We start from the raw sequence: 144,179 nt of genomic DNA on the forward strand, positions 1-144,179 counted from the left end.
AAAAATCCCAGAGAAAAAGATGATGCTACTTATACTCCCCATACTAACATGACTATGCACTCTGAGAGGGCCACCAGCCCAAGGAGCCCAAGCCACTTCATGGTTCTTTCAAGGGTCCAAAGTGCTCAGAAACAATTGGGTTCTTAGCATGCAGAGGTTGCCGGGAGCTCCTGGCTATATATGCTCTGACCTGCCCAAACTGTCCCCTCTAGGCCACTAATAGGGGCTTCCCTGGTGGCTCAGAGGTTAAAGCATCTGCTTCCAATGCAGGAGACTCAGGTTCAATCCCTGGTTCAGAAAGATCCCCTGGAGAAGGAAATGGTAACCCACTCCAGTATTCTTGCCTGGAGAATCCCATGGACGGAGAAGCCTAGTAGGCTACAGTCCACAGGGTCACAAAGAATCGGACATGACTGAGCGACTTCACTATTCTATTCACTAGGTCACTAATGGATCTGATAAGATATACCCATCTCTTCATAAAAGCTCTACCTCCATCAGTGTCCAAGGGGAGTTGCTTTGGAAAATTATCAGAATACAGAGTTTCTACTGTAATCTCTTCCTTGTGGCTTGGCTGAAAAACCAAACTGAACTAAGAATGGGGAGACTTTTGCCAATTTGGAGACAAAACACTATTGCTGAGTGCTGTGCTAAGTCGCTTCAGTTGAGTCTGACTCTTTGTGACCCTATGCTAATAAGGTGATAAAAATAAATGCCAGGGGCCAAGCTAGAGATTCCTGAGCTCATGTGGTCTTCCTAGACATGTCATGAGATGTGCATTGCAGTCTTCAGTTGGAGAGGAGTTTGCTAGGAGGATAAGAGGTCAAATGGCAAAGTGAAGACTCCACGGGCAGGCCAGCAACATGTGAGTGACTTCAGTTAGTGGGACAGATAGCACAGATCAGAGGCACCTTTGATGCCAATCTGTATCAAAGAGCTAGACCAGAGCAGTATTACAATTGCATGGTTTCATATTGGAAAGTATGTGATATGTGCACCCACAAGATAATTTATGTTATCCAACAAACATATAAGGAGAACCCTGTGTGCTGGGGTCTGGGTTACATGTTAGAAATTCAAAGTCGAATAACACTCTTGCATGCACGCTTAGTCACTTCAGTTGTGTTCGACCCTTTGTGACCTTATCGATTGAAGCCCACCAGGTTCCTCTGTCCATGGGATTCTCAAGGCAAGAATGCTGGAGTGGGTTGCCATGCACTCCTCTAGGGATATTCCTGACCCAGGCATCAAACCTGAGTCTCAGGCGTTGGTGGGTGGAATCTTAACGGCTGAGACACCAAGGAAGACCAAATAAACCATATGCCCAAGCTTTTCACTGCAACTTTGTTTTTAAAAGCAAAAGATTTGAAAGTTATCAGAAAAGACCATCCACAGGGGTGTGTGGAATAAGACACAGAGCATCCCAATAACTGGGTATAAGATGGATGGAGGGAAGAGTGGAATGGATGAGATGTTGAACTCATTTCTAGATCTAGCTTCCAGTTTTCAGGGAAATACATAGATAAAGGAATAGAGAAGCAATCCTCTAAACCAGCAGTCTCCAACATTTTTGGCACCAAGGACTGGTTTCCTGGAGGACAATTTTCCCAAAAACCAGGGTGTGGGGGATGGTTTCAGGATGATTCAAGGGTACTGCATCTATTGTGGATTTTGTCTATTATTATTACATAGTTATATATAATGAAATAATTATACAAGTCACTGTAATGCAAAAAGAGTGGGAGCCCTGAGCTTATTTTCCTGAAATGAGACTGTCCCATCTCTGGGTGATGGGAAGCGCTGGGGAGCAGCTGTAAATACTGATGAAGCCTCACTCACTGGCCTGCTGCTCACCTCCTGCTGTGCTGCCTGGTTCCTAACAGACCAAGGACTGGTACTGGTCTTGGTACAAGTGTTGTGGAGCCCTGCTTTAAACCCAATACTTGGGACATTCTATAAGACAAACTACCCCGCCTTCTCCTACTTTTTAAATAAATGTCACAAAAAGCTAGTGAGTGGGAGATTGATATCTAGTTAAAGTCTGAGAACAGCCAAGTACAACATATGTTTGCATTGTCTAGTCCATGATTTTAATCAGTAAACTGTTAAAATACATTTGTTTTTAGAGGATTAGGGAAATTTGAACATGGACTGGATATTAGATGTTAATTTTGTTTGGAACAAAAGAGTACTGTGGGTATATATATTTTGTTAAATGGCAATCTCTTCCTTAAAATACTTAAAATGAATATTTATTCATTCAAGAATGAATAAATAGCAAAGAATAATTATAAATAGGATCTGTCTTGATTTAAGAAACAGATCTGTGTAGTTGCTATGGATTGAATAGTTTATACCCTCAGAGTCAGTTGTGGAATCCCTACCTCACAACGTGATGGTATTAGGAGGCAGAGTCTTTGGGAGATAATTTTGCTGAAAAGCCTCATTCACAGCAGGCCAGTGAGTGAGGCTTCATCTGTATTTACAGCTGCTCCCCATTGCTCTCCCATCACCCAGAGATGGGACAGTCACATTCTAGGAAAATAAGCTCAGGGCTTCCACTCTTTTTGCATTACAGTGACTTGTATAGTTATTTCATTATATATCACAATGCAAAAGTAATAGACATGAAATCCACAATAGATGTAATACCCTTGAATCATCTTGAAACTATCCCTCCCACTCTGGTTTTTGGACAAATTGTCTTCCAGGAAACCAGTCCCTGGTGCCAAAAATGTTGGAGACTGCTGCTTTAGAGGATTGCTCAACAATTTTCTTGATGGTGGGGCCCTCATGATTTCATTAGTGTCTTTAGAAGAAGAGTCACCTAAGAGATTCCTTGATCTCTTCCTCTCTCTCAATCTTTCTCTCTTTTATTCTCCCTCTCTCTGCCCCCTTCTTGCCTCCCGACCCCTCCACCACCACGTGTGAGGACATAGCAAGATGAGAACTGTCTTCAGTCCAAGAAGAAAGTCCCCACTAGGAACCTAATTGGCCAGCACCTTGATCTTGGACGTGTAGTCTCCAGTCTATGACAGACTAACAGAATAGTGTTGTAGTTCTAGATGCTGACTGATGAAATAACAAGGTTCATGCTACTATTCTTTACATTTTTGCAATGTTTGAAATCTTTTTGTAATAAGAAGTTTACAAATTGTCCGTTTTGAAGTTTCTGCCATTAGTTATACCTTGAATAGCACAAGAAAAGCAGGCTTGGGAAGGCCACCACTGGGTGAGTGGTTACAGACATAGAGCTCATTAGGCCAGCTGTTCTCCTGTCATATGATCACTGTTTCCCCACTCACTCCCATCCCACCCTGCCCCTCCCCCAGCTAAGGTGGATGTCATCCAACTGGAGACTCTGATGAGTCAGGTCAGGGCCTGGAGGTAGAAGAAACATGGACATTATTAGAAAGAATGAACTGGGCATCTTCCTCCTTGGTTTTCCCTTTTTTAGTGCCATCTTCAGGTGAGGGGTAGGGCCTCGGTAGGAGGGGAGCCACAAGTGGGACTGCAGGGATATTTGGAAGGGAAGGTAGGAGGAATTCATAACCCAATAACCAAGAGGTAGACATCTTGCTCAGGACCCAGGAGGGAAGGAAGAAGCACTGGGAAAAAAAATGGTGCCTACCAGAGGACCAGACCTACCTAGGTCTTCCGGTTAACCATGCTGGAGGTCACATCCTTCCTGCTGGAATTCCTGCTCTGGACATGGAGGGGATAGAACTGGCTTCACTTCTAATAAGTCACGGGGAGAAAGACAGCTTCCCCATGGGTCATTTGATTTGACTCTAACTGTGGGCATCATCCCAGGCTAGACAGTACCATGGCAGGTCATCCAAAGCATTTTAAGTACTTCCTATTTATCCAAGTATCCTGGCATGTAATTGCACCCAGAGTTCCTTTTTGAGAGGTGATTCATCAGCCCAATGTGGGTTTCTGCTGAGGAATCTCCAACCTTCCCAGTTGGTAACTTCTGTCTTATAACTATCTGATCTCATCCCACAGAACCCAGGTGGCGGAAAGATCCAAGGTCCTCTGTCTCATAGCAGCTGTGTTCCAACTGGTCTGTCACTCCCTGTTCTGAGCTCATTATCACCAGACACTGCGAGGGGATCATGGCATCATGATGAATAGATGTGGCCTCTGTGTCCTCAGCAACATGCATCTCTGAGCCACTTGTCCACAGATTGACACTGAGCTTCAGTCTGGAACAAGTGTTCTGGAGCAAGTCCAGTCTCCCTCATCCAAGAGATGGGAAACAGAACCCTGGCATGTATAACTTACCCAAAAGCTGCAGGTATGTTAGTGAAGCACAGGGACCCAGGGCTTCTGGTTCTCAGAGTGGGCGAGGTCTGAGAAGGGAAAGATCAGATAAAGCTCCACTGTATCCACTGCTGGACAGCTCTCAGTGGTCTGCATGAGCCAGAGCGGAAGTTCTTTCCCTGTGCCTCTCAAGTTCAGCTCAGCTTTTATCAGCAGACTTACCATCTTGTAGCAGCAGAAAAACAATATTGGGAGCTAGGTCTGCTGGGTTCCAGGCACAGTGAGGGCAGCCCCAGCTGGAGTGGCCCCTCGAGGCAGTTGTGCAAGTGTTTCTAGACTCACTGCCAGTTCATTAGCTCCAGTGCTCCCGCTCCTAGTTCATACAACACCGACCCCTTGGAGACTGGGTAACATGGACCTTCTTTCACAGTGAGGAGCTTTATCTGCTTAGCTCTCTGGAAACTTTGATGCAGTGTCTTACTGTTTCCTTGGGAACCCTGGGCTGAGCAAGAATTGTGATGCTCAGACAAGCCTGGACCAAGGGATGTGTTCCCTCTTTGGTGCTCAAAAAATACCTTAGAGCTTTGAAGGTCTTGAGGGAGGATGCAACAAGTCATGTTCTTTGGGGACTTTGTTTTATGGATCTGCTTGGAGACAAAGGACAGACATACTGGTCAAGTCTAGGCATCCCTGGGTCCCAGCTGATTGTGAGTTGAGTTCCAGCCACCAGGCTTCAGGGTCAGGTGCTGATGCTGGCCTCAGACCACCTTTCGAGAAGGAATGAAGGAAAGAGATTTTTCCCAGATAGCAGTGTCTTCAGGGGTCGCTGTGACCATACAAGGGAAGATGAGACAAGAGCCTTTTCTTGTCTCTTGGCTCTATCAGGGCCCTTGGGGGTTCCACCCCCGAGGAAAAGGACACGAATAGGATAAGAGTCACTGGTGGTATCCCTGGCACCTGATGCCTCTGATGATAAACCAGCTGATCTACATGGCCCTGGGCCCAGAGCCAACTCAGCCCTGTGACAGCCCCTGCGTCTCCCTTCTGGGGAGGATGAGATGGCTTGTTGCTGGTATTTCACAAGTGAAGAATGTGATGAGGTCATGGTGAGTGACTTGTGGCTGAGTTCCAAGTGTGGAAGGAAGATTGGAGGTGGAAAAGTAGCCATTTGTTAAGTTTGGTCACCTTGGACATGTGCAATGGATGTTTCCACATCTGGAATGTCCTTCTACCAGCTCTTTGCATGACTGGCTCCTTTCTCAAAATTCAGCATCATCTCAAATATCTCCACCAGAGGGAGGCTTTCACTAGCCACTCCAGTGTCCCAAGCACAGAGCTTGATCCATTTGAGGAGACCATAGACACTGAACGCATTTCCCTATGTCCTTTAATGGGCACCTTGAGAGTTTGAGATTGTCCCCAACTTACAGATGGGAAACTGAGTTGAGAGAGGTTTAGCATCTCCCTGTGAGTGGTAGAGCCAAGATTTGAATCTAGGTCTGTTCAGCTGCTAATTCCAACTGCTCCTTGAGTGACCAGCCAGTAATGCAGAGAAGACAAGAGGGTGGGGGATGGAGGGTGAAACTGAGAAAGGATTTCATCTATTAGGAAATATTCACTCTTTCCGTGAACACTTCTCCAAGGTGCGCTAAGCCTAGCATGTAAAATGTTCCCTGCATAGATGGAGCCTGAGTGCATGAACACCATGCAGACTACACCAGAAAACAGACAATGGGCCCAGGGGAAGATGTCCTGAAACCTACTTCATAATGTTTTTCTAAGATCCTGTCCCCTCCAGGATTGTATACTTGGAGTCCAGGCTTTTTCTGCTTGGGCTAGTGGGGGTCTTGGGTTTCCCTGGGGACTCAGACCATAAAGAGTCTGCCTGCAATGCAGGAGACTCGAGTTTGATCCCTGGGTCAGGAAGATCCCCTGGAGAAGGGAATGGCTACCCACTCCAGTATTCTTGACTGGAGAATCCCATGGACAGAACAGACTGTTGGGTTACAGTCCATAGGGTCACAAAGAGTTGGACACGACTGAGCAACTAACACTTAGGACTTATGACAGTTCATAATCCAAATGTCAGAAAGAAATGTGAGCAGCCTCTAATGGAGACCTGCTCCCAGTGTCCTGGGAAGCTGGTGCCTGATGTTGCCTTGGGTGGAACTTTAGGAAGGCTTCGTGGTGAAGGTGGCAACTGAGCTGTTTCTCCATGGCTCCATTGATAAAGGACATTGCTGAGTGAGTGTGGGGAGGAGGGAATGCCTATCAAAAACAGTAGCATTGACATTGTACTAAACTCCAGGGATCGTCAGTCACCTAGGAAACTTAACCCAAAGGTGTAAATTAAATCAGTCAGTGTGGAAAGTGTAGGCAATAAAAGCAATGTACAATTTAAAAATAAGAATCTGGGGCTTTTCTGGCCATCCAGTGATTAAGACTCTGCACTTTCACAGCAGGGGAATGGGTTCAGTTCTGGTTTGGGAGCCAAGATTCTTCATACTACGTTGTGGGCCCCCAAAGAGAAATCTGTCTGTCCATCACTAGTTGTCTGGGACTCTGATTGGAGACTTCTCCTGGGGATGCAGACTGGTGGAGGCTTCATCATCTGCAGTGTCACTAGTTGCCATGGCTGGGGGAACAGCATGTGCTAATTCATGTACTGACTATCGCAAATGAAAACTGTGGCCTGCCATATCATTAAACAAAGGATTAACAGCCATCCAGGCATCACATTATAGCTGCTTCTCAATGGTCAGCCCAGAAGAAATTCAGGAGGGCAAAACATGCCTTCCATCAAGCCCTCAGCTACTGAAGCCAACCCCCCAACCATCAGTTGTGTATGTAGAGGGGACTCAGGATGAGAAGAAAGTGGATACTTCTCTAGATAGCTAAGCTGCATATGAAAGGAATGATTTCAGTAGGCCTGGCTCATGCATCTTCACATACACTGAAAAAGCTTAACTTCCTTAACTTGCAAATCTGACTTCCTTTAATGAATGGTAACCTATATCTGTTTTTGTTGCAAAAACTCCTATATATCCTGCCTCCTCCTTTACCTCTTCAGATAAATCCCTTAGAGCTATCTGAAAGGCTGCCCCAGGCTTGAAATCCTCAGAAAGTTTTCCAAATAAAACAGAATTGTCAACTCTTAGTTTGTGCTTTTTTTGTTTTCCAGTGGACACTATCAAATCATTTGCCAGAAGTGACCTGTGTCACTGCTACCTGCTTTTCGTTGGCATAAACAAGCCACAGGGCCACAGTGAATTTTGAGGGAATATGGAAGTGTAAGCCAGCATGTGTTCAGGACAAAGACTTGATAATTTGGACAACAGCACCAATGATACACAGGACAGTGTAGAAGAGGGTAACCAAAACCACCTCCCGGGGTGGTGTGGGGAGGGCTTGACAGTCAAGTCTAATTTCAAGAGTGTGGGATTTATGTTTTCTGCAGTGGGGAACTTTGAATAGGTTAGTGAGTTGTTAGAGAATGGAGGAGAAGAATGAAAGGTGAAGGTGCAATAGTAGTGAATAGAAGAAATGAAAGATGTTAAGAACATTAAGATAAGCTGTAGAATCAGGGTGGGGAAGCCATTGGACACTTAGTGAAGGTCATGGCCACAAGCTTCCAATCCTCCATTTGGTTGGGAAGTGGGAAGGTTGACAGATATTTTGGAGGGTTGTTTACACTGTAGAACAACTTCCCTGATAGCTCAGTTGATAAAGAATCCACCTGCAATGCAGGAGACCCTGGTTTGATTCCTGGGTGGGGAAGATCCACTGGAGAAGGGATAGGCTACCACTTCAATATTCTTGGGCTTCCCTTATGGTTCAACTGGTAAAGAATCTGCCTGCAGTGTGGGAGATCTGGGTTCAATCTCTGGGTTGGGAAGATCCTCTAGAGAAGGGAAAGGCTACCCATTCCAGTATTCTGGTCTGGAGAATTTCATGGACGGTATAGTCCATGGGGTTGTAAAGAGTCGGACACAACTGAGTGACTTTCACTTTACACTGAAGAATCAAGACTTTGGTGGGGGCATAAGGACTAACCTTCAAATCTCTAAAAGTATTTCACAGAAAACGGATTACATTTACTCTATGATGAATTTTCAGAGTAGAATGACAACTTGTTGTTCAGTCACTAAGTCATGTTGGTCTCTTTGTGACCCAATGGGCTGTAGCATGCAAGGCTTCCCTGTCCTTCACTATCTCTCGGAGTTTGCTCAAACTATGTCCATTGTGTTGATGATGCCATCCAGCCATCTCATTCTCTGTCATCCTTCTCCTCCTGCTTTCAATCTTTCCCAGCATCAGTTAGAATAGGAAACAGGAGTCCAAAATGGCGGTGGCTAAAAGACAAGGAAGGGAAAAGCCCACAAAATAGAACAAAGGAAAGTCAAAGGAAGGTCTGATGACCAGAGTGAAGACTTCAGGTAGAACAAACAGCACTCCTGGCTAGCCCAATTTGCATAGGGCAGGTCCAGGGGGAGGAAAAAACATAAAAAAGGAGGAGCCAAAGCACTCTCTCTCTCTTTCCTGAGTGCATGCACTTTCTCTCTCTCTCTCTCTCTCTCCAGCGTGCTGGCATGCTCCTCCACTCTCTTCTCTTCATTTCTTTGGGTTGGCATGGCCTCACGCTTTGAGGATGGATTCTCCTGCTATCTTTTAAATAAAATAGAGCTGTAACACTGATTTGTCTAAGAGCTTTAACATGGTTTGTCTAAGACCCGAGAGCTGTGACGCGCTGAGGGCTTTAATGTCCCTCACTCCGAACCTTTGTTGTGATGAGACAGAACTGAGGAGCATACACTCGCCTAACATCTATGGTGCCGTGACTCGTGGAACAGGCCAAGCACAGCAGGAGCCCAACTCAGCGAAACCTCCCATGGTTGAAGCAGAAAGCGAAGAAAACCCAGCACAAGGGAAGTGCCAAGAGGTCCATCATGCTGGAGACCAGGACAGCGAAAAACGAACTCAGCAGAAAGCTCATGCAGCTCAGCCTCAGATTCCAGAAGACCTCCAGTTAAGGTAGGAGGTCCTCACTTCTATGGCTGGAGGGACATGCCTAACAAAATCTTAATTCCTCTACAATCTTTCCTTTCTTGTTTCCTTGAACCCCCTGCGAAGAGGCGGGCGGCAGTGGGTGCAATTGAGGGACTCTGGAGAGGCTACTCTTTGGTATGTCCCAAAGGCACTATCTGCTGGGCCCCAGTAGCTGTTACCCAAGCTTGTGGGGGTTCTTCTGTCCTTACTCTTCTCTGTGCCAAGAATCAGGCCAATGAAAACTGTGAGCACAGGTCAGGAATTTAGTAGATTTTCTGGCAGGCTATGAAGGGGATTCCTTGACACGTTTTCCCCACTGCTTTTTCCTCCTGTCCTTCAGCTCTCTCCTGGGACTCAAGCCTAGACAAAACCCAGGATGCCTGGCTTCAGGACCTAATGAAGCTCAGGCTCTGATATCTCATTGCAGAAATTCATTGAAAGACAAAGCAATAAGTAAGAGGTGGGTTTGTTAGGATTCAGAGAGAAGCTACACTCTTCATGGTGTGGGCCATTGCTGAGGGCAAGGGCTCTGGCCATGGAATGCAGCCTGGCTAGGTTTTGCTGGCGGGGTGAATTCATATGCTAATGAGTGGGAGCATCATCCCAGCCATTGGGGAACCACCCACTCCTCCATCTTTTGACAGTGCCTTGGATCTATCCTGCTACCTCTGGGTGTGTCTGTTGGCTTATAGATTGGGGATTAAGGTTTACTTGAATTTGACTTGTCATCTTGGACCCAATTAATTTTAATTGGTTTACATTATACCCTTGTGCTATGTCATTCTTTCAAAGGTTGTGCTCTGCCTCCTTCCCTCCTATTTCATGCTCCTTTCCTCAGCCCCATCCAGGCCCACAATGTTGCCTCTACAATCTTCTGGAGGGACAATCAGAAAAGAGCTTGCCTTGGGAGGGAAATACTGTATAATATACAACCCCTTAATCCTACCTAGCACTGGTTACACTGGAGATCTTGGGGATGCCCAACTCCAGTCCAGGGGTCCCAGGAGGTCAACCTTCCTTGACCTGCCTAGGGATCTGGTCCTCAAAATGTTGTCACTCCTCAAACTGCTCAGGGATCTGCCAGTCCCAGGGGTCCCAGGTGGTCGTCATGCCTCGACCTGCCCAAGAACCCAATTCTAGGGAGGCCATCACGCCTCGACCTGCCTGGGGATCTGCACCCTTACCCTGGGACGCCTGGCTCTCAGGTTGCAACAGTACTGGGTAGGAAAAGGTTCAGAAAGACTCACCCCTAAGGAAGTCCAGCCATGGAAATTGAAGGAGGCCTATTAGTTTTCTTCTTTTTCTTTTCCTCCCTGTCATGACTATCTTTCATATGGGGAATTACCAATCCACTTCCTGCAGACGCCCTTGAGATGCATCCTTGATAAGTGGAAGCTGTTCGATCCTTTAACTTTGAGGAGGAATTGCTTAAAATTCTTTTGTGCCACTGCTTGGCCACAATACCCACTGGGGGACGAGGAACACTGGCCTGAGGATGGGAGTTTAAATTACAATACCATCCTGCAGCTACAATTATTCTGCAAAAGACAAGGAAAATGGACAGAGATTCCCTATGTCCAAATTTTCTTTCAACTAAGAGATATTAAAGAAGGAATTCATAGGGCCTGGACTCCATCTTAGGCCTATTCATGCTGATCATGCTCAGCCACCTTTCCAATGGACTCTGAACTCTGTGTTTAGTGCCTATGAAAACAACAACAGAAGGATAAGACCCCCTCCAGACAGGGGAACCTTGAAGATCCTATCTAGGTTACTCATCGCCTAAGAGAAAACATACACTAATCACCCCTTCCTCCAGACAGGCCATAAATTTTTCCATATCTATCAGAGTGTAACCTCGGGTTTATTGATTATTGGCTAATTGTTTGACTGTTTGAGCATATGAGCACATAGCAGGTGAATGATGGGGTTATTGGGATTGTATTTTCCTTGGTTTATGTAAGTCTCAAGGAATTTGGAGTGGTGGGTTCAGACACATACACATGGGGTGTAAAAGATTTTCACAAATGCTGGTCGGGGTCCTTGGCTAAGAGGAGACAATGCCTTGGGCCCGTCGGTGTGATAAACTGCACTCCACTATCTGCATTGTCCTTCTGAGTGAGTTTGTTTCCCGGAACTCGTGGCTACAACAATATGGAGGAACTATGTCGTAAGTATGGGATTGTTGTACGCCCTAAAAGTGAGCCTACTAGGCAGATGGTGTTAGGCACAGGTAACCAAGAGAAGGAATTCCCCGTAAATGCTCACCTCCCATGCCCCCCAAAAGACTGGAGCCTCCCACAGCTCCTGAGTTGTCTGGTGCTTCTTCCTTGTATCCAAACTTGCCCCCATATCTGGGAACACCCCCTCCACAAAAGCCAGCTCGAGTATGTCCCTTAGTTGAAACTGGAGGAGAATTTGGACCAACCCAGGTCCATAAGCCCTTCTCCCTTTTAGAACTAAGACAGATCAAACAAGACCTGGGAAGCTATACAGATGACCCAGGCAAATATGTAGATACCTTCCAACATATTACCTTGGCCTTTGACTTGACGTGGAAAGACATCATGGTCATATTTAGTCAAACTTTATCTGACCCTGAACATACTAAGGTTTTAAAGGAAGCCTGAAGGTATGCAATGGGGCTTCACATGTCAAGTGATAGATACCCAGTAGGGGAAACTGCAGTCCTCCCCCTCCTATCCTAGTTGGAATTATAGTGACCCTGAGCACATCTGGGAAAGGGATCATTTTCTAATCTGTGTGAAGGCAGGACTGAAAGCAGCCCAACAAAAAATAATTAGCTATGCCTGGGTCTCAGCAATAACTCAGGAGCCCAATGAGAACCCCATTGCCTTTCTGGAAAGGCTAAAAAGAGGCCCTCCAAAAGTTTACCAATCTGGACTTGACTCTTACGAGGGACAGGTGATTTTAAAGGACAAATTCCTGTCCCAATGTGCATTTGATATCAGAATTAAGTTACAACAGCTACAGCAGCAGGACCCTGCTTCCTCTTTAGATGAGATGGTCCAGACAGCCACCAATATCTTTTATAACAGAGAACAGGAGAAGGAGGCCAAGGCCCAGAAGAGGGAGAGAAGGAAGGAGACAAAGCATGCCTAGATGCTGGCCACCTTCCAGGGAAGCCCTATGGCAAACCCCGAGTCCTTGAAGGACAAGGCACGAGGCAAATGCCTAATCTGTAGATAGGAGGGGCATTGGGCCAAAGAGTGTCCAAACTGGGACAAGTCTCCTAAAATGGCTTGCTACAGATGCCATCAACTGGGACATTGGGCGGCACTCTGTCTTTGGGACCTAAGAGCCTCAAGGTCAAGTGCCAAGTCTTCCCTCATGATGGTTCAACAGGACTGAAGCGGCCCGCTCCAGCCAGCCCGCCTGTCACAGATAACCATCATGGGGCTGGAGCCAAGGGTGCAACTTGATGTGGTAGGTAGGCCCAAGAATTTCTTGGTTGACACGAGGACTACCTACTCTGTCTTGATCTCCTACTCTGGAGCCGTCTCCTCCCAATCGGTACCATTTTGGGTGCTACAGGAAAAACAACTACTAGAAGATTCACCCAAGCTCTTCTTTGTTGCTAGGATGGACAAATATTTTCCCACCAGTTTTTGGTGGTCCCTGAGTGTCCTACTCCCTTAATGGGAAGAGACATACTCATTAAACTGGGGACCATCCTTGTGATGGGAGGCTTTTCAGCCCCTAGAGCTCTACAGCTCCTGGTTACTACTGAAGAACCCATTACACATTCTCCAATAGGGAGGGTCAAAAAACTATGGGAAGACAAAGTTAACCCCCAGGTGTGGGACTAGGGGATTCCTGGATGAGCCCACCAAGCTGAACCAGTCATCATTGTCCTCTGAGATCCCACTCAGTTTCCTAACTGGAAACAACATCTCCTCAAAAGAGAAGCTCAGGAGGGACTACAGCTTTTAATAAATAAATTCCTTGCTGTGGGCTATTGGTCCCCACCAGTTCGCCATATAACCCCCCAATCCTCTGAGTAAAGAAAAAGAACAGAACCTGGCGAATGGTTCAAGATCTCCAGATCATAAATGAAGCTGTAGTCCCCCTCCATCCCACAGTACCCAATCCCTATATAATCTTGGGAGAAATCCCACCCAGTGCCAAGTGGTTTACAGTCTTGGATCTCAAAGATGCTTTTTTTTTTTTTTGCATACCACTGGCTAAAGAATCCCAATATCTTTTTGCCTTTGAGAGGGAGGCCCCAGGAGAAAAACACCAACAGATGACTTGGACAGTATTACCTCTGGGATTCAGAGATAGCCCCCACCTGTTTGGACAGGCCCTTAGCTGGGATCTCCTAGATCTGGGCCTGGGACATAATGGGAAAATATTACAATATATAGATGACCTACTAATCTGCTCTCCAGATGAGAAAAAATGCCCAACAACATGCAATTCAGGTTCTAAACTTTTTGGCAGAAAGGGGATATAAAGTCTCCCGTGCTAAGGCACAAATGGTCGAGACAAAAATCACTTACCTGGGAGTTCAGATTACACATGGGTCTAGGAAGCTGTCCTCTGATCTAGTACAAGGAATCCTCCAGTTGCCCTCCCCTCCCCGACTTGAAAACAATTGCGAGCTTTCCTGGAGCTAATTGGGTATTGTAGAATCTGGATACCCAACTATGGTCTAATTGCCCAGCCCTTATATGAAAGCTTGCTTCCCTGATGGCTCAGCCGGTAAAGCGTCTGCCCACAATGCAGGAGACCTGGGTTCAATTCCTGGGTCAGGAAGATCTCCTGGAGAAGGAAATGGCAATCCACTCCAGCACTCTTGCCTGGAAAATCCCATGGATGGAGGAGCCTGATAGGTTACAGTCCATGGGGTCGCAAAGAGTTGGACATGACTGAGCGACTTCACTTATATGAAAGCTTAAAGGGACAGGATGAATCAATCCCACTGATGTGGGGAACTCCTCAAAAGAAGGCAGAGGCTATACTAAAACAGACCTTAACTCAGGCACCAGCCTTGAGGTTGCCAGATCCAGAAAAAGCATTCCAACTTTATGTCCATGAAAGAGAGGGAATAACCTTGGGAGTGTTAACTCAAAGGCTGGAATCTGAGCCCCAGCCTGTAGCTTACTTATCCAAGAGGCTTGATCCAACTGCCTGAGGCTGGCCCCCCTGCCTTCGAAATCTTGAAGCTATTGCAATCATGATAGAAGATGCTTTAAAACTCTCCTTTGGGGGCAAACTATTTTTACCAGCCACCAAGTAAAACAACTCCTAAATGGGAGAGGCCATTTATAGATGTCTGATTCATGGGGTCGCAAAGAGTCGGACACGACTGAGCGACTGAACTGAACTGAACTGATCAAAGAATCCTCAGATATCAAGTAATGCTGATGGAAAATCCAGGCCTCACTATATCCCCTTGTGAGGTTCTTAACCCAGCCACCCTCCTGCCTACCCCCGAGGGCTCTCTCCCCTTTCACTCTTGTCTAGAAACCTTGGACCACTGGACAAAACCCCAAGAGGGATTGTCGGAAGATCCTCTGACCAATCCTGAGGAAATCTGGTACACTGATGGAAGCAGCTTTGTCTTAGATGGAAAAAGAAGAGCCGGATATGCAGTAGTCTCCAATTTTGAGATCATAGAGGCTAAGCCTTTGCCACCAGCAGTCAAGGTACCAGGACATGACTCCTGGATTCATTACTCATGAGTCAAGCCATGGAAGAAAACAGAAGAGGACACTCAATACACCTGTGAGCCCCTGGGAGGTCTCAGATACCTATTCAAAACTACAAATGAGTGCCATTCTAATGAACAACCCCAAAATCTGGTTTCTGAGGATAAGATTTCTCAGGATAGCTCTAAAGAGCCAACACAGCTTGGTAGGGACTGTACTCCAAAACAGGCAGGAGATAAATCTTCTGATCCCTGAATAAGGAGGGACTTGAGCCATCTTGGCGAAGTAAATTTGGAATTGGCTAATGCCCCTACTAGTCCTTGTTAAGCCATATTGATGCTGCTTATGATTGTTGCATGTATTGTCAATTGTCTAACCTGTTTTGTCTCTGCCCAGGTCAACAAGCTACAACATGCAGTGCCAGTTCAACAAAGATACAAAACTACAGCCGACCATGGAAAATATCACTCACTCTTAGATGGACACCACTATGAAGACTCTGAGGCCTGAGACTAGCAAGAGGGGGAGGCCCAATACCCCTTGCTGTTCCAATTCAGCAGGAAGTAGCAAGAAAGACCTCGACGCCCCTATTCTCAAAGAACTGGACTTCTCATCTCTTAAGGAGGGAATGTTAGGTAGTTAGAATAGGAAATAGGAGTCCAAAATGGCGGTGGCTAAAAGATGAGGAAGGGAAAAGCCTGCAAAAGTAGAACAAAGGAAGGTCAAAGGAAGGTCCGAGGACCAGAGTGAAGACCTCAGGTAGAACAAACAAAACTCCTGGCTATCCCAATTTGCATAGGGCAGGCCCAGGGGGGAGGAAAAAACATACAAAAGGAGAAGCCAAAGCGCGCGCTCTCTCTCTCTCCCCCCACCCCCGCCGAGTGCGTGCACTCTTTATCTCTCTCTCTCCGGCGCTGGCGCGCTCCTCCACTCTCTTCTCTTCATGTCTTTGGGTTGGCATGCCCTCACGCTTTGAGGAGGGATTCTCCTGCTATCTTCTAAGTAAAATAGAGCTGTACCACTGATTTGTCTAAGAGCTATAACATGGTTTGTCTAAGACCCAAGAGCTGCGACGCGCTGAGGGCTTTAATGTCTGTCACTCCAAATCTTTGTTGTGACGAGACAGAACTGAGGAGCATACACTCGCCTGGCAGACTACATTTACTTTATGGTGAATTTTCAGAGTAGAATGACAACTTGTTGTTCAGTCACTAAGTCATGTTGGACTGTTTGTGACCCAATGGGCTTTAGAGTGCGAGGCTTCCCTGTCCTTCATTATTTCTCAGAATTTGCTCAAACTATGTCCATTGTGTTGATGATGCCATCCAACCATCTCATCCTCCTCCTCCTGCTTTCAATCTTTCCCAGCATCAGGGTCTTTTCCAATCAGTCAGTTCTTTGCATTAGTTGGCCAGAATATTGGAGCTTTAGCTTCAGCATCAGTCCTTCCAATAAATATTCAGGACTGAGTTCCTTCAGGATTGACTGGTTTGATCTCCTTTCAGTCTAAGGGACTCTCAAGAGTCTTCTCCAAGACCACAGTTTGAAACAATCAATTCTTTCATGCTCAGCCTTCTTTATAGTCCATTTCTCATATCCATAAGTGACTACTGGAAAAACCATAGCTTTGACTATACAGATCTTTGTTGAGAAAGCGATCTCTACTTTTTAATATGCAGCCTAAATTTGTCATAGTTTTCCTTCCAAAGAGCAGGTGTCTTTTAATTTTGTGGCTGCAATCACCATCCACAGTGATTTTCGGGCCCATGAAAATAAAATATGCCACCGTTTTCATTTTTTTCCCCCATCTATTTGCCATGAAGTGATGGGACCAGAGGCCATGATCTTAGTTTTTTGAATGTTGAGTCTTAAGCCAGCTTTTTCACTTTCCTCTTTCACCTTCATCATGAGGTTAAAAGGGGGTGGGGTGGGGGTGTGTGTTTGTGTCAGATTTAACTTGATAACAACTTCTGTTGTTAACTTACCATTGTTATTCAAACTGTTTGCTAAGCACCTTGCCTGACTGAGGTATGGGTGATATTTGAAAATGGTGACTTCCTTCTTGTTCTCAGTTCCTAGGGAAGAAGGAATGAAAAAGTAATACTCTTGGCTAGGAGGGGGTGGTAAACCAAAGGTTTGTGGTATTCTACAACTACATTGAAGAAAGCTCCCAGCTCCCACCCTTCCTTGTGTTTTGTAGGCAGTTAAATGAAGTTAAAAGAAGAGGTAAGCAAAGGAGTAAGTGCCTGGTTGGAAAGGAGGCAGAAGCTCTCTCTGGGGAAAGACAGGTGGTCCACACTGAGGCTGGTTCCCCTCCTGTGAGGTCTGTAGGAAGGGGCAGAACTTCTGACTGGACATCGGTGTGTACCGTAACCTGATGGCTGAGCATGTGGCCTTCATAGGAAATGGTGTGATCCCCTAGGTTTGGCCCTTGCTCCACCTGGGCCTTGGGAGGGGCCCCTCTGTGATCTGCCCAGACACAGAGAGCACTGACTGTCCCCATGCAGCTGAGGGAACTGGTATATGATGGGGACAGCATAACGTCTGCACAAACACCCCAACACTTCATTTTCCTTTTGACACCACATAGTCTGGAAATATCAAAGGAGTCTGTGGAGGAAGGAAGAAAGGGATATAAGTTCTCTCTGGTCTGGAGGGGAGAGAATATTGAACTTGAGCTAAAGATGAAGGAATATGATATGAATTACAAAATGAGAGTGAGCAGAGTATAGCACTTAGGAACTCATGATGAGCCAGATGACTTGGGTTCAAATCACAGTTTGACCATCTATTAGCTGTGTGATTCTTGGACAAGTTACTCTGCTGGTGCCTCATGTTCCCCATGTTTTAATAGGGGATAATAACAAAGCCAAATGAGTTAAAGTGTGTAGGGTGCTTCTATTCATAGTAAGGGCTATATCAGTTTTTTTTTTGTTTGTTTGTTTGTTTTAAAGTTGTAGATTATTAATAAAAAACACAATGTGAGAACTGTGAGTGAAGTTTTGTTTTGGGCAAAATGAGGACTATAGACTTGGAGACAGCCTCTCACATAGGTCTGAGGAACTTTGCCAAAGAAATGTGTGTGTGTGTGTGCCCAGTGCATATCTTTTTTTTGGTGAAGGGGGTACATGCAGTCAAGTACACATTTGGCAGAGGCTTGCTGCTTGTCGCGAGGAACAGATATCGCCATTTTGTAGCTATAAGAACGTACAAGATACCAGGCTCATAAAATCTTTTTTTGAAAGTGTTTCTTTCAGTTTTCCCAGAGCACTAAGAGCCTCATTCCTGATCTCTGCCCTGAAGATCTTGTAGGCAGTGTTGAAAATCACTGATGCCAGTGACTGGTGACTCCATCTGTACTGTGCCCAATGGTGAGGGACAAATTCTTACCTGTTCCACCTGCTGGATGTGAGGAGCTTGTCTGGGCCTTGGGGGCTGCCTCAAGGTCATGTCTTGGTTTGAGAGACAATCGGTCCATCTCTGGCTTTGCAGGCCCAAGTCTCTGTAGGTCAAAGGAGAGTGAGAAACACACTTCAGACAGCCTGAGGGCCATCTCAGAAGGAGAGAGTGGCCCCCAGGGTATGAGGTTGTCGGCCTTTATGCTCATGCTTGTGCTAAGTCACTTCAGTCGAGTCCAGCTCTTTGTGACACCACCGACTGTAGCCCTCCAGGCTCCTCTTTCCATGGGACTTCCCAAGCAAGAATACTGGAGTTGGTTGTGATTTTCTCCTCCAGAGGATCTTCCTGACCCAGGGATCACATCCATGTCTTTTATGTCTCTTGTATTGGCAGGCGAGTTCTTAACAAGTAGCGCCACCTGGAAAGCCCTTAGTGATATTTCAGGTGGTGGAAGTGAGGCATGCTGGAGTGGAGTGTCGGCTGCTTGCCAGCTGTGTGATTGCTGTGCAGGGCCATCCAGCTGGGGATAAAGGTGCAGCTTTGTGGGCCTTCAGGCCTGAGCAGGGCAAGTGGAGGAGATCTGACCTCCAGCTGCTCTGGGGGCTGCCTCAGGACCGCTGCTTGGAGTCAAGCCTGTTTTTTCCCTTCTGACATCTAGCTGGCCTGAAGGTTGTAGAGTTTTGTTGACTTCCTAGAGCCTTATGACAGCTGATGCCGTGGTCAATAGGGATGAAAGTGTGAGGGGCTGTGGTGTGACACCACAGGGACCCAACTAAATATTGAGCCTGGCTTGTCTTGGCTGAGCACTTTATCAACAATCCCACCAGTCTCTGCATCTTGCTCTTAAAAGCACAGTTTGTGTGTGTGTGTGTGTGTGTGTGTGTGTGTGTAAGGGGGATTAAATGCTAGGGTGAAATGGTCTCCATTGGGGTGAAATGTACCCCTGCCTCCAGCTGGTGGCTCATCCCGGTTCGTCAGAAATGGTTTCCTAAAAACAGAAACAGATTCAAAGTCTTCAGACAATCTTACGGTTACCAATGCAGAAATGTGGGAGGGAGATAAATTGAGAGTTTGGGATTAACATATACATGCGACTATACAAGGAACTACTGTATAGCACAGTGAACTCTACTCAATATTCTGTAGTAGCCTGTATGGGGAAAGAATCTATAAAAGAATGGATACATGAATTGCACAAGGGAATCACTTTTCCTTACAGCTAAAACTAATACAGTATTGTAAATCAACTATTCTCCAATACACAATAAAAATTAAATAAAAAGGAAAGTTTACCTCTAGAGACCCATAGGGCTCTTTAGACTTGCAGGATTCCAGATATGATGCTGGAGAGGGCAGAGCGGGTGTAGAAATCTCGACATTATCTGAGGTTGTGTTTTCCTGGCTTTGGTGTGCTTTGGCTTCTAGTGGGTACCTTTGACTCAACTTTGGAGGATTCTAATACAAGGGCCCATAGACATCGGGTTAGTTGAAGGCTCAGAGAACAAAACTTTCTCGATTAATCAGACCTAACTGCTGGCCATTGTGTGGGAGCCAGGAGGAAGGACCAGGACTGAGAAATAGCTAGATGGATCTGACTTGTGTCCTGAAAACAAAAAACAAAAAAACAAAAAACAAAAACCCACCATAAAACAAAAAATGAAGTCTTCACTGGAGATCTCCTGAGGACTGACCTGGAGATGACACATACCACATGGCCCAGCTTGTTGTGAAAACTGCTTTTCCAACTCAGATCCCAAATCTCTCTCATTTCCTAGCCTCTTAAATATCTTGTCTTTGTTACCTCACATTTTGACCCACCTTGCTCACCATCCTTACTTCTGTAATGGCCAATAGGCACATGAAGATACTCAACATCATTTGACATTAGGGAAATGTGAATCAAAATGACAATAAGATAGCACTTCATACTCATTAGAATAACTATTGGTAAAAGACACCTGAAATATTGACAAAGATGTGGAGAAATTGGAACCCCTCTTTATATTGCTGGTGGGAATGTAAAGTGTGCAGCTGCTGTGGAAAACAGTATGGCAATTCCTCAAAAAATTAAATATAGAATTATCATATGATCTAGGAATCCCAATTTTGGGTATACATCCTAAAGAAGTATAAGCAGAGACTCAAACAGATATCTGTACTCCAATGTTATTTGCAGAATTCTTTACAAAAACCAGAAGGCAGAAGCAACCCAGGTGTCCACCAGTAGATGAATCTGTAAACTAAATGTGATACATGCACACCATAGAATATTATTCTGCTTTACAAATAAAGGAAAATTTTGACAACATGGATGAAATCTGAAGGAATAATGCTAAGTGAAACAACTCCATCACAAGTTTCTTCTTATTATGTAAGGTTCCTGGAGTAGTTACATTCATGGAGACAGAAAGAAGAATGATGACTGCCAAGGGCTGGGGGAAGGGAGGAACTGCAGTTAATGTTTGATGGGTACAAAGTTTCAGTCTGGGACAATAAAAGAGTTCTGGGGGTAGATGGCTGTGATGGTTGTACAATAGTATGAGTGTATTTAATTGCACAGAATTGTACACATGAAATGGTAAATTTTAAGTTATGTATGTTTTGTCATAATCAGTAAATAGATAAGGATTAAAAGAATAGTGTGGTGTATCTCTTACATACTTTTACTTCTAAAATATTTGTGTCTGTATATTTAAAGTGGATTTCTTGTAGACAGCATGGAGATGAGTTTTGCATTTTGTAAAATCCAATTTTACAATTTCTGCCCTTTAATTGTGATGTTTAAACTGTTTACATTTACTGTGATTATTAGCATAACATCAGACATGACTGAGCGACTGAACAACTACAACAAACTATTTTCAATGAAATTCTAGCCAAAGACTTACAGGGACTACATTCAAACCAAGCAGTCTTCCTTATATATGTGGATGATTTATTAATAGTAAACTTGGATTTAGAGCACTGCTTGTCTAACACTATCACAGTGTTTGATCACCTGGCCTGCTGCAGCTATTAAGTCTTCTTGCAAAAAAAGCTCAAATCTGCCAACGACAAGTGACTTACTTAGGATTCCAGTTACAAAAAGAGATCCAGAGCTTGTTAGCCAACTGAAAGCAGACTATGTGTAACTTGGACATTCCAAAAGGCCTCTGACAACTCTGAAGTTTCCTCGGGAAGCCTGGATTTTGTTGCTATGGATACCAAACTTCGCGATAATTGCAAAGCCATTATACCATGCTTTGAAAGGTGCAGATTCTGAACATTTGGTTTGGGCAGGAAACGAGACTTTAAAACTTAAGACCACAACTACACCAGCCCTGGGTCTGTCTGACCTCCAGAAAGAATTCAAACTCTGTGTGCATGAGAGGCAGGGGCTGGCCCTGGGGTACTCAACCAACCAGTGGGAACATTCCCTGACCAGCGGCTTATCTTTCGAAGTAGCTAGACACCACAGCCACCAGCTGGCGCCATTTGCTTACACACAGTAACCTCCACCTAAAATTTTTTTAAGAAGAACAAGAATGGTTGGTAGTTCCCCTCACACTCTGCTGTTTCTTTCCTTCTGATGCCTGCTTTCTTTTTTCTTTGCAGAGAAAGCCTGTTCTACCCCTTCTCCACAACCTGCTCTTTTTGTAAGTTGAATTTTTTATTGGAGCATAGCTGATTAACAATATTGTGATAATTTCAGGTGGAAAGCAAAGGGACTCAGCCATACATACACATGTATCTATTCTGTCCCAAAGTCCTCCTCCTATCCAGGATGCCACATAACATTGAACAGAGTGCCCAGTGCTACACAATAAGGTCATTGTTTATTACTCATTTTAAATAGCACTGCCCACAACCCATTCTTTCTACCACGCTCAGGCCCTCTAGGAAAACTTTTTTTTTTGAAAACTTCCTGTACCTGTGATAACCCTCCTGGCCACTCCTGGCTGCGTTCGGCAATTTACTCTGGTTCTCCAGTATGTACCCCTCATCACCCCTAATCTGACCCTGGAACCCCTTTTCACAGCCCGCAGGGGTGCCATTTGCATGAAATACAATATAGATTTGCCTTGATCCAAGCAGGCCTCCATGAGTCTGGGGGTTTAGACTTACTGAAGTTTTCTGTTTTCTTCAAAGCCTTCTTTGAGCCCATCATCCTGCTCTGAACTCCCACAGGGAGCTGACATGAAGCCTTCACCCTGTGCCAGGGCTGTGCAGTCACTGTGCACCCTTTATTCACCTTAGCATCCAACTTCCCCACAGACGGGTCGGTACCCCAACTCACAGAGGGGGCGCTGGGGCTTAGCAAGGGGAAGTTGCAGCCGAGGCCTACGGTAACAATGTAATTCATCATTCAAACCTGGACACTTTTGAAATGGGAATCAGTTCAGTTCAGTTCAGTTCAGTTGCTCAGTCGTGTCCCACTCTGTGCAACCTCATGAATTGTAGCACTCCAGGCCTCCCTGTCCATCACCAACTCCCAGAGTTCACCCAAACTCATGTCCATCGAGTTGGTGTTGCCATCCAGCCATCTCATCCTCTGTCATCCCCTTCTCCTCCTGCCCCCAATCCCTCCCAGGATCAGAATATTTTCCAATGAGTTAACTCTTTGCATGAGGTGGCCAAAGTGTTGGAGTTTCAGCGTTAGCATCAGTTCTTCCAAAGAACACCCAGGACTAATCTCCTTTAGAATGGACTGGTTGGATCCCCCTGCAGTCCAAGGGACTCTTAAGAGTCTTCTCCAACACCACAGTTCAAAAGCATCAATTCTTCGGTGCTCAGTTTTCTTTACAGTCCAATTCTCACATCTTTACATGATGGAGACTGCTAATCTCTAGGGTGGGACAGCACACTGAGACTCTCACCAGCCACACCACTTGTCATTTGGCCCTTTTCAGGGACTGCTAGAAATGGCTTTTCATTTTCATCCATCTGAGGGTTCTGGTTGAACTGAAGCTCTGTGAGGGCTGAGGCCCTTAGTGTTCCCCTCTCCTGTCACTCCCACCATGCCAGCATGGGGTGGTGTTTCCACATTTATTTCAGGAGAATGGATGTCCCAGACTGCCCATTACTCTCAAGTGGTTGGTTTTGTGGGAGGCACTGGCCCAGTCACAGGGGCTCAGCAGCATCTGCAGTGGTGTGACTTGGCCTGCAGAGGGCGCCCTCCTCCCAGCAGCAGCCCAAGAGTTCCTGCAAGTCCCAGATCTGAGAACCAGGTAGGTGGCACATTGGTAAAGAATCCACCTGCTAATACTGGAGACTCAGGAGACATAGGTTTGATCCCTGGGTCCGGGAGATTCCCTGGAGGAGGAAATGGCCATCTACTCCAGTATTCTTGCCTGGAAAATCCCATGGACAGAGGAGTCTGATGAGCTAAGGGCCATGGGGTCACATAAAGTCAGACATGACTGAGTGCGTGTGCACACACACACACACACACATACACCAGAGTTGGCCTCTCACCTCCTGGAAGCAGGCTTGAGTGGGCACAGGGTAGTTGATGCCATGGATGTTAAAGATGACAGGAGGCAAGGTCCTGGTGGTGTTACATGAAACTGAGATATGTTAGAGAAAGAGGGAGAGAGGTTGGCCCAGCTGATTCTCAGTGTGTGGAGAGCCCCAGAGTGACCCTGTGGCATGACCCTTCACCTTGACCGCCTGGGAGGACCAGGCATTAATGAACCTCTGGATGTTGGTGACCAGGTTACTTGGGCCAAGCAGCAACGAGGTCCCAATATTCGCAATGACCTGACATCCACTGAAACAAACAATAACCATCCCATTCATGGAGATGCTGAGAGACAGTGAACAAAACAGGCACCAGGTGCGTATAAGATGGTGGAGGAATAGCATGGGGAGATCACTTTCTCCCCCACAAATTCATCAAAAGGACATTTGAACGCTGAGTAAATTCTACAAAACAACTTCTGAATGCTGGCAGAGGGCATCAGGCACCCAGAAAAGCAGCCCATTGTCTTCGAAAGGAGGTAGGAAAAAATATAAAAGATAAAAAGAGAGACAAAAGAGGTAGGGATGGAGATCTGATCTGGGGAGGGAGTCTTAAAAAAGAGAGAAGTTTCAAACACCAGGAAACACTCTAACTGGTGAGTCTGTGGTGAGCCTTGGAACCTCAGAGGGCAACATAAGTGGGAGGAAAAATAAATAAATAATTAAAACCCAAAGATTTCCTGCCCAACGGTAACTCCCAGTGGAGAAGCAGCCCAGATGACTGCATCCACCACTAGCAAGCGGGGGCTGGGCAGGGAGGCATGGGCTGCATTGCTTAGAGTAAGGACTGGGCCTTAATGCCCCTAGGGCAATCGAGGGAACTAACCTGAGGTAGCAATCCAGATCGTGGGATAGCTATCCCGTGAAAGGCCCTAACCTAAGACACCTCCAGGCCTGCTCACAGAACAAAGAACTGAGCAGAGCTAGTCAGCTGCAGGCCAGCTTATCCCCTGCAGGAGACAGGCAGGCGAGGGCAGCCAGAGCTGGAAGGGGGCAATCGCGGCCCCATAGAGGCATCATCTACCAAACTGCAAGCAAGCTTCGTTGCTAACCAAGACTTCTTGAGATTCTGGACGGTCGACATCCGCTAAGGGGGTCGCAGCCAGAGATCAGCTCCCCAGAAGAGACAAACGGTACACCTGAGAAGGTGCGCCGGTTGTACACCCAGAAAACTGAGCGGCAGGGATGGGGAGGTGATAAGTCTCAGCGACCGTGCTCACCAAGCACCTGGTCACCTGAACTGCTTGGACCTTGGAAGGGCACAAAACGCAGGCCCAACCGAGTCTGCACCTTTGAGGAGTACCCAAGTAGCTGAACTTGAGCGGCTTAGACCTGGGAAGTGCATACAACCCAGGGCCTGCCTCAGACAGTTCCTGGCAGAGCAACCTAGAGCCTAAGCAGTGTAGACAGGGAAAGCAGACACGCCGTGAGTGGGGGCAAACCCAGTGTGGCTGAGTCACTGTGAGCACATGCCAGTGTTATTTTTTTGCAGTGTTCCTCCCTCCCACAGCACGACTGAACAAGGGAGCCTAAAAAAGTGTCCACCACCACCCCCTTGGGTCAGGGTGGAAATTAGACACTGAAGAGACCAGCAAACAGAAGAAGCTAAAACAAACAAGAGGGAACCGCCTTGGAAGTGACAGGTACAATAGATTAAAACCCTGTAGTTAGCCCTGACTACATAGGAAAGGGCCTTGAGAAGTAAAAGCCGGATCAAGGAACTATCTGAAAATGAACTGACCCCACACAATCCACAACACCAGAGAAAGTCCTAGATATATTTTTACTATTATCATTTTTTAAATTAAAAAAAATTTAAGTCCTCTATTACTCCTTTAATTTTCATTTTTATAAATTACTATTACTTTGCAAAAAAAAGACCCTATTTTTTAAAGCAAACTTCATATATAACAGATCAGATCAGATCAGATCAGTCGCGCAGTCCTGTCCGACTCTTTGCAACCCCATGAATCGCAGCATGCCAGGCCTCCCTGTCCATCATCAACTCCCAGGGTTCACTCAGACTCACATCCATCGAGTCAGTGACGCCATTCAGCCATCTCATCCTCTGTCGTCCCCTTCTCCTCCTGCCCGCAATCCCTCCCAGCATCAGAGTCTTTTCCAATGAGGCAACTCTTCGCATGAGGTGGCCAAACTACTGGAGTTTCAGCTTTAGCATCATTCCTTCCAAAGAAATCCCAGGGCTGATCTCCTTTAGAATGCACTGGTTGGATCTCTTTGCAGTCCAAGGGACTCTCAAGAGTCTTCTCCAACACCACAGTTCAAAAGCATCAATTCTTCGGTGCTCAGCTTTCTTCACAGTCCAACTCTCACATCCATACATGACCACAGGAAAAACCATAGCCTTGACTAGACGAACCTTTGTCGGCAAAGTAATGTCTCTGCTTTTGAATATGCTATCTAGGTTGGTCATAACTTTCTTTCCAAGGAGTAAGCGTCTTTTAATTTCATGGCTGCAGTCACCATCTGCAGTGATTTTAGAGCCCCCCAAAATAAAGTCTGACACTGTTTCCACTGTTTCCCCATCTATTTCCCATGAAGTGATGGAACTGGATGCCATGATCTTCGTTTTCTGAATGTTGAGCTTTAAGCCAACTTTTTCACTCTCCACTTTCACTTTCATCAAGAGGCTTTTGAGTTCCTCTTCACTTTCTGCCATAAGGGTGGTGTCATCTGCATATCTGAGGTTATTGATATTTCTCCTGGCAATCTTTATTCCAGCTTATGTTTCTTCCAGTCCAGCGTCTCTCATGATGTACTCTGCATATAAGTTAAATAAACAGGGTGACAATATACAGCCTTGATGAACTCCTTTTCCTATTTGGAACCAGTCTGTTGTTCCATGTCCAGTTCTAACTGTTGCTTCCTGACCTGCATACAAATTTCCCAAGAGGCAGATCAAGTGGTCTGATATTCCCACCTCTTTCAGAATTTTCCACAGTTTATTGTGATCCACACAGTCAAAGGCTTTGGCATAGTCAATAAAGCAGAAATAGATGCTTTTCTGGAACTCTCTTGCTTTTTCCATGATCCAGCGGATTTTGGCAATTTGATCTCTGGTTCCTCTGCCTTTTCTAAAACCAGCTTGAATATCAGGAAGTTCATGGTTCACATATTGCTGAAGCCTGGCTTGGAGAATTTTGAGCATTACTTTACTAGTGTGTGAGATGAGTGCAATTGTGTAGTAGTTTGAGCATTCTTTGGCATTGCCTTTCTTTGGGATTGGAATGAAAACTGACCTTTTCCAGTCCTGTGGCCACTACTGAGTTTTCCAAATTTGCTGGCATATTGAGTGCAGCACTTTCATAGCATCATCTTTCAGGATTTGGAATAGCTCAACTGGAATTCCATCACCTCCACTAGCTTTGTTCGTAGTGATGCTTTCTAAGGCCCACTTGACTTCACATTCCAGGATGTCTGGCTCTAGATGAGTGATCACACCATCGTGATTATCTGGGTCGTGAAGATCTTTTTTGTACAGTTCTTCTGTGTATTCTTGCCATCTCTTCTTAATATCTTCTGCTTCTGTCAGGTCCATACCATTTCTGTCCTTTATTGAGCCCATCTTTGCATGAAATGTTCCTTTGGTATCTCTGATTTTCTTGAAGAGATCCCTAGTCTTTCCCATTCTGTTGTTTTCCTCTATTTCTTTGCATTGATCGCTGAAGAAGGCTTTCTTATCTCTTCTTGCTATTCTTTGGAACTCTGCATTCAGATGTTTATATCTTTCCTTTTCTCCTTTGCTTTTTGCTTGTCTTCTTTTCACAGCTATTTGTAAGGCCTCCCCAGACAGCCATTTTGCTTTTTTGCATTTCTTTTCCATGGGAATGGTCTTGATCCCTGTATCCTGTACAATGTCACAAACCTCATTCCATAGTTCATCAGGCACCCTATCTATCAGATCTAGGCCCTTAAATCTATTTCTGACTTCCACTGTATAATCATAAGGGATTTGATTTAGGTCATACCTGAATGGTCTAGTGGTTTTCCCTACTTTCTTCAATTTAAGTCTGAATTTGGCAATAAGGAGTTCATGGTCTGAGCCACAGTCAGCTCCTGGTCTTGTTTTTGTTGACTGTATAGAGCTTCTCCATCTTTGGCTGCAAAGAATATAATCAATCTGATTTCGATGTTGACCATCTGGTGATGTCCATGTATAGAGTCTTCTTTTGTGTTGTTGGAAGAGGGTGTTTGTTATGACCAGTGCATTTTCTTGGCAAAACTCTATTAGTCTTTGCCCTGCTTCATTCCATATTTCAAGGCCAAATTTGCCTGTTACTCCAGGTGTTTCTTGACTTCCTACTTTGCATTCCAGTCCCTTATAATGAAAAGGACATCTTTTTTGGGTGTTAGTTCTAAAAGGTCTTGTAGGTCTTCATAGAACCATTCAACTTCAGCTTCTTCAGCGTTACTGGTTGGGGCAGAGACTTGGATTACTGTAATATTGAATGGTTTGCCTTGAAGATAGAATGGTAGAAATAAATGAAACAGAGGGGAAAAAAGAAAAACGAATTAAAAGAAATGAGGACAATCTCAGAGACATCTGGGACAATGTTAAATGCCCCAACATTTGAATCACAAGAGTCCCAGAAGAAGAAGACAAAAAGAAAGATCATGAGAAAATACTTGAGGAGATAATAGTTGAAAACTTCCCTAAAATGGGGAAGGAAATAATCACACAAGTCCAAGAAACCCAGAGAGTCCCAAACAGGAAAAACCCAAGGTGAAACCTCCCAAGACACAAGATCAAACACACAGAACATATATTAAAAGCAGCAAGGGAAAAACAACAAATAACACACAAGGGGATTCCCATAAGGATAAGAGCTGATCTTTCAATAGAAACTCTTCAGGCCAGGAGGGAATGGCAGGACATACTTAAAGTGCTGAAAGAAAATAACCTACAGCCCAGATTACTGTACCTAGCAAGGATCTCATTCAAATATGAAGGAGAAATCAAAAGCTTTACAGACTAGCAAAAGCTGAGAGAATTCAGCACCACAAAACCAGGTCTCCAACAAATGCTAAAGGATCTTCTCTAGGCATTAAACACAGAAAGGGTGTATAAACTCGAGCCCAAAGCAATAAAGTAAATGGCAATGGGATCATACTTATTAATAATTACCTTAAATGTAAATGGGTTGAATGCCCAACCAAAAGACAAAGACCTGCTGAATGGATACAAAAACAAGACTTGTATATGTTGTCTACAAGAGACTGGGAGCTGACTGTGACTCAGATCATGAACTCCTTACTGCCAAATTCAGACTTAATTGAGGAAAGTGGGGGAAAACCATTAGACCATTCAGGTATGACCTGAATCAAATCCCTTATGATTATACAGTGGAAATGAGAAATAGATTCAAGGGATTAGATCTGATAGACAGAGATCCTGATGAACTATGGACAGAGGTTCATGACACTGTACAGGAGACAGGGATCAAGACCATCCCCATGGAAAAGAAATCCAAAAAAGCAAAATGGCTTTCTGAGGAGGCCTTACAAATAGCTGTGAAAAGAAGAGAGGCAAAAGGCAAAGGAGAAAAGGAAAGATATAAGCATCTGAATACAGAGTTCCAAAGAATAGCAAGGAGAGATAAGAAAGCTTCCCTCAGCGATCAATGCAAAGAAACAGAGGAAAACAACAGAATGGGAAACAAATTTTTCTCTTCAAGAAAATTAGAGATATCAAGGGACTATCTCATGTAAAGATGGGCTCGATAAAGGACAGAAATGGTATGGACCCCAAAAAGCAGAAGATATTAAGAAGCGGTGGCAAGAATACACAGAACTGCACAAAAAAGAGCTTCACAACCAAAATAATCACGATACTGTGATCACTCACCTAGAGCCAGACATCCTGAAATGTGAAGTCAAGTGGGCCTCAGAAGCATCACTATGAACAAAGCTAGTGGAGGTGATGGAATTCCAGTTGAGCTATTCCAAATCCTGAAAGATGATGCTGTGAAAGTGCTGCACACAATATGCCAACAAATTTGGAAAACTCAGCAGTGGCCACAAGACTGGAAAAGGTCAGTTTTCATTCCAATCCCAAAGAAAGGCAGCACCAAAGAATGCTCACTACTGCACAATTGCACTCATCTCACACGCTAGAAAAGTAATGCTCAAAATTCTCCAAGCCAGGCTTCAGCAGTACATGAACTGTGAAATTCCACATGTTCAAGCTGGTTTTAGAAAAGGCAGAGGAACCAGAGATCAAATTGCCAACATTCGCTGGGTCATCAAAAAAGCAAGAGTTCCAAAAACCATCTATTTCTGCTTTATTGACTATACCAAAGCCTTTGACTGTGTGGATCAAAATAAACTGGAAAATTCTAAAAGAGATGGGAATACAAGACCACCTGACCTGCCTCTTGAGAAACCTGTATGCAGATCAGGAAGCAATAGTTAGAACTGGACATGGAAAAACAGACTGGTTCCAAATAAGGAATGGAGTACATCAAGGCTGTATATTGTCACCCTGCTTATTTAACTTATATGCAGAGTACATCATGAGAAAAGCTGGGCTGGAAGAAGTACAAGCTGAAATCAAGATTGCTGGGAGAAATATCAATAACCTCAGATATGCAGATGACACCACCCTTATGGCAGAAAGTGAAGAGGAACTCAAAAGCCTCTTGATGAAAGTGAAAGTGGAGAGTGAAAAAGTTGGCTTAAAGCTCAACATTCAGAACACCAGGATCATGGCATCTGGTCGCATCACTTTATGGGAAATAGATGGGGAAACAGTGTCGGACTCTATTTTTGGGGGCTCCAAAATCACTGCAGATGGTGACTGCAGCCATGAAATGAAAGGATGCTTACTCCTTGGAAGGAAAGTTATGACCAACCTAGATAGCATATTCAAAAGCAGAGATATTACTTTGCCAACAAACGTCTGTCTAGTCAAGGCTATGGTTATTCCAGTGGTCATATATGGATGTGAGAGTTGGACTGTGAAGAAGGCTGAGCGCCGAAGAATTGATGCTTTTGAACTGTGGTGTTGGAGAAGACTCTTGAGAGTCCCTTGGACTGCAAGAAGATCCAGCCAGTCCATTCTAAAGGAAACCAGTCCTGGGTGTTCATTGGAAGGACTGATGCTGAAGCTGAAACTCCAGTACTTTGGCCATCTGATGCGAAGAGTTGACTCATTGGAAAAGACTCTGATGCTGGGAGGGATTGGGGGCAGGAGGAGAAGGGGATGACAGAGGATGAGATGGCTGGATGGCATCACTGACTCGATGGATGTGAGTTTGGCTGAACTCCAGGTGTTGGTGATGTAAGGGAGGCCTGGAGTGCTGTGATTCATGGGGTCACAAAGAGTCGGACATGACTGAGCGACTGAACTGAACTGAACTGACAAGAGACCCACCTTGAAAGTGAAAGTGAAGGGCTGGAAAAAGATATTCCATGCAAATAGAGACTGAAAGAAGCAGGAGTAGCAATACTCATATCAGATAAAATAGACTTTAAAATAAAGGCCATGAAAGGAGACAAAGAAGGACACTGCATAATGATCAAAGGATCAATCCAAGAAGAACACATAAAAGTTTAAAATATATATGCACCCAGCATAGGAGCACCGTAATATGTAAGACAAATGCTAACAAGTATGAAAGGGGAAATTAACAATAACACAATAATAGTGGGAGACTTTAATACCCTACTCACACTTATGGATAGATCAAATAACAGAAAATTAACAAGGAAACACAAACTTTTAATGATACAATAATTGATATCTATAGGACATTTCATCCCAAAAGAATGTATTTCACCTTTTTCTCAAGTGCACATGGAACCTTCTCTAGGATAGATCACATCTTGGGCCATAAATCTAGCCTTGGTAAAGTAAGAAAAAATTGAAATCATTCTGACCATCTTTTCTGACCACAATGTGGTAAGATTAGTTGTCAATTACAGGAAAAAAACTATTATAAAGTCCAACATATGGAGGCTGAACAACATGCTGCTGAATAACCAACAAATCACATAAGAAATGAAAAAAGAAATCAAAATATGCATAGAAATGAATGAAAATGAAAACACAACAACCCCAAACCTACGGGACACTGTAAAAACAGTGCTAAGGGGAAGGTTCATAGCAATACAGGCTTACCTCAAGAAACAAGAAAAAAGTCAAATAAATAACCTAACTCTACACCTAAAGCAACTAGAAAAGGAAGAAATTAAGAACCTCAGGGTTAGTAGAAGGAAAGAAATCTTAAAAATTTGGGCACAAATAAATGCAGAAGAAACAAAAGAGACCATAGGAAAAATCAACAAAGCCAAAAGCTGGTTCTTTGAGAATATAAATAAAATTGACAAACCATTAGCTAGACTCATCAAGAAACAAAGGGAGAAGAATAAAGTCAACAAAATTAGAAATGAAAATGGAAAAATCACAACAGACAACACAGAAATACAAAGGATCATAAGAGACTACTATCAGCAACTATATGCTAATAAAATGGACAACTTGGAAGAAATGGACAAATTCTTAGAAAACTACAACTTTCCAAAACTGGACCAGGAAGAAATAGAAAATCTTAACAGACCCATCACAAGCATGGAAATTGAAACTGTAATCAGAAATCTTCCAGTAAACAAAAGCCCAGGTCTAGATGGCTTCACACCTAAATTCTACCAAAAATTTAGAGAAAAGCTAACACCTATCCTACTCAAACTCTTCCAGAAAATTGCAGAGGAAGGTAAACTTCCAAACTCATTCTATGAGGCCACCATCACCCTAATACCAAAACCTGACAAAGATGCCACAAAAAAAGAAAACTACAAGCTGATATCACTGATGAACATAGATGAGAAAATACTTAACAAAATTCTAGCAAACAGAATACAGCAACATATTAAAAAGATCATACATCATGACAAAGTGGGCTTTATCCCAGGGATGCAAGGATTCTTCAATATCCACAAGTCAATCAATGTAATCCACCATATTAACAAATTGAAAAATAAAAACCATATGATTATCTCAATAGATGCAGAGAAAGCCTTTGACAAAATTCAACATCCATTTATGATAAAAACACTCCAGAAATCAGGAATGGAAGGAACATACCTCAACATAATCAAAGTTACATATGACAAACCCACAGCAAACATTATCCCCAATGGTGAAAAATTGAAAGCATTTCCCCTAAAGTCAGGAACAAAACAAGGGTGCCCACTCTCACTTATACTATTCAACATAGTTTTGGAAGTTTTGGCCACAGCAATCAGAGCAGAAAAGGAAATAAAAGGAATCCAAATTGGGAAAAAAGAAGTAAAACTCTGACTGTTTGCAGATGATATGATCCTCTACATAGAAAACCCTAAAGACTCCAGCAGAAAATTACTAGAGCTAATCAATGAATATAGTAAAGTTGCAGGATATAAAATCAACACACAGAAATCTCTTGCATTCCTATACACTAATAATGAGAAAATAGAAAGAGAAATTAAGGAAACAATTCCATTCACCATTGCAACGAAAAGAATAGAATACTTAGGACTATATATACCTAAAGAGACAAAAGACCTATATATAGAAAACTATAAGACACTGGTGAAAGAAATCAAAGAGGACATAAATAGATGAAGAAATACACCATGCTCATGGATCAGAAGAATCAATATAGTGAAAATGAGTATACTACCCAAAGCAATCTATAGATTCAATGCAATCCCTATCAAGCTACCAATGGTATTTTTCACAGAGCTAGAACAAATAACTTCACAATTTGTATGGAAATACAAAAAACCTCGAATAGCCAAAGCAATCTTGAGAAAGAAGAATGGAACTGGAGGAATCAACCTGCCTGACTTCAGGCTCTACTACAAAGCTACAGTCATCAAGACAGTACGGTACTGGCACAAAGACAGAAATATAGATCAATAAAACAAAATAGAAAGCCCAGAGATAAATCCATGCACCTATGGACACCTTATCTTTGACAAAGGAGGCAAGAATATACAATGGATTAAAGACAATCTCTTTAACAAGTTGTGCTGGGAAAACTGGTCAACCACTTGTAAAAGAATGAAACTGGAACACTTTCTAACACCATACACAGAAATAAACTCAAAATGGAATAAAGATCTAAATGTAAGACCAGAAACTATAAAACTCCTAGAGGAGAACATAGGCAAAACACTCTCCGTCATAAATTATAGCAGGATCCTCTATGACCCACCTCCCAGAATATTGGAAATAAAAGCAAAAATAAATAGGACCTAAGTAAAATTGAAAGCTTCTGCACAAAAAGGAAACTATAAGCAAGGTGAAAAGACAGCCTTCAGAATGGGAGAAAATAATAGCAAATGAAGCAACTGACAAACAACTAATCTCAAAAATATACAAACAACTCCTGCAGCTCAATTCTAGAAAAATAAATGACCCAATCAAAAAATGGGCCAAAGAATTAAACAGACATTTCTCCAAAGAAGACATACAGATGGCTAACAAACACATGAAAAGATGCTCAGCATCACTGATTATCAGTTCAGTTCAGTTCAGTTCAGTCACTCAGTTGTGTCCAACTCTTTGCAACCCCACGAATTGTAGCACACCAGGCCTCCCTGTCCATTACTAACTCCTGGAGTTCACTCAAACTCAAGTCCATCGAGTCTGTGGTGCCATCCAGCCTTTCATTCTCTGTCATCCCCTTTCCTGTTGACCTCAATCACTCCCAGCACTAGAGTCTTTTCCAATGGGTCAACTCTTCTCATGAGGTCAGCTCATTATCAGAGAAATGCAAATCAAAACCACAATGAGGTACCATTTCATGCCAGTCAGAATGGCTGCTATCAAAATTCTACAAGCAGTAAATGCTGGAGAGGGTGTGGAGAAAAGGGAACCCTCTTACACTGTTGGTAGGAATGCAATCTAGTACAGCCACTATGGAGAACAGTGTGGAGATTTCTTAAAAAACTGGAAATAGAACTGCCATACAACGCAGCAATCCCACTGCTGGGCATACACATCGAGGAAACCAGAATTGAAAGAGACACGTGTACCACAATGTTCATCGAAGCACTGTTTATAATAGCCAGTACATGGAAGCAACCTAGATGTCCATCAGCAGACAAATGAACAAGAAAGTTGTGGTACATATACACAATGGAGTATTACCCAGCCATAAAAAAGAATACATTTGAATTAGTTCTAATGAGGTGGATGACTGCAACCTATTATACAGAGAAAGTAAGCCAGAAAGAAAAATACCAATACAGTATACTAACGCATATATATGGAATTTAGAACGATGGTAATGGTAACTCTGTATGTGAGACAGCAAAAGAGACACAGACGTATATAACAGTCTTTTGGACTCTGTGGGAGAGGGAAAGGGTGGGATGATTTGGGAGAATGGCATTGAAACATGTATAATATCATATATGAAACGAATCTCCAGTCCAGGTTTGATGCATGATACTGGATGCTCGGGGCTGGTGCACTGGGATGACCCAGAGGGTTGGGATGGGGAGGGAGGTAGGAGGGGGGTTCAGGATGGGGAACATGTGTACACCCGTGGCGGATTCATGTCAATGTATGGCAAAACCACTACAATATTTAAAGCAATTAGCCTCCAATTAGAATAAATAAATTTATATTAAAAGCAAAAGAAAATGCACCAGGGTTACCCTGAAGTCTCCCCCACGACCACCCCCTCCCTGACTATCTCCAGAACAGCCCTTCAGCTCTTGCTCTGTTTTCCTTTGCTCTAGTTACATCTCCTTCCTTGAGTTCCTCGTAATTCTTGAATGTACAAGGCTTCTTTGTGCCTCAGGGCCTTGACAAAGGATAGTTGTCCTTCCTAAAAGACCCCGCCTTTTGTCTAGCGACTTTGTCTTCATCTTCAAGGTTCCAGCTTAATTGTTACTTTGTCAGGGAAGTCTTCATCCAAGACTAGCTCAGGCTCCTGTCTTGCTCACTCTCTGTAGGTACTTCCTTACGCCTAGCGCGTACCAAAGTGAGAATTCACCGTGTGTGTGAGTCGTTTAATGTTCGTCTGCCTCACTAGACGTGAGGGGAGTTTGCATCCTCAGTGCCTCCCTCAAGCGCCCAGCACACAGGGGATGCGAGTGTATGTTTGTTGAATGGATGAATGAGAAACACCCAGAGACCTGTGTCTGTCATGTGACCCATAATAGGTCAACCCACACAGTGAGGAGGGAGGTTCCCTGGGGCAGCAGATGCTCAGAATGGTGGTGGGGGAGACACAGGCTGCCCTGGGAGAGGGCATCTCCCAGCATGGTCCCCTCACCTGGCTCAGACACTGAGGCCCCAGGAGGGGGAGCGTGAGCTAGTTCCTGGGACTCTAAAGGACAGGTAAGTTTTTTTCTGAGGCTATCACACAGAATCCCTTCAATTATTGTTCCTTCTTCTCAGGCCACTCCTGGATCCTAGCTTCCTGATTCTCTCAGTCCTAGTCCCTGCCTCACTGTGTGTTCAGGATTGGGGGTGGGCAACGACGGTTAGGGGAATGTTTCTTTTTAGGAGTTGCTTTGAGGTCTCAAGACTGCAGTCAGCCTGTCTCCACTGCTGGGTAGCTTCTTCCTCAGGAGATCAGTTTTCCAGGTTTGTTTTGGACTTTCCTTGTTTATAAACTGGCTGTTCTGTGTACTGAGAACACCCTCGACTCTGGGTAGCCCTGGACAGTTGGTCCTTTTAACACAACCATGGGTGTGATTTCATGCAAGTCTTGGAGAGGGAAGCTTCAGCCTGTTCCCATAGGCAACTCTGAAACCTACGCTGTGCCTCAAAAGTGCCCCAACCCAAGGTGGGGGAGCTGGGCTTCTACACTCCCACCAGCACCTACCTGTCAGCCTTCAACCAATGGCCACCTGGTATCTATGGGCCCTTGTGTTAGATCCTCCAAAGACAAATCAACGGTGATACTAGAGCCTAAGCACACCAAAGCCTTGGAAAATGCAACCTCAGATCATATCAAGGTGCTCTACACCCACTTTGCCTTCTCCAGGATCATATCCGAATCCCACAAACAAAGAGCTCCTTCTGGTTTCTAGAGCATTCTTTTTTAATTTTAATTTTACAGTGGAGTATAGTTGAGTTACGATTATTTTTTTCAGTTTCAGGTATAAAGTGATTCAGTTGTATATAGACTTGTATCTATAAAGATTCTTTTCCTTTATAGGTTATTTCAGAAAATTGAGCATAGTTCCTTGTGCTATGCAGTAGGTCTTTGTTGATTATTTATTGTATGTGTGTGTGTGTGTGTGTGTGTGTGTGTGCGTGCATTATTTGCTCAGTTGTGTCCAACTGTTTGAGACCCCATGGACTGTCAGGTTCCTGTCAGGCCCCTGTCCATGGCTGTCCATGGTAGCCTGTCAGGCTCCTCTGTCCATGGGATTTCCCAGGCAAGAATACTGAAGTGGGTTGCCATTTCTTTGTCCAGGGGATCTTCCCGACCCAGGGATTGAACCTGGGTCTCCCGCATTGCAGGCAAATTCTTTACTGTGTAAGCCACCAGGGAAGCCCCATTTTATATTAGCAGTGTGTATATGCTGAGGCTTCCCAGGTGGTGCTAGTGGTAAAGAAGCCGCCTGCATTGCAGGAGAACTAAGAGACACTGGTTCAATTCCTGGGTTGGGAAGATCTCCTGGAGAAGGAAATGGCAAATGAGGTTAATCCCAAACTCTCAACTGATCTCTACTTTTCCCCTTTAGAAACAATAAATTTGTTTTTGAAGTCTGTGAATCTGTCTTTCTTTTGAGGAAAGCATTTCTGATGGACCTGGACAGGCCACTCCCTGGAGTAGGATGCATTTCAGCTGAACAGAGAGCATTTCGCCATAGCATTACGCACAGACATATTGTAATCAGGAAGATGCAAGGACTGGTGTGATTGTTTCTAAACTTCTCAGGCCAAGCCCCAACTCAAGTTTTGGTTCCCTTTGGTGTCACACTGCAGCCCCTCACACTTTCATCCCCGTTGACCTTGGTGTCAGCTGGAATAAGATTCCAGAATGTCAAATGAAGCTGCTCAAGTCCTTGGGCCAGCTACATGTCAGATGGAACAAACTGCCTCTCCTCCAGGCAGCGGTGCCAAAGCAGCTCCTAGAGCAGCTGGAGTCCAGAAAGCCTCCACTCACTCAGCTCAGGCTTGGAGGCCCACAAGGATTCATTCCACAGCTGGACAGCCTCACACTGAGATCACACAACTCCTGAGGGACTGATACCCCAACTCCAACTTGCCTGAGTTCCAGGCCCCGGCTTGTCACGAAATTCCCTTGGTCTACAGCAACCTTGGCCAAGCCCCTTCTGCTCTCTTGGTCTTGATTCTTCATCTGAAAACAAGAGATGGAACCAGGTGGTCCCTCACATCATGACATGATCCCAAGGCAGCTCCCAAGGCCCAGACAAGTTCCTCACATACAGCAGGTGGAACAGGCATGAATTTGAGTACAAAACACCTGATTACTTTTGCTAATTACACATTATTCCTCACCACCTGACACTCCCCAGATGCAGTCATTAGACACAGATGTCACTGACTTCCAACACATCCTGCAAAGAATTCAGGGTGGAGGTCAGGAATGCAGTATTCTGTGCTCTGGAGAAACTGACAGAACAAGTCTTCAAAGAAATATTTTCAACAGATTTTATGAACCCTAATTCTTGCTTCTTCTCATATCTAGAAAAGCACTAAAATTGTTAATCTAGACATTTATTCTTCATAACAAACACTAAAACTCTGCCAAAATGTGTGCTTGACTGCTTACCCACTTCAACAGATCACATAGCCACTGACCTCCCCCACACACTCACCTCCTCAGCAAAGTTCCTCAGAGCTACATGAGAGGTTGTCTCCCAGGCTACAGTGCTTGTTTGTTCCAAATAGAACTTAACTCCCAACTCACACATTGTTTGTTTGTTTGTTTGTTTTCACTTGATAACTTTTTATAAAATGGATATAGCATTTACCATGAATAGAAGCACCCTACTCATATTAACTCATGGAGTACTTGGGTTATTATCCCCTGTTTAAAAATGGGGAACATGAAGAGCAGATAGGGTAAGTAACTTGCCCAAGGACACACAGCTAGTAAATTAAAATCTCCAAATATCACACATATCCCTGCTTGCAGTTTGAATAACAATGATGTCAGACTCTTGAGAGTCCCTTGGACTGCAAGAAGATCCAACCAGTCCATCCTAAAGGAAATCAGTCCTGAATATTCATTGGAAGGACTGAAGCTGAAGCTGAAACTCCAATACTTTGGCCACCTGATGCGAAGAACTAACACATTGGAAAAGACCCTGATGCTGGGGAAGATTGAAGGCAGGAGGAGAAGGGGATGACAGAGGACAAGATGGTTGGATGGCATCACTGACTCAATGGACATGAGTGTGAGTAAACTCTGGGAATCGGCGGTGGACAGGGAGGTCTGGCATGCTGCAGTCCATGGGATCGCAAAGAGTTGGACACAACCAAGCAACTGAACTGAACTGAACTGAACTGATGTTAATGACAGTAGTTGCTATCAGTTTAAAGTGAGATTTGCCTTCCTCCCATTTAAACGTTGTTCTTGTTACGCTTTGATAATTTTCCATAGAATAAGTCTAGACATTTATTTTCATGAAAACCTTTGGGAGACTGTGAGGTAGTTTCTTATGCTCCCACAAAAGTCTTAATTCTCCAGTGTAAAAAACCCTCCAAAATATCTATGTGTTCATGACCCTGCTTTCCAACAAAATGAAGCGTTGAGAACTAGTGGCCCTGACCTTCACTCTGTGTCCAAAGGCTCCCTTGGCCTGATTTCTACAGTTTTGGGTTTTATATTTTTTCCAAATGTACTTCCCTCCTCTAATATCTTTCATCTCTTGTACCCATGTGATGTTTTACCCTTACTTTCCTTTTTTCTCCTCCATCCTCCATAGACTAACAGCTCACTCACCTACTCAGAGATCCCCATCATACACAGAATAAATCCCAAGCTTTTAAATGTGATATTTGAGCCTCCCCCACCTCCCCTTAGACTTGGAGTTGGTTCTCCTTTTCCTACATTGCCCTGTGGTTCTATAGTGCTGTTGTCCACCCTAGAAGTCTTTGTCCTAAAGTCACTCTGGATTATACTTCCACACTTCCTCAAACTTCACCGTGGCCCTGTGGCTTGTTTACAACCACGTAATGTGGATAGCAGTGATACAGTTTACTCCAGGAAAATGCTTTGATAATGTTGACTGAAAAAAATGCACAACCTGTAAGTCGAGAATTGACTTTCAGCCAAGGGGACACTCTCTTAGATCCAAGGGGTGCTCTGAAGAGGTAAAACCCCACCCTCAAAACCTCATCTCGGCAAATTACCTCCGAAAGACAATTGGGAGTTAGGGATTCTTCACCTAAATTTGAGGAGGGATACAATTCAAATCATAACAACTATACAAATCTGCTTGAAAAAAAAATCTAGACCCTCATTTAAAGTTTTTTGTCTGTTTATTCATTTTTGCTGGAGTGTTTTAAGGGAGAGACTACCATGTCACAATATATACATACATATATAACCACAATGCTATTTTGTTCCAAATAAAATGAACATCTAATATGCAAAGTTAAAATTTCCCTGATGCTCTAAAACATGTATTTTAACAGTTTACTTGTTCAAATCAGGCTCTAGAGCATGTATACATATGTTGTCTGCTGTCTTTTAAGATTTTAAATAAGTAAGTCTCACCCACCTTTCTTGTCACAGGTATTTGTTTAAAAAATGAGAGGAGATGGGATCATTTGTCTTAAAGATTGTCCCAAATATTCGGTGGAGATTCTGGCTTCTCTGTTCCTTTATATATTTCCTGGAATCTGGTTCTTTCCTGAAAATTAGTTAGATCTAGATATGAGCCCCAAATTTATTATTGGAATATTTCACATGTAGTTTCACAGATTTTTTATGGCACCCCTTCAAGACACTCATGATGTCTAGCTGTCCTGCTTTGATAGCTGCTGCTATTTGATAGAGACTGATCTGCAGGTGCTGATGTTGCCAAACATAGTTCCATTGTAAACTTCCCCTTTGACCTTTCATCTTGTGGTGTTATCATCCAGTCATCCAGTGATGATTTCTGCCTAGATCCGTTGTTTCATGATGTTGTTGCAAAACAGTATTTTCCTGAATTCCTAAATTCAGAATGCTTCTGAATTTAATTCCTGGAATTATTCAATTGAAAGAACATACTTTCATCAAATACTGATAGTTATGTGGAATATTCCTCATGCAAACAAAAAGTGCATAAATATTGATGATTATTTCCCTTTCTCAGTGGCCAGAATGATGAGTTGGTGCCCTAGACATATATTGGGACTTCCCTGGTGGTACACTGGTTAACAATCGACCTTGTAAGGCAGAGAATGCAGGTTCGATTCCCAGTTGGGGCATTAAGTTTCCACATGCCACTGAGCAACTACTGAGTTCACCCACTACAGCTGGAGAGTCTGTGCATCACAACAAAAAAGATCCTGCATGATCCAAGGAATATTTCATGTGCCACCCCTCAGACCAGAGGCAGTTAAATAAATAAATAAATAAATAATTTTTTAAAAAGAAAATATATGTGTGTGTGCAAGAGCAGCAGCTATAGGCAGACTTCTGGTCCTTCTTTTTAAAAACTAAACAGGGTGCCCTGAAGATCTCCCCCTCTCTTCCACTCCTCCTTCCATTTGCATTATTTCCAGTTGTTTGGATGCCCTGTGCCTTATTCAAGACTCCCCTGTCTTGGTCACTTGGTCACTTCAGATAGGTTTCTAATCTTTTGCATTTACAAACCATGTTGCCTCTAACAGCTTGTACATCTGGCTTTTTGCATTCTTTTCACTGTATCTTTGAGATAGATCCCTAAAACTGACATTGCACTACTAAAGGATGCTTCAAATACCTTGCCTAGGGATTGAACCAAGAAAACAGAATTTTAACAATGTGCAAAATGAAAGATAAGGCCTAGTGTCCCATCTATACACAACTGGTGACCATGAAGTCTCCTGATGATCTACCCAGGGGATAGGCCTGACTGGATCTTATGCAGGAGCACCCAGGCCCTTAGAGTCCTGGAAGGAGCCTTGAAACTCCACTCTATGTACTTTGGCTGGAATAACAGCTTAATAGGTAGCCCTGTTCACCTCAGGCTGAGAAGAAGCTCTAAAAGTCTTCATAGTCTTCTTTGACAGATAGCACACTTCAAAAAGACTTCTTTGCAGGTTTGGTTTGGCAGCCAAGATGTTTGAAGGCATTGATCCTATTGGGGAATTACATCAGATGCTCAGCCAATGAACATCAATACATTTGTTGGTTTCTATGGCCCTGGTGATCTTTCTTCACAAATGGATGGAAAAATAAATAGTTGAGATGCATTCAGTGTCTTTTTCAGTCAACTGACATGAATTGAATCCCCTCTCTGTCTGCTCTCTATTCTTACTTCGAAGCCATAAATAAAAACCTGCACAGCCTGCAGGGTGAATGAATCCATCACACAGATGTTGGAGCTTGGCTCCAATAGTTTGGCTCACACTACGGTTTTTGAAAAACACAAACAAACAAAAAACCAATTTAGTAATCCTTACTAAAATTTAACATCAGGGGATTTTATATAAATGTCCAGACTTCTGACTTCTTTTGGAAACTTGGCCAACTAGCCAGCTTTCCAGCATGGCATCCTCTGGTTGGAGCTGAGGAGAGGCTGCCCTAAGTGGTAGGGTCTGTGCTGCCCTTTGTGCAGGACACCTGCCCAGCCCTCCCATCATTTCTCTTGCCTCCGGGGTCATAAGTTTTGGAGAACTCCTCTAAACTGCTAACTCCCTGAAGATAAGGGCCAACTGTGTCTTACTGGACTTTGACTTTTGAGCATCTAACTTAGACTCCAGTTCTAACAGGACTGGACATGGAACAATGGACTGGTTTCAAATTGGGAAAGGAGTACGTCAAGGATACATATTGTCACCTTGCTTATTTAACTTCTATGCAGAGTACATCAAGCGAAATGCTGGGGTGGATGAAGCACAAACTGAAATCAAGATTGCCGGGAGAAATATCAATAACCTCAGATATGCAGATGACACCACCCTTATGGCAGAAACCAAGAAGAACTCAAGAGACTCTTGATGAAAATGAAAGAGGAGAGTGAAAAAGCTGGCTCAAAACCCAACATTCAAAAAACTAAGATCATGGCATCCAGTCCATCACTTCATGGCAAATAGATGGGGAAACAATGGAAACAGTGAAAGACAGTTTTGGAGGGCTCCAAAATCCCTGCAAATGGTGGCTGCAGCCATGAAATTAAAAGGTGCTTGCTCCTTGGAAGAAAAGCTATGACCAACCTAGACAGCAACAGTATACTCATGCATATATATGGAATTTAGAACAATGGTAATGATAACTCTGTATGTGAGACAGCAAAAGAGACACAGACGTATATAACAGTCTTTTGGACTCTGTGGGAGAGGGAAAAGGTGGGATGATTTGGAAGAATGGCATTGACACATGTATAATATCATATATGAAACGAATCTCCAGTCCAGGTTCGATGCATGATACTGGATGCTCAGGGCTGGTGCACTGGGATGACCCAGAGGGTTGGGATGGGGAGGTAGGTAGGAGTGGGGTTCAGGATGGGGAACACATGTACACCCGTGGCGTACTCATGTCAATGTATGAGAAAACCACTACAATATTGTAAAGTAATTAGCTTCCAAATAGAATAAATAAATTTATATTAAAACCAAAACAAAACCCACCAGGGTCAACCTGAAGTCTCCCCCACGACTGCCCCCTCCCTGACTATCTCCAGATCAGCCCTTCAGCTCTTGCTCTGTTTTCCTTTGCTCTAGTTACATCTCCTTCTTTGAATTCCTCGCAATTCTTGAATGTACAAGGCTTCTTTGTGCCTCAGGGCCTTGACAAAGGATAGTTGTCCTTCCTAAAAGACCCCGCCTGTTGTCTAGAGACTTTGTCTTCATCTTCAAGGTTCTAGTATAATTGTCACTTTGTCAGGTAAGTCTTCACCCAGGACTAGCTCAGGCTCCTGTCTTGCTCACTCTCTGTAGGTACTTCCTTACGCCTTGCATGTACCAAAGTGAGAATTCACCGTGTGTGTGAGTCGTTTCATGCACGTCTGCCTCACTAGATGTGAGGGGAGTTTGTATCCTCAGTGCCTCCCTCAAGCGCCAAGCACACGGGGGATGCAAGTGTATGTTTGTTGATTGAATGAATGAGAGACACCCAGAGACCTGTGTCTGTCATGTGACCCATAATAGGTCAACCCACACAGTGAGGAGGGAGGTTCCCTGGGGCAGCAGATGCTCAGAATGGTGGTGGGGGAGACACAGGCTGCCCTGGGAGAGGGCATCTCCCAGCATGGTCCCCTCACCTGGCTCAGACACTGAGGCCCCAGGAAGGGGAGCGTGAGCTAGTTCCTGGGACTCTAAAGGGCAGGTAAGCTTTTTTCTGAGGCTATCACACAGAATCCCTTCAATTATTGTTCCTTCTTCTCAGGCCACTCCTGGATCCCAACTTCCTGATTCTCTCAGTCCTAGTCCCTGCCCCACTGTGTGTCCAGGATAGGGGGTGGGGAACGATGGTTAGGGGAATGTTTCTTCTTAGGAGTTGCTTTGAGGTCTCAAGACTGCAGTCAACCTGTCTCCACTGCTGGGTAGCTTCTTCCTCAGGAGACCAGTTTTCCTGGTTTGTTTTGGACTTTCCTTGTTTATAAACTGGCTGTTCTGTGTACTGAGAACACCCTCGACTCTGGGTAGCCCTGGACAGTTGGTCCTTTTAACACAACCCTGGGTGTGATTTCATGCAAGTCTTGGAGAGGGAAGCTTCAGCCTGTTCCCACAGGCAACTCTGAAACCTATGCTGTGCCTCAAAAGTGCCCCAACCCAAGGTGGGGGAGCTGGGCTTCTACACTCCCACCAGCACCTACCTGTCAGCCTTCAACCAATGGCCACCTGGTATCTATGGGCCCTTGTGTTAGATCCTCCAAAGACAAATCAAAATTGATATTAGAACCTAAGCACACCAAAGCCTTGGAAAATGCAACCTCAGATCATATCAAGGTGCTCTACACCCCCTTTGCCTGCTCCAGGATCATATCCGAATTCCACAAACAAAGAGCTCCTTCTGGTTTCTAGAGCATTCTTTTTTAATTTTAATTTTACATTGGAGTATAGTTGGGAGAAGGCGATGGCACCCCACTCCAGTATTTTTTCCTGGAAAACCCCATGGACGGAGGAGGCTGGTGGGCTGCAGTCCATGGGTTCACTAAGAGTTGGACACGACAGAGCGACTTCACTTTCACTTTTCAGTTTCATGGATTGGAGAAGGAAATGGCAACCCACTCCAGTGTTCTTGCCTAGAGAATCCCAGGGACGGTGGAGTCTGGTGGGTTGCCGTCTATGGGGTTGCACGGAGTCAGACACGACTGAAGCGACTTAGTAGCAGTAGCAGCATAGTTGAGTTATGATCATTTTTTTCAGTTTCAGGTATAAAGTGATTCAGTTGTACATATACTTGTATCCATAAAGATTCTTTTCCTTTATAGGTTATTTCAGAAAATTGAGCATAGTTCCTTGTGCTATGCAGTAGGTCTTTGTTGATTATTTATTGTATGTGTGTGTGTGTGTGTGTGTGTGCGTGCGTGCATTATTTGCTCAGTTGTGTCCAACTGTTTGAGACCCCATGGACTGTCAGGTTCCTCTCAGGCTCCTGTCCATGGCTGTGCATGGTAGCCTGTCAGGCTCCTCTGTCCATGGGATTTCTCAGACAAGAATACTGAAGTGGGTTGCCATTACTTTGTCCAGGGGATCTTCCCGACCCAGAGATTGAACCTGGGTCTCCCGCATTGCAGGCAAATTCTTTACTGTGTAAGCCACCAGGGAAGCCCCATTTTTTATTTAATAATGGGTATATGTTGGGGCTTCCCAGGTGGTGCTAGTGGTAAAGAAGCCGCCTGCATTGCAGGAGAACTAAGAGACACTGGTTCGATTCTTGGGTTGGGAAGATCCCTGGAGAAGGAAATGGCAAATGAGGTTAATCCCAAACTCTCAACTGATCTCTACTTTTCCCCTTTAGAAGCAATAAATTTGTTTTTGAAGTCTGTGAATCTGTCTTTCTTTTGAGGAAAGCATTTCTGATGAACCTGGACAGGCCACTCCCTGGAGAGGAATGCATTTCAGCCGAACAGAGAGCATTTCCCCATAGCATTACACACAGACACATTGTTATCAGGAAGATGCAAGGACTGGTGTGATTGTTTCTAAACTTCTCAGGCCAAGCTCCAACTCAAGTTTGGGTCCCCTTTGGTGTCACAGTGCAGCCCCTCACACTTGACCCCGCTGACCTTGGCATCAGCTGTAATAAGATTCCAGGAGGTCAAATGAAGCTGCTCAAGCCCTCGGGCCAGCTACATGTCAGATGGAGCAAACTGCCTCTCCTCCAGGCAGCAGTGCCAAAGCAGCTCCTAGAGCAGCTGGAGTCCAGAAAGCCTCCACTCACCCAGCTCAGGCTTGGAGGCCCACAAGGATTCATTCCACAGCTGGACAGCCTCACACTGAGATCACACAACTCCTGAGGGACTGATACCCCAACTCCAACTTGCTTGAGTTCCAGGCCCCGGCTTGTCATGAAATTCCCTTGGTCTACAGCAACCTTGGCCAAGCCCCTTCTGCTCTCTTGGTCTTGATTCTTCATCTGAAAACAAGAGATGGAACCAGATGGTCCCTCACATCATGACATGATCCCAAGGCAGCTCCCAAGGCCCAGACAAGTTCCTCACATACAGCAGGTGGAACAGGCATGAATTTGAGTACAAAACACCTGATTACTTTTGCTAATTACACATTATTCCTCACCACCTGACACTCCCTGGATGCAGTCATTAGACACAGATGTCACTGACTTCCAACACATCCTGCAAAGAATTCAGGGTGGAGGTCAGGAATGCAGTATTCTGTGCTCTGGTGAAACTGACAGAATGAGCCTTCAAAGAAATATTTTCAACAGATTTTATGAACCCTACTTCTTTCTTCTTCTCATATCTAGAAAAGCACTAGAATCGTTAATCTAGACATCTGTTCTTCATAACAAACACTAAACCTCTGCCAAAATGTGTGCTTGACTGCTTACCCACTTCAACAGATCACATAGCCACTGACCTCCCCCACACACTCACCTCCTCAGCAAAGTTCCTCAGAGCTACATGAGAGGTTGTCTCCCAGGCTATAGTGCTTGTTTGTCCCAAATAGAACTTAACTCCCAACTCACACATTGTTTGTTTGTTTCACTTGACAACTTTTTATAAAATGGATATAGCATTTACCATGAATAGAAGCACCCTACTCATATTAACTCATGGGGTAGTTGGGTTATTATCCCCTGTTTAAAAATGGGGAACATGAAGACCAGATAGGGTAAGTAACTTGCCCAAGGACACACAGGTAGTAAATTAAAATCTCCAAATATCACACATATCCCTGCTTGCAGTTTGAATAACAATGATGTCAGTGACAATGATGATGATTTTGAACTGTGGCATTGGAGAAGACTCTTGAGAGTCACTTGGACTGCAAGGAGATCCAACCAGTCCATCCTAAAGGAAATCAGTCCTGAATATTCATTGGAAGGACTGATGCTGAAGCTGAAGCTGAAGCTCCAATACTTTGGCCACCTGATGGGAAGAACTGACTCATTGTAAAGACCCTGATGCTGGGAAAGATCGAAGGCAGGAGAAGAAGAGGATGACAGAGGATAAGATGGTTGGATGACATCACCAACTCGATGGACCCGAGTTTGAGCAAGCTCCAGGAGTTGGTGATGGACAGAGAAGCCTGGTGTTGTGCAGTCTTTGGGGTCTCAAAGAGTTGAATGTGGCTGAGCGACTGAACTGACTGAACTGAATCTAGACCCCAGCCTTCGTATATGTTTGTTGGATGATATAAAGTATTTGTGAATGCCAACATCACATTACTTCCAATACTGAAACCATGAAGTTGTAATAATGCTCCAGGCTAGAACTTTGACACAGACTGACATCAAAGGTGCCCCTGATCTGTGCTTGTGCCTCACTACCTAAAGCCACTTGTAAGTCATTGCACTGCCCCCAAATTCTTCACTTTGCCATATAACCTCTTTCCCTCTTGCAATCTCCTCTCCAAATAAGGACAGTAATGCACATCTCATCTCATGAAGCTGCTATGAAGACCACATCAGATCACAAATGTCTAGCAGAGCCCCTATAATTAATTTTTATCAAAATCTTAGTATTCTTTTTTCTCTCCAGATGGCAAGAGTCTCCACATTCCTAGTTAGTCTATGCAGCTCAATTTGGTTTTTTAGTCCAGCACGTAGGAAGTGATTACAGTGAAAACCCTTGTATTCTGAGAATGTTCCAAGCCCATAATTTACAGACACTGAGGGAGTTAAAGATTTTATCAAGGGTTTTTTTTTCTTATCATATAGAGACTCTTCCAACAGATTAGAATATATAAAACTAGGTGATCATCACCACCACTGCTTGTTTAGAACCTGATCTTTTCTGAGTGCTTGGACCCAAGACGGAAGCATGAAATTGCTTGGGATCCTTGGGCTGGTGGCCCTCTCAGAGTGCATAGTCATGTAAGTACAGAGATCGTATGTGGCATCATCTCTCTTCCTTGGATTTTTCTTGTCTTCCGCTTCCACTCATCAGGGTTAGAAGGGAATGAAATCAATCCCTGACAGTCCTTCTTGTTTCTTTTCTGTTTATTTTTTCCTGGCAGTCTTAAAGTTCAATTCTCACTTATTGATGAGTACCTTGCCATGGGCACCGTGGGGCGCAAGGGTTTTAGGGTAAGCCTTCAGGGTTTAACAACTAGGGGGGTTCAGTCACATCATGACCTAGATGAAAATGGCACTCCTTGGAATTGTTCAGTAGACAACCTGTGCAACTGTAGGTGTGGTCCTGCGTAATAGCATTTCTCGTGCATTTGCTTCTCAGTCTTCTCTCTGCTTTCTCTCTACTTGTGCATATATGTGTCTGTTTCTTCATCACCGCATCTTTCTTTTTTATCTCTCCATCTCTTTGGATGTCTCTGTGCATGCAGAACTCTGCGTTTTTTTCTTTTCTTTTATTCTTTTCTATTTTGATTCTTCCTTCCTTCTCTAGCCTCTTAACTTCCTTAATTTGTTCTCCATCTCCTGGTGTCTTCTCTCAACCCACTCTTCTGCTTGAACCCTGGAGGAAGGAAGATCAGCAAGATTATTTCTAAGCTGTTTTACTTCCAAGAAGCAGTGTGATCACAGTCAAGTCACAAACTCCCTGCATTTAAGATTTCTAGCCTGTGAAAAGAGGATAATGATCCCTCTTCTGCCTCCCTCTCAAGAGATTTTTTTGAGAAAGATACACTGGGATGGCCACAACAATGCTAATGACTGTCACTGTTGAGACATCCTATATATCAAGTACATTATATCCATCTATATAATGGATATAGCTATCATATAATTTCAGTTAGTACACAAAACATTCTATATGGGGGGTGTGGATTATTACATTCTACCTTTTTACCAATGAGGAAACTGAGACTTCTACTGGTCATATGCCTTACCCAAGATTACATGACAGAACCTGTATTCAGACCTAGGTCTTTGCAATGGTATTTCCATGGCATCTTGATAATAACATGACACTCACAAAAATGCTTGGAAAATACACAGTGTCATTACAATGCCAGGTATGACAGTTATACTCTAACATGGACATCTGACTGCAGCCTCCTCTTTGTTTTCTCTTCCTCATTGCTCTGTGAAAGAATCCCGCTAATGAAGATGAGCACCATGCAAAAAACTCTCAAGGGAAAAAACTTGATGAACAGTTTCCTGGAAGAACACGCTTACAGCCTGTCCCAGAATTCTGCTAATGACCAGAAATTCTCTACACATCCCCTGAGGAACTTAAAGGATGTAAGTATATTGGGAGGATGGTGCTCCCCAGCACCCCTGGTGCTCTGGCCTAGCACTGGGGCTCATCTGGAGGTACCAGGTAGGATGTTGGGGTTGGGGCTCCTGCAGGAGGCAGAAACACTGTGGGAACAGGGACCCCACTCCCAGAGGAGAAGGCATTCTCATCCTCAACTCTTGGTCTGTGGTGACTGGGCCCAGCAATGACCAGGTGACCATTAAACCCCCAGTTCTGTGCTAAAGATATTAGTTTAAGTAGATTTTTCTTTCTGAATGAAGTGAGCCATTGAGTTACAGATGAAGGCTCAATCATGGCTGATCAGAAGATCAGTCAAGTGTGAAACCCTAGGAAGAGGATGTTCAGCTTCCATGGATCCAAGAAGGACAGCGGTAAAAAGTTACTGAGCCACCATGGCATGTGATGCCATAAAAATCTAACACTATAGTTACTATTACTGATTTGAAAAAGAGGTATCATCTCTTCTTCAAGAATGAGCAAGAGTAAGCACACATCAAATGAAAGGGTCACCTGCATGCTGTTGATTGGACATGGTCTGAGATTAGAGTGAGTGGTCTGGGGTGACCTAGGAGGGTCATCTGGAGAAGGAGGTGTTCATACTGGATACAAAGAGGAGACTGGAGAGCTTCTAAAGTGAAGGCTCCAGTCTGAGCAGAGGCTGTGATGTGGGGTGTTTGGAACATGATAACATGATGTCAGGAGACAAGGAACACCCAGAGGGTAGGAGTGTCTGAGAATCGGGGGTGGACACTGCAGCCAGGCCTGCCCTAACCTTCCCTGCTTGGTCCTGTAGATGTTCTACTTTGGAAACATCAGCATTGGAACACCCCCTAAACAGTTCAGCGTCCTCTTTGACACCGGCTCCTCTGACCTCTGGGTGTCCTCTGTCTTCTGCCACTATCCAGGCTGTAGTGAGTACCATTTCCCTCCCCTTGCCCATCTTGTACTCCCCCTTGCACTTCCTTCTTGGTTCCTGGCACATGACAGACCCTCATCTTTTGTGTCTGCAGGTAAACACAGACTCTTCAACCCTCGTGGGTCTACCACCTTCCAGATGACAGACCGTCACATGCACTTTTGCAATGAGCTTGGGGACATCACTGGGTTTTTTGGCCGTGACATTGTTCGGGTAAAGTGGAAACAGAAGCAGAGTCAGGACCGGCCCTGGGAGCAACTGCTGCTTATAAAACAGATGCAGGGCTAGATGACAGGACCCATCCTCCCCAAAGTCCCTTAGATATTTGAGGCCATCCCAAATAACCCTGTCCCTAGGGAGAGAGCATCCTTGCTAACAGAATCTCTCAGAGTGGCTAACCCAGAGAGCGGCTTGGGGTGTGGCCTTGCAGCTCATTTGCCCTTGAGAAGCTCAAGGTTTATTTTGCTGGGAGCAGGGAGAGAAGGGGGAAGATCATCACTTTTATCTTCTCAGAATGTGCCGGGCACTTTCATGGTAATAGTTATTTAACCCTGCAACAACACCATGCAGCAGGTACTTGTATTATTTTCATGATACAGGTAGGGGAACTGAGGTGCAGAAAGCAAGGGCCTTGCAAAGTTCACACATGTGGTAGGTGGTGGAGCTGGGCTGGTCAGTCAGGATTCAAGCATGTGTTGGATATTTGGGGAGAGGATAAAACTGATCTGGAGCCCCTAGGGGCAGCCGAGGGCTTCAGGTATCCAGGCAGAGAAAGCAGGTGGGCACACATATTGGAGGAGCCTGTTAGGGTTCTCACTCTAGGGGGCCTCTGAGAGTCAAATAAAAACTATGGCCCACTTCCACCAAAGTCCCTGAGTATTTTCCTTCTCTAGCTTGCTCTCTCTCACTTACACACATACACATACACCCACATCCCCCAAAGCCTGTTTTCCAAGCAGAGTTTTCATAAGAACCTAGCCAGTGACCTTGTATAATGGGCTTACATCTTCCTGGGCAGATGCAGAATCCATGATGCATTGCAATGAATTCAGTCCACTTCTGTTATCAGATCACAGTGATGCCAAAGAGAAGACTACCCTGCTCTCTACCCACTTTTTCCTCAGGTGGGAACCATTTGGTCTTGTCCTGAGTCTTGGTTACCCAACCTGTACAGAAGGCATGAGGCCAATTTGACTCACTCAGATGGTGTTTGCAGGACAAGCAGGTGGTGTTAAAATCCACATCCCCACACCAATGGAAACCAAGTTCCTGTCCCAGATTGGTCTAACTATCTGAGATCAACTCAAGACACAGCCAGGCCTCAGTTCTTCTCTGCAGTACTAATGGTATCTCCTCCCCAGCCCCACTTCACAATACTTTATGTGGGAACACTCTCCTCTCTCACAGATCGGGGACCTTGTCATCATGAACCAGACTTTTGCCCTGACCTACAGGCAGATTAGCAAGATCCTGCCATTTGTACCTTTTGAGGGAGTCCTGGGTTTGGGCTACCCCAGCCTCGCCACCTCCAGGATCATCCCTGTCTTTGACAGCCTGATGCTACAAAAAGTCATTTCTGAGCCCGTGTTTGCCTTCTACTTGAACAAGTAAGTCTTAGCTGGACAAGCCCTCTCTTTAGATTAGTTTTAAGATACTTGCAGTTGCATAAACAATTATAGACCACCTGATTCAGAGGTTTCCTGATAGTCTGGCCCAGGAGAACTATGTCCTTAGGGCCCCACCTATCCCCAACACTGGTGTTTTGTAAATAAAGTTTTATTGGAACAGAGCCGTGCTCATTGGCTCAAGGGCAGCAGCTTGGTCCAGGGAGATGGAGGGAAGAGGGAGAGCAACCGAAGGTGTCAGGAAATGGGTTGGAGAAAAAGGCAACAGGATTTGCTGATAGATTTGATGTGGAAAAAGGAGAGGGATGGCAGGAATGTTTCCCCACTCATAACATTTCACCGGGAACCCAGGGCTAGTTACAATTTGCAGGAACCAGTGAAAAATGAAAATGTGGGATCTGTGAGTGTGGGCCCCATGGATGGCACAGGTCACAGGCCAGTGAATCCAACCCTGGGTGAGCCTGAACCCACACCTTTAGCACCCCCTGGCCTGAGCTCTTTTGAAGAATGATAGTTTAGACAAGGGTAAGCTAGATCCCTCCTGCAGGGAGTCTTCTGATGGTATCTTTGAGCACCCATGGCACTAGAGGGGACCAGGCTCTCTTCAGAAGGCTGGGTGGTCAAAGCCTGGCCAAGCTGCCCAGCTTCTAACCACTTCTGTGCCTCTGATTAGCCCATGACCAACCTTAGTCAGGTTCTCAGTCCCTACATGTCTCAATTTTTGCATCTGTAAAATGGGGACAGTAGCAGCGCCTCTGATGTGTGGATAAGCACAGTCATTGTGTGGATAATGCCAGTCATTGCCTGGCATTACTCTTCTCCAATGACACTCCCCCTTCTTTCTCCAGCAAGGAGAAGAATGGCAGCGTGGTGATGCTTGGTGGGGTGGACCATTCCTATTACAAAGGAGAACTCAACTGGGTACCAGTGTCCAAATCTCTCTACTGGCAGATAACTGTGGATCGGTAAGCCTCTCTCTCTAAGGGCCACCCCAAGTGATGTTACCACATGTACACACAGACTCAGGCAGACACACACAAATGCACGCACAGACACTTAGTCACACACAGTTATTCTCCACCCACAGAGACACACATATAGACCCACACTGACACACACAGAAACACACATATAGGCACACATATAAACATGCACAAGGCACACGGATACACACACACAGAAACACAGACACATTCAGATGCACATGAGCAGACACAGAAATACAGATACACACACCACCCATAATTGCCCCAGGCCTCCTGACCAGGGCTCTGACCAGGGTCCTGAACAGGGTCCGGGTAGATGTGTGTAGCCCTGGGAGGGGTGTACCTACCATGTTGTGAGGTAGGGAGCATGGTTTGAGGACCCTAATGTGCAGTGAACAGAGGATGAAGGAGAATTTCACCAGCCTAAACAGGGTTGTGATAAGATGCCCGTAGCTATCTGAGACCGAGGGGATTCTCAGTACACAAAATTGCCTGTTTAGCCTTGGACTATACAGTCCATAGGGTCGCAAAGAGTTGGACACGACTGAGCGACTTTCACTTTCATTTTCATTTTCAGAAACAAAGTCCTGGACAAACCTGGAAAAACTAGTCTCTTTAGGGAGAAGCTACCTAGCTGTGGAGAGAGATTGGCTGCCCTCCACAAGGGAGGTTGGCTCCCTTGTGTCTTTTATTTTGGCTGCATTTTCCAGAGCACAGGCTTTCTCTAGCTGTGGCGTATGGAGGCTTCCCTAGTTGCAGTGCGAGGGCTTCAGCTGTTGTGGACTGCTGGCTCTAAAGTGCCTGAGCTCGCTGTTTGCAGGCCTTGGGCTCAGCAGTTGCAGCACGCAGGCTCTTTTTGGGCTATTTGAGCTTAGTTGCCTGGTGGTATATGAGATCTTAGTTCCCCAACAACCCATGTCCCCTGCTTTGGAAGGGCAATTCCTAACCACTAGAATTAGTGTTTAGGGAAATCCTTGTCTGCATTCTTGAGACCTAAAAGCAACTCACAGAAAGAAACAAACCACCTACTCACCCCCAACCCTGGGCACACAGTGGGGCAGGGGCTGAGAGAATCAGGAAGCTGGGATCCAGGAGAGGCATGAGAACAAGTGGCAATAATGATGGGACTCTGGGTGATATCCTCAGAAAAAAGTTTGGGTACCCTTTGGAGGTCCCCTGAGCTAACTCAGGCATTGCCTGGCAGGGCCCTCAGTGTCTGATTTGGGTAAAGGGGTGGTGCTGGAGACACTCACTCCCAGGACAGTCTGGTCTCCCCCACCAACAATCTGAGCATCTGCTACCCGGGGGAACCTCTATCTTCAATGTGTGAGTTGACCCATTATTGGCCAGATACAGGTCTCTGTATCCAGTTGAAATTTTTCATTCATTTATTCCACAAATGCCAGGTTCTTGAGGGAGGCACTGAGGATACAATTTGACCTACATCTAGTACGGCAAACATACATGAAACAACTTACATATATAGTGATTTACCACTTTGGTACATGCTAGACATGAGGAAGAGTCCACAGAGACTGAGCAAGACCAGAGCCTGATCTAGTTCAGACTTCCTTCAGAATGGGAGAGTTAAGGTGGAACCTGGAAGATGAGGACAAATGAGCTATACAGAGGTGATGGGGATCTTCTAGGAAGGGCACCAGCACAAGCCCACGACCTGAGGTAGGAAGAGCCTGGTGCATCCAAGAACTGAAAGGAAGTCAAAGAAGGTGATGTGAGCAGAGCAAAGGGAAACAGAGTCAGGGCAAGAGCTGAAGGACTGTTCTGGAGATAGTCAAAGAGGAGGCATTCCTGGGGGAGGCTTCAGAGTGACCCTGGTGCCTGCTTTGTTCCACTGCCTCCCAGCATCTCCATGAATGGGAAGGTGATTGGTTGTTCCAGTAGATGTCAGGCCATTCTGGACACCGGGACCGCATTCGTGCATGGCCCGACAAGACTGATCACCAACATTCAGAGACTCGTCCGCGCCAGGCCTTACCACGGTTGCCAGGTGAAGGATCATGCCACAGGTTCACTCCAGGGCTGCCCATACAACAGGGATTTTCTGGGCTGACCCCTCTCCCTCTTTCTCTTACAGTACTTGATTTCATGTCATGTCCATACTACAATCCCTCCTATCATCTTCACCATCAATGGCATTGACTACCCAATGCACCCTGAAGACTACATTGTGACGGTGAGGGGCCAACCCTGGGGGCCAGTTCTCAAATCTGGGACTTGCAGGAACCCTTGGGCTGCTGCTGAGAGGACAGCGGCCTCTGCAGGCCCAGTTGCACCATTACAGATGCTGCTGAGCCCTGTGGTTGGGCCAATGCCTCCCTCAAAACCAACCACGTGAGAGTAAAGGGCAGTCTGGCACTCCCTCCTTCTGAAATAAATGTAGAGACACTAGCTGGCATGGTGGGAGTTACAGGAGAGGAGAACACTAAGGGTCTCTGGCCTCACAGACCTTCAGTTCAACCAGAGAGCTCAGATGCAGAAACACGGAAAGTCAGCTCTAGCAACCCCTGAAATAGACCATGTGACAAGGTGGGTTGGCTGAGGGCAGTCCCAGTGTGCTGTCCCACCATAGTGTTTAGCAGTCTCCCTTCCTATCTCGAAAGTGTCCAGATTGGGGTGATAAATTACATGATTGCCTTAATCCTTGGCTGCAACTTCCCCTTGCTAAGCCCCAAGGCCTCCTCTGTGAGTTGGGGTACTGACCCCTCTGTGGGAAGGATGGATACTAAGGTGAATAAAGGGTGCACAGTGACTGCTCAGTCCTGGTACAGGGTGGAGGCTTCACATCAGCTCCCTGCGGGAGTTCAGAGCAGGCTGATGGGCTCAAAGAAGGCTAACCATCAGCCTCAGGGAGTAATGAGGAAGCCTGCTTGTGTTGAGACAACTCTATACTGGATTCCATGCACATGGCACCCCTAGGGGCTGTGCAAAGGTGGGACAGGGACAGATTAGGGGTGATGAAGCCTAGAGACTAGGGGAGCACCAGGGTAAGTCACCCGACCCAGCCTGGAGTGGCCAAGGATAGTGATTGTGGGCTCAGGAAGGCTTCCTAGAGGGCCTGAGCACAGTCTTAAAAGAAAAGGGTTGTGGGGAAAGGGGAGAAGAAAAGGCGCTCTGTGCAGAGAAAACATCTAGCCAGTGTCAGAAGGAAAGAAGACAGAAGGAAAACAGCAGTGTAAGGGGAACCACAGACCATTCTTGTTCTTTTAAAAATTTTTTTAATGAAGTATAGTTGATTTGCAATGATACGTTAGTTTTTGCCATACAGAGAAATGACTCAGTTTCACACACACATACACATATATGTGTGTACATATACACTTTTCCTATTCTTTCCCATGACAATTTATTATGAGATACTGAATACAGTTCCCTGTGCTATACAGTAGGACTTTATTGTTTATCCATCCTCACTTTATCAGTTTGCATCTGATAATCCCATACTCCCAATCCTCCCCTCTTCCACTCCCTTCCCTCAGGAAAATCACAGGTATTGACCCTTCTTAGTCTTGGATGTATGCCCTTTTCTGCAGCTGTGGAGAAAGCCACTTGTTTCTTACCAAGGAGGGAAATAAAACGGAGAACCTACCAGCTCTGCATATTGAGGGGGGTGGCATGTAAGGGCTCAAGCTGACTGGTGTGCATTTCTTTCTCCCTCAGAGTACTTGCAACCTCTGCTTCAGCGCTTTTCTAGGAGGCACAGAGAAAGTGACCAAATCAGAGACCTGGATACTGGGTGACGCCTTCCTGAGGCGGTATTTCTCGGTTTTTGATCGAGGAAACCACAGAATTGGCCTGGCTCCCGCAGTGTAAATGCTGGCCTGCTACAGAAATCAATCAGGCCCACTCCAAGCACACACTCAGTCACATGTAGGGCACTCCTTCCCAGGAATGCTGAGGAACTGTGTTTGTTGCTCTGCAAAACCCTTTTCTCAGTAAAGAATAAAGGATTTTATCTCAGTGGTGTTGATATGAATGGGTACCTCTCTTTGGGTCTGGGAGGTGCATCATAACCAGGCTGGACCTTGTCCCAGGGTTTTATATCTCTAGGGCATTTAACCAGGAAGGAAAGAAGTTCAGAAAACATTAGTTTACCTTGGAGGTCTCTGATTGGTCTACCTCAGATCTTGTGTCCAGCCCTGGACCAACCATCCTGGTGAGGGCATAGGGTCTTGTGATTGGCTTTATACTGTCATTTGGCCCTGCCCCCACAGGCAATGTGATTTCCAGTTTACTCCAGAACCATGACGTTGAAATCAGAGAGAAATGTCAACAAATGTAGTGGCTGGGGGATGTTCTAGACCATGGGAGAGTTTATGACTACCCCACCAACTCCACCACCTCCTCATTCAGAGGGATGTTAAAGGGTAATAAAAATAGATTCTCTTCCTTCCAACTCAGAGGCATATTGGCAGTGGCCTTCTGCTCTCGGGGGGCTCTGATTGAAGAGTTTCGCACTGAGATGGTTCCCTTTTGTCCCCCATCCCAGCTGTCAGCTCTCTTCCACCCACGTCCACTGTGTCCTTTCCAGCTCCATTTCCCATGTGGCAGGCCCATGTGGACTCCTGAGCCATCCCCCTCTTCCAGGGACCAGCACGCCCCTTCCCTTCCCTCTTTGGGGGTGGTCTCTTTATTGATCTCCGTGACTTGGTAGTGGGTTCCTAAATCAGCCCTCTATCCTGTGGGCCTACCACAGCACCTGTCATATAGCACCCTTTTCAATGCTTCTGGGGAGGATGCCACTCATATAACGGGTGATCCAGGGTACAGAGAGCCTTCATCCTTTCTGGGCTTCCTCCAGGGGCAGAGGTATAAACCATTTGGTTTGAGCTGCCATGGTTTGGCACTTTGGGAGTGGAAGCATCACAGGTTCTTACCTGGAGACCCTAGACAGAGGTCTAGGCTGGGTATAGCAAGAATCAGAGGTGAACGCAGGCCCAGAGGAGAAAAGGAGCAAGAATGAATGAATCAGGGGGAAACACAGCCCAACACAATGCATACTATGGGCCTTTACTCAGGCAAGACATACATCAGCAAAAGAAATGTCTCTTTCTTTCCTTCCTCATCTATTCATTCAGTACAAATTTACTGGGCACTTACTATATGCCAGGTGCTGTGGTGGACCCACAAGACAGAGGGCTGATTTAGGAACCCACCACCAAGTCATGGAGATCAATAAAGAGACCACCCCCAAAGGACAGGCCCAGGTGGAGAAACCAACAGAGATGTTGGTGGGAGGCCAAAGGAGTGAGGGATTTCCTCTTTAGGGAGACGAGGAAAGGCTGGCATAGGCCTGTTGGAGGGGAACTGACTTCACTCTTGCCACCCCACACTGAAACATATCTCTACACCCTGCAGTTACCATCCATGTGCAAATCAGCAACATGGGTGTGGTTACGTGTGCCTGGCCCCTTTGGGATGGCACTGGATTATGAGCAGTTTCAGGAGACTGGAAGAGGACCCATTGCAGAGTTGATATAGGGGGCAAGGTGACAGTAGAAGTAACTGTTTCTTTTTTTCAACAGTAAATATCGGAAGTGATGTGTGTCTAAATTTCTTCATCAGAGCTGCAATGAAAAAGAATTACAAGAGGCTTGATAAACTGTTATTGTGGAACAAATTAATAATATATTAATGCATCAGTGATGTATAGAATGTTTATGAAATGCAAAATATTAAAAAAAAAAATCTTGAAGTGGGCTAAGTGGAGACTCAACTGAACATTATCTCAAACTTATTTTCCCAACGGTCTTCATAGAACCATAATGTTTCTGTTGGTGAGAAAACACCAATAAGAGTAAGAGTAATTCTTTGCTTGACTACATATGCTATCTCATCAGGCACTCTGTCTATCAGATCTAGGCCCTTAAATCTATTTCTCACTTCCACTGTATAATCATAAGGGAGTTGATTTAGGTCATACCTGAATGGTCTAGTGGTTTTCCCTACTTTTTTCAATTTAAGTCTGAATTTGGCAATAAGGAGTTCATGGTCTGAGCCACAGTCAGCTCCTGGTCTTGTTTTTTGCTGACTGTATACAGCTTCTCCATCTTTGGCTGCAAAGAATATAATCAATCTGATTTTGGTGCTGACCATCTGGTGATGTCCTTGTATAGAGTCTTCTCTTGTGTTGTTGGAAGAGGGTGTTTGTTATGACCAGTGCATTTTCTTGGTAAAACTCTATTAGTCTTTGCCCTGCTTCATTGCATATTCCAAGGCCAAATTTGCCTGTTACTCCAGGTGTTTCTTGACTTCCTACTTTTGAATTCCAGTCCCCTATAATGAAAAGGACATCTTTTTTGGGTGTTAGTTCTAAAAGGTCTTGTAGGTCTTCACAGAACCTTTCAACTTCAGCTTCTTCAGTGTTACTGGTTGGGGCATAGACTTGGATTCCTGTGATATTGAATGGTTTGCCTTGGAAATGAACAGAGATCATTCTGTCGTTTTTGAGATTGCATCCAAGTACTGCATTTCAGACTCTTTTGTTGACCATGATGGCTACTCCATTTCTTCTGAGGGATTCCTGCCCGCAGTAGTAGATATAATGGTCATCTGAGTTAAATTCACTCATTCCAGTCCATTTCAGTTCGCTGATTGCTAGAATGTCAACATTCACTCTTGCCATCTCTTGTTTGACCACTTCCAATTTGCCTTGATTCATGGACCTGACATTCCAGGTTCCTATGCAATATTGCTCTTTACAGCATCGGACCTTGCTTCTATCACCAGTCACATCCACAGCTGGGTATTCTTTTTGCTTTGGCTCCATCCCTTCATTCTTTCTGGAGTTATTTCTCCACTGATCTCCAGTAGCATATTGGGCACCTACTGACTCGGGGAGTTTCTCTTTCAGTATCTTATCATTTTGCCTTTTCATACTGTTCATGGGGTTCTCAAGGCAAGAATACTGAAGTAGTTTGCCATTCCCTTCTCCAGTGGACCACATTCTGTCAGATCTCTCCACCATGACCCGCCCATCTTGGGTTGCCCCACGGGCATGGCTTAGTTTCATTGAGTTAGACAAGGCTATGGTCCTAGTGTGATTAGATTGAATAGTTTTCTGTGAGTATGGTTTCAGTGTGTTTGCCCTCTGATGCCCTCTTGCAACACCTACCATCTTACTTGGGTTTTTCTTACCTTGGGCGTGGGGTATCTCTTCACGGCTGCTCCAGCAAAGTGCAGCCATTGCTCTTTACCTTGGACGAGGGGTATCTCCTCACTGCCGCCCTTCCTGACCTTCAACGTGGGATAGCTCCTCTAGGCCCTCCTGCTCCCATGCAGCCACGGCTCCTTGGACGTGGGGTTGGTCCTCCTGGCCACCGCCCCTGGCCTCGGACATGGGGGTGTGGGGTAGCTCCTCCCGCCCACCGCCTCTGGCCTCAGTGAGGTTCGTGACATTGTACAGGAGACAGGGATCAAGACCATCCCCATGGAAAAGAAATGCAAAAAAAGTAAAATGGCTGTCTGGGGAGGCCTTACAAATAGCTGTGAAAAGAAGAGAAGCGAAAAGCAAAGGAGAAAAGGAAAGATAAAAACATCTGAATGCAGAGTTCCAAAGAATGGCAAGAAGAGATAAGAAAGCCTTCTTCAGTGATCAATGCAAAGAAATAGAGGAAAACAACAGAATGGGAAAGACTAGAGATCTCTTCAAGAAAATCAGAGATACCAAAGGAACATTTCATGCAAAGATGGGCTTGATAAAGGACAGAAATGGTATGGACCTGACAGAAGCAGAAGACATTAAGAAGAGATGGCAAGAATACACAGAAGAACTGTACAAAAAAGATCTTCACGACCCAGATAATCACAATGGTGTGATCACTGACCTAGAGCCAGACATCCTGGAATGTGAAGTCAAGTGGGCCTTAGAAAGCATCACTACGAACAAAGCTAGTGGAGGTGATGGAATTCCAGTTGAGCTATTCCAAATCCTGAAAGATGATGCTGTGAAAGTGCTGCACTCAATGTGCCAGCAAATTTGGAAAACTCAGCAGTGGCCACAGGACTGGAAAAGGTCAGTTTTCATTCCAATCCCAAAGAAAGGCAATGCCAAAGAATGCTTAAACTACTGCACAATTGCACTCATCTCACACGCTAGTCAAGTAATGCTCAAAATTCTCCAAGCCAGGCTTCAGCAATATGTGAACCGTGCACTTCCTGATGTTCAAGCTGGTTTTAGAAAAGGCAGAGGAACCAGAGATCAAATTGCCAACATCCGCTGGATCATGGAAAAAGCAAGAGGGTTCCAGAAAAACATCTATTTCTGCTTTATTGACTATGCCAAAGCCTTTGACTGTGTGGATCACAATAAACTGTGGAAAACTCTTCAAGAGATGGGAATACCAGACCACTTGACCTGCCTCTTGAGAAATTTGTATGCAGGTCAGGAAGCAACAGTTAGAACTGGACATGGAACAACAGACTGGTTCCAAATAGGAAAAGGAGTTCGTCAAGGCTGTATATTGTCACCCTGTTTATGTAACTTATATGCAGGGTACATCATGAGAAACGCTGGACTGGAAGAAACACAAGCTGGAATCAAGATTACTGGGAGAAATATCAATAACCTCAGATATGCAGATGACACCACCCTTATAGCAGAAAGTGAAGAAGAGCTAAAAAGCCTCTTGATGAAAGTGAAAGTGGAGAGTGAAAAAGTTGGCTTAAAGCTCAACATTCAGAAAACAAAGATCATGGCATCCGGTCCCATCACTTCATGGGAAACAGATGGGGAAACAGTGGAAACAGTGTCAGACTTTATTTTGTTGGGCTCCCAAATCACTACAGATGGTGACTGCGGCCATGAAATTAAAGGACGCTTCCTCCTTGGAAGGAAAGTTATGACCAACCTAGATAGCATATTAAAAAGCAGAGACATTACTTTGCCAACAAAGGTCCGTCTAGTTAAGGCTATGGTTTTTCCTGTGGTCATGTATGGATGTGAGAGTTGGACTGTGAAGAAGGCTGAGGGCTGAAGAATTGATGCTTTTGAACTGTGGTGTTGGAGAAGACTCTTGAGAGTCCCTTGGACTGCAAGGAGATCCAACCAGTCCATTCTGAAGGAGATCAGCCCTGGGATTTCTTTGGAAGGAATGATGCTAAAGCTGAAACTCCAGTAGTTTGGCCACCTCATGCGAAGAGTTGACTCATTGGAAAAGACTCTGATGCTGGGAGGGATTGGGGGCAGGAGGAGAAGGGGACGACAGAGAATGAGATGGCTGGATGGCATCACTGACTCGATGGATGTGAGTCTGAGTGAACTCCGGGAGTTGGTGATGGACAGGGAGGCCTGGCATGCTGCGATTCATGGAGTCGCAAAGAGTCGGACATGACTGAGCGACTGATCTGATCTAATCTGATCTGATATGCTATCTCTCTGTCTCCCCACGAACCCTGGCAAGGCATGACCTCCCACTATATGGGTGAAAGGTCTCCCCTGATCTTCTGGCTCCAGCACTGGTGACAGACACATAGTAGGCCTTTAAGAAATACATATTGAGTAAATTAATGCATGGATTAGTAGATGCCTCCCCTAGAACACACTGCTGCATCCATGTTGGGAGACATGCATGGTTTCAGCACAGCTACTGCCATCATATGAACTGGAAAACTTCAAGCTTTGCTCCCCTAGACCAGCCTAAGGCTGGGGATGGAGCTGGAGTCTGTTAATAGGACCCCCTCCTCCCAGTCTAGAGGCTTCATATTTGTAGCCTATGCCAACAACATGAGGATAAACTCTAATCTTTAAAGAAACAATCTTCCACTACCTTCCACTTTCATCCTTTGCAAATTGTAAACCAGAGTTTTATAGCCTTTAGTGAGAAGGAAAGGTGGAAAAAACAGGAAAAAGATCTTTAATTCTTCTTGTAAGGGTGCAAATTAATACAATCTTCTGGAGATGATTTGTCCTAAATAAATGTATAGCCTTGGTTCCAGTAATTTTGCTTCTAAGTTTTATGCTAATGCTATGATCAGAAGCACCCGCAAACATGAATAAGCAAGGATGTAGTCCTCAGAGTCTCCTACAAAAGTGAAAATCTGGGGACATCCCAAGGCCCATTCAACGTAAAGTGTCCACAGCATAGACAGTTCATCATGCAACCAACCACCTGAAAATTGTATTTAGTGTTAAAAGAAATCATTACAATAGGACATTGAGAGCAAAGAACAGAATACAAAATAGCATGATCCCAGGTTTGCAGAGCACATGGAAGACAGTGACCCATCCTCGCCAGGCATGTATATGCTAAAGCTTTTCTCTCTGGGTTCAAATCCCAGGACAAGAGTCAGAGGGTCAGAGGCAGGTGACAGCAAGGCCACCATAGGAGCCACTGCAGACCCACGAGGCCCGAGACAGGGTGGGGAGGGCTGGGGAGTGGGGAGGTGCTCACACAGCATCCACAGGTACAGGGACAGAAGCTCTTTGCGGGGTGATGCCTCCCACTCTAAGGAGATCAGACTGGGACCAAGGCAGGAAAGGAACAGGTGCGGATCTGCATTCCCTCCACCGAGTAGAGACAACGCATCACTGTTTCCTCACTGACAAATCCAGGGACAAAAACGTTTTCTTTCCTTCTTTCGTTCCTCCTTCCCTCATTCTTTCCTTCTTTCCACTGTTTTGATGTCTCCTCTGAGCTTTCACCCCCACAGAGCTCTCAAACCCAGATGCCTACACAGGCCATACAGGGACACAGGGTCAGAAACCATGTCCTCTGAAAGCTCCATCCCGACTCGGGCACCTTCTGCAGGTAAGAGGTGGACTCAGCGTGGCCAGACCTGCCTGGTCTCCAAGGGAGGCTAGAAACCCATATCGCCGTGATTGTCTCCCCATTTTTAAATTTCAGTAACCAGTTCAAGTTGTCCAAACCACAGGGTGAGCTGTGGTTTGTCACCATGTGAGACACATGCGAGGAGGACAGAGTCTATGGGAGGAAGGGGTGAGGGGGGAGGGGGTGGGGAGACCGACATTTTTCAGGTGTCCGGGAGCCCACTTTCTGTCACAGAGCCCTGTGTGGGGGCTGACAAAACTGGAGCAGTGACAGCTGAAACCAAGAGGTGGCCCCTGGCCCTTGTTGAGTCCCACTTCATGGGGGAGGGGGTGAGGAGTATACAGCCACTGGCCCCTGCCGTTTTTGTCTCTTGCCCTCAACTTCTTTCCACTATTTTCTATCTTGATGAAATCCAGCTCACATACCTCGAACACAGGAAACTCAATCTAGTGGAAGATGATGAGGCTCAGAGGAGACTATACTACCCCTGGTGAATGGAGGTCAGTGTGGTGCCCTTGGTCACCACCTTCAAAGGGGAGGCTGCAGAATATCCCGGAGGTGAAGGGGCTGTTGGTGAGGGCTCAGCTCAGTATAACTCTCCAGATCTGACATCACTGGGGTGAAAATGAAGGTACTGATGGCTCCTGCTCAACAAGGATCTATCCTGGGACTATTCAGCTCAACAACAAATAGTTTCAACTGATATCAGATCCTGCAACCATAAACTCAGGGGGAAAAGAAGGAAAGACTGAAAGCAAAACACAGAATTTTCTAAGCATGAGGGCCCTTAGATCAGAGTAAGGTGTGCAGCACTGGAGATGGCTGGTAATGTCCCTCCTCCCTCGCTTCTGCATAACCAGTTAATGCCAGCTCTCCCCTCATACTGAGTGCATAGCAGAAACACACAAACATGGGGACTAGTGTCTTGGGTTTGCACTTTGGCTCCTCAGCTCTTTAGCTGTGTCATTATGATCAAGTCCCTTAAGCTTAGTTTCCTCATCTGGAAAATGGGCACCATGACGATAATCCCACCTTGGGGAGGTGTGTGCCTGGGAGGAGCAAGAGACCCTGAGAGGGCTTTTTGAGCTCCTGAGTCCAGAACAAATATTAATTATTCTGCCTCATCAGAGTCAATGTGGTGATTACAGGTAACTCCTGACATCCCCAGTCCTCAATATTGAGTCAAGCATAGTGACTGCTGTTTTTGAACTATAACCAGACCTCTGACTGAGCTGATGCTCCCATTTTCCTGACTCCACCAGGAGCTAAAACACTGGCTCCTACTACTCTCCTCCTCGCCCTTACCAGCCAACCTTTCCTTGCCAAGTACTTCAAGCCAGAAATCACACAGTAAGGAGAGTTGTAAAGGCTTTCAGTTTCTTGTCAGTTTCCCACATCTCCTTAGGGTAGCACAAAAAGCTGTTACCATGGGAACTTGCACAGTTCAGTCTCCAAGGGTTATGTGGAACTGACCTCATTCTGCCCTTTATGTTGAAAGCATTCACTGCTGTCTTAGAAACCTTCCTAAGCCTGCTGCTTAAGGATGATATGTGTTGACTTGATCTAGCTTTTTTTCCCCCCCAGGGTGATTCTGAACATTCAGTCAAGTAACCAGAGATGGGGGTTCCCTGGTGGCTCAGTGGTGAAGAATCCACCTGCCAGTGCACAAGACATGGGTTCCATCTCTGATCTGGGAAGGTCCCACATGATGTGTAGCAACTAAGCCCAGGCATCACAACTACTGAACCTGTGCTCTAGAGCCCGGGAACCGCAATCAATGAAGCTCACGTGCCCTAGAACCCATGCTCCACGACAAAAGAAGCAACCGCAATGAGAAGCCCGTGCACCACAAGTAGAGAGCAGACCTCATCTCCACAACTAGAGAAAAGCCCACGCAGCAACACAGACCCAGCACAGCCAAAATAAATACATAAGTAAAAATTAAAAAAAATGTAACCAAATATTCAGTAACCTAACTTTCCACAGGACTTGACAAAAGCAAGCCACCCATCATGTGCTTTTCCCTTGCCCCCAAACACCATGCAATTGACCTGCCTCGACAATCTGAAAAGTTGCCCAGTACACTCCAGAAGGGAGAATTTTTTTAGTTTTCTTTCTTTCTACAAATTTCTGGGGTTGTGATTAAAATTGGAGATTCCTCCACACTCCCCAGTGATAAATAGTTAAGACAGTCTGAAAGACAGTGTAAAGAGTTCAGGGCTTCAGAGCCCAATTTAACGAACAGTTAAATTGGGATTTAAATTTAATTTAAATCTGATTCTAGATTTAAATCCTATCTTGGCGGCGGCGGTGCTGGGAGCCTGGCTGGTGCGGAGCCGTTAGCGCAGTTGGCGGCAGCGGCGGTCGGCGGCGGCACAGCGCTCAGCGCACACGGGGCCCCGGCAGCAGCTGTAGCGGAGGCGCCCTGCGGTCCCGGCCCCTGCACGGCCACCCTCGCTCTCTCGGCCTCCCTGCCTCGCTCGCACCATGGCTGATCAGCTGACCGAAGAGCAGATTGCTGAATTCAAGGAAGCTTTCTCCCTTTTTGACAAAGACGGTGATGGCACCATCACAACCAAGGAACTTGGAACCGTCATGAGGTCGTTGGGCCAGAACCCAACAGAAGCCGAATTGCAGGACATGATCAACGAGGTGGACGCTGATGGTAATGGCACCATTGACTTCCCAGAATTTTTGACTATGATGGCTAGAAAAATGAAAGACACCGACAGTGAAGAAGAAATCCGCGAGGCATTCCGAGTCTTTGATAAGGATGGCAACGGTTACATCGGCGCCACAGAGCTCCGCCACGTCATGACAAACCTGGGAGAGAAGCTAACAGATGAGGAAGTAGATGAGATGATCAGAGAAGCAGACATCGACGGAGACGGGCAGGTCAACTACGAAGAATTCGTACAGATGATGACTGCAAAATGAAGACCTACTTTCAACTCCTTTCCCCCCCCTCTAGAAGAATCAAATTGAATCTTTTACTTACCTCTTGCAAAAAAAAAAAGTTCATTTACTCATTCTGTTTCTATATAGCAAAACTGAATGTCAAAAGTACCTTCTGTCCACACACACAAAATCTGCATGTATTGGTTGGTGGTCCTGTCCCCTAAAGATCAAGCTACACATGAGTTTTCCGATATAAATACTTGTCCTACCTTAAGGATAAGGAAGCACTTAGTGGGCTCCTGGCAGGCCCGTCTGCTCATGATTAATCACACTGTTCGGGCTGGCCAGTTTTTCATGCATGCAGCTTGACAATTGAGCACAGTCAGGCGTTTGTATTAAAAATGAAAAAGTGAAAAAACAAATTCAAAACCTACTCAGAGGGGTTCCAGTTCAAATTGTTAGTGTAAATTGTAGCCGGTTTACTGAGAAGAGGCGTTTAAAATTGGTTCGCCTCAGGATGCCGTGTGGGTAACTGTCCAGGCGGAGCGCCCCTGCTGCAGGGTGGGCCTCTCTACCGCCCCCTGGCGACCGTGACGCGCTGGCGGTGCGCCCGTCTGTGTCTGCGGCGTTGTCCGCGTTGTGCTGAGTGGAATGGGTGTCAGGCTATCACCATTTATACAAATTTTTAAAAAGAAACTTTTATCAAGGGAGCATCTTTGGACTCTGTTTTTAAAACCTTCCGAACCATGACTTGAAGCCGGCAGAGCAGGCTGTGGCTGTGGACTTCAGCACAACCATCAACATTGCTGTTCAAGAAATTCACAATTTACGTCCATTCCAAGTTGTAAATGCTAGTCTTTTTTTTTTTTCCAATAAAAAGACTATTAACTTAAAAAAAAAATCCTATCTTGACCTTTTACTGGCTCTGTGACCTTGGGCAAATTATTCAGCCTCTTAACTTTGCTTCTTGATGGTAAAATGGGACTAATTTTGTAACAGAATGCTGTGAAGTACAGTCCTTAGGAGGTGGCATTGCTGTGAGTAATTGCTCCTCAGGTAGTTATCAGGCATCAGTTACCCCTGGACCATTAGGGGTTCTGTTCAGCCACTGGTTGGTACCACAGTGGGCCCCTCCCTTGAACAACCAACTGTCAGTGAGTGACCATTCAGCCAACAGTTGCCCAAGTGTGGTCCTCAGACTGAAGTGGTGTATGAGGCAGATCTTGCGGTTCTACATAGGGTCCTCTGGCTCCCCAGCTTTAGGCCAGCAGATGAGCTGGTAGCCCAGGGAAGAGGTTAAGTGCTCTATCCCTCAGGGCTCCAGAGCCCTCACCAACATCTCCCAGCAGTCTTGGGCCAGACTTTCAGGTGATGGTGAAACTCTCCCCCATTCCTGTCTCTTCAACCTAATGGCAGCAGTAGCTAGCCTGGGTCACAGTCTGAAGGACACCAGTCACACATCGCTCCCCCTACCATATTCATTTTGGTGGGCTGAGGAGCCTGAGGGCCGGTTAGGTCCTGGGCACCTGCCTCTGTCAGCAATAACAGCTGGGCTGAGTCTGAGAACCTGGCCCTAAAGAAGCTGCCAACTGAGACCTGTTTCTTCATCCAGGACTGGGACCTGAGAGGGAGAAAATGGTACCTTGGGACCTTGCCCTTTCTTGTCAGAACAGATAATGACATTACTTTGGTAGAGATTTACAGGAACGTCATTACTTTGCTATGCCCTGACCTCAAGAACAAATGATCAGACATCAAGAAGTTTGCAACAATTAACCAGGGCCCTCCATCCCTTTTCCTATGAAAAGGCTTTCCTGAAAGCTTTGCGGGAGTTTGGGGTTTTTAAGGCATGAGCCATCCATTTTCTTGCAGCGCCATGAAATAAACCTTTCTCTGCTCCAAACTCTGATGTTTTGGTATTGTTTGGCCTCACTGAACATCGGGCACATGAACTTGTGGTTTGGTAACTATTATGCATCTTTCATTGCCCTTCCGCAAACTCCAAATGGGTCTTCATACTTGCAATATCCAGGTAACTTCAGTTCAGTTCAGTTCAGTCACTCAGTTGTGTCCGACTCGTTGCGAACCCATGAATTGCAGCACGTCAAGCCTCCCTGTCCACCACCAACTCCTGAAGTTCACCCAAACTCATGTCCATTGAGTCGGTGATGCCATTTAGTCATCTCCTCCTGCCCCCAATCCCTCCCAGGATCAGAGTCTTTTCCAATGAGTCAACTCTTCGCATGAAGTGGCCAAAGTATTGGAGTTTCAGCTTTAGCATCAGTCCTTCCAAAGAACACCCAGGACTCATCTCCTTTAGGATGGACTGGTTGGATCTCCTTGCAGTCCAAGGGACTCTCAAGAGTCTTCTCCAACACCACAGTTCAAAAGCATCAATTCTTTGGCACTCAGCTTTCTTCACAGTCCAACTCTCACATCCATACATGACCACTGGAAAAACCATAGCTTTGACTAGACGGAACTTTGTTGGCAAAGTAATGCCTCTGCTTTTGAATATGCTATCTAGGTTGGTCATAACTTTCCTTCCAAGGAGTAAACGTTTTTTAATTTCATGGCTACAATCACTAAACTTAGGATTAATTAAAAAAAATTACTTCCAGCTAACTCCCTGGTAGCTCAGCCGGTAAAGAATCCACCTGCAATACAGGAGATCCACTTTTGATTCCTGGGTGAGGAAGAGCCCCTGGAGAAGGGAATGGTAACATACTCCAGTATTCTTGCCTAGAGAATTCCATGGACAGAGGAGCCTGGCGGGCTACAGTCCAAGGGATCGCAAAGAGTCGGACACGACTGAGCAACTCAGCAGAGCACATCTCCACCCTTTCTTGAAGCTCACCATCTCCTCCCTCCCTCTTCTGCTTAAAACTCCCTTCACCCTCCACCTGGTAGCAGTCTAAGCACAGCCTGATGTGCTGTCAGGATCTGCCCCTCCATCCTCTTTTTCCACGTGTATGCTGTGCCTACTCTTGTTGTTTTCCAAACTTTTGAACCCCTCAGCACTCAGGACACATCACAGAGGCCATGCTCTAGGGGGAGGAGGAGGGAGAGTTGGGGAGGGGGAGAGCCCTTCTCTCCCAGCTCAGTCTTTCCTTTGACCACAAGGGGGCTCCCAAGGGACCTTCCCTAAGAGCAGTTGGAAATCCAATGCCCTAATCCTTCACCTCTGCTGACTCCAACCCTCCTCCTCCCTCCTGCTCGAACCCCCCACCCCCATCTCCAGCTAGGATTCCTCACCTGCAGTTGTGATGCCTCACCTGCAGGGCACAGAGGGATGGAGGGAGGGCTCTGCATAGTAAATGCTATGTGGTCCTTACAGAGAACCTGGGAGGGCAGGAGGAATCTTTGGGAGAGGGAGCAAGGAAGTACAGAGGCAGCTTACTTCATCTTTGCATACCTCTCTCTCTCTTTTTTTTTCCAGTCACTCTCTTTGGTAGGGGGTTTATAAGGAGGAAATGAGTTAGTTCTGGGGGAGACTAATGCCCTGCTCTCAGGCCAGACTCAATAAAGGGTCATGATTTTCATCACCATGGCTGAGCTTCCACACTCAGTCCATTCCTACCTCTGCAACTCAAGCCCTTCTCACATGGACACTAAGGAGAAAAAACTTCAGATTCTTCAGAGACCACATCAGTCAAGAGAATGACAGGACTCAGATGGCTGGATGGAACTCAGATCCATAGCATTCAGCTTTAATCACTACAGAGGCCAAGAAACAGGTCATCTAACATGTAGCCCTCCCTGAAACTTCCTGAGAGTAAAATGCACTTCCACCATTTAAGAGAAGTCTCTTCATTGTCTGGCCTCTGGCTCTGACTTAAAAGCCATTTTAAGCTACTACATGTGGAACTTCATTTCTTTTTATCCCATCCCAACTGTTGAGATGACCCAGAAAGGATATCACTCTGCAGCTGGCAGTCTCCACCCAACACCACGCTTTCTCATCTGCAGACCAAGTTGAGGAAATAGATTCAACCGTCCTTAAGGAAGTATCAATACAAAGGTCAAGTCAAAGACACAGTCAGGACAAATAACAGGAGTCTGTATAGGGTCACTCAAGTGTATCTGTTCAAAGTTCAAGATCATGAGACTGCTCTTCTTGCTGACCTGGGGTCATTCTAGGCTGCTATAGAGTGGGGGCAGCTCCAGATCCTACACCTGCTAGTAATGTCTGACCCTATAAACTTGTAGGTACAGGAGAGGCGGGTGTGTTGGGGCAACAGTGTAGCTACAGAAAAAGAGAAAACCAGACCAGAACCTCCTCAAATCTCATGACTTAGGCAGAAATCTACAAAGGCCATTACCACACAGGTGAGAGGGGGCAGTTCTGTATTAGAGCTGCAGTGAGCTCTGGGCTCCTAGTGCAGAATATCCACCAGAAGCCAGGCTCTCCAGCAGCTGCCCACCTGCTTTTATCAGACTCAGCCTTCTCCAGCCCTCTTCCACACCCCCCAGAAATATCCAGAGAACACAGTCAGTCAGAGCTCTCATACACTGCTGAAAAATATTTTTTTAAAACCCAGTGTTTAGTATCACATTCAATCTTGTACTCCTTGGTTTGGCATTCAAAACTCTACACCCGTGTACCCAGAGCTGACTCTTTCAGTGAAATCTCCGTCTACTCTCCTATGAGCTGTGGACTCCACCAGCACTCTGTTCTACTGATTCCCAGAACAAACAACATACTTCCAATCACCTGACAAATATTTCACATCTATGAAGATCAATATAATGGGGATCCTGTCCTCTGGGAGCTCACCACTCTGCTGCTCTGTTTTTGCTCTTACCATTTCCTCTACCTGGGCTACAATTTCTTCCCCACACCTTCTCCAACTTGAAAAATGCCTACTGACCCTTCATTGTCAGATATCCGGAAAGCGTTACTTGCTCCTTCTCTGAAAGTCTTCATCCTACTCTTCAGTGATGCTCTGTAAGCACCACATGAAAATTACTACATAGGAATCGTCGTGTTTCTCCAGCAAGACTGAGAAATCCCCAGGGACCCAGTGCATGTCTCATGTATGTCAGCATCCTTGCACTGAGGTCAATGCCTAGTATGCATGAGGTGCTCAGTGAGTGCTGACAGCAAGGGGGACCTTCATGTTTTAGCATACTTAGAGGAGCAGGAACCAGATTTACTCTCCTGCCTCAAACAACTGCAAACCAGACACAATAAATGAAACAGTGTTCAGACATTGGACATCAGGTAGTAGAGGATGAATTTCTGGTGTGTGTGTGTTGGGGATTCAATTGTAGGTGAATTCTATGATTGTCTCAACTCTAGACAAAATTTCCAGGACATGGCATAGGGACAGGGTATCCAACCAGAGCCCAACAGTCTTCCCAAGTTGGGAAGAGAGAGTTGGGCCTGGGTAGCCAGAGGTCACAGGGTAGAGCTACACAGAGAGAACTCTGGAAATCTTCATGACAACCCCCTCCAAGTTTCTGCTGAGTGTTGACAATACTGATCAGGTTTAGAGAGAACAATCCTTGACCCTCAAACTGAGCCAAGATTAATTTGTGTCCTCACCTACTGGAGTAGCTGCTGCTGCTAAGTCGCTTCAGTCGTGTTCGACTCTGTGCGACCCCATAGACGGCAACCTACCAGACCCCGCCGTCCCTGGGATTCTCCAGGCAAGAACACTGGAGTGGGTTGCCATTTCCTCCTCCAATGCATGAAAGTGAAAAGTGAAAGTGAAGTCGCTCAGTCGTGTCCGACTCTTAGCGACCCCATGGACTGCGGCCTACCAGGCTTCTCCGTCCATGGGATTTTCCAGGCAAGAGTACTGGAGTGGGGTGCCATTGGAGTTACCTCCTAATTCAGATGACATGAATAGAGCATTGACGAGGATATTGCTGTGGTAGTGGGGAAAATTAACTATGGCCTAAAGGCTGGTATGATCTCAGCTAACAAAGCTGAACAGCAAGCCTTCAAAGGATCAAACTGCTTTCAAGTAACTTAACAATGTCCCCAAACAAAGCAAGAATATTTATAAAAATATAAAAATATTAAGCACTCAACAGGGTTAAATTTACAGCATCAGACATCCAATTTGGCTTCCCTGGTGGCTCAGACGCTTAAGAATCTACATCCAATTAAAAATTTCCAGATGTACAAAGAAGCAGGAAAATATATTCCATAGCGAGGGGGAACAATCAATCAGTAGAAACACACACAAAAATACAGATAACAGAATTAGCAGGCAAAGACATTGAAATGTTTACTACAACCATGGCAGATATACTCAAGAAGCTAAAAAATATTGAGTATGTTAAGTAAAGTCATGGAAAATATAAAAGGATCCACATCAAACACCTAGAAATGGATAAAAGTATACTGGATGGATGTAATAGCAAATTAGATACAACAAAAGAAAAAAATCAGTGAACTTGAAGAAATAGCGACTGAAACTATGCAAAACACCCATAAGTTAAAAAAAAAAGAAAATAAACTGTGGGGAAAAAATAAACAGCATCAGAGAGCTTTGAAGCAACTTTAAGAATACTAAAATGTATGTAGCTGGAGTCCCCAAAGAAGTGAGAGACAAGAGAACAGAGAAAATAGCTGAAGAACTATTGACTGAAAAGTTTCCAAAATTGATGAAAGCTTTAAACCCACATATAGAAAAACTCAACCAACTAAAGCACAAGAAATATGAAAACTACACCAGACACATCATAATTCAGTCATTTAAAACAAGTAATAAAAGAAATATAGTGAGAAGGAGGTAAAAAAAAGACAAGGACAGAAGAACTAAAATAACAATAGCAGATTTAAAAAATTTTACATTTATTTTTAATTTTTTAATTTTATTTTTTAACTTCACAATTCATGTTGATATATGGCAAAACATTTATTTATTTTAATTGGAGGTTAATTAATTTATACTATTGTAGTGGTTTTCACCATACATTGACATGAATCAGTCATGGGTGTACATATGTTCCCCATCCTAAAAACCCTTCTCACCTCTCTTTCCACACCATTCCTCAGGGTGATCCCAGTGCACTGGCCCTGAGCCCCTGTCTCATGCACCAAACCTGGACTGGCAATCTATTTCACATATGGTAATATACATGTTTCAGTGCAATTCTCTCAAATCATCCCACCCTCACCTTCTCCCACAGAGTCCAAAAGTCTGTTCTTCACATCTGTGTCTCTTTTGCTGTCTCGAATATAGGGTCGTTGTTACCATCTTTCTAAATTCCATATATATACCTTAATAAACTATATTGGTGTTTTTCTTTCTGACTTACTTCACTCTGTATAATAGGCTCCAGTTTCATCCACCTCATTAGAGCTGATTCAAATTCATTCTTTTTAATAGCTGAGTTATATTCCATTGTGTATAAGTACCACAGCTTTCTTATTCATTCGTCTCCAATGGACATCTAGGTTGCTTCCATGTCCTAGCTACTGTAAACAGTGCTGCGATGAACATTGGGGTACATGTGTCTCTTTCAATTTTGGTTTCCTCAGTGTGTATGCCCAGCAGTGGGATTGCTGGGTCATATGGCGGTTCTATTTCCAGTTTTTAAAGGAATCTCCACACTGTTCTCCATAGTGGCTGTACTAGGTTGCATTCCCACCAACAGTGAAGAGGGTTCCCTTTTCTCCACACCCTCTCCAGCATATACTGCTTGTAGACTTTTGTATAGCAGCCATTCTGACTGGCATGAAATGGTACCTCATTGTGGTTTTGATTTGCATTTCTCTGACAATGAGTGATGTTGAGCATCTTTTTATGTGTTTGTTAGCCATCTGTATGTCTTCTTTGGAGAAATGTCTGTTTAGTTTTTTGGCCCATTTTTTGATTGGGTGGTTTATTTTTCTGGAATTGAGCTGGAGTAGCAGTTTGTATATTTTTGAGGCTAATTCTTTGTGAGTTGCTTCATTTGCTATTATTTCCTTCCATTATGAAGGCTATCTTTTCACTTCACTTATAGTTTCCTTCATTGTGTAAAAGCTTTTCATTTTAATTAGGTCCCATTTGTTTATTTTTGTTTTTATTTCCAGTATTCTGGGAGGTGGGTCATAGAGGATCCTGCTATGATTTATGTCGGAGAGTGTTTTGCCTATGTTTTCCTCTAGGAGTTTTATAGTTTCTGGTCTTACATTTAGATCTTTATTCCATTTTGAGTTTATTTTTGTGTATGGTGTTAGAAAGTCTTTTAGTTTCATTCTTTTACAAGTGGTTGACCAGTTTTCCCAGCACCACTTATTAAAGAGATTGTCTTTTCTCCATTGTATATTTTTGCCTCCTTTGTCAAAGATAAGGTGTCCATAGGCGCGTGGATTTATCTCTGGGCTTTCTATTTTGTTCCATTGATCTATATTTCTGTCTTTGTGGCAGTATCATACTGTCTTGATGACTGTAGCTTTACAGTACAGGCTGAAGTCAGGCAGGTTGATTCCTCCAGTTCCATTCTTCTTTCTCAAGATTACTTTGGCTATTCGAGATTTTTTGTATTTCCATACAAATTGTGAAATTATTTGTTCTAGTTCTCTGAAAAATACCATTGGTAGCTTGATAGGGATTGCGTTGAATCTATAGATTGCTTTGGGTAGTATACTCATTTTCACTATATTGATTCTTATGATCCATGAGCATGGTGTATTTCTTCATCTATTTGTGTCCTCTTTGATTTCTTTCATCAGTGTTTTATAGTTTTCTATATATAGGTCTTTTGTTTCTTTTCATTGCAATCGTGAATGGAATTGTTTCCTTAATGTCTCTTTCTGTTTTCTCATTGTTAGTGCATAGAAATGAAAGGGATTTCTGTGTGTTAATTTTATATCCTGCAACTTTACTATATTCATTGGTTACCTCTAGTAATTTTCTGGTGGAGTCTTTAAGGTTTTCCTATGTAAAGGATCATGTCATCTGCAAACAGTGAGAGCTTTACTTCTTCTTTTCCAGTCTGGATTCCTTTTATTTCTTTTCCTGCTCTGATTGCTGTAGCCAAAACTTCCAAAACTATGTTGAATAGTAGTGGTGAGAGTGGGCACCCTTGTCTTGTTCCTGACTTTAGGGGAAATGCTTTCAATTTTTCACCATTGAGGATAATGTTTGCTGTGGGTTTGTCATATATAGCTTTTCTTATGTTGAGGTATGTTCCTTCTATTCCTGCATTCTGTAGGGTTTTATCATAAATGGACGTTGAATTTTGTCAAAGGCTTTCTCTGCATCTATTGAGATAATCATATAGTTTTTATCTTTCAATTTGTTAATGTTGTGTATTACATTGATTGATTTGTGGATGTTGAAAGATCCTTGCATCCTTGGGATAAAGCCCACTTTGTCATGATGTATGATCTTTTTAATGTGTTGTTGGATTCTGATTGCTAGAATTTCGTTAAGGATTTTTGCATCTATGTTCTTCAGTGATACTGGCCTGTAGTTTTCTTTTTTTGTGGCATCTTTGTCAGGTGTTGGTATTAAGGTGATGGTGGCCTCGTAGAATGAGTTTGGAAGTCTACCTTCCTCTGCAAATTTCTGGAAGAGTTTGAGTAGGATAGGTGTTAGCTCTTCTCTAAATTTTTGGTAGAATTCAGCTGTGAAGCCGTCTAGTCCTGGGTTTTTGTTTGCTGGAAGATTTCTAATTACACTTTTAATTTCTGTGCTTGTGATGGGTCTGTTAAGATTTTCTATTTCTTCCTGGTTCAGTTTTGGAAAGTTGTACTATTCTAAGAATTTGTCCATTTCTTCCAAGTTGTCCATTTTATTGGCTTAAAATTGCTGATAGTAGTCTCTTATGATCCTTTGTATTTCTGTATTGTCTGTTGTGATCTTTCCATTTCTAATTTTATTGATTTGGTTTTTCTCCCTTTGTTTCTTGATGAGTCTGGCTAACGGTTTGTCAATTTTATTTATCGTCTCAAAGAACCAGCTTTTGGCTTTGTTGATTTTTGCTATGGTCTCTCTTGTTTCTTTTGCATTTATTTGTGCCCGATTTTTAAAGATTTCTTTCCTTCTAATAACCCTGGGGTTCTTAATTTCTTCCTTTTCTAGTTGCTTTAGGTGTAGAGTTAGGTTATTTATTTGACTTTTTCTTATTTCTTGAGATAAGCCTGTATTGCTATGAACCTTCCCCTTAGCATGGTTTTCACAGTGTGCCATAGGTTTGCGGTTGTTGTGCTTTCATTTTCATTCATTTCTTTGCATATTTTGATTTCTTTTTTGATTTCTTCTGTGATTTGTTGGTTATTCAGCAGCATGTTGTTCAGCCTCTATATGTTGGAATTTTTAATAGTTTTTCTCCTGTAATTGAGATCTAATCTTACCTCATTGTGGTCAGAAAGATGCTCGGGATGATTTCAATTTTTTTTGAATTTACCAAAGCTAGATTTATGGCCCAGGATGTGATCTATCTTGGAGAAGGTTCCGTGTGCAGTTGAGAAAAAGGTGAAATTCATTGTTTTGGGATGAAATGTCCTATAGATATCAATTAGATCTAACTGGTCTATTGTATCATTTAAAGTTTGTGTTTCCTTGTTAATTTTCTGTTTATTTGATCTATCCATCGGTGTGAATGGGGTACTAAAGTCTCCCATTATTATTGTGTTATTGTTAATTTCCCCTTCCATACTTGTTAGCATTTGTCTTACATATTACTGTGCTCTTATGTTGGGTGCATATATATTTTAAATTTTTATATGTTCTTCTTGGATTGATCCTTTGATCATTATGTAGTGTCCTTCTTTGTCTCCTTTCATGGCCTTTATTTTAAAGTCTATTTTATGTGATATGAGTATTGCTACTCCTGCTTCTTTCAGTCTCTATTTGCATGGAATATCTTTTTCCAGCCCTTCACTTTCAGTCTGTATGTGTCTCTTGTTTCGAGGTGGGTCTCTTGTATACAACATATTTAGAGGTCTTGTTTTTATATCCATTCAGTCTTTTGGTTGGGGCATTCAGCCCATTTACATTTAAGGTAATTATTGATAAGTATGATTCTGTTGCCATTTACTTCGTTGTTTTGGGTTTGAGTTTATACACCCTTTCTGTGTTTCCTGTCTAGAGAAGATCCTTTCACATTTGTTGAAGATCTGGTTTGGTGGTGTTGAATCCTCTCAGCTTTTGCTTGTCTGTAAAGCTTTTTATTTCTCTTTCATATTTGAATGAGATCCTTGATGGGTACAGTAATCTGCACTGTAAGTTTTTTTCTTTCATCACTTAAGTGTGTCCTGCCATTTCCTTCTAGAGAAGGCAATGGCACCCTACTCCAGTTCTCTTGCCTGGAAAATCCCATGGACAGAGGAGCCCGGTAGGCTGCAGTCCGTGGGGTCGCTAAGAGTCAGACAGGACTGAACGACTTCACTTTCACTTTTCACATTCATGCATTGGAGGAGGAAATGGTAACCCTCTCCAGTGTTCTTGCATGGAGAATCCCAGGGACAGGGGAGCCTGTTGGGCTGCCGTCTATGGAGTAGCACAGAATCAGACATGACTGAAGCTGAAGTGACTTAGCAGGAGCAGCAGCCATTCCTTTCTGGCCTGAAGAGTTTCTTTTGAAGAATCAGCTGTTATCCTTATGGGAATCCCCTTGTGTGTTATTTGTTGTTTCTCCCTTGCTGCTTTTAATATTTGTTATTTGTGTTTGATCTTTGTTAATTTGATTAATAAGTGTCTTGGGGCGTTTCACCTTGGGTTTCTCCTGTTCGGGAATCTCTGGGTTTCTTGAACTTGGGTAACTATTTCCTTCCCCATTTTAGGGAAGTTTTCAACTATTATCTCCTCAAGTATTTTCTCATGGCCTTTCTTTTTATCTTCTTCTTCTGGGACTCCTATGATTCAAATGTTGGGGCTTTTAACATTGTCCCAGAGGTCTCTGAGGTTGTCCTCATTTTTTAAAATTATTTTTTCCTCTCTGCTTCATTTATTTCCACCATAAGGAGTCTTGGTTAGCAACAAAGCCTGCTTGAAGTTTGGTAGAGTATGCCTCTCTGGGCCTGCAATTGCCCCCTTCCAGCTCTGGCTGCCCTCGCCTACATCTTAGGTGGGGGATAGGCCAATCCACAGAGCTAGCCGGCTAGCTCTGCTCAGTCCTTTGTTCTGTGAGTGGGCCTGGAAGTTTCTTAGGTTAGGGCTTTTTGTGGGATAGCTATCCCACAATCTGGTTTGCTATCTCAAGTTAGTTCCCTCAGATTACCCTTGGGGCATTCAGGCCTGGTCCTTACCCTAAGCAATGGAGTTCACGCCTCCCTGTCCAGTCCCCATTTACTAGTGATGGCGAGAGCATCTGAGCTGCTTCTCAGCTGGGAGTTGCTGTTAGGAATGTAATCTGTGGTTTTAATTATTTATTTATTTTTCCTCCCTGTTATGTTGCCCTCTGAGATTCCAAAGCTCACCACAGACCTGCCAGTGAGAGTTTTCCTGCTGTTTGGAAACTTCTCTCTGTTTTAAGACTCCCTTTCCAGGACTCCATCCCTACCTCTTTTGTCTCTCTTTTTATCTTTTGTATTTTTTCCTACCTCCTTTTGAAGATAATGGGCTGCCTTTCTGTGTGCCTGATGTCCTCTGCCAGCATTCAGAAGTTGTTTTGTGGAATTTTCTCAGCGTTCAAATGTTCTTTCGATGAATTTGTAGGGGAGAAAGTGGTCTCCCAATCCTATTTCTCCACCATCTTAGGACTGCCCCTCAGACCCTCTAATCTTATGTCATGGCCATTGGGCAATTCCAACAAGATTCATGCTTGTGGGGTATCAACCAGGACCCAAAAGATTCTGAAGAGCCACCACTGTATGCTCCAGGGACTCAAGTCCTAATTAAAGCCTGGAAATATGGGTCCCCGTAGGCTCAACTCCAGACCACATGGAAGAATCTGTAATACTTTCTACCCTCACGGCATTCAAGATACAAGGTCATGACTCCTGGATTCATTACTCATGAGTCAAGCATAGAAGAAAACAGAAGAGTACACTCAATACATCTGTGAGCCCTGGGAGACCTCAGCTACCTATTCAGGACTATAAATGAGTGCTATTTTAATGAACACCCCCAAAATTAAGTTTCCATGGATAAGATTTCTCAGGATAGCTCTAAAGAGCCAACACAGCTTGGCAGGGATTGTACTCCAAAATAGACAGGAGATAGATCTCCTGATCCCTGAACAAGTAGGGACTTGAGCCATCTTGAACGAGATGTGTTGTTTCTGGGTAAATACCTCCAGTCAAGTTAAAGAAAGTCTCACAGTCCTTAAGAAAAACATTCATATCCTACAGGATTTCAGAAAACGAGCTGGAGAGTTCTTGGGGTGGCTGTAATCCTTCTCTTGGCAAGGGGGGAATTTGGAGTTGTCTAATGCTCCAAAATCACTGCAGATGGTGATTGCAGCCATGAAATTAAGACACTTACTCCTTGGAAGGGAAGTTATGACCAACCTAGATAGCATATTCAAAAGTAGAGACATTACTTTGCCAACAAAGTCTGTCTAGTCAAGGCTATTGTTTTTCCAGTAGTCATGTATGGATGTGAGAGTTGGACCATAAAGAAGGCTGAGCACCAAAGAATTGCTGTTTTCGAACTGTGTAGTTGGAGAACACTCTTGAGAGTCCCTTGGACTGAAAGGAGATAATCTCAGTCAATCCTAAGGGAAATCAATCCTGAATAATCATTGGAGGGACTGATGCTGAATCTGGACCTCCAATACTTTGGCCACTTAATATGAAGAACCAATTCATTGGAAAAGACCATGATTTGGGAAAGATAGAAGGCAGGAGGAGAAGGGGATGACAGAGGATGAAACAGTTGGATAGCATCACCAACTCAGTGGACATGAATTTGAGTGAGCTCTGGGAGTTGATGATGGACAGGGAAGCCTGGCATGCTGCAGTCCTGGTGTGCTGGGGTTGCAAAGAGTCAGACACGACTGAGTGACTGAACTGAATTCGAAACACCAGCAGGAGTGGGCGCTTTCTTCAAGGTTGTTCGAGAAAGCCACACAGATTTAGACTACCACCTTGCCCTAGCCTACCACCCTACCTTCGATGTCCTAGCCTTCAGTATTACCTTTTTATTCCTTCTTCCCTAGGTTCTGAGAACAGGAAAGAAATAAACATTTTTGAATATCACACACAAAGCCCAGTCTGTGCTAGGTGTTGGCAACAATTTTAATAACAATTGTAAGTTAATGACAGAAGTTGTTATCAAATTGGAGTGAAATCTCCCTATATCCCATTCAACCTTTTCCTTATTCTACTCTGAAAATTTGCCATAGGGTACTTTTTTTTTTTATCATGAAAAACTTTTGATGCAAAGAGCCAACTCATTAGAAAACCCTGATGCTGGGAAAGATTGAAGGCAGGAGGAGAAAGGGATGACAGAGGATGAGATGGTTGGATGGCAATCCTGGCTCAATGGACATGAGTTTGAGCAAGCTCCGGAAGATGGTGAAGGACAGGAAAGCCTGGTGTGCTGCAGTCCATGGAGTGGCAAAGAGTTGGACCCGACTGAGCAGCTGAACAACAACAATAACAACAACAAAGGCTGGTTCTCATGCCCCCACCCAAATCTTGATTTTCCAGTGTAAAAAACCCCCAACATATCTGTCCACACTTCCAGTTCGGTTCGTTCAGTTCAGTCGCACTAGTCCATACTCCCACTTCCCGTCTAAAGGAAGGATTGGAAGCTAGGGGTCAGCACCTTCACTCAGTGTCCAAAGGGTCTTCTCTAGCCTCTTTCTACAGTTTCTGGGTTCTTTAAATATACTTCCTTCCCCTTTACGTCTTTAATCTATTGTATCCTTCTTATGCTTTAGCCTCAGTTTCCTTTGTTCTCCTTTATTCTCGCAGTCTAACATCTCACTCACCTACTCAAAGATCCCCATCAGCCAGAGGATAAAACTCATACTCTTGAATGTGAGTTTGAACTTCAAGCCCACCCCAACCCACCCTGGGACCTGGTCTTGGTTCCCCTCTTCTACCCTGTCCTGTGTATCATTGGTGCTCTTGTCCAGACTATCAAGTCTTTGTCCTAAACTCACGCTGGCTTACACTTCCATACTCCCTCAGAGTTCACTGTGGCCCTGTGCTTGTTTACATCAACATAATGCAGGGAACAGTGACACATCTCACTGCTGGAAAATGCTTTGATAATATTGACTGAAAAAATGTGCAACAGAAAAGTTGAGAATCTTGTTTTAGTCTACAAAATTTCTGAGGACTTCAAGCCCTGAAGCAGCCTCTCAGATAGTTCTAAGGGATTTCTCTGAAGACATAAATGAGGAGCCAGAATATACAGGAGTTTTCCAATAAAAACCAGACAGTTGGAACATCGAAAGATTACTTTTAATTAAAGGAGGCCAAATATCTCAAGTTAAGGAATTTAAGAGTGTTTCAATGTATGGGAAGATGCAAGAGCCTGGGCTCATTGAAATCATTTCTTTGATATGTACCTTAGGGCTTCCCTCATAGCTCAATTGGTAAAGAATCTGCTTGCAATGCAGGAGACCCCGGTTCGATTCCTGGGTCGGGAAGATCTTGTGGAGAAGGGAAAGGCTACCCACTCCGGTATTCTGGCCTGGAGAATTCCGTGAATTGTATAGTCCATGGGGTCACAAAGAGTTGGACACAACTGAACAACTTTCATTTCACTTCATTTAGTTATCTAGGACAAGTATCCACTTTCTTCTCATCCCGAGTCCCCTCTAGATACACAATTGGTGGGGAAGTGGAGTGACTTCAGTAGCTGAGGACTTGATGGAGGGCATCCTTTTGCCATCCTGAATGCCTCTGGACTGACCATTGGGAGTGGCTGTAATGTGACAGCTGGATAACTGTAACATCCTTTGGTTACTGATATGGCAGACAACACTTCATCCACAATAGTCACTGCATGAATTAGCACATGCCTGGCCCCCTGCCTCAGCAACCAGTGTGACACTACAGATGGTGAAGCCTCTATTATTCGACATCTCTAGGAGAAGAAATCTCCAATCAGAGCCCTCAACGACTTGTGATGGACAGAGAGATTTCTTTCTTTGTCCCCACCATGAAGCATGCAGAATCTCAGTTCCCTGAACAGGGATCACAGCCCCATCCATTGCAGTGACAGTGCAGAGACTTAATCACTGGACGACCAGAAAAATCCAAGGTTCTTATTTGTAAATTGTGCATTGCTAGTACTGCTCATACTGCTTAGACTGACTAATATTATATGTCCCTTAGGGCTAAGCTTGCCAGGTGACTGACAATTCCTGGAGTCCAGTACCACACCAGTGCTGCCCTCTTTGATGGGCATTCCCTCCTCCCCACCACCCACACAGAAAACTCCTTTGATCTATTGAGATGCAACTCAGTTGCATCTCCACCAGGAAGCCTTCCTAACTCTACCCAAGGCAACATTAGGCATCGGCTTCCCAGGGCTCTGGGAGCATGTCTCTTACAATCTGGTCCCATTTTTTTTCTGAAGTTTTGATTCCTGGACTACAAGGCCCCTGCTAGCGTATGCAAAAAAAAAAAAAAAAAAGCTGGCCTTCTGGGTGGACAAGCTCCCAAGGGGTCTGGATCCTGCAAAGGATCATAAACTAGGCTTTGGGCCACCTTCCCCTGGGCCCAGCATCTGTGTTCCCAGCATAGTCCACACTGTGTTCCTTTATTCCAGGCTCTGTCTACACAGCGAGCATTTTCCACACTAGGCTTACAGCACCTTGAAGAAGTATTCACTAGAAGAATGAACATTTCCTTATAGATGAGATCCTTTCTCAATTTCTCCCTCCATCCCCCACCGTCTTCTCTGCATCACTTACTGGTCCCCCAAGCCTAGGACCAAGGAGCAACTGGAATTAGCAGTTGGACAGACCTGGATTCAAATCTTGGCTCAGCTACTCACAGGCCCTGTGGCCTCCAGGGAGACATTTAACCCTAAGTTTCCTCATCTGTAAGTTGGGGACACTCTCAAGCTCTCAAGATGCCCATGAAAGCATGTGGGCAAATGCACTCAGTGTATATGGTCTTATTAGTGGATCAGAATCTGTGCTGGGAGACTGGAGTGGCCAGGAAAGACCTCCCTGAGGGGGAGACATTTGAGATGATGCTGAATGTTTAGAAGGAGCAAGCCATGCAAAGAACTGGGAGATCATTCCAGACCCAGAAATAGCCATTATAAATCCCCAAGGTAATCAAGCTTAATAAATGGCTACTTTCCACCTCCATTCTTCCTTTCACATTTGGACACTGGCCAGAGATCACTCACCATGAACTCATCACATACTTCACTTGTGAAATACCAGCAATGAGCCATCTCTATCCTCCCTAGAAAGGAGACCCCGGGGCTGTCACAGAGCTGAGTCATCTCTGAGCCCAGAGCTGTGTAGACAAGATGGTTATCACCAGGGGCACCAGGTGCCAGGGGCACCACGAGTGACTCTTTCCTTCTCCATGTTCTTATCCTCTCCCCTAAGCCCCCAGGGAACTGATAGAGCCAAGAGACAAGTAAAGGCTCTTGTCTCATTTTCCCCTGTGTGATCATGGGGGACCCTGACCACACTGCTGTCTGGGAAAAATCTCTTTCCTCCATTACTTCTCCAAAGGTGGCCTGTGACTAACATCAGCACCTGACCCTTAAGTCTAGTAGAACTCAACTCACAATCAATTGGATCTGGGAATGCCCAGCCTTGCCCTGTGAGTCTGTCCTTTTTCTCTAACCAGATCCTTTAAACAAAAACCTCAAAGAACATGATTGGTTGCATTCCCTCCCCTCCACCCTGCCCAACTGAGGTCTTCAGAGATCCAAGGTCTTTTTTGAGCATCAAAGAGGGGACAAGTTTCTTGAATACAGGCTAGTCTCAGCCCATCCAACATCACTCAGCCAGGGGTTCCCTGAAGAAAGAGTAAGACACCGCATCCATCAATGATGGACTCAGAGCAGGGAGTGGTAGACCAGTTGGCACTCAACTTCTGTGAGACAGAGGACCTTAGGAGCCTTGGCCACTGAAACTTTTCACCATTTGGGTCCTTAGGGATGAGATTAGTTGTTATAAGGCAGAAGTTACCAACAGGGAAGGTTGTAGATTCCTCAGAGGAAACATGAATTGGGTTGATGAATTGCCTCTCATAAAGGAACTCTGGGTATAAGACATGCCAGGACACTTAGATAAATTAGGAAACAATTAGGGCAGGTATGAGCATATATAACTAGGAGCTCCTTGTCACCACTACATGCTAAGAACCTGCTCATTCCTGAGTACTTGGACCCAGGAAAGAAGCATGAAGTGGCTTGGGCTCCTCGGGCTGGTGGCCCTCTCAGAGTGTGTAGTCATGTAGGTACAGGGACTGTAAGTGGCATCCTCTCTTTCTGGGTTAGGAGGTAATATGCAATTATTCTTTGACAGTTTTAAAATTCAACCCTCACTTATTGATAAGTCCTTGCCATGGGTATAATGGGGCTCCAGGGTCTTCAGTAGGCCTGCAGAGTTGCACAATTCTGGGGGTGCCAGTCACAAAATGATCTATATTTAGATGGCACTCTGGAATTCTTCAGTGCACAACCTATGCAACTGTAAGTGTGGTTCTGTGGAATAGCATTTCTCTTTCATTTGCTTCTAGGTCTCCTCTCTCCTCTCTCTCTAATTTTGTGTGTATGTGTCTGTCTTTATCTTGATGTCTCCCATTTATCTTTGCATCTTTTTCAATGTCTTTTTGTGTTCAGAATTCTCTGTGTTGTTTTCTTTCAATTTTTCAATTTTGATGCTTCCTTGATTCTTTATCCTCTTAATTTCCCTAATTTGTTTCCCATCTTCTAGCTTCCTCTCTCACCGCTCTCTTCTATTCAACCCTGGAGAAAGCGTGGTGGGGTAATTCTTGTCTGTTTTCCCTCTGACAAGCAGTGTGACCATAACCAAGTCACAGACTCCCTAAATTTCAAATTCCTCCCCTGTAAAAAAGAGGATATTGATGCCCCTTTTAACTCCCTCTCAAAGCTTAAGAAAGATACAGTGGGATGGCCACAGCAAAGGCTTTCATTGTTGAGACTTCTTATATAACACATACATTACATCCATCATGTTACTTAACATGCAAAACATTCTACACTGGGAGTGGGGATTATTACATTCCACCTTTTTTTATCAAAGGGAAACCGAGACTCCAAATGGTCATATGGCTTACTCATGATTACACGTGATGCTTTTGAACTGTGGTGTTGGAGAAGACTCTTGAGAGTCCCTTGGACTGCAAGGAGATCTGACAAGTCAATCCTAAAGGAAATCAGTCCTGAATATTCATTGGAAGGACTGATGCTGAAGCTGAAGCTCCAATACTTTGGCCACCTGACGGGAAGAACTGACTCATTGGAAAAGACCCTGGTCCTGGGAAAGGTTGAAGGCAGCAGGAGAAGGGGATGACAGAGGATAAGATGGTTGGATAGCATCACTGACTCAATGGACATGAGTTTGAGCAAGCTCCAGGAGTTGGTGATAGACAGGGAAGCCTGGTGTGCTGCAGTCCATGGGGTCGCAAAGAGTTGGACACAACTGAGTGACTGAACTGATGATTAAACAGCAGAACCTGTATTCAGATGGAGGTCTCTGACATGGTCTTTGCATGGTATTCTGATAAAAAGATGATACACATAAAAATGCCTGGAAAATATACAGTACCCTTATAATACCAGGTATGGCAGTCATACTATAACACAGACAGCTGACTGCTGCTTCTTCATTTCCTTTTCTGCATGCTTGGTGGAATAATCCCTCTAATGAAGATGAAGACCATGCGAGAAACTCTCATGGAAAAAAAAAAAAACTTGCTGAACAATTTCCTGGAGGAACAAGCTTACCACCTGTCCCAGAATTCCTTTCATGACCAGAAATTCTTATCTCAACCCCTGAAGAATTTAATGGATGTGAGTATATTCAGAGGATGGTGCTCCACAGCGCCCCCTGGTGCTCTGGCCTAGCACTGGGGCTCACCGGGAGGTGCCAGGTGGGATGTTGGGGCTGGGGCTCCTGCAGGAGGCAGAAACGGTGGGGAACAAGGACCCCATTCCCAGAGGAGAAGGCACTCTCATCCTCTACTCTTGGGCTGTGTTGGCTGGGCCCAGGACTATTAGCTAGCTGGTGAACACCCATTTCTGTGCCAAAGATATTAGTTTGAGGGAGATTGTTCTTTCTGAAAGAAGTGAGCCATTGAGTTACAGATAAAGGGTGAACTATAACCAATCAAAAGATAAAGCCAACTGTACATCAAGTGTGAAACCCCAGGCAGAGAAAGTTTATCCTCTTAAGATCCAGGAATGATAATAGTAAAAATGTACTGAGCCGATAAGGCACTTGAGGACGTAATAACCTGACACTATATTCATAGTTATTGACTTTAGAAAAAGTCTTACTTCTTCTTCACGAATGCACAGGCCATCCTTAGATAGAGGCAAAGAGTAAATACATGTCAAATGGAAGGGCCACCTGTGTGGTGTATATGGGACGTGGTCTGAGTTTAGAGGGAGTGGCCTGGGGGTGACCTGGGAGGACCACATGGAGAAGGAGGCACTCAGACTGGGGCTTGAAGAAGAGGCTGCAGAGTTTTTCAGATGAAGTCAATGGACTGCCCTGGGGGTCCAGTAGTTATGACTCCGGGCTTCCAGTGCAGGAGGTGCTGCTTCAATACCTCATCGTGAAGCTAATATCCCACATGCTGCAGAGCACAGGGTGGGGGGGGGCGGGGGGGGGGAGATCAAATGCAGTCACCCTTGTGAGCAAAGCCTGTTAGCTGCATAGCATTTGGAAGATGATCTCAGGACACATGTGACACCCAGAGGGAGACAGCAGTGTGGGAATTGAGGGGAGCCAGATCTGCACTGACCCACCCTCTTTGGCTCCCATAGCTAGCCTATTTTGGTAACATCACCATTGGAACACCCCCTAAGGAGTTCCAGGTCCTCTTTGAAACTGGCTCATCTAAACTGTGGGTGCCTTCCATCAACTGTTCCAGTCCTGCCTGTTGTGAGTACCCACCCCTCACCCCATCTTGTACTCACCTTCCCACCCCCTTCTCTACCCTTGGCAACTGACAGACACTCATCTCTTGGGTCTGCAGATACACATATTACCTTCAACCCTCAAGAGTCCTCCACCTTCTGGTATACAAACAAGTCCTTCAACATCATCTATGGATCTGGGAGGATGAGCTCAGATCTTGGTTATGACACCATTCAGGTAACATGGCAACAGAAGCTGAGTCAGGACTGGCTTGGGAACAACCACTGCTTACACCTCAGGACCCTGTTCCTAGGGAGACAGCACCCTTGCTGACACACAAATTCCCAGAGTGACTAATTCAGAGAGGGGCCTGGAGTGTGGACTTGCAGCTCCTTTGCCCATGAGAAGCTCAAGGTTCATTTTGTTGGGAGCAGGGAGAGATGAGGAAAAAGCACCCACTTTCATATTTTCAGACTGAGCTGGGCACTTTCTTGCAAATAACTGGTTTAATCCTGCAACAACCTCACACAGCAGGTACTATGATTAGCTCCATGATACAGATGAGGGAACTGAAGTGCAGAGAGCAAGGGCCTGGCCAAGGTCACACATCTGGTAAGTAGTAGAGCTGGTCTGCCCAGTCATGACTCAAACTGGTGTGGGGTGTTTGGGGAGAGGACAAAAGTGATCTGGGTCCTCTGGGGGAAGTCTGGGGCTTCAGGTATCCAGCCTGGGAAAGCAGAGATCACAGATGTAGGAGGGGCCTGATAAATGGTTTCTCACTCTGTTGGGCTTTTGAGAATCTAATAAAAGCTATGACCTGCTTCCTCCAAAGTACCTGAGTATTCCACCCCCCACCACACACACACACACACACACACACACACACAAATAGACATCCCCAAGTGCATGTTTCCCAGGCAGAGTTTTCATAAGAACCCTTCCAGTGACATTGTATAATGGACTTCTGTCTTCTGGGCAGATGTAGAATCCACAACACACCTCAATGAATTCTGTCCATTTCTGTCATCAGATCATAGTGATGCCAAAGAGAAGGCTACCCTGCACTCTATGCATTTTGTCCACAAGGGGGAACCGCTTGGTCCTGAGTCTTGATTGACCCATATGTACAGAAGGCATGAAGTCAACTTGACTCATTCAGATGATGTTTGCCAGAGGAGCAGCTGTTGTTAAATACACAGCCCCACACAAATGGAACCTGAATTCTTGTCGCAGCTTGGTCTCACCATCTGAGATTAAGTGAGGCCAAGGCCAGGTCTCAGCTATTCTCTGTGGTTCTAATGCTACTGGCATACCAACTTGTCTCAGCTCCACTTCCCAAACCATGATGTTGGAACATCATGATGATCTCCTCTTCCACAGATTGGCAACCTTGTTAGCACTGCCCAGCCATTTGGCCTGAGCCTGGTGGAGTTCGGGTTCAGTCATGTGCGCTTTGATGGCACATCAAAGTGGGCTTGAGATACCCCAGCTTCTCCACCCCAGAGATAACCCCCATCTTTGACAACCTGGAGGAACAAGGTGTCATTTCTGAGCCTGTCTTTGCCTTCTACTTGAGGACGTAAGTCTGAGCTGGACAAGCTCTCTCTTCAAATTAGCTGTAAGATGCTTGCAGTTGTGTGAAAAATTATAGACCACCTTTTTCCTGACGGATAGTCTAGCCCATGGAAATTGTGACCCCAAGGTCACATCTGGCCCCACCACTGGTTTTTGTAAATAAAACTTTATTGAAACACAACTGTGCTTGTGGGCTCAAGGGCAGCAGCTTGGTCCATGGGGATGGAGGGAAGAGAGAGCAATGATAGATGTCAGGAAATGGGTTGGAGGAAAAGAGAATAGGATTTTCTGAGGGACTTGATATGGAAGAAAAGAGAGGGATGGCGGGAACGTTTCCGTCCTTGCTAACATTTCACTGGGAGCCCAGGATGAGCTACACAGTTTGCAGGAGCCAGTGCAAAATGAAACTGTTGGACCCCTTGTTCAACAAGTATTAGGAATTTAAAGACAGGGTGACAGAGGTGAGGGGCCTGCTGAATATGGGGCCTCATGGGTAATACATCATGGATGGTGCAGGTCACACATCAGTGAAGCCAACCCTGGGTGCCCCTGAGCCCATGCCCTTGGTGACTTCAGGACTTGGCTTTTCTGAAAAATGACAGTTTAGGTAAGGAAAATGCCAGACCCCTCCAGCATGGTGTACCCTGAGGGGATCTGGGAGCACTCAGGTTACTGGAGGGGACCAGGCTCTCTTTAGAAGCCCAGTCAGTTTGCTCAGCTTTGAACCTCTTCTGTGCCACTCATTGGTTGGTGACCAACTTTGGTTGGGTTCTCAATCCTTCTGAACCTCAATTTCTGCATTTATAAAATGGGGACTCTAGTAGTGCCTCTGATGGGTGGACAAGCCCAGCCCTCACACAGTGCCTGGCAATTTCTCTCCTCCAGAGAGCCCCTCTCTTCCTTCTCACGACAGCCAGAAGGAGAGTGGTAGCATGGTGACGATTGATGGAGTGGACCACGCCGACTACAATGGAGAGCTCAACTGGGTACCAGTGACCAAAGCTGGGTACTGGCAGATAGCCATGGACAGGCAAGCCTCTCCCTCTGAGGGTCACCCCAAGTGACGCTCTCACACGTGTGCATGGACACATGCTGACATAAACATGCTCTCAGACACTCTGTCAAACACCCAAACGTACACTGCACCCCACAGACACACATACAAGCACACAGAGAGATACAGATGCACACACACAGAGACATACATACAAACACACAGAGACACACAGATGCTCACACAGGCACAGATACAAACATGCACAAGCAGACAGATACACACACAGACACACATACACAGACACACACACAGATACACACACAGATACACACACAGACACACACATACAGGTAACACACACATAGACACACATACACAGACACATACACAGATACACACATACAGATACAAAGACACACACACACAGATACACACACACAGACAGTTACAAACACACAAACACACACAGATACACACACAGATGCACACACAGGCACAGATACAAACACACACAAGCAGACAGATACAAACACACACAGACACACACACAGATACACACACACAGACACACATACACAGACACACACACAGATACACACACACAAACACACACAGACATATACAAACACGCACATAAACACACAGAGACACACAGATGCACACACAGGCACAGATACAAACACACACAAGCAGACAATACACACACATGGATACACACACACAAACACACACACAGATGTATACAAACACACACAGAAACACACAGAGACACACAGATGCACACACAGGCACAGATACAAACACACACAAGCAGACAGATACATACACACACAGACATATACAAACACACACAAACACAGATACACACACAGACACACAAACACACACACAAACACACAGAGACACACAGATGCACACATAGGCACAGATATAAACACACACAAGCAGACAGATACACACACAGATATACACACATAGAAACACACACACAGACAGATACAAACATACACACAAACATACAGAGACACACAGATGCACAAACAGGCACAGATGTAAACACACACAAGCAGAGAGATACATACACACACAGACATATACAAACACACACAAACACAGATATACACAGAGACACACAAACACACACACAAACACACAGAGACACACAGATGCACACATAGGCACAGATATAAACACACAAAAGCAGACAGATACATACACACACAGACATATACAAACACACACACAAACACAGAAACACACAGACAGACACACAAACACACACACACAAACACAGATACACACACAGACACACACACAGACACACACACATAGACACACACAGACACACAGACACAGACACACACACATATACACACACAGATACACAAACACAGATACACACAGACACACACAGACATGCACACATAGACACACACAGACACACACACAAACATAGACACACACAGACACACATATAGACACAGATATAAACACACACAAGCAGACAGACACACACATAGACACACACACAGACATATACAAACACACACACAAACACAGACACACACACACAGACACACAAACATACACATAAACACAGACACACACCCATGGGTTCATAATCACCACAGCCTCCTGCAGAGACTTCTCACCAGGTCCTGAGATGATCCAGAGAGGACTGGGCAGCCCGGGGAGGGCTGCACTCACTGTGCTGTGAGGCAGGGAGCATGGCTTGAGTGAACAGAGGATCACAAGAGTTTCATCATAGGGTTGTGATAAGATGACCAACTGTTCAGGGTTACCGGGACCAAGCGAGTTCTCAGCACATAGAACAGGCAGTTAAAAAAACAAAGTCCTGAAAAAAATGGGGAAAACTGATCTCCTTTGGGAGAGGTTAGTCAGTTGGAGTTAGTCAGTTAGTCAGTCACCAGTGGAGAGAGGTTGACTGCAGTCTTGAGACCTGAGAGCAACTCATAAAAAGAGATATCCCATGTGACCATAGCTCCCCACCCCACATACTGGGCACACGGTGGGGCAAGGGCTGTGACTTAGAGAATCAGGAAGCTGGGTTCCAGAAGCGGCTGAGAACAAGGGGCAATACTTGAGGAGATTCTATGTGATACTCTCAGAGAAAAACTGAGCTGTCCTTTGGAGGTCCTCTGGGCTAGCTTGGGCATCCCCTGGCCAGGGCCTCAGTGTCTGAGCCTGGTGAGGAGCCAGTGCTGGGAGACAATCTCTCCCAGGGAGCCTGTGTCACCCCCACCACCACTCTAAGCATCTGTTGCCCCAGGGAACCTCCATTTTCACTATGTTGGTTGACCCATCATTGGTCAGAAACCAGATACAGGTCTCTGGGTGTTCATCATTCATTTTTTCAATTATTCATTCATTCCTTCAGCAAACATTGTGCATCTACTGTGTGCCAGGCACTTTAGTGAGGCAATGAGAATAAAACTTGCCCTAATATCTAGTAAGGCATATGTACATGAAATGACTCACACACATAGTGAATTACCACTTTGGTGCATGCTAGACATGAGGAAGAGTCTAGAGAGAGTGACCAAGACAGGAGACTAATCCACTCCAGGGGAAAGACTTCCCTACAAATGTGGCAATTAAGCTGGAACCTGGAAAATGAGGAGAAATTAGCTAGACAAAGGTGATGGTGGTCTTCTAAGAAGGGTGACAAGAACCTGTCAAGGCCCTGAGGAGTGAAAGGGCCTGGTGGTTTCAAGTACTGCATTCAAGGATGTCAAAGAATGTGACATGACCAGAGCAAAGGAAAACAGAGTCAGGGCAAGAGGTGAAGCCCTGACTGTTCAGGAGACTTTCAGGGAGGATACAGTTGTGGGGGAGACTCAGAGTGACCCTGGTGCATGCTTTGTCCCACTGTCTCCCAGCATCTCCGTGAACGGGATGGTGATTGGTTGTTCCGATGGATGTCAGGCCCTTGTGGACACCCGGACCTCTTTGCTGATTGGCCCAAGTAGAGTGGTTACCAACATCCAGAAACTCATCGATCCTTTGCCTCCAAGGATCACAAGGTGAAGGGTCATGCCACAGGGTCACTCCTGGTCTCTTTGCATACCAAGGATCAGCAGGACCAACCTCCCACCTCCCTCTTTCTCTTACAGCATGTGGTTTCACGTTAGAGCATTGGGGCCCTGCCTCCTTTCATCTTCACGATCAACGGCACTGACTACCCTGTGCCCCCTCAAGTCTATATTCGGTAGGTGAGGGGCCAATCCTGTGGGCTGGCTCGCAAACCTGGGACTTGCAGGAACCCTCTTTGGGCTGCTGCTGGGAGGAGGGCGCCCTCTGCAGGCAAAGTCACACCATTGCAGATGTTGCTGAGCCCCTGTGGCTGGGCCAGTGCCTCCCACAAAACCAACCACGTGAGAGTAAAGGACAGTCTGGCACATCTATCCTCTGGAAAGAAATGTGGAGAGACCATCCCATGCTGGCATGATACCTGGCATAAGGAGAAGGGAACGCTAAAGTCCTCTGCCCTCAAAAGGCTTCAGTTCAACCGAAGCCTTCAAAGGGATAAACCTGGAAAATCAGCTCTAGCAATCTGTGAAATAGGCCATGTGACAAGGAGGATGGCTGGGGACAGTCCCAATGTGCTGTCCCACCATGGGGGTTGACAGTCTCCCTTCCCTTCTCACAGTTGTCCTGGTTTGGATGTTAACCTACCTGGTTACCCCAGTCCTCAGCTACAACTTCTCCTTGCTAAGCCCCAGTTCTCCCCTCTGTGAGTTGGGGTACCCGACCCCTCTGTGGGGAGGTTGGATGCTAAGGTGAATAAAGGGTGCACAGTGACTGCACAGCCCCAGCACAGGGTTAAGACTTAATGTCAGCTCCCTATGGGAGTTCAGAGCAGACTGGCAGGCTCAAAGAAGGCTTTGAGGAAAAGAGGAAATTTCAGTAATTCTAAACCCCCAGCCTCATGGAGGCATAGGAAGCCTGCTTGTGTTGAGGCAACACTATACTGGATTCCATGCACATGGTACCCCCTGGGGTTGTGCAAAGGGGTGCTGGGGGCACATTAAGGGTGATGAGGTCTACAGACGAAGAGGGCATCAGGGTAAGTCACTGAACTCAACCTGGAGTGCCATGGAGGGTAAGAGTATGTCCAGGAAGGCTTCCTGAGTGCAGTATAAAGAACAAGTTGTGGGTCCTGCTATATTTAAGATGGATAAACAACAACGACCTACTGTGTAGCCCTGGAACTCTGCTCAATGTTATGTGGCAGCCTGGATGGGGAACCTTGGGGGAGAAAGGCTACATGTATATGTATGGCTGATTCCTTGTACTGTCCACCTGAAGCTCACGATATTGTTATTTGGCTATAAAATAACAATATAAAATCAAATTGTATTTCCTCATCACCTGAGGAAGTGGGGTACACCCAAGAACAAGAAGGGCCAAGACATGTGGTTGTCATGAGGCAGGGGGATACGGGAAAGGAGGATTAGGAGTTTGGGCTTATTAAATGAAACCATATAGAGGATGGATAAACAACAAAGTATTAAAATAAAAAATGTTTAAGAAGAGAACAGTTTGTGGTGAAGAGAGAGAAAACAGGCATTCTCTGCAGAGTAAACTGTGAGTGGAGGTGAGAAGGGAAGAAACAGCAGAGCATGAGGGGAGCTACAGGACACTCTTGGTCTTTTAAAAAAATGATTGAAGTATTGATTTTTTAGTGCTGCATTAAGTTCTGCTGCAAAGCAAAGTGACTCAGTTGTACATATACATATATATATTTTTTCATATTGTTTTCCATTGCAATTTATCACAGGATATTGCATATAGTTCCCACTGTTATACAGTAATACTTTGTTGTTTATCCATCCTCTATATTAGTTTTTATTTAATAATCCCAAACTCCCAATCCTCCTTTCCCATACCCACCTGCCTCATGGCAACCACATGTCTTGGCCCTTCTTGTTCTTCGCTGTACCCCACTTCCTCAGGTGCTGAGAGAACCACTTGATTCTTACCAAAGGAGGGAAATGAAACCAAAAAGTATGCCGGGTCTGGATATCGACAGGGGTGGCAGGTAGTGGCCCAGGGTGATTGATGTGTGTTTCTGTCTCCCCAGAGTTCTCAGAACGTCTGTATTAGCAGCATTCGAGGGGGCACAGAGGGCTTGCACCCCATGGAGACCTGGATCCTGGGTGACGTCTTCCTGAGGTTGTATTTCTCAGTTTGTGAAACAACAGGGTTGGCCTGGCTCCTGCAGTGTAAATGCTGTGGCTGTTCAGGAATCAGGCAGGCCCACTCCAAACACACATTCTCTCAACTCAGTGCATACCTGCCAGGGATGCTGGTAAACTATGTTTGAAGCTCTGCAAGCCCTATTCTCAGTAAAGAATAAAGGATTCATCTCAATGATGCTGATATGAATGGGTGCCTCTCTTTGGGTAGCAGAGGTGGATCGTATCTGGGCAGGACCTAGAATCAAGTCTGAACTACTAGTGAGAGGAGCCCAACTCCAACTGACTTCAAGGAAAGGGGAGGCTTATTGGAAGGATACTGGGGATCCGGGATCTGGGACACAGGATCCAGAGCAGATCCAAAGATCTCAGGGACTGGATCCAAGAAATCAGAAGCCATCAGCTCACAGTTTGACATCCTCACTCTTTCTCTTCGATTCTCTTAGCCTGACAACTTTCTTCCCTCAGGCTTCTACACCTACTGAAGGACTCTGCAGCTTGCCCCAGGGCTTTATATCTCTAAAGCATCTAGTCAGTATGGAAAGAAACTCAGAAGGCATCAGAGCTCCAGGGAGGGATCTGATTGACCCAACTCAGATCTTGAGTCCAGTTCTGGACCAATTGTATTGGTCGGGGCATGGAGTCCTATAATTGGCCCTAGCATGGTCATGTGGCCCTGACCCTGCACCAAATGTGATTGACATTTTACTCCAGAATCACGTGACTAGAGATAGAGAGGCAGCCACAAAGGAAGTGTCAGGGGGAGGTTCTAGACCGTGGAAGAGTTTATGGTTGCCCCACTAACTCCATCACCTCCTCATTCAGAGAGATGGTAAGGGGTAATAAAATTATACTGTATTCTTGCCATTCTGGAGGAACATTGGCAGTGGCCTTCTGCTGCAGGGAGATCTGGGTAAGGCCCTTTACACTGAGATGGTTCCCTTCTCTTTCTCCACCCCAATCACCAGCTCTCTTCCACCCACACCTGCTTTGTCCTTTCCAGTGCCACTTTGCAAGTGACAGCCCCGTGTGGATTCCTGAGCCATCCCCCTCCTCCAGGGTCCAGCAAGCTCCTACCTTTGACCTCCAGTGATGCTGGGGAGGATGCCATTCATGTAAATGGGGGAATCCAGGGTGCACAGAGCCCTCAGCCTCTCTGAGCTTCTTTCACGGGCAGAGCCACAAACCATTTGGTTCAAGCTGCCATGGTTTGCTAGTTTTAGAGTAGAAGTATCACTTTTTCCCATTTGGAGACCCTAGGCAGAGGCCCAGGCTGGGGACAGCAGGGTCAGAGTCAGATCCAGAATAGAGAAGGAGCAGGAAAGAATAAATAAGGTGGAAAACACAGTTATCTTTTCTTTCAGTACAAATTTACTAAGCACCTACTATGTGCTAGGTGCTGTGGTGGAACCCAGGGATAGAGAGCTGGGCTAGGAACTTACCTCCAAGTCATGGAGACAGATAAAGGGACAACTCCCAACTGGGAGGGCCAGATGGAGAAAATAACGATAGTGTGGATGGGAGGCCAGAGGAGTAAAGGGCTTCCTCTTGAGGAAGACAAGGAAAGGCTGGCATAGGGTGAGGGGATGGGTGTTGACTTTAGGCTTGTCACCCTGATCCTGAAACACACCCTTAAACCCTGAAGTTACTATCTGTGTGCAGCTTGGCCATATGTCCTGGGTACATGTGCCTGGCCACTTTGGGAATGCCCTGGGTTATGAGCGACATGCAGGGAGTGAAAGAGGTCCAGTTGCAGAGCTGATTAACAAGGGAAAGGTGAGAGCAGAATCAGTTATTTTTCTTTAACAGTAAATATCACGAACCAGGCTTAATGGGGAGGCAAGTGAACAGTTTGTCAAACTCATTCTCCAAGTTTTCTCCATGGAACCATAAACAATGGTGCTGTTGGTGAGAAACCACCAATAAGAGCAAGAATAATAGCTCTGGTTAATTACAGATGCTAGCTCACTGTCTCCCCATGAGCCCCGGGAAGGCATGACCCCCATTGTACAAAGGAAAGATGTCTCCTATCTTCTGGCTCCAATACTTGTGACAGATATGTAGCCACTCTCAAGAAATACACTTTAATTAAATGAATGGATGAGTTAGTAGATGCTTCCACTTGAACACACTCCTGCATCCATGTCAGGAGACACGCATGGTCTCAGCATGGCTGCCACCATATCACCTGGAAAAATCACCCTAGATCAGCCTAAGCCCAGGACGGGAGCTGGTGCCTGTTAATGTACTCCTTACTCTTGAGGCTCTATATTTGTAGCCTGTGCCACCAACATGAGGATAAATCTGATCTTTAAAGCCACAGTCTTACTCCACCTTCCTTCCACTTTTATCCATTCCAAATTGTAGATCAAAGATTTATAGCCTTCAGTGATAGAAAAGGTAGGAAAAACAGGAAAGAGGAAGATCTTGAACCCTTCTTGGAAGAGTGCAAATTAGTACAGTCTTGGGTGATGGTTTGTCCTAAATATAAGTACAGCTTTTGTCCCAGGAATTTTGCTTGTAAGATTTATATAAATCTATGACTAAAAGCACCCACAAACATAAAGAAGCAAGGATAAAGTCCTCAGAGTCTCTAACAAAAGTGAAAATCCGAGCCATCCCAAAGTCCATTCAACATAAAGTGTCCACAGCAGAGACAGGCCACCATGCAACCACCTGCCTGAAAATAGTATTCAATGTTAAGAGAAATCCTTCCAATAGGAAATTGAGAGAAAAGAACAGAATATAAAACAGCATGATCCCAGGCTTGCAGAGCAAGTGGAAGACAGTGCAGCATCCTCACCAGGCATATACATCCTGGATTTTCTGCCTTGATTCAGATCCCAGGACAGAAGTCAGAGGGTCAGGCACAGGTGACAGCAAGGCCACCGTGGGAGCCACTGCAGACCCATGGGGCCCGAGACAGGGTGGAGAGGGCTGGGAAGTGGGGAGGCATCCACAGGTACAGAGACAACAGCTCTTTGGTGGGGGTGATACCTCCTACTCTGAGGGGATCAGACTGGGCCTGAGACAGAAAAGGAACAGGTGTTGATCTATGTTCCCTCCACAGAGACAACGTATCACTGTTTCCTCACCTAGGATCTAGTGGAAGATAACTGGAACCCTAACTGAAGCAGCACTTCTGTTTTCTTGGCTCTAGGAGGAGCTAAAGCACTGGCTGATTACTCCCTTCCTCACCCTTACCAGCCACCCTTTCCTTGCCACTACTTCAAGCCTGAAATCACACTGCAAAGAGAGTTGTAAAGACCTTTGGTTTCTTGTCAGTTTACTTTATCTCCTAGGGTAACACAACAAGCTGTTCCCATGACAACCTGCACAGTTCAATCTCTCCATATTATAGGGGACTAAAAGATCTTCATGACCAAGATAATCATGATGGCAAGATCACTCACCTAGAGCCAGACATCCTGGAATGTGAAGTCAAGTGGGCCTTAGAAAGCATCACTACGAACAAAGCTAGTGGAGGTGATGGAATTCCAGTTGAGCTATTTCAAATCCTGAAAGATGATGCTGTGAAAGTGCTGCACTCAATATGCCAGCAAATTTGGAAAACTCAGCAGTGGCCACAGGACTGGAAAAGGTCACTTTTCATTCCAATTCCAAAGAAAGGCAATGATGAAGAATGCACAAACTACCCCACAATTGCACTCATTTCACATGCCTAGTAAAGTAGTGCTCAAAATTCTCCAAGCCAGGCTTCAGCAATACATGCACCGTGAACTTCCAGACGTTCAAGCTGTTTTTTTTTTTATTTATTTATTATTATTTTACTTTACAATATTGTACTGGTTTTGCCATACATAATCCACCACAGGTGTACAGTGTTCCCCATCCAGAACCCCCCTCCCACTCCCTCCCTGTACCATCCCTCTGGGTCATCCCAGTGCACCAGCCCCAAGCATCCTGTATCCTGCAATGAACCCGGACTGGCAATTTGTTTCTTATATGATATTATATATGTTTCAATGCCATTCTCCCAAATCATCCCACCCTCTCCCTCTCCCACAGAGTTCAAAAGAGTGTTCTATACATCTGTGTCTCTTTTGCTCTCTTGCAAACAGGGTTATCATTACCATCTTTCTAAATTCCATATATATGCATTAGTATACTGTCTTGATGTTTTTCTTTCCGGCTTACTTCACTCCTTATAATAGGCTCCAGATTCATCCACCTCATTAGAAATGATTCAAATGTATTCTTTTTAATGGCTGAGTAATACTCCGTTGTGTATATGTGCCACAGCTTTCTTATCCATTCATCTGGTGATGGACATCTAGGTTGCGTCCATGTCCTGGCTATTATAAATAGTGCTGCGATGAACATTGGGGTACATGTGTCTTTTTGCATTCGTGTTTCCTCGATGTGTATGCCCAGCAGTGGGATTGCTGGGTCATAAGGCAGTTCTATTTCCAGGTTTTTAAAGGAATCTCCACAGTGTTCTCCATAGTGGCTGTACTAGTTTGCATTTCCACCAATAGTGTAAGAGAGTTCCCTTTTCTCCACACCCTCTCCAGCATTTATTGCTTGTAGACTTTTGGATTGCAGCCATTCTGACTGGCGTGAAATGGCACCTCATTGTGGTTTTGATTTTCATTTCTCTGATAATGAGTGACATTGAGCATCTTTTCATGCGTTTGTTAGCCATCTGTATGACTTCTTTGGGGAAATGTCTGTTTAGTTCTTTGGTCCATTTTTTGATTGGGTCGTTTATATTTCTGGAATTGAGCTGCAGGAGTTGCTTGTATATTTTTGAGATTAGTTCTTTGTCAGTTGCTTCATTTGCTATTATTTTCTCCCATTCTGAAGGCTGTCTTTTCACCTTGCTTATCGTTTCCTTTTTGTGCAGAAGCTTTTAAATTTTAATTAGGTCCCATTTGTTTATTTTTGCTTTTATTTCCAGTATTCTGGGAGGTGGGTCATAGAGGATCCTGCTGTGATTTGTGTCGGAGAGTGTTTTGCCTATGTTCTCCTCTAGGAGCTTTATAGTTTCTGGTTGTACATTTAGATCTTTAATCCATTTTGAGTTTATTTTTGTGTATGGTGTTAGAAAGTGTTCTAGTTTCATTGTTTTACAAGTGGTTGACCAGTTTTCCCAGCACAACTTGTTAAAGAGATTGTCTTTTCTCCATTGTATATTCTTGCCTCCTTTGTCAAAGATAAGGTGTCAATAGGTGCATGGATTTATCTCTGGGCTTTCTATTTTGTTCCATTGATTTATATTTCTGTCTTTGTGCCAGTACTATACTGTCTTGATGACTGTGGCTTTGTAGTAGAGCCTGAAGTCAGGCAGGTTGATTCCTCCAGTTCATTCTTCTTTCTCAAGATTGCTTCGGCTATTCGAGGTTTTTTGTATTTCCATACAAATTGCGAAATTATTTGTTCTAGCTCTGTGAAAAATACCGTTGGTAGCTTGATAGGGATTGCATTGAATCTATAGATTGCTTTGGGTAGTATACTCATTTTCACTATATTGATTCTTCCGATCCATGAACATCATATATTTCCTCCATCTATTAGTGTCCTTTTTGGTTTCTTTCGCCAGTGTTTTCTATATATAGGTCTTTTGTTTCTTTAGGTAGATATATTCCTAAGTATTTTATTCTTTTCGTTGCAATGATGAATGGAATTGTTTCCTTAATTTCTCTTTCTATTTTCTCATTATTAGTGTATAGGAATGCAAGGGATTTCTGTGTGTTGATTTTATATCCTGCAACTTTACTATATTCATTGATTAGCTCTAGTAATTTTCTGCTGGAGTCTTTAGGGTCTTCTATGTAGAGGATCATGTCATCTGCAAACAGCGAGAGTTTTACTTCTTTTCCAATTTGGATTCCTTTTATTTCTTTTTTTGCTCTGATTGCTGTGGCCAAAACTTCCAAAACTATGTTGAATAGTAGTGGTGAGAGTGGGCACCCTTGTCTTGTTCCTGACTTTAGGGGAAATGCTTTCAATTTTTCACCATTGAGGATAATGTTTGCTGTGGGTTTGTCATATATAGCTTTTATTATGTTGAGGTATGTTCCTTCTATACCTGCTTTATGGAGAGTTTTTATCATAAATGGATGTTGAATTTTGTCAAAGTCTTCCTCTGGATCTACTGGGATGACATATGGCTTTTATTTTTCATTTTTTTAGTGTATTACATTGATTGATTTGTGGATATTGAAGAATCCTTGCATCCCTGGTATAAAGCCCACTTGGTCATGGTGTATGATCTTTTTAATGTGTTGTTGGATTCTGATTGCTAGAATTTTGTTAAGGATTTTTGCATCTATGTTCATCAGTGATATTGGCTTGTAATTTTCTTTTTTTGTGGGATCTTTGTCAGGTTTTGGTATTAGGGTGATGGTGGCCTCATAGAATGAGTTTGGAAGTTTACCTTCCTCTGCAACAACTTCTGGAAGAGTTTGAGTCGGATAGGTGTTAGCTCTGCTCTAAATTTTTGGTAGAATTCAGCTGTGAAGGCTCAAGCTGGTTTTAGAAAAAGCAGAGGAACCAGAGATCAAATTGCCAACATCTGCTGGATCATGGAAAGAGTTCCAGAAAAACACTATTTCTGCTTTATTGACTATGCCAAAGCCTTTGACTGTGTGGATCACAATAAACTGTGGAAAATTCTGAAAGAGATGGGAATACCAGACCACCTGATCTGCCTCTTGAGAAACCTATATGCAGGTCAGGAAGCAACAGTTAGAACTGGACATGGAACAACAGACTGGTTCCAAATAGGAAAAGGAGTATGTCAAGGCTGTATATTGTCACCCTGCTTATTTAACTTATTTGCAGAGTACATCATGAGAGACTCTGGACTAGAAGAAACACAAGCTGGAATCAAGATTGCCAGGAGAAATATCAATAACCTCAGATATGCAGATGACACCACCTTTATGGCAGAAAGTGAAGAAAAGCCTCTTGATGAAAGTGAAAGTGGAGAGTGAAAAAGTTGGCTTAAAGCTCAGCATTCAGAAAACTAAGATCATGGGATCTGGTCCCATCACTTCATGGGAAATAGATGGGGAAACTGTGGAAACAATGTCAGACTTCATTTTTGGGGGCTCCAAAATCACTGCAGATGGTGATTGCAGTCATGAAATTAAAAGTTCTTACTCCTTGGAAGGAAAGTTATGACCAACCTAGATAGCATATTCAAAAGCAGAGACATTACTTTGCCAACAAAGGTCCATCTAGTCAAGGCTATGGTTTTTCCTGTGGTCATGTATGGATATGAGAGTTGGACTGTGAAGAAAGCTGAGTGCCAAAGAATTGATGCTTTTGAACTGTGGTGTTGGAGAAAACTCATGCGAGTCCCCTGGACTGCAAGGAGATCCAACCAGTCCATCCTAAAGGAGATCAGTCCCGAGTGTTCTTTGGAAGGACTGATGCTGAGGCTAAAACTCTAATACTTTGGCCACCTCATGCGAAGAGTTGACTCATTGGAAAAGACCCTGATGTTCGGAGGGATTGGGGGCAGGAGGAGAAGGGGATGACAGAGGATGAGATGGCTGGATGGCATCACCGACTCGATGGGCCTGAGCTTGAGTGAACTCCGGGAGTTGTTGATGGACAGGGAGGCCTGGTGTGCTGCAATTCATGGGGTCGCAAAGAGTCAGACATGACTGAGCAAATGAACTGAACTGAACTGAACTTATATGCAGAATACATCATGAGACACACTGGGCTGGAAGAAGTACAAGCTGGAATCAAGATTGCCAGGAGAAATATCAATAACCTCAGATATGCAGATGACACCACCCTTATGGCAGGAAGTGAAGAGGAACTAAAAAGCCTCTTGATGAAAGTGAAAGAGGAGAGTGAAAAAGTTGGCTTAAAGCTCAGCATTCAGAAAACTAAGATCATGGCATCCAGTCCCATCATTTCATGGGAAATAGATGGAGAAACAGTGGAAATAGTATCAAGAATTTATTTTTAGGGGCTCCAAAATCACAGCAGATGGTGATTGCTGCCATGAAATTAAAAGACACTTACTCCTTGGAAGGAAAGTTATGATCACCCTAGATAGCATATTAAAAAGCAAAGACATTACTTTGCCAACAAAGTTCCATCTAGTCAATGGCACCCCACTCCAGTACTCTTGCCTGGAAAATCCTACGGATGGAGGAGGCTGGAAGGTTGCAGTCCATGGGGTCGCTGCGAGTCAGACACGACTGAGCGACTTCCCTTTCACTTTTCACTTTCATGCATTGGAGAAGAAAATGGCAACCCACTCCAGTGTTCTTCTCTGGAGAATCCCAGGGATGGGGGAGCCTGGTGGGCTGTCGTCTATGGGGTCGCACAGAGTCGGACACGACTGAAGCGACTTAGCAGCAGCAGCAGCAGCAGTCAATGCTATGGTTTTTCCAGTGGTCATGTATGGATGTGAAAGTTGGACTGTGAAGAAAGCTGAGTGCCAAAGAATTGATGCTTTTGAACTGTGGTGTTGGAGAAAACTCATGCGAGTCCCCTGGACTGCAAGGAGATCCAACCAGTCCATCCTAAAGGAGATCAGTCCCGAGTGTTCTTTGGAAGGACTGATGCTGAGGCTAAAACTCTAATACTTTGGCCACCTCATGCGAAGAGTTGACTCATTGGAAAAGACTCTGATGCTGGGAGGGATTGGGGGCAGGAGGAGAAGGGGATGACAGAGGATGAGATGGCTGGATGGCATCACCGACCCAATGGACATGGATTTGGGTAGACTCCGGGAGTTTGTGATGGACAGGGAGGCCTGGTGTGCTGTGATTCATGAGGTCACAAAGAGTTGGACATGACTGAGTGACTGAACTGACTGAACTGAACCCCATTCTGCCTTTCATGTCAAAAACACCTGATGTTGACCTTAGAAACTTTTCTAAGCCTGCTGTTTAGTGAGAAAATATGTGTTGATCTGATGAGCATTCTTTCCCCAGGATGATATCAGCTGTGAAATCAAGTAACCAGACATTCAGTCACCTAACTTTTCTCAGCACTTGACAGAAGCAAATCACCAAGCATGCATCTCTTATTTGCCCCAAAACACCTTCAAAGTGACCTGCCCCACAAGTTGCAAAGTTGCTAAGTATATTTCAGAAAGGATACTTTTTAGTTGTCTTTATCTTTACAAATTTCTTGGGTTGGGTTCACAGTTAGAGATCTCTCCACATCTCCCAGTGCTAAATAGTTTACACAGCATGAAAGGTAGGGGAAAGAGCTTAGGGCTTGAGAATCTGATGAAAAAGAAAGTTAAAGTGTTAGTCGCTCAGTCATGTCCTACTCTTTGGAACACCATGCACTGTAGTCTGCCAGGCTCCTCTGTCCAAGGAATTCTCCAGGCAAGAATACTGGAGTAGGTACTCATTCTCTTCTCCAGTGTATCTTCTTGACCCAGGGATTGAACCAAGCCTGAACTTCAGGCAGATTCTTTACCATCTGAGCCATGAGGGAAGCCCCTGGTCAAGCTGGGATTTAAATTAGGATTATTGGGCTTCCCTGGTGGTTCAGATGGTAAAGAGTCTGCCTGCCCTACATGGTTAGTATGGTACAGTCTCATTATCATTATTTTGTTGGGTTTAGTGAATACATTTATATTTTAAATTTCTCTTATTTTTTATTTTATAAATTTATTTAAATCACCTAAACTGTACAAATACAAAATTGTGATTACGAACATGCTTTTCAATATTTATTTTTAATTTTCTTCTTTCCTTCTTCCTTTTTTTTAATCTACACAGTGTTTTTATTTTTATTCAACTATAAGCAAACAGCAGAATTAATACAACATCCAGAATGACTTTTTTTTACACCAAAGAGTGATCAAGTTAACAAGCACAGACTTTCAGATTTCTGGATAATCTTTTACCCAGAACTGCTGCTTATCTAGATGGCCAGGCTTTAACAGTAAAGTGACTTGCTCTCTGTAGCTTTTTCTGGTATTGTTCTATAAAGGAGCCAGAGTGGGACACTGACACCCAGTAACCAGCCTGAGGCATTGGGGGTTAGTGGACATGTGGGCCCCTCATTGTCTTGGTGAGACAGGGCTGTGAAAACATATGCCATTAGGAGACTTCATACACAGTGCTGTGCTCGGGCTCACAAAAGTAGAAGCAGTCAATCTCTTCTTTGTTTTCAACCTCCCTTAAAGATTCTTTGATGCTCTGTTCTAATATTGCAAACCTGGTCTTTTTACCAGAATTTTTTTTTTTTTCTTCTTTAAAATCTGGGTTGTCATTCTCACATTAACATTTTGATAAACTCCATCACAGTAGCAAAGTAACCCCCACCAAAACAGAGTTCAAGTTTGATCAAAACATAAACCCCCTAGAATTATACAGGGCAGGCAGAAGGGAAGAAAAGTCACCCTAAACCTAAATCTGACTGCTCAGGACTCGGGCAGGGAGTGGCAGGGTAGGGGGGTGGGTTGGGGGGTGGGTTGGGGGGTGTGTGTGGGCAGAAATCTACATTCATCACTAAAGGGAAACACTGTTTGGGGACTCTGGGACAGTGTCCCACTCCTCTACTTCTCAGACAGCCGTTCGTAGAGCTTGGACACATAATCATCCCATTCAGCCTGGTGACACGTACTGGTCACTGGGGTCCCCGAGGTCATACTTTTTGCAGAAAGAGGCCACTTTGAATTTGCCATGGTAGTCCCCAGATCAGTTGCTGAGAATGCACTCATCAAACTTCAGTGGTCTTTCCTGCTCATAAACCAGTCAGATGTAGTGATGCAGGCCTGTGCCCTTGGGAGGCCCAGAGCCCACATAATCTGAGAGGAATGTGCCACTGCTGATGTCATTGCCCTTCATGTTGACCACCAGAAAGTGGTGCCATTTCCTGTATTTGGGGGTCCTGCCTGCTGGGAGCATCCAGATCTGTTAAGACCAAGGTGTACAATTTACATGAATCAAGCCTGTCCCATGCATTGCCGGTGGGCCAGTTCTTAATCTGGGTGGGTGTCAGCACTTTGGCCAGTTTGTCGACCTTCACCCAGCCATATTTGACCTGCAGTGGGTGCTGCAGCCTCTAATCCACTTCCTGTAGGCTCAAGGGCCCGGACCACTTCTTGAGGTCCCCCAGCATCACAGAGCTGAGGGGGTCGGACAGCAGGGAAAGAGGCTGGTGGACTCCTGAAGGAGGGCAGCATAGGTTCCCAGCAGTCTGCCTTTCCTTCCTTCCTTTCTTGTTTTCCACATATATTTACAGTCTAGCATATGTCCTCTCTTTTGATCTTATCCAAATCTATATCTACAGGCCAAAAGAGATGGAGGAGCAGCATGGGAAGAACCAAAGAACAAAGCGCAGGGACATGAATGAAGGGTGGTGGCCCTTGTTACTCATAATGAATGTTCTGCGGTAGGATCACTCCCACTGCCCTTCTGTGTACCCACCACCTTCAGGTTTGCCATGACCATGGAAGTTATTTTGGCCAGTGGAATTTGGTAGAGGTGATATGTCACTTCCAAGTGAAGCATTTGGAGTCAGATCCTAATTTGCCTCACACTCCCTTCCCTTGTATCCAGAAGGTGCCTCCATCCACTTTGCTCCCTGAAAGGGTGTGATGAGTAGGGCCCCCTGTCCACCAAAGTCAGATGTGAGTGAGAAATAAAGCTTAGTTATGTTGAGACTTTCAGATTTGGGGTTTTTATGTGTTCATAGTGTAAGTCACCTTCTCTTCACTGAATCAGAAAGGTATAACAGTCACTCCTATTTGTCTCATTCATTTGGTAACTAAAACCCCAGTTTATGGCCATTTAGCTAAAAAGTTCATTTCCTAGCCTTTCTTTCACTTAAAAATGCCTCTGTGACTTCATTGCAACCAGTGAGAAATGAGTGAAAGTAATTTTATAACTGTTGATTATGCTCTTTAAGGAAAGGTGCATATCCTGCTTCCCCTTCTCTGGAATGCAGATATAATAACAGGAGCTAGAGCAGCCATGTTAGACCAGAGGTGAATATCATGTGTTGAAGATGACTATCAACAAGAAAAACCAGGGTTCCTATCACTGTGGACTGACTGGAACTATTATTGCATGTAAATGTATTGCATTTAAGACAAGATTATTTAGACTTTGATTACAGCCAGTTGAGCTTTTAACCTAACACTCATAACCCAATAACAAGTCTGTGTGTTAGCCTTGTTTTGACATTAGAGTCTGGAGGATAGAGACAAGACCTACTCACGTGGACTTGTAAGAGAGTCAAGTTAGAGCTCTGCCCCTCTGGAAGCTGTGGTCTAGTGTGGGTTCCAGAAACTCAAGCAAGAAAAAGACATATGGCAGAGACAGCTTCAGGATGCCATAAGAACATTTGTGAGGTGAACCTATATCAGTCCTGGTGTCAAGGAATTGCCTGATTAGGGAACCGTCATAGGTCAGCCTCCCCAGAAGTAGCCCATGACTCAAGGTTTCATGTACAAGTGATTTATTTCAAAGTTCCTCTCAGAAGGATTTCCCTGGTGGTCCAGTGGTTACTGATCTGCCTTCTGGTGCAGGAGACATGCTGGACCCCTGGTTTGGGGAGATTTCATATTTTGAGAGCTACTAAGCCCATGGGCCACAAGAACTGAGATCTCAGGCCATAGATCCTATGGTCTGCAACAAGAGAAGCCATTGCAATGAGAAGCCCACTTACCATATCTACAGAGTAGTCCCCACTCTCTGAAACTAGAGAATGCTCGTGCAGCAAGGAAGACTCAGCACAGTTAAATTTTTTTTAAAAAGGACCTTCCAGAGAAACCAGTGAGGGCATAGGGGAATCAGGACAGGAAAAGGATGAAACTAGCCTGAGTGTGATTGCATGCAAGTCTTGGGGAGGGAAGCTGCAGCCTGTTTTCACAGGGAACTCTGGAACATAAGTTTGCCTCAAAAGTATCCCAACCCAAGGCTAGAGAGCTGGGATTTCACACTCCCACAAGCACCTACATCTCAGCCTTCAACTAACCTGGTGTCTATGAGGCCCTGCATTAGGTCCTCCAAAAATAAGTCAAAGGGGCCCATTAGAAGCCAAAGCACACCAAAGCCAGGGAAACACAATCTCAGATAATGCTGAGGTGTCCTCCACCTGCTCTGCCCTCTCCAGCATCACATCAGGAATCCCAGGAGGGGAAAGAGCCCCTTTTGGTAGCTGGATGTAATATTTCCTTTTTTATAAATTTAATTTTTATTTTGTATGGAGTATAGTTGATTTCTGCTTGCCAGTGCAGGAGATGTAAAAGATGTGGGTTTGATCCTTGGGTCCAGAAAATCCCCTGGAAGAGGAACTGGCAACCCACTCCTGGAAAATTCCATGGATGTAGAAGTCTGGCAGCCTACAGTCCATGGGGTCACAAAGAGGTAGAAAGGACTTAGTGACTGAGCATGCATGCATAGTTTATTTGCAATATTGTATTAGTTTCAGCTCTATAGGGATGTGATTCCATTATACATATATAGGTATCCATTCTTTCTTATATTCTTTTCCCATATAGGTTATTAAAGAACATTGAGTAGGGTTCCCTGGGCTGTACTGTAGGTCCTCCTTGATTATTTATTTTATATTTAGTAGTGTGTATATGCAGATAAGGCAATGGCAACCCACTCCAGTACTCTTGTCTGGAAAATCCCATGGACGGAGGAGCCTTGTAGGCTGCAGTCCATGGGGTCACTAGGAGTCGGACACGACTGAGCGACTTCACTTTTACTTTTCACTTTCATGCATTGGAGAAGGAAATGGCAACCCACTCCAGTGTTCTTGCCCGGAGAATCCCAGGGTCGGGGGAGCCTGGTGGGCTGCCATCTATGGAGTTGCACAGAGTTGGACATGACTGAAGTGACTTAGCAGCAGCAGCAGTGTGTATATGTTAATCCCAAACTCTTGGTTTATCACTCTCCTCCTACCTTTCCATTGGTAACCATATGGAAGACTGGGAATTTTTTTTTTCTTTTTTTATTGAAGGATAATTGCTTTACAGAATTTTGTTGTTTTTGGTCAAACCTCAACATGAATCAGTCATAGGTATACATATATCCCTTCCCTTTTGAACCTCCCTCCCATCTCCCACCCCATCTCACCCCTCTGGATTGATACAGAGCCCCTATTTGAGTTTCCTGAGATGGTAAATTCGTGTTGTCTGTCTATTTTACATATGGTAATGTAAATTTCCATGTTACTCTTTCCATACATCTCACCCTCTCCTCCCCTCTTCCCAGGTCCATAAGTCTATTTTCTATGTCTGTTTCTGCTTTGTAAATAAATTCTTCATTATCATTTTTCGAGGTTCCGTATATATGTGTTAGAATACAATATTTGTCTTTCTCTTTTTAACTCACTTCACTCTGTATAACAGATTCTAGGTTCATCCACCTCACTAGAACTGACTCCTTTTTTATGGCTGAGTAATATTCCATTGTGTATATGTGCCACAGCTTCTTTGTCCATTCATCTGTTGATGGACATCTAGGTTGCTTCCATGTTCTAGCTATTGTAAATAGTGCTTTAATGAACAATGGGATACATGAGTGTTTTTCAATTTTGGTTTCCTCAGGGTATATGCCTGGGAGTGGGATTGCTGGGTCATATGGTGATTTTATTCTTAGTTTTTTAAGGAACCTCCATACCACCTTCCATAGTGACTGTATCAGTTTACATTCCCACCAACAGTGCAAGGGCATTCCCTTTTCTCCACATCCTCTCCAGCATTTACTGTTTGTAGACTTTTTGATGATGGCCATTTGACTGGTGTGAGGTGATATCTCATTGTAGTTTTGATTTGCATTTCTCTAATAATGAGTGATGTTGAGCATCTTTTCATGTGTTTGTTAGCCATATGTATATCTTCTTTGGAGAAATGTCTGTTTAGGTCTTTTTTTCCTCACTTTTTGATTGAATTGTTTGTTTTTCTGGCATTGAGTTGTATGAGCTGCTTGTGTATTTTGTAAATCAATCCTTTGTCAGCTGTTTCCTTTGCTATTATCTTATCCCATTCTGAGGGTTGTCTTTTCACCTTGCTTATAGTTTCCTTTGCTGTGCAAAAGCTTGAAGTTTAATCAGGTGCCACTAATTTATTTTGTTTTTATTTCCATTACTCTAGGAGGCGGGTCAAAGAGGATCTTGCTTTAATTTATGTCGTTGAGTGTTCTGCCTATGTTTTCCTCTAAGAGTTTTATGTTTCTGGTCTTACATTTAGGTCTTTAATACATTTTGAATTTATCTTTGTGTATGGTGTTAGGAAGTGTTCTAATTGCATTCTTTACATGTAGCTGTCCAGTTTTCCCAGAACAATTTATTGAAGAGGCTGTCTTTGCCCCATTGTATATTTTTGCCTCCTTTGTCAACAATAAGGTACCCATAGGTGCACCGGTTTATTTCTGGGCTTTCTGTCTTGTTCCATTGGTCTATATTTATGTTTTTGTGCCAGTACCATATATGGTACTGTACATATATGGTACAATTGTCTTGATGACTGTAGCTTTGTAGTATAACCTAAAGTCAGGAAGGTTGATTCCTTCAGCTCCATTCTTCATTCTCAAGACTGCTTTGGCTATTCAGGGTCTTTTGAATTTCCATATGAATTGTGAAATTTTTTGTTCTAGTTCTGTGAAAAATGCCATTGGTAATTTGATAGGGATTGCATTGAATCTGTAGATTGCATTTGTTAGTATAGTTATTTTCACAATATTGATTCTTCCTACTCAGGAACATGGAATATCTCTCCATCTGTTTATGTCATCTTTGATTCCTTTCATCAGTGTCTTATAATTTTCTGTGTGTAGTTCTTCTGTCTCCTTAGGTAAGTTTATTCCTCGATATTTAATTCTTTTTGTTGCAATGGTGAATGCGATTGATTCCTTAATTTCTCTTTTTGATTTTTCACTGTTAGTATATAGAAATGCAAGTGATTTCTGTGTACTGATTTTGTATCCTGCTAAACTTTGCTAAATTCACTGATTAGCTCTAGTAATTTTCTGATACTATCTTCAGGGCTTTCTATGTACAGTATCATGTTATCTGCAAACAGTGAGAGTTTTATTTCTGCTTTATTGATCTGGATTCCTTTAATTTCTTTTCCTTCTCTGATTGCTTTATCTAGGACTTGCAAAACAAGGTTGAATAGCAGTGGAGAAAGTGGACAGGTTTGTCTTGTTCCTGATCTTAGGGGGAATGCTTTCAGTTTTTCACCATTGAGAATAATGTTTGCTGTAGGCTTATCATATATGGCCTTTACTATGTTGAGGTAGGTTCCTTATATGCCCATGTTTTGAAGAGTTTTAATCATAAATGGGTGCTGAATTTTGTCAAAGGCTTTTTATGCATCTATTGAGATTATCATATGATTTTTATTTTTCAATTTGTTAATATGGTGTATCACATTGATTGATTTGAGTATAATGAAGTATCCTTGCATCCCTGGAGTGAACCCAAATTGATCATGGTGTGTGAACATTTTGAAGTGTTGCTGAATCCTGTTTGCTAAAGTTTTGCTAAAATTTTGTAATTGGGTTGAGGATTCTTGCATCTATGTTCATCAGTGATATTGGCCTGTAGTTTTCTTATTTTGTGTTGTCTTTGGTTTTGGTATCAGGGTGATGGTGGCCTTGTAGAATGAGTTTGGAAGTGTTCCTTCCTACACAATTTTTTGAAGAGCTTTAGAAGGATAAGCATTAGCTTTTCTCTAAATGTTTGATATAATTCTCCTGTGAATCCATCTGGTCCTGGGCTTTTGCTTTTTTGGAGATTTTTGATCACAGCTTCAATTTCAATGCTTGTAATTGGGGTTGTTCATGATTTCTATTTCTTCCTGGTTCAGTCTTGGAAGATTGAACTTTTCTAAGAATCTGTCCATTTCTTCCAGGTTATCCATTTTATTGGCATGTAGTTGTTCATAATAGTCTCTTATAATCCTTTGTATTTCTGCATTGTCTGTTTTAACCTCTCCTTTTTCATTTCTGATTTTGTTAAATTGATTCTTCTCTCTTTTTTTCTGGATGAGTCTGGCTAAAGGCTTATCAATTTTGTTTATCTTCTCAAAGAACCAGCTTTTAGTTTTATTAATCTTTACCATTGTTTCTTTCATTTTTTTTTTCATTTATTTCTGCTCAGATCTTTATGATTTCTTTCCTTCTACTAATCTTGTGTTTCCTTTTTGTTCTTTTTCCAGTTACTTTAGGTGTAAAATTAGATTGTCTATTCACTGTTTTTCTTGTGATGTAGGATTGTATTGCTATAAACTTCACTCTTAGAACTGCTTTTGCTGCATCCTATAGGTTTTGAGTTGCTGTGTTTTCATTGTCATTTGTTTCTAGGAATTTTTTGGTTTCCCTTTTGATTTCTTCAATAACCTGTTGGGTCTTTAGAAATGCTTTGTTTACTCTCCACGTGTTTGTGTTTCTTATAGTTTTTTTTCCCTTGTAATTGATATCTGGTCTCATAACATTGTGGTCAGAGAAGATGCTTGTATGATTTCAATTTTCTTAAATTTACTGAGGTTTGATTTGTGACCTAAGATGTGGTCTATCCTGAAGAATGTTCCATGTGCACTTGAGAAAAAGGTGTATTCTTCTGCATTTGGATGGAATGTCCTGAAGACATCAATGAAATCCATCTCCTCTAATGTTTCCTTTAATACTTGCGTTTCCTTATTAATTTTCTGTTTTGATGATCTGTCCATTGGTGTGAGTGGGGTGTTAAAGTCTCCCACTATTATTGTGTTACTGTCAATTTCTCCTTTTATGCCTGTTAGTGTTTGTCTTATGTATTGAGGTGCTTCTATGGTGGGTGCATAGATATTTACAATTGTTATGTCTTCCTCTTGAATTGATCCCTCGATCATTATGTAGTGTCCTTCCTTATCTCTTATAATCTTGTTTATTTTAAGGTCTATTTTATCTGATATAAGGATTGCTACTCCAGCTTTCTTTTGCTTCCCACTTTCATGTAATATAATTTTCCATCCTCTCACTTTCAGTCTATAAGTGTCTTGAGGTCTGAAATGGGTTTCTTGCAGACAGCACATATATAGGTATTGTTTTTGTATCTATTCAGCCAGTCTGTGTCTTTTGGTTGGTGCATTTAATCCATTTGCATTTAAAATAATTATTGATATATATATGCTCCTATTGTTATTTTCTTAATTGTTTTGGGGTTGATTTTGTACATCTTTTTTCTTCTCTTGTATTTCTTGACTATATAAGTCCCTTTAACATTTGTTGTAAAGCTGGTTTGTGGTACTGAATTCTCTGAACTTTCACTTGTCTGAAAAGCTTTTTATTTATCCATCAATTTTGAATGAGATCCTTGCCAGGTACAGTAATCTTGGTTGTAGATTTTTCTTTTTCAGTACAATATCCTGTCATTCCCTTCTGGACTGCAGAGTTTCTGCTGAAAGATCAGCTGTTAAGCATATGGGGTTTCCCTTGTATGTTAATTGTTACTTCTCCCTTGCTGCTTTTAATATTCTTCCTTTGTGTTTAGTCTTTGTTAGTTTGATTAGTATGTGTCTTCGTGTGTTTCTCCTTGGGTTTATATTGTATGGGACTCTTTGTGTCTCTTGGACTTGATAGACTATTTCCTTTTCCATGTTGGGGAAATTTTCAACTATAATCTCTTCAAAAATTTTCTCATACCCTTTCTTTTTCTCTTCTTCTTCTGGGACCCCTATAATTCAAACATTGGTGTGTTTGATATTGTCCCAGAGGTTTCTGAGACTATCCTTAGATCTTTTAATTCTTTTTACTTTATTCTGCTCCTCAAAAGTTATTTCCACCATTTTATCTTCCAACTCACTGATTCGTTCTTCTGCTTCAGATATTCTGCTATTGATTCCTTCTAGAGTATTTTTAATTTCAGTAATTGTGTTGTTTGTATATTTGTTCTTTAATTCTTCTATGTATTGGTTAATTGATTCTTGCATTTTCTCCATTTTGTTTTCAAGGCTTTTGATCATCTTTACTATCATTATTCTGATTTTTTTTTCGGGTAGTTTGCCTATTTTCTCTTTATTTATTTGGACTTCTGTATTTTTACTTTGTTCCTTCATTTTTGTAGTATTTCTCTGTCTTTTCATTATTTATTTTTAACTCATTGTGTTTGAGGTCTCCTTTTTCCAGTCTTCAAGGTTGAATTCTTTCCTCCTTTTTGTTTCTGTCTTCCTAAGGTTGGTACAGTGGTTTGTGTAAGCTTCATATAGGGTGAGACTTGTGCTGAGTCTTTGTTTATTTTTCCTCTGAAGGGAAAGGCTGAGTTAGGTGGTAATCCTGTCCGCTGATGGTTGGGTTTGTATTTTTGTTTTGTTTGTTGTTTATATGAGGCATCCTGCACAGGGTGTTACTGGTGGTTGGGGGATGTTGGGTCTTGCATTCAAGTGGTTTCTTTCATGTGAGTTCTTACTACTTATACTCCCTAGGGTTATTCTTCTGGCAATCTATGGTCTTGGAGTCAGTGCTCCCATTCCAAAGGCTCAGGGCTTGATCTCTGAAGGAGCATTTGTTCTCTTTCTTTCCTTGTTTGATTCCCCTCCATTCTCAGTGAGGTCTTCTGTGACCAGAGGGCCACTGGCACTACCAAACTGCAGGGGCTTGTTGTTGCTGACAGGGTCAAAGGGCAGCTGGTTCAATCCACCACACTTCTTTGTGTTCTCCAAGAACTGATCTCAAATCAGGTCCCATTACAGCTCCCAGCTACCAAAGCACTACTTCTTACAGAGCCGTGGAAAATCTGGAGGTGCCACAGCTTCCAGGCAGGCACCCTACGCCAGGAGATGGTCTTCTGAATTCCCCGCCTGGCACTGTCAGCTTAGGCCTGGCACCCGGGCCCAGGTTGGACTCTCACCCACCCTGTTTGTTTTTAAGAAATCATACTAACGCATATATATGGAAGTTAGAAAGATGGTAACAATAACCCAGTGTACGAGACAGCAAAAGAGACACTGATGTATAGATCAGTCTTATGGACTTTGTGGGAGAGGGAGAGGGTGGGGAGATTTGGGAGAATGGCACTGAAACATGTATAATATCATGTATGAAATGAGTCGCCAGTCCAGGTTCGGTGCACGATACTGGATGCTTGGGGCTGGTGCACTGGGACGACCCAGAGGGAGGGTATGGGGAGGGAGGAGGGAGGAGGGTTCAGGATGGGGAACACAGGTATACCTGTGGCGGATTCATTTCGATATTTGGCAAAACTAATACAATATTGTAAAGTTTAAAAAAAAATCATTTTTGATGAAGTGGAATGAGCCACCAGCCAGAGGAAGGAGTACTTTCACCCCGGTGGAGAACATTTTAACATTGCATTTAAGTCCTCATTCCCCTAAAACACACACACACACACACACACACACACATTTTTTAAGAGCAAGAACAGGGACTGGTGTAATTGATAAGTGAAAGTCGCTATGTTGTGTCCGACTCTTTGTGCCATGGACTATACAGTCTTTGGAATTCTCCAGGCCAGAATGCAAGAGTGGGTAGCCTTTCCTTTCTCCAGGGGATCTTCCCAACCCAGGGATCGAACTTAGGTCTTGCACATTGCAGACAGATTCTTTACCAGCTGAGCCACAAGGGAAGCCAGTAATTGATAAAGGGCTCATTATAACAGGCGAGGCTCAGTCTCTAGGTTGGACCACTTTGGTGTTACACTGCAGCCCCCACACTTTAATCTCCATTGATCTTGGCACCTGCTGTGATAAGGCTCCAGGTGGTCAAACACAGGTCCCCAAGCCCTAAGGTGAGCTAGATGTCAGAGGCAACAAACGTGCCTCTTCTCCAGGCAGCAGTCCTGAGGCAGCCCCCAGAGAACCTGGAGGTCAGACAGTCTCCATTCACCCCACTTAGGCATGGAGTCCCACAAAGAAGTACCTTCATTCCACAGCTGGACAGCCCCGTACAGCAATCCCACAGCTTTCAAGAGGCTGACTCAGGGCTCAGACTTGTCTGAATCCCAGTTTCTGTTTTGTCACTAACATCACTTTGTCTACAGCAACCTCAGCCTAGTCCCTAGTCCCTTCTGGCCTTGATTACAGAGATGGAACCAGATGGTCCTTCAAATCATGACATAACCCTGAGGGCAGCTCCCAAGTGCTGAACAAGCTCCTCACATACAGCAGGTGGAACAGACATGAAATTGAACCCAAAATATCTGATCATCTTTGCCATCTACACACTGTCCCTCACCACCTGACACTACCAGGATGGAGTCACTACCCACTGATGTCACTGACTTTCAACATATGACGCAAGGAGGTCAATGCAGAGGTCAGGAGTGAGTCATGCTGCACTCTGGAAAAACTAACAGAACATTCCTTCAAAGAAATATTTTCAAAAGAAAACTTTATGAGCCTAATATCTTGTACCTTTGCATATCTAGAAAAGCACTGACATCATGAACAGAGATATCCACTCCTCATGACTAGCAGCAAGCCTCTTCTAAATGTATTCTTGACTCACATACCCCTTTCCCCAAATCACATGCTTACCGACCTCCCCCCACACACCTCTTAGGCAATGTTCCTCAGATCTATGTGACAGGCTGTCTCCTATATACCACATTTTGTCCCAAACAAAACTTAACTCAGAACACTCACATTGTGCTTTTTTTTTTTTAATTTGACAACTTTATATATAAAACTCTTATAGCACTTACAATGAATCAAAACACCCTACACATATTAACTCATTGGGTTCTGTTATTATCCCCTATTTAAAGGTGGGGAATGTGAGCCACAGACAGAGGAAGTAACTTGTCTCAGGTCACACAACTAGTGGATGGCCAAGCTAGGATTTGAACCCAGGCTATCTGGCTCTAGCACTGTGTTTTCACATGCTGTGCTCTAGGCCCACTCACATTTTATAAGTAGTGTCATATACATTTATCTTTAACTCAAGTTCAGTCTCTCCTCTCCAGGCCAGACAGTACATATACCTTACTCTTTTCCCTCCTCTGTAGAATCTTTTGAGATTTCCAGACTCTTGTGGTGTCAAAAGGAAAATGAAGCGAGGTGATGTCTGTGCAGACACTGTGGTGTCACCATCATATTCCAGCTCCCCCAGTCACATGGTGACATGCCATTGCTCTCTGTCTCTGGGCAAGTCACAGAGGTTCCCCTCCCAAGGCCCGGGTGGAACAAGGGACAGTTCTAGGGGGCCACACCAGCTCCTATAAAGGCCATGTGCTCAGTAATCAGATTATAACACCTGCCAGTCTCTGGTCAGAAGTTCTGCCCCTTCCTGCAGACATGACAGGAGGAGAGCCAGCCTCAGTGTGGACCACCTATCTTAACCCAGAGAGAGCTTCCTCCTTTCCATTCAGGCTCTTACTCCTTTGCCCACTTCCCCTTTTAACTTCATTTAATTTTGCCTTCAAAACGTAATCAGGGAGATGGGAGCTTTCTTCAGTGTAGTTTTAGAATGCCACAAAGCTTTTGACTATGACCCCCTCCTAGCCTTGAGTATTACCTTTTCATTCTTTCTTCCCTAGGCTCTGAGAACTGGAAAGAAATTAACATTCCCAAATATCACACACCTACCTCAGTCTGTGCAAGGTGCTGGCAAATAGCAAAGAACAAGGGTAAGTTAATAACAGAAGCTGTTATCAAATTAAGTGTAATCTGCCTATATTCCATTTAACCTTTTCATTGTTCTACTCTGAAGTTTCATGGAGAGTATAAATGAAGCTTATTTCGTATGTGTGAAAAACTCTTAGAGACTTGAAGTTGGTCATTATGCTTCCACCAAAGTCTTGATTCTGCAATGTAAACAACCCTCCAAAATATCTGTCCACACTCCCACTTTTCAATGAAATGGAAGCTAGTGGCCATGACCTTCTCTAAGTGTCCAAAGGCTTCCCCACCTTGTTTCTACAGCTTCTGGGTTGTCTTAATGTACCTCCTTCTGTTTAACATCTTTAATCTCCTTATGTTTTATCCTTTCTTTCCATTTTTCTCCTCCATTATCCATAGTTTTAACATCTTACACACCTACTCAAAGATATCCACTGCCCACAGGATAAATCCCATGATCTTGAATGTTGGCTTGAAAAGCAAGTCTTCCACCCCCAACTCTGGGACCTGGTCTTGGTTCCTCTTTTCTACACTGTCCTCTGTATCATTGGTGCTGTTGTTCAAGTTTTCAAGTCTTCATCCTAAACTCACCGTGGATTATACTTCCATACTCCCTCATATTTCACTGTGGTCCTACGGCTTGTTTACATCAACATAATGCAGGGAGCAGTGACATGGCTCACTCCCTGCAAATGCTTTAATAGTGTTGACTGAAAAAAAAAAGCACAACCTAAGTTGACAATTATGTTTTATCTGGCAAACTTTCTGAGAACTTCAAGCCTGGGGACAGCCTCTCATAGCTCTAAGGGACCACCCTGAAGAGGTAAAGGAGGAGGCAGGGTATATAGGAGTTTTTGCAACAAAAACCAGATATCAAAGCATCAAAAGATAACTTCATTAAAGACAGATTAAATATATCTAAAGTAAATTTTAGGTATTTTTTAAATGTTTGGGGAGATGCAAGTGTCTGGGCTTATTGAAATCATTATTCTGATATGAACCATAGCAATCTAGGGGAAGTATCCACTTTCTTCTCATCCTGAGTCCCTTCTAGGTACACAATTTGAGGAATAAGTGACTTCAGTAGCTGAGGGCTTTTTGGAGGGCATCCTTTGCCATTCTGAATTCCTTCTGGGTGGACCATTGGGGGCGGATATACTGTGATAGCTGGATGGCTGTAACATCCTTTGTTTACTGATATGTCAGGCAACATTTTTCATTCACAATAGTTAGTGCATGAATTAGTACATGCCCTTCCCCCTGCCACAACAACGAATGGCACTGCAGATGGTGACGCCTCCATCAGTCTGCATCCCCAGGAGATGATTTCTTTAATCAGAGCTCCTGACAACTTGTGATGGACAGAGACTTTTTTTTTGTTGTTCCAACCACATGGCATGTAGGATCTTAGTTCCCCCTCCAGGGTTTGAAGCTCTGCCCCTTGCAGTGGAAGTACAAAATCTTAACCACTGGACCACCAGGGAAGTCTGAAGGCTCATATTGATATTCATTAGGGCTTGTATTGCCCATACTGGCCAGACTGACTGACATATTCTTATGGCTAAGCTTTTCAAATGACTGACAGTCCCCGGAGTCCAGTCAATGCTCGTCCTGCCCTCTTGGAGGGTATTTAATGAGGTCCATTTGCTGAAGATAAATGGATATATTTCTGATACAATTTCCCAGTAGTGTCATTGTCTTGAAACATTTTGCCTGCCAAACCAAACTACAAAGGAATTATTTTGAAGTATCTTATTAATCAAAGAAGACAAAGAAACCACTCAAAGCTCCAACCCAGCTTGAGATGAACAGGGCTACCTGTTAAACTCTTACTTCAGTCAAAGTAAAGATGATAGTATTTTATGACTCCTTCCAGGACTCCCAGGGCCTATTACTGCATTAGATCTATCCAGGCCTGTCCCTTGGGTACAACAAGAGGAGCCTGGCCTGGTCACCAGATGTGTATAAGATGGTGCTCCGTGCCTTAACCCTCATTTGTGCACTTTGTTTAGATTCAGTTTTGGTGGTTCAATCCCAACAGTGGGACTATGACAGCATCTAATAAATGACACATACATATGCCCTTTAACTCAGCAATTCTGCTTCCAGGGATCTACCCAACTGACACTCTGGTGAGAATATAAAATGCCATCTGTACAAGCTATTTACTGCATATTGCTTTTAAAGCAAAAGATCAGAAACTAACCTGAAGTGACATCCACAAGAGAGTGTGGAATAAGGCACAGGGCATCCAGGCACCTGGGCATTATTTGGATGAGGGAGAAGTGGAATGGGTGACATCTTCAGGGTGCACTGTGTATTTAGTTCTTTTAAAAAGGAGGGTCCAAAATAGTTATTATATTTTGTTGTTTCTATGTAAGCATATATGTCTATTTTCATTAAGAAAGAGTAGAAGAATAAGCCAAAAACTACTAAAATGTAATTTATGGGTGAGGGGCAGGGAAGTGAGATTTTTCTTGTTTTATACTTTGATTTGCAACCATGCAAATGTGTTACAGCACCAAAAAATAGATAAATCACATCTGTCAAAATTGAGAACAAAAGTCTAATTGCATCAAGTAGGTGACTAGCTACACATAACAAAACATTACTTAATTGGCTTTAAAATTCAGAATTATGACTCAACATTCAGAGTGGAATATCTTCTAAGGACAAAGACAAACAAAAATACTGCCCATCCAAAACAAAAGTAAAGGAAACCCAAAAGCAGAAAAGGAAAGAAGTCTGAAACTATATTCAACAACTTATTGTTGCTGATATCGCTTCTGTTATTGTGACAGTATTGTATGTATTTCACAGGTTAAAGCAATTCAGTAATTAAAGCTAATGTTGTTCTGAAATAAGACTTTCAGTGGTTAGAGAAAAGAGGTTCACACATAACATAAAGGAGCTTAAGTAAAACCCTGCTATCTTAAAACTTCTGTTGAAAGCATAAGTTTGTACCAACCAATTACATTCCTTTTTATTTATTTAAGGAAAATATGGCTCTCAACATTGAAAAGCCTAGAAGCAATGACAACTTGATAACTGTAGCTATCCTAGGTCTAACTTGTGCTTTCTAAATGCATTTCCCACCAGAGGATCCATGAATTCTTAAGGAGATGACTGATTTCAGAATTGGGTAAAGAAATGCACTAAATAATCTTGGGAATCTTGACGGTCCAGAAAGTTGAGGGACGTCAAAGACCAGAGGGGACTGGACAGAAAGTTTAGAATTTCATCTTAAGAGGCCAAAAGTGAGAAACTTTTGGCCATTGCCATAATATCCAATATTTTGGAAAAAATTAAATGGGTTAAAAAGTCAGATATTTTAAAAGCTAAGAGACAACATCTAATCGGTTACTGTGACAGATTGTTAGGGCATCAACTCACCATTCTGAGCACTGAGAAAGGAAAATAGTTATCAATATTTACGCTGCTTTTGTTTCTATGAAGAATATTTCATGTAACTGCAGGTAAAGAAACCTTTTTTAAAAAAATTAATTTATTTTTTATTGAAGGATAATTGCTTTACAGAATTTTGCTATTTTCTGTCAAATCTCAACATGAATCAGCCATAGGTATACATATATCCCTTCCTTTTTGAAGCTCCCTTCCATATCCCTCCCCATCCCACTCCTCTAGGTTGATACAGAGCCTCTTTTTGAGTTTCTTGAGCCATACAGCAATTCCCGTTGGCTATCTATTTTACATATGGTAATGTAAGTTTCCATGTTACTCTTTCCATACATCTCACCCTCTCCTCCCCTCTCCCCATGTCCAGCCAAGAATATTGGAGTGCATTGGCCAATCTCTCCACAGAATCTTCTTTTTAACTGAAGAATTTCAGTAATTAAATTCAGAAAGAGTGGTAGAAACAGGAAACCACTGTTTTGCAACATCTTTGTGAAAAAACAGATCTAGGCAAAGGTATCAGTGGATGCTAAAACAGTGAATGAAAGCTAGAGAGGGAGTACATAATGCATGTATGAGGTTGGCAACATCAGGACCTAGTGCATATGAGCATCTATCAGAGTGAAGCAACTGGAAATTATGAGCCTTTTGAAGTGGTACTGTTAGAAATACGTATCTGTATATGAAATTTTCCAACAAAAAAGTTTGAACTCAAGTGTAGATCTAACTACCAGTTTTCAGGGAAATAACACATAGAAAGGAAGAGAGAAGCAATCCTCTAAGCCAGCGGTCTCTAGCCTTTTCAGCACCAGGGGCTGCTTTCCTTGAAGACAATTTTCCATAGACCAGGGTTGGGGGATGGTTTCGGGATGATTCAAGGGCATTACATTTATTGTGCACTTTATTTCTATTATTATTACATTGTGATATACAATGAAATGATTATACAGCTGTCCATAATGCAGAATCAGTGGGAGCCCTGAGCTTGTTTTCCTGGAACTAGACTTTTCCATCTGGGGGTGATGGCAGAGGGATGTGGAGCAGCTGTAAATACAGATGAAGCTTCACTCACTGGCCTGCTGCTCACCTCCTGCTGTGCTGCCTGGTTCCTAATAGGCTAAGGACTGGTACTGGTCCTGGTACCAGTGTTGTGGACACTTGTTCTAAATCCAATATTTGGGACATTCGACAAACCAGCCTACCTCCTCCCACTTTTTTTTTTTTTTATTTTTAAAATTTTATTTTATTTTTAAACTTTACATAATTGTATTAGTTTTGCCAAATATCAAAATGAATCCGTCACAGGTATACATGTTCTCCCCATCCTGAACTATAAAACTATAAAACTCCTCCCACTTTTTGAACAAATAAATGGCATAAAAATTGGGAGAGAGACAGTTAATTTAGTTTTAAAAGAGAACAATCAAGTGCAACATATGAACACATTCTCTAAATAAACTGTGAAAAGACATCTGTTTTTTGAGAATCAGGGAAATTTGAATATGGACTGGTTATTAGATGTTAATATTTTGGAAACAAAATACATTGTGGTTATGTATATTTTGTGAAATGTAATCTCTTTCTTAAAATATTTCAGGAAAAATTAATAAATAGTAAAAAAAAAAACAGAAATAAATGAGGGTATCTTAATTTGAAAACAGGTCTGCATGGCTGCTATGGATTGAATTGTGTCCACCCCCTAATTCAGATGTTGAACCCTTAAATTCTGATGTGATGGTTAAGGGGTAGGCCATTGGGAAGTAATTAAGTTGATATCGGGTCTTGATGGTTGTCCCTCATGAGGGGACTAGCCTCTCCCTCTTTCTATCTCTTATTCTTCCTCTTCCTCCCTCCCCCTCCCTATGACATGTGAGAACATAGCAAGAAAGGAATTGATGCAAGTCAAGAAGGGTCCTCACCAGGAACCCAATTGTCCACCACTTTGATCTTGCACTTCTAGTTTCTGGTCTATGACAACTTGTGGGACTAAGAGAGAAGTTTTGTACTTATTGATGAAAGGGAATTTTAGAAAAACATCCACTTGCTTTCTTTATGATCTACTGGATGTTGGCAGCACTTTAACAGCATCATCTTTTAGGATTTTTAATAACTCACCTCCACTAGCATTGTTCCTCGTAATGCTTCCAAAGAGCCATTTGACTTTATACTCCAGGATATCTGGCTCTATGTGAGTGTCCCCAGCATCAAGCTCACCCAGGTCATTAAGACCTTTTTAATCTAGTTCTTCTATGTATTCTTGCCATCTCCTCTTAATCTCTTCTGCTTCTGTTAGGTCCTTGACTTTTCTGTCCTTTATTGTGCCCAGCTTTGAATGAAATATTATTTTGGTATCTTCAGTTTTCTTGAAAATATCTCTAGTCTTTCTCATGCTATTTTTCCCTCTATTTCTTGCACTGTTCACTTAAGGAGGCTTTCTTATTTCTCCTTGCTATTCTTTGAAATTCTGCATTCAGTTGAGCATATCTTGTTCTTTCTCATTTGCCTTTCTCTTTTCTTCTTTTTCAGCTATTTGTAAACCTTCTCAGACAACCAGTTTGCCTTCTTGCATTTTTTTTCCCTCTGGGATGGTTTTGGTCACCATCCGTGTACAATGTTACCAACCATAGTTGGTAGCATCCATAGTTCTTCAGGCACTCTGTATTGCATCTTCAGCTTTGGCATCAAATGAATATTGTTCTGCTGCTGATGCTAAGTTGCTTTAGTCATGTCCGACTCTGTGCGACCCCATGGGCAGCAGCCCACCAGGCTCCCCCATCCCTGGGATTCTCCAGGCAAGAACACTGGAGTGGGTTGCCATTTCCTTCTCCAATGTATGAAAGTGAAAAGTGAAAGTGAAGTCGCTCAGTCATGTCTGACTCTTAGCGACCCCATGGACTGCACCCTACCAGGCTCCTCCATCCATGGGATTTTCCAGGCAAGAGTACTGGAGTGGGTTGCCATTGCCATCATGTTCTACTACTTCCCAAAACAAAACACATGCTTTCAATCACGTGACAAATAGTCAACTTCGGGAAAGATTAATACCACTGGGGTCCTGTCCTCAATACTGTCTCCACTCCAGGTGGAGAGAACTTATATCCAGCTTCCCCAACAGCAAGGTAGCATGCCAGTCTGAGTGTAGAGTCAAAATTCTGAATTTTAAAGCCAATTAAGTAATGTTTTGTTATGTGCAGATCCCCTGGAGGAGGAAGTGGCATTCAATTCCAGTATTCTTGCCTGGGAAATTCCATGAACAGAGGAGCCTGGAGGTCCATGGTGGTCACAAAAAATTCAGACACAACTGAGCAACTAAAGAACAAGAACAACAAATGGCAGGCAACACTTTTCATTCACATTAGTCAGTCTATGAATTAGCACGTGATCTTCCCCCTGCCATGGCAACTGGTGACACTGCAGATGGTGAAGCATTCATCAGTCTGTATCCCAGGAAGACAATGTCCCAGGTCAGAGCCCCAGACAATAGTGAGATTCTTTCTCAGTGTCTCCCTCCATGCCCCACCCTCTTGTCCTCTCTGCTTTACGTCCAAGTTCCCTAAGCCCAGGACTAAGGAGCAACTGGATTAACCATTAGACAGATATGAATTTAAATCTTGGCTGTACTACTTAAGGCCCTATATCCTTCAGGAAGATGCTTAATGCCTCTCAACCTCAGTTTCCTCATCTGTAAATTAATGACAATTTCAAGCTTTCAAGGTGCCCATGAAAAGCACACAGGAAAATGAAGTCAGTGTCTATGGGCTTTTCAAAAGGATCAGGCTCTGTGCTTGTGATACTGGAGTGGGCAGAGAAGACCTGCCTGAGGAAGACACATTTGAGATGATGCTGAATGTGGAGAAGGAACCAGCTATGCAAAAAGCTGGGAGAAGAACATTCTACATGTGAGAAATAGCCATTGCAAAGGCCCAAGGTAGCCAAGCTTAATAAATCATTACTTTTTCACCTCCAATCTTCCTTCCACTCTTGGAACTTGGCTACAGGTCACCCGCCAAGACTTCATCAAATACTTCACTCATGAGATACCAGCAGGGAACCATCTCAACCTTCCAGAAGGGAAACCCTGGGGCTGTCACAGGGCTGAGTCAGCTCTGAGCCCGGGGTCCAGTACACAAGGCGGTTATTGCCAGGGGCACCACAAGTGACTCTTAACTTCTCCATGTGCTTGTCCTTTCCCCTAAATCCCCAGGGAACTGATTGAGCTAAGAGACAAGTAATAGCTCCTGACTCATCTTCCCCTGTCTGATGGTCCCGTGATCCCCTGATCATACTGCTCTCTGGACACAATCTGTTTCCTCTAGTCCTTCTCTGGAGGTGGCTTGTGAATAACGTCAGCACCTGACCCTGAAGACTGGTGTCTGGAACTTAACTCACAGTCAGCTGTGACTCAGGGATGCCTAGCCTTGTCCTGTGCATCTGTCCTTTTTCTCCAACCAGATGCATAAACCAAATCCTCAGAGAACATGACTGGTTTACTCCCTCTCAAGGCCTTCACAGTTCCAAGGTCTATTTTGAGCATCAAAAAGGGAACATATCCCTTGAATTTAGGCTAGTCTCAGCCTCCAACCTCACTCCACCAGGGGTTTCCTGAGGAAATAGTAATATACTGCATCAAATTTGCCAGAGGGTTGAACAGAAAATGCTCCTCACTGTGAACACAGGTCCATGTCACCCAGTCTCCCAATGGTCTGTGTTGTGTGAATGAGGAGCGAGAGCTCTGGGCCTGCTGAGCTGGGAGTGAGTCAGTTACCACCTGCATGACAGCTTCCTGGGGCCACTCCAGCTGGGGCTGCCCCCACTGTGTCTGGAACCCAGCAGAATCAGCTCCCAGTATTGCTTTTCTGCTGCTACTGGAAGGCAAGTCAGCTGATAGAATTGCAGCCAGACTGGAGGCACAAGGGGAAAGTCCTTTCACCCTCACGCTTGCAGACCTCTGAGGGCTGCCCAGCATTGGATGCAATTGAGTTTCCTCAGATCTTTCCTTTCTCAGAGGTCTCCCAGCCCAAAAACCAGAGGTCTTGGGTCCCAAGTCTTCACTAATTTACCTGCAGCCTTAGAGTGAGTCATACACCCCAGGGTTCAGTTTCCCATCTCTTGGATGAGGGAGACTGGACTTGCTCCAGAATACTTGTTCCAGACTGAAGCTCAATGTCAATCAGTGGACAAGTGGCTCAGAGGTGCATGTTGCCAAGGATGCTGAGGCTGCATGTGGTGGGAAGGGGGCCATGACTGCCTGGTGATGCTCATGGATCCTGAGCTCAGGACTGGGAGTTGTAGACCACTTGACACACAGTTGTGTGAGGCCTTGCCCACTGACACTTTCCATCACTTGGGTTCTGTACGATGAGGTTCTGTGCGATGAAATCAGGTAGTTATAAATCAGAAGTTACCAACTGGAAGGCTGTAGATTCCTCTGCAGAAACCTGAGTTGGGCTAATGAATTAGCTCTCCTAAAGGAATTCTGGACAGGACATGCCAGGATTCTTAGATAAATTAGGAAGTATTTTAAATGCTTTAGATGACCTGCCATTTTGCTGTCCAGCTTGGGATGATGCCCACAGTTAGAGTGGAATCAAAGGGCCCCTGGGGGAGGCTGTCCCTCTCCCTGTGGCTCATTAGCAGAGAGTACGGCTCTATCCCTTCATGTCCAGAGCAGGAATTCCAGCAGGAAGGAAGTGACCTCCAGTAAGGTTAACCAAAAGACAGTAGGCCTGGTCCCCTGGCAGGCACCATTCTTTTCCCAGTGCTTATTCCTTCCTGGATCCTGAGCAATCTGCCCACCTTTTAGTAACTGGGTTATGAACTCCTCTTCTCTTCCCTTCCAAATGTCCCCACAGCCCCTCTAGTGGTTCCCTCCCTACCCAAGCCCTCTCCCTCACTTGCAGATGGCATTAAGAAGAGAAAATCAGGAAGGGGGCTGTCCAGTTCATTTTTTAAAAATATGTTCCCATTCCTTCCACCTCCAGGCCCTGACCTGATTCATCAAAATCTCCAGCTGGATGAACAAGCAAGTTAGCAGGAGGGTGCAGATGGGGGTGAGGGTGGGGTTGTTGGCTGTGGGTGATGGTGATCAGATGACAGAAGAGCTGGACAGAGAGCACGTGGGTCTCCAATCACTCAGTCTTTGGGGGGCCTGCCCAAATCTGCTTTGCTTGGGCCCCTCAGGGTACCACTAAGACCGAGACTTCAAAATAGACATTTTTTAAACTTCTTACTACAAAATGACTTCAAACATAACAAAAATAATAAAGAATAGTGCCATGAACCCTGTATTTCATCATTCGGCATCAATAACTGCAAAACTACTCTCTTAGTCCCAGAGGTTGTCATAGACTGGAGACTAGAAGTGCAAAATCAAGGAGGGAACAATTGGGTTCCTGGTGAAGACACTCTTCTTGACTTGCATCAGTTCTCGTCTGGCTGTGTTCTCATATGTGGTAGGAGAGGGGACGGAAGAAGAGGGAGAATAAGAGAGAAAAAAAAGGAGAGGCCGAGAGATTGAACTGAACTGAACTGAATGCCATCACGAAGACCCTACTATCATAACCCCATGTCAACTTAATTACCTTGCAAAGGCCCTACCCCCTAATACCATCACATCAGGATTTAAGAATTCAACATCAGAATTGGGGGATGGACACAATTCAATCCATAGCAGCTATGCAGATCTGTTTTTAAATCAAGACAGATCCTCACTTAGTTAGTTTTTACTATTTATTAAATTTCCTGAAATATATTAAGGAAGAAATGACCATTTCACAAAATGTACATAACCACAATGTGTTTTGTTTCAAAACAATTAACATTTAATATCCAGCCCATGTTCAAATTTCCCTGATTCTCAAAAAACAGATGTCTTTTCACAGTTTATTTAGAGAATGTGTTCATATGTTGCACTTGATTGTTCTCTCTCTTTTTTTTTTTTAACTTTACAATATTGTATTGATTTTGCCATACATCAACATGAATCTGCCATGGGTGTACACGTGTTCCCCATCCTGAACCCCCCTCCCACCTCCCTCCCCATACCATCCCTCTGGGTCATCCCAGTGCACCAGGCCCAAGCATCCTGTATCCTGTGTCGAACCTGGACTGGTGGTTTGTTTCTCATATGATATTATACATGTTTCAATGCCATTCTCCCAAATCATTTCTTTTAAAACTAAATTAACTGTCTCTCTCCCAATTTTTATGCCATTTATTTGTTCAAAAAGTGGGAGGAGTTAGGCTGGCTTGTCGAATATCCCAAGTATTGGATTTAGAACAGGGGTCCACAACGCTGGTACCAGGACCAGTACCAGTCCTTGGTCTATTAGGAGCCAGGCAGCACAGCAGGAGGTGAGCAGCAGACCAGTGAGTGAGGCTTCATCTGTATTTACAGCTGCTCCACATCCCTCTGCCATCACCCCCAGATGGAACAGTCTAGTTCCAGGAAAACAAGCTCAGGGCTCCCTCTGATTCTGCATTATGGACAGTTGTATAATCATTTCATTGTATATCACAATGTAATAATAATAGGCATAAAGTGCACAATAAATGTAATGCCCTTGAATCACCCCGAAACCATCCCCCAACCCTGGTCTATGGAAAATTGTCTTCAAGGAAAGCAGCCCCTGGTGCTGAAAAGGCTAGAGACCGCTGGTTTAGAGGATTGCTTCTCTTTTCCTTTCTATGTGTTTCAGTTTCCCTGAAAACTGGTAGTTAGATCTACACTTGAGTTCAAACTTTTTTATTGGAAAATTTCATATACAGATACGTATTTCTAACAGCACCACTTCAAGAGGCTCATAATTTCTAGTTGCTTCACTCTGATAGATGCTCATATGCACTAGGTCCTGATGTTGCCAACCTCACACATGCATTATGTACTCCCTCTCTAGCTTTCATTCACTGTTTTAGCATCCATTGACACCCTTTGCCTAGATCCGTTTTTTTCACAAAGATAGTGCAAAACAGTGGTTTCCTGTTTCCACCACTCTTTTGGATTTAAATACTGAAAATTTTCAATTAAAAAGAAAATTCCTTTGACTGTTTGTAATTACATGAAATATGCCTCATAGAAAGAAAAAGCATATATATTGATGATTATTTTCCTTTCTCAGGGCTCAGAATGGTGAGTTGGTGCTCTAGCAATTGTCAGAGTGACAAATTAGATGTTGTCCATTAGCATGTAGAACATCTGACTTTTTATGCATTTAATTTGTTCCAATTGATTGGATGTTATGCTAAACTAGCCCCAAGTTTGGCCTCTTTATGTGGATTTCTAAACTTTATGTCTAGTCCCCTCTGGTCTTTGACGTCCCTCAACTTTCTGGTTCTTCAAGATTGCTAAGATTATTTTGTGCATTTCTTTACCCAATTCTGAAATCAGTCATCTCTTTAAGAATCCATGGATCCTCTGGTGGGAAATGCATTTAGTAATCACAAGTTAGACCTCAGGATAGCTACTGTTATCGACTTATCTTTGCTTCTAGGCTTTTCAGTGGTCAGAGCTAGGAAGTCAGATATTCTTTAAAAAATAAAAAAATGAAAAATTTGATTGGTACAGACTTATGCTTTCAATAGAAATTTTAAGATAGCAGGGTTTACTTAAGCTTTTTTTATTTTATGTGTGAACGTCTTTTCTCTAACCACTGTAAGCTTTACTTTAGAAGAATTTTAGCATTTATTACTGACTTGCTTTAACCTGTAACATACATATGATACTGTCACAATAACAGAAGCTATATTAGTAACAATAAGTTGTTGAATATTTTTTGTTTTTGTTTTGAATGAGGGGGTTATATTTGTTTGTCTTTGTCTTTAGAAGACACTCTAGTCTGAATGTTGAGTCATAAGGCTGAAATTTAAAGCCACTTAAGTAATGCTTTGTTATGTGCAGCTAGTAATCAGCTTGATACAATTAGGTATATTAGTCTTTGTTCTCAATTTGACAGGTGTGATTATCTGTTTTTTGATTCTGTAACACATTTGCATTGCATATCAAGGTATAAACAAGAAAGATCTCACTTTCCTGTCCCTCACCCATAAATTATATTTTAGTTGTTTTTGTCTGATTCTACTGTTTCTAAATGAAAATAGACATATATGTGTATACAGAAGCAGCAAACTATAAGAATTTTTTGGATTTTCTTTTAAAAAATAAATACACAGTACACCCTGAACATCTCACCCACTCCACTCCTTATTCCATCCACATTTTACCCAGTTGTTGGGATGCTCTGTGCCTTATTCCACACACTCCTGTGGATGGTCACTTCTGGTATCTTGCTGATATTTTGCTTTTAAAAACAATGTGCAGTAGACAGCTTGTGCAGGTGGTTTTTTATATTCTTGGCAGTGTGTATAGTTGGGATTGATCCCTAGAAGTAGAACTGCTGAGTTAAATGGTGTATGTGTGTGTCATTTGTTAGATATTCCCTCTGTCGGTATTGAACCAGTGAAATTGAATTTAAACAATGTGTAAAAATGAAGGTTAAGACACAACGTCCCATCTATCCACACCTGGTGAGCATGCCAGGTTCCCATTGTTGTATCCAAGGGATAGGCCGGGATAGACCTCATTTGGAAATAGGCCCTAGGACACCTGCAAGCAACCATAAAACACTATTGCCTTTACTTTGGCTGAAGTAAGAATTTAACAGGTAGCCCTGTTCATCTCAGGCTTCCCTGATAGCTCATTTGGTAAAGAATCTGCCTGCAATGCAGGAGACCCCTGTTTGATTTCTGGGTCAGGAAGATCCTCTGGAGAAGGGATAGGCTACCCACTCCAGTATTCTTGGGCTTCCCTTGTGGCTCAGCTGGTAAAGAATCCGCCTGCAGTGTGGGAGACCTGGGTTCGATGCCTGGGTTGGGAAGATCCCCTGGCAAAGGGGAAGGCTACCCACTCCAGTATTCTGGCCTGGAGAATTCCATGGACTGTATAGTTCATGGGGTTGCAAAGAGTCGGACACGACGGAACGACTTTTGCTGTTCATCTCAGGCTGGGCAGGAGCTCTGAGTGGTTTTCTTTGTCTTCTTTGACTGATAAGACATTCCAAAATTATTTCTTTATATGTTTGGTTGGGCAGACAAAATTTTTCATGGCATGGGCCCTACTGGGAAATTATATCAGAGATATATCCATTTATCTTGAGCAAATGGACAGTATTAAATTCATTGGTTTATATGTGCCTGGTGACTTAGTTTATAAATAGAAAGAAAACTAATATGTTTAATATGGATTCAATCACTTTACATCAACCAACTTGAATTAAATCCCTCTCTGTCCCCACTGCACTCTCACCTCTAGGCCAGAAATAAAAACCTACATAGACTGAAGGCCGAATCCAGCACTCTGTTGTGGAGATTTTATTCTCACTATTTTTTTTCTGAAAAAAGAAAAAAATGTTGCTAACATTAAAATTAGGAGATTGTACACAAGTATCCAGACTTCTGACTTCTCTTGAAAACTTGGCCTACTGGCCCGCTTTCCAGCATGATTGGAGCGGAGGAGAGGCTGCCCTCAGTGGTAAGGCTTGTGCTGCCCAGTGTTTAGCATAGCCACCTAGTCCTTGTATTCATTTTCTTGCCTCCTGGGCCATGAATTTGTGAGAACTGCCCCAGACTGCTAGCTTGCTGAAGATATGGACCACTTGTGTCTTGATCCTCTTTGACTCTTTCCAGCATCTAACCCAGACACCAGCACACAGGGTTTTCTGTATAAGCTTGTTGGATTATATAAAGTATCTTGTGGATGCATGACGTTTATTCCAATATTGAAACCATGCAATTGAAATATTGCTCTAGTCTAGCTCTTTGATGCAGACTGGCATCACAGGTGCCCCTGATCTGTGCCATCTCTCCCACTACCTAAAGTGACTCGTATGTCCCTGGGCTGCCCCTAAAGTCTTTTTGATGGCTTTTCCTTCTTGCAATCTCCTCTCCAACTGAGGACATCAATGCATATCTCACGAAGTGGCTAGGAAGACCACATGAGATCACAAATGTCTAGCCTGGCCCCTAATGTTCACTTTTATCACGTTAATAGCAGTGTTTTGTCTCTAGGTCGGCAAATTTTTCCACACTCTCAGATAATGCATGCACTTCAGTTTAGTTTTCTAGCCAAGCCTCAAGGAAGAGATTATAGTAGACTCTTTGTATTCTGAGAATCTTCAAAGTCCACTCCCCAAGGGCACTGATTGAGGTAAAGATTTTATCGAGAGGTTTCTATTTTTATCAAATCTAATAATGGCCTAAAGGGAACAATTAAGGTAGTTCTGAACATATATAACTGGAAGGGCCTGATCACCACTGCAGACCAGAACCGGATCTTCTGCGAGCACTTGGAGCCAGGAAAGAAGCATGAAGTGGCTTGTGCTCCTTGGGCTGGTGGCCCTCTCAGAGTGCATAGTCATGTAAGTACAGGGACTGTAAGTGGCATCAACTTCCTTTCTTTTTTTTTCTTATTTTCCTCATATTCTTCTACCTGTCAAGGTTAGAAGGGAATATAATCATTCCAAGATGGTCTTAAAGTTCAACTCTCACTTATTGGCAAGTACTTTGCCATGGGAAATGTGGGTTCCAAGGGTCTTGAGGTAGACCTGCAGGGTTGTACAACTCTGGGCGTGCGGTCATGACCTATATGAAAATGGAACACCTTGCAATTGTTCATTGCTCATCCTATGCAAATGTACGTGTGGTCCTGCTGAGTAGCATTTTCTACATTTTATTCTAGGTGTCCTCTCTGTTCTCTCTCTACTTCTGTGTGTATGTGTTCACGTCTGCATCTCTATATCTCTCTCATTTATCTCTTCATCTATTTATTTCTCCATCTCTTTGATGTCTCTGTTCATGTAGATCTCTCTGTTTTTTTTTTTCCTTTTCTTTTCTCTTTTCAATTTTGACTCTTTCTTGTTTCTCTAGCCTCTTAATTTCTCTAATTTGTTCTCCTTCTCCTGGATTCTTCTCTCACCCCTCTCTTTTGCTTCAACTCTGGAGAACGATTAGGCTACATCTAGACTGTTTTTACCTCGAACAAGCCATGTGATCACAGTCACTTCACAAACACCTTGCATTTCAAATTTCTTCCCTGTAAAGAGAGAATCAGAATCCCCCTTCTTCCTCCCTCCCTAACCTTCTATGAGAAAGATATAGTGGGGTGGCAACAGCAATGGTAATGGCTGTCTTTGTTGAGACTCCCTATATATCAGGTACATTATATCCAAAATGTTATTTAACAGCCAAAGCATTCTATATGGGGGGTGGGTGGGGGTTATCCCTTCCACCTTTTTACCGATAGGGAAACTGAGACTCCAAATGTTCAATTGGCTGACCCTAGATAACACAACAGAATCTGTATTCAAACCTATGTCTCTGCCCTGTGTTTGCACAGCATTCTGATAATAGATGGCAGTCAAAAAAAAAAAATGCTTGGAAAATATACAGTGCTATTACAATGCCAGGTATGACTGTTATACTATAACACTGACAGTTGACTACTGTTCCTTCTTTGTTTCCTTTTCCTCATGCTTGGTGAAAGAATGCCTCTAACTAAAACGAAGACAATGCGAGAAATCCTGAGGGAAAAAAACTTGCTGAACAGTTTCCTGGAGGAACAAGCCAATAGAATGTCCGATGATTCTGCTAGTGACCCCAAATTATCTACTCACCCCCTGAGGAACGCTCTGGATGTGAGTGGGTTGGGAGGCTGGTGCTCCACAGCGCCCCCTTGTGCTCTGGCCTAGCAGTGGGGCTCATCTAGAGGTTCCAGGTGGGATATTGGATCTGGGGCTCCTGCAGGAGGCAGAAATAGTGGGGAACAGGGGCCCCATTACCAGAGGAGAAGACATTCTCATCCTTAACTCTTGGTCTGTGGTAACGGCCCAGCAATGACCAGGTGGCAGGTAAACATCTATTTCTGTGCCAAAGATGTGGCATTAGTTTGAGGGAGACTGTTCTTTCTGAACTAAGTGAGCCACTCAGTTACAGGTGAAGTGGTAAGCCATCTCTAATAAAAAATAAAGCCAACTGGAAATCAAGTGTGAATCCCCAGGTAGAGGAATTCAGCTTCCAGAGATCCAAGAATCAAAACAGCAAAAATTTACTGAAACCCTATAGCACATGATGCCATAAGAATCTAACACTATAATTATTATTGACTTGAAAAAGGTCTCATCTCTTATTCAAGAATGGCCAAGCTACCCTGAGAGATGTGCAAAGAGTAAATACATGTTTAGTGAAAGGGCCAATTGTGTGGTGTTGATCAAACATGGTCTGAGTTTAGAAGGAGTGGCTGGGGTTGATTAAGGAGGATTTCCTGGAAAAGGAGGTGCTCAGGATGGGTTTGAAGAGGAGACTAGAGAGCTTCTCAGATGAGGTCACCGGACTTCCTTGGGGGTTCAGTGATTATGACTCTGGGCTTCGAATACAGAAGGTACTGCTTCAATGCCTGGTCATAGAGTTAAAATCCTGCATACCACATAGCACAGGAAAAAATATCAAATGCAGGCACTCTGAGCAAAGGTTGTGAGCTGAATGGTGGTTGGAAAGTGATTTCAAGAGCCATGTGACACCCAGAGGAAGGCAGCAGTCTGGGAATCGAGGGGAGCCCTATCTGCACTAATCCACTTCTTCCTGGCCCCTCTAGATGGCCTATGTGGGTAACATCACCATTGGAACACCCCCTAAGGAGTTCCGGGTTGTCTTTGACACGGGCTCATCTGACTTGTGGGTGCCCTCCATCAAGTGCATCAGTCCTGCCTGTCGTGAGTACCGCCTTCCCCATCTTGACTCATCCCCTCCACCCTATGACCTGACTGACACTCATCTCTCATGTCTGCAGATACACATATTACCTTCGACCATCACAAATCTTCCACCTTCCGGCTTACGCGCAGGCCCTTCCACATCCTCTACGGATCTGGGATGATGAACGGAGTTCTTGCCTATGACACTGTTCGGGTAACATGGAAACAGAAGCTGAATCAGATTTGCACTAACCAACCCCCTCGTGGTCCCCATAGATGGCCTATGTTAGGTCAGAACTGGCTATGGAGTGACCACTGCTTACACAACAGATGCAGGACCAGCTGGCAGGGCCCGTCCTTCCCTAACTCCCCTTGTGACTAGCCGCCTTACCTGCAGAATCCTGTCCCTGGGGAGACAGGGCCCCTGCTGACACTCAAACTCCCAGAGTGGCTAACCCAGAGAGTGGCTTGGGATGTGGACTTGCAGCTCCTTTGCCCGTGAGAAGCTCAAGGTTCATTTGGCTGGGAACAGGGACAGGGAAAAAAGCACCCACTTTTATATTCTCAAACTGTGCTGGGTACTTTCATGGTAATAACTTGTTTAATCCTGCAACAACCCCACACAGAAGTTACTATGATTAGTTCCATGATACACATGAGGGAACTGAGGTATAGAGAGCAAGGGCCTTGCCAAAGTCACACATCTGGGAAGTGGTAGCTGGGCTGGCTTGTCAGGACTCAAGCAGGTGTGGGGTTATTTGAGAGAGAATAAAACTGATTGGGCAACCCTGGGGGCAGCCTAGGGCTTCAGATATCCAGGCAGCAAAAGCAGGGGCCCACACATACGGGAGGGACTTGATAAATGGGTTCTCACTCTAGGGGGCCACTGAAAGTCTAGTAAAATCTATGGCCTCCCTCCCCAAAGTGCCTGAGGATTTTCCCTGTCTCTCTATTTCTCTCTCTCTCTCACACACACGCCCCTAAATGTATATTTCCCAGGTGGCATATTCATAAGAACCCTACCAGTGACATTGTAAAATGGGCTCCTGCCTTCCTTGGCAAACGCAGAATCCATAATACATTGCAATAAATTCAGTCCATTTCTGTCATCAGATCATAGTGATGCCAAAGAGAGGACTACCCTGCTCTCTACTCATTTTGTCCTCAAGAGGGCACCATTGGGTCCAGTCCTGACTCTTGGTTTCCCTACCTGTGCAGAAGGCATGAGGCCAATTTGACTCAGATGGTGTTTGCAGAAATGGCTGGTGTTGATTAAAATTCACGTCCGCACACCAATGGAACCCGAATTTCTGTCCCAGCTTGTTTTAACCATTTGAAGTCCACCCAGGGCACAGCCAGGACTCAGTTCTTCTCTGAGGTTCTAATGTCATCTGCACCCCCGAGACCAGTCCCACTTCCAATCCTTTATGTGCGAACACTCTTCTCTCCCACAGATCGGGAAACTTGTCAGCACTGACCAGCCGTTTGGCCTAAGCCTGCAGCAATTCGGGTTTGATAACGCACCCTTTGATGGTGTCCTGGGCTTGTCCTACCCCAGCCTCGCTGTCCCAGGAACCATCCCCATCTTTGACAAGCTGAAGCAACAAGGTGCCATTTCTGAGCCTATCTTTGCCTTCTACTTGAGCACGTAAGTCTGAGCTGGACAAGCCCTCTCTCCAAATTAGCTGTGAGATGCTTTCAGTTGGATGAATATTATAGAACACTTGTTACAGAAGTATCCTGAAAGACTGTGTAGCCCAGGATAACTATGGCCCCAGGGCTTCACCTGGCTTCACCACTGGCTTTTGTAAATGAAGTTTTATTGGAACACAGCCTAGCTCATGGGCTCAAGGGCGGTGGCTTGGTCTCGGGGGTGAGGGGAGTGGGACAGCAATGGAAGGTGTCAGGATAAAAGTTGGAGGAAAAAGTAACACAGTTTGCTGACGAATTTGAAATGGAATGAAAGTGAGCGATGGTGGAAATCTTTCCTTCCTCACTAACATTTCACTGGGACCAACTACATAATTTTCAGGAGACAGTGCAAAATGGAAGTGTGGGACACCTTATCCAACAAGTCTTAGGAATTTCCAGACAGAGATAACAGAGGTGGGGGGCCCTGCTGAATGTGGGGCCCCATGGACAGCACAGGTCACAGGCAGATGAAACCAACCCTGGGTGACCTGAAGCCACACCCTTAGCACTCTCAGGCCTTGATTTTTCTGAAAAAATTACAGGCTGGACAAGGGGGAAGCCCAAGCCCTTCAGCACACTGTCCTTTGAGGGTATTCAGGTTGCAGGAGGTACAGGGCCTCTTCAGAAGCCTAGGTGGGTGGAACCTGGCCAAGTGACTCAGCTTCTAACCTGCTCTGTGCCACTCTAGCCAGTGACTAATCTTGGTCTGGATCTCAATCCCTCAATTTCTGCATCTGTAAAATGGGGACCCTATTAGGGCCTTGTTGGGTGGACAAGCACAGCCCTCAGACTGCCCAGCATAACAGTCCTCCAAGGAATCCCCCTCTTTTATTCTCTCGACAGCCGCAAGGAGAATGGCAGTGTGTTGATGTTAGGTGGGGTGGACCACTCCTACCACAAGGGAAAGCTCAACTGGATACCAGTGTCCCAAACCAAAAGCTGGCTAATAACTGTGGACCGGTAAGCCTCTTCCTCTGAATGCCACCCCAAGTGATGCTCCCACATCTATACATAGACACATGCAAGCACACAAACACATGCACAGATACATGGTCACACACAGAGATATGCTCCACCCATAAAGCCACACATATAAGCACACACAGACACATATAAACACACATATAGGCACACATATAAACATACTTAGGCAGACAGATACACACAAGCACACAGAGAGACAGACACACAGAGCCACATAAATACATACACAAACACACAAACACATAGATACACAAATCACCCATGGGTTCATAATCATCCCAGGCCTTCTGACCAGGGCTCAGACTAGGGTCCTTCACAGGGTCCAGAGAGGTCTGTGCAGCTGGGGGAGGGCTGCACCCACTGCTCTGTGATGTGGGGAGCATGGTTAGAGGACCTTACAGTGTGGTGAACAGAGGATCAGGGAGAATTTCCTCAGCCTGAACAGAGTTGTGATAAGATGACCAATTGTCTAGGTTAAGGAGAGTTACGACCAACCTAGACAGCATACTAAAAAGCAAAGACATTACTTTGCCAACAAAGGTCCGTCTAGTCAAGGGTATAGTTCTCCCAGTAGTCATGTATGGATGTGAGTTCGACTATAAAGAAAGCTGAAGGCCGAAGAATTGATGCTTTTGAACTGTAGTGTTGGAGAAGACTCTTGAGAGTCCCTTGGACTGCAAGGAGATCCAACCAGTCCATCCTCTCCAGTCCACCCAGGAGATCAGTCCTAGGTTTTCATTGGAAAATGAATGGAAAATGAAATGACTAATGTTGAAGCTGAAATTGCAATACTTTGGCCACCTGATGCGAAGAGCTGACTCATTTGAAAAGACCCTGATGCAGGGAAAGATTGAGGGAGGAGAATGGGATGATAGAGTATGAGATGGTTGGATGGTATCACTGACTCAATGGACATGAGTTTGGGTAGGCTCTGGGACTTGGTGATGGACAGGGAGGCCTGACGTGCCGCAGTTCATGGGGTCACAAAGAACTGGACATGACTGAGTGACTGAACTGAACTGAACCCAGGACTGAGGAAGTTCTCAGTACATATAAATGTCAGTTTAAAAACAGAGAAAGTCCTGAACAAACGGGACAATCTGGTCTCCTTAGGGAGAAGCTACCCAGCTATGTAGAGAGGTTGGCTGCAGTCTTGAGACCTGAAAGCAACTCATAAAAAGAGACACTCCACATAACCATAGCTACCCACCCCTGACCCCCATCCTGAGCACACAGTGGAGGAGGCTCTGTGATTGATAGAATCAGGAAGGTGGGATCCAGGAGTGGCCTGATAACTAGCATAGTAATTGATGGGAATCTCTGTGATACCCTCAGACAAAAGTTGCCCTGTCCTTTGGAGATTCCGTGGGCTATCAGGTATCATCTGGCCAGGGCCTCAGTGTCTGAGCTTGGTGAATGAGCAGTAATGGTAGACACCCTCTCCCAGGGCAGCTTGTCTCCCACTATGAGAATCTGCTGCCCCAGGGAACCTCCATCTTCACTGTGCGTTTGACCCGTTATCGTTGAGACACTGGATATAGCTCTTTGGATGTTCCTGATTTATTATTTTCACATTCATTCATTCACTCACTGTGCATCCACTGTGTGTCAGGCACTTTAGCGAGGCAATGAGAATAAAACTTGCCCTCACACCTAAGAAGATGTACATGAAATGACTCACACACATAGTGAATTGTCACTTTGGTAAATGCTAGACATGAGGAAGGGTCTACAGAAAATGACCAAGACAGGAGTTTGATATACACTGGGGGAAAGACTTCACTGAAACCATGACAGTTAAGCTGGAATTTGAAAGATGAGGAGAAATTAGCTAGTCAAAGGGGAGTGGGGTCTTCTAGGAAGGAAGACCAGCTTGTGTCATGGTCCTGAGGTAGGAAAGAACCTATTCAAGTACTGCATTTTATTTTATTTTTTTTTTACATTTAATTTAATTAATTTATTTATTTAACTTTACATTATTGTATTGGTTTTGCCATACATCAACATGAATCTGCCATGGGTGTACACGTGTTCCCCATCCTGAGCCCCCTTCCCACCTCCCTCCCCATACCATCCCTCTGGGTCATCCCAGTACACTAGCCCTGAGCATCCTGTATCATGCATCAAACCTGGACTAGCGATTCGTTTCACATATGATATTATACATGTTTCAATGCCATTTTCCCAAATCATCGCACCCTCACTCTCTCCCAGAGTCCAAAAGGCTGTGTCTCTTTTGCGGTCTCGCATACAGGGTTATCATTACCGTCTTTCTAAATTCCGTATATATGCATTAGTATACTGTATTGGTATTTTTCTTACTGGCTTACTTCACTCTGTATAATAGGCTCCAGTTTCATCCACTTCATCAGAACTGATTCAAATGTATTCTTTTTAATGGCTGAGTAATACTCATTGTGTATATGTGCCAAAGCTTTCTTATCCATTAGTCTGCTGATGGACATCTGGGTTGCTTCCATGTCCTGGCTATGATAAACTGTGCTGCGATGAACACTGGGGTACATGTGTCTTTTTCAATTCTGGTTTCCTCGATGCGTATGCCCAGCAGTGGGATTGCTGGGTTATATGGCAGTTCAATTTCCAGTTTTTAAAAAAATCTCCACACTGTTCTCCATAGTGGCTGTACTAGTATGCACTCCCACCAACAGTGTAAGAGGATTCCCTTTTCTGTGCACCGTCTTCAGCATTTATTGCTTGTAGACTTTAGGATAGCAGCCATTCTGACTGGCGTGAGATGGTACCTCATTGTAGTTTTGATTTGCATTTCTCTGATAATGAGTGATGTTGAGCATCTTTTTATGTGTTTGTTAGCCATCTGTATGTCTTCTTTGGAGAAATGTCTGTTTAGTTCTTTGGCCCATTTTTTGATTGGGTCATTTATTTTTCTGGAGTTGAGCTGAAGGAGTTGCTTGTATATTTTTGAGATTAGTTGTTCGTCAGTTGCTTCATTTGTTATTATTTTCTCCCATTCTGAAGGCTGTTTTTTCACCTTGCTTATAGTTTCCTTTTTGTGCATAAGCTTTCAATTTTAATTAGGTCCCATATGTTTTCTTTTTGCTTTTATTTCCAATATTCTGGGAGGTGGGTCATAGAGGATCCTGTTGTGATTTATGTCGGAGAGTGTTTTGCCTATGTTCTCCTTTAGGAGTTTTATAGTTTCTGGTTGTACGTTTAGGTCTTTAATCCATTTTGAGTTTATTTTTGTGTATGGTGTTAGAAAGTGTTCTAGTTTCATTCTTTTACTCATGGTTGACCAGTTTTTCCAGCACTACTTGTTAAAGAGATTGTCTTTTCTCCATTGTATATTCTTGCCTCCTTTGTCAAAGATAAGGTGTCCATATGTGCGTGGATTTATCTCTGGGCTTTCTATTTTGTTCCATTGATTTATATTTCTGTCTTTGTGCCAGTACCATACTGTCTTGATGACTGTGACTTTGTAGTAGAGCCTGAAGTCAGGCAGGTTGATTCCTCCAGTTCTATTCTTCTTTCTTATGATTGTTTTGGCTATTCGAGGTTTTTTGTATTTCCATACAAATTGTGAAAATATTTGTTCTAGCTCTGTGGAAAATACCATTGGTAGCTTGATAGGGATTGCATTGAATCTATAGATTGCTTTGGGTAGTATATTCATTTTCACTATATTGATTCTTCTGATCCATGAACATGGTATATTTCTCCATCTATTAGTGTCCTCTTTGATTTCTTTCACCAGTGTCTTATAGTTTTCTATATGTAGGTATTTAGTTTCTTTAGGTAGATATATTCCTAAGTATTTTATTCTTTTCATTGCAATGGTGAATGGAATTGTTTCCTTAATTTCTCTTTCTATTTTCTCATTGTTAGTGTATAGGAATGCAAGGGATTTTTGTGTGTTGATTTTATATCCTGCAACTTTACTATATTCATTAATTAGCTCTAGTAATTTTCTTCTGGAGTCTTTAGGGTTTTCTATGTAGAGGATCATGTCATCATCTGCAAACAGTGAGTTTTACTTCTTCTTTTCCAATTTGGATTCCTTTTATTTCTTTTTTTGCTCTGATTGCTGTGGCCAAAACTTCCAAAACTATGTTGAATAGTAGTGGTGAGAGTGGGCACCCTTGTCTTGTTCCTGACTTTAGGGGAAATGCTTTCAATTTTTCACCATTGAGGATAATGTTTGCTGTGGGTTTGTCATATATAGCTTTTATTATGTTGAAGTATGTTCCTTCTATTCCTGCTTTCTGGAGGGTTCTTTTTTTCTTATCATAAATGGATGTTGAATTTTGTCAAAGGCTTTCTCTGCATCTATTGAGATAATCATATGGCTTTTATTTTTCAATTTGCTAATGTGGTGTATTACATTGATTGATTTGTGGATATTGAAGAATACTTGCACCCCTGGGATAAAGCCCACTTGGTCATGATGTATGACCTTTTTAATGTGTTGTTGGATTCTGATTACTAGAATTTTGTTAGGGATTTTTGCATCTATGTTCATCAGTGATATTGGCCTGTAGTTTTCTTTTTTTGTGGGGTCTTTGTCAGGTTTTGGTATTAGGGTGATTGTGGCCTCATAGAATGAGTTTGGAAGTTTACCTTCCTCTGCAATTTTCTGGGAGAGTTTGGGTATTATAGGTGTTAGCTCTTCTCTAAATCTTTGGTAGAATTCAGCTGTGAAGCCGTCTGGACCTGGGCTTTTGTTTACTGGAAGATTTCTGATTACAGTTTGAATTTCCGTGCTTGTGATGGGTCTGTTAAGATTTTCTATTTCTTCCTGGTTCAGTTTTGGAAAGTTGTACTTTTCTAAGGATTTGTCCATTTCTTCCAAGTTCTCCATTTTATTGGCATATAATTGCTGATAGTCTCTTACAATCCTTTGCATTTCTGTGTTGTCTGTTGTGATCTCTCCATTTTCATTTCTAATTTTATTGATTTGATTTTTCTCCCTTTGTTTCTTGATGAGTTTGGCTAATGGTTTGTCAATTTTATTTATCCTTTCAAAGAGGCAGCTTTTGGCTGTGTTGATTTTTGCTATGGTCTCTTTTGTTTCTTTTGCATTTATTTGTGCCCTAATTTTGAAGATTTCTTTCCTTCTACTAACCATGGGGTTCTTCACTTCTTCCTTTTTTAGTTGCTTTAAGTGTAGAGTTAGGTTATTTATTTGACCGTTTTCTTGTTTCTTGAGGTATGCCTGTATTGCTATGAACCTTCATCTTAGTACTGCTTTTAAAGTGTCCCATAGGTTTTGGGTTGTTGTGTTTTCATTTTCATTCATTTCTATGCATATTTTGATTTCTTTTTTGATTTCTTCTGTGATTTGTTCATTATTCAGCAGCGTGTTGTTCAGCCTCCATATGTTGGAATTTTTAATAGTTTTTCTCCTATAATTGAGATCTAATCTTACTGCATTGTGCTCAGAATAGATGCTTGGGATGATTTCACTTTTTTTGAATTTACCAAGGCTAGATTTATGGCCCAGGATGTGATCTATTCTGGAGATGGTCCTGTGTGCACTTGAGAAAAAGATAAAATTGTTTTGGGGTGAAATGTCCTATAGATATCAATTAGGTCTAACTGATCTATTGTATCATTTAAAGTTTGTGTTTCCTTGTGAATTTTCTGTTTAGTTGATCTATCCATAGGTGTGAGTGGGGTATTAAAGTCTCCCACTATTATTGTGTTATTGTTAATTTCCCCTTTCATACTTATTAGCATTTGTCTTACATATTGCGGTGCTCTTATGTTGGGTGCATATATATTTATAATTGTTATATCTTCTTCGATTGATCCTTTGATCATTATGTAGTGTCCTTCTTTGTCTCTTTTCACAGCCTTTGTTTTAACATCTATTTTATCTGATATGAGTATTGCTACTCCTGCTTTCTTTTGGTCTCTATTTTCATGGAATATCTTTTTCCAGCCCTTCACTTTCAGTCTGTATGTGTTCCTTGTTTTGAGGTGGGTCTCTTGTAGACAACATATATAGGGGTCTTGTTTTTGTATCTATTCAG

The 144,179-nt window shown here is 43.9% G+C and overlaps 3 protein-coding genes and 2 pseudogenes across 4 annotated transcripts in view; 4 read left to right on the forward strand and 1 right to left on the reverse strand.

Moving 5' to 3' along the window:
* Positions 1 to 48,461: 48,461 nt before the first annotated feature.
* On the forward strand, positions 48,462 to 57,342 carry LOC147342090 (pregnancy-associated glycoprotein 2-like). Its single transcript, XM_086384103.1, has 9 exons — positions 48,462 to 48,529; positions 49,705 to 49,855; positions 50,665 to 50,782; positions 50,882 to 51,000; positions 52,195 to 52,394; positions 53,261 to 53,377; positions 55,262 to 55,464; positions 56,896 to 56,906; positions 57,077 to 57,342. The coding sequence occupies exons 1-9, from the start codon at positions 48,477 to 48,479 to the stop codon at positions 57,227 to 57,229; spliced, it is 1,125 nt and encodes a 374-aa protein (XP_086240229.1). The 5' UTR covers positions 48,462 to 48,476; the 3' UTR covers positions 57,230 to 57,342.
* A 9,055-nt stretch (positions 57,343 to 66,397) lies between these two features.
* Positions 66,398 to 67,984, forward strand: LOC147342091 (calmodulin-1 pseudogene; annotated as a pseudogene). Its single transcript, XR_015157791.1, has one exon. The product of XR_015157791.1 is annotated as a calmodulin-1 pseudogene (transcript).
* Positions 67,985 to 85,304: 17,320 nt separating this feature from the next.
* LOC147342092 (pregnancy-associated glycoprotein 2-like) lies at positions 85,305 to 96,901 on the forward strand. Its single transcript, XM_086384104.1, is given in 12 exon segments — positions 85,305 to 85,359; positions 86,786 to 86,945; positions 87,924 to 88,041; positions 88,136 to 88,254; positions 89,398 to 89,481; positions 89,484 to 89,596; positions 90,506 to 90,622; positions 93,490 to 93,633; positions 93,744 to 93,818; positions 94,622 to 94,676; positions 95,694 to 95,798; positions 96,812 to 96,901. Coding segments are annotated over 12 exon segments (1,230 nt in total). The 5' UTR covers positions 85,305 to 85,309.
* A 9,417-nt stretch (positions 96,902 to 106,318) lies between these two features.
* Positions 106,319 to 106,884, reverse strand: LOC147342093 (phosphatidylethanolamine-binding protein 1 pseudogene; annotated as a pseudogene).
* Positions 106,885 to 133,108: 26,224 nt separating this feature from the next.
* Positions 133,109 to 144,179, forward strand: part of LOC147342094 (pregnancy-associated glycoprotein 2-like) — a 17,633-nt gene continuing 6,562 nt past the window's right edge. The window contains exons 1-6 of the mRNA XM_086384063.1: positions 133,109 to 133,161; positions 134,286 to 134,436; positions 135,393 to 135,510; positions 135,588 to 135,706; positions 136,947 to 137,140; positions 138,028 to 138,144. Of these exons, the coding sequence (XP_086240189.1) occupies positions 133,109 to 133,161; positions 134,286 to 134,436; positions 135,393 to 135,510; positions 135,588 to 135,706; positions 136,947 to 137,140; positions 138,028 to 138,144 (752 nt within the window). The remainder of the gene's footprint in view (positions 133,162 to 134,285; positions 134,437 to 135,392; positions 135,511 to 135,587; positions 135,707 to 136,946; positions 137,141 to 138,027; positions 138,145 to 144,179) is intronic.

Source organism: Bos grunniens, chromosome 29 (genome assembly GCF_055505025.1).
Source record: "Bos grunniens cultivar Pamir isolate PY7600 chromosome 29, Bosgru_T2T1.0, whole genome shotgun sequence".
In the NCBI taxonomy this organism is placed as follows: domain Eukaryota; kingdom Metazoa; phylum Chordata; class Mammalia; order Artiodactyla; family Bovidae; genus Bos; species Bos grunniens.

What these genes read in the sequence shown, in the direction of transcription:
- LOC147342090 (XM_086384103.1), top strand. Translation starts at nt 48,477, where the DNA reads ATGAAATTGCTTGGGATCCTTGGGCTGGTGGCCCTCTCAGAGTGCATA. An exon ending in CTGCCACTATCCAGGCTGTA is followed by an intron (nt 50,783 to 50,881) that starts GTGAGTACCATT and finishes TTGTGTCTGCAG; the next exon opens with GTAAACACAGACTCTTCAAC. An exon ending in TGGCAGATAACTGTGGATCG is followed by an intron (nt 53,378 to 55,261) that starts GTAAGCCTCTCT and finishes ACTGCCTCCCAG; the next exon opens with CATCTCCATGAATGGGAAGG.